Source organism: Prosopis cineraria, unplaced genomic scaffold (assembly GCF_029017545.1).
Source record: "Prosopis cineraria cultivar Desert tree isolate PC_DT_omini unplaced genomic scaffold, ASM2901754v1 PC7, whole genome shotgun sequence".
In the NCBI taxonomy this organism is placed as follows: Eukaryota; Viridiplantae; Streptophyta; class Magnoliopsida; order Fabales; family Fabaceae; genus Prosopis; species Prosopis cineraria.
In genome coordinates, this window is record NW_026555338.1 from 4,945,283 (window position 1) to 5,089,461 (window position 144,179).

Below are 144,179 nucleotides of genomic sequence, written 5' to 3' on the forward strand. Positions count from 1 at the left end.
TGAGGAAATAAGAAGGATATAAAGTTGGTTGATCATTGCCTAAGTAAATACATGACATGTCACACATATTAAGTGGTGGCAAGTTGTACGAGTATAGGTCATGTCACATATCTAAGAATATGGTGACAATACACCTAGTTATGAGAGTTAAAGACATTATAGAATGATAAATGATAAAATGTGATATATGGGGACATGTTTTATAAATTTGATCTCCTTGTGCATGTTTTTGCTTTATAATTGATATATAACTGCATAAGGTAGGGTTAACCTTAGTTACTGAGTGGCTAGACTCACCCCTCTTATTTAATACTTTTCAAGCTCTAGCTTTAGTTTTGAGAGGAAGAAGACTAAAAAGGTGGGGAATTAGTATCTTCCTACTGTTTGCCTCTAGTTTAGCTTTAATTATGTAATAGTATATGGCTTGCCAATTCTAGGATGCATATTACCTCACTTGCACTATTTTGGGTTATTGAAAATGTTAAAACTGTATTTTGAGCCCTTAGCTTTTGTGTAATTTGATATATATATATATATATATATGTTTATAGGGCCAAAATACTTGTGCAAGTGTAGAAGTGAAGATTTGAGTATGTTTTGAATGATTTGAGTGAAATGCAATGCTAATTTACCTCCCTTTTTATTTTTAGTAAATTGGGATTGAAAAGTGAATTTTTGTTATATTGATGTTTTGATGCTTGTGACATGTTGTACTAGTAGTCCTAAGTCCATTGGACATGGTTCAGGTGTTAGAAAATTTTTTTGGCACTTGTTGAGGCTTTGGGATACCCATTTTGTGTAAAAGTATTGAAAAGCGGTCAATTTGTGTTTGGGTGTCCAAATTCCTAGTGTAATTTGTTTTGAAAGTAAAACCTATGCCATTAGTTAGTATAGAAAAAGAGCTTTCTGTAGACACCTAGATCATGTCATTCGGTCGTTGGACAGAGAATCAGGGTGAGTCAGTAGTTCCCCTGATTCTGCTATCAAATGACAGCAAAATCAATGGAATTTCGTGCAATATGCTGCAGTGCATAATGCTTGAGCCATGGTGTGTGGCATAGAGAGTAACATGCCATGGCGCAGGGTGCGCCCACTATAGTGCATTACTCTATATTTCAGTATAAAATTTATTTTCGACCGTTTTTGACTTCTTTCACTCCTCTGAGGTATCTCATGCTTCCAAAACTTATTTTTTCTCTGATATGAAAGGGTTTGATCAATTTTTAAATCGTTTTTATTTAGAAAACTTGGGATCCTTTCCTTTTGAAATCAAACTTGTTAATCACTCTTCGGAGCTAATTCCTAGACTACCATGAGCTCTATTTGTTAAGTGTGTTTAGTGGAGTGAGAACATTATAAATTACATCTATTCTTTCCCTTTTCCTTAACTTTTTTACTACTTTCATCCTTAGGAAGGGAGAAAATGAAAAGAAGAGGTACTCAAGCTACTCGTAGCACCTAAGTGTCTAGGCGTCCGGTTGGGGATGAACCTGTGCCTGAGGTTCAACCGGATGTGCCTCAATAAGCTAATAGAAAAGATGGCTTGTTAGAAAAATTAAGGGATATGATGAATGATATCCGATAAACATTTAAAGAGCATGATCTGTTATTGGGGGTTAGAGATCAAGAAGAGGAAAGAGAAGCTCAAGAAAGGCCAATACCAGAAGAAGTTCAAAGTAGACTTGAGCTGCCTCAAACTTCAAATAGTAGACATACTGTAGGAGTTACTACAGATTCATCTATCGATCGAGCCTGAAAGACATATGTGAGGTTCAATCCAACTACTTTTGATGGCAATATGAGAGAAGGAGAAGTTGAGCAGTGGATTGAGCGTCTCAAAACAATATTCAAGGTGTTGACCTGTACTTCAAAGTAAAAAGTGACCTTAGCTACGGTCCAGCTGGTTGGAGCAGCAAGAGATGGTAGGATTCAGTGATGCCAACTGGTGGTGTGAGGTATTCTTAAGGAGAATTCAAGAAGGTATTCTTGGGGAGAATTCAAAAAGGTATTCTTTGACTATTATTTCCCAGCATCTTTTCGCACTGAGAAAGAGGAAGAGTTCCATGCATTTAGGCAGGGAGACTTGGATAAAGAGGAATTCATAAAGAAACTCAATGATTCATTAGCCTATTCTATCTATTTACAGCACCATAATGACACTAGGTAGAAGGCAGAATGATTTGTATAGAAGATACATCCAGAGCACAAGCAGCAAATTGCTCTATTCAATATCGCTACTTATGAGGACATGTGTCATAAATTGAGAACAGCCATAAAGAGAGGCAGAAAAGTAGAGGCTAAGAAGAAAAGGGATAGTGTGGGAAGATTTATACTATCGTTAGGTCTGCGGGTGGCGTATCAAAGAAGCTTGTGTATAGCTTGAGCAGTTCTAGAGCTTATGGGAAAAGGAGCTTTGGTAGAGGTTCTTAGACTCGATCAGTTCAGAGAGGATCTATACAGAGGAGTACTGGGGTCAAAATTGGGACTTAATAACCTTCAAGGCAAGCCTCGAACACACTAGCTCCTACTTTTAACACTTGAAGGTCACCTCAGTACAGTGTCTGTGGCAGATTCCATGTGAGAAAATGTTAGTCTTGTTTCAAGTATGGGAAGCTAGGCCATATTGCCAAATATTGTTTTGAAGGTAGAGTTGAGATGGCATAGTAGCGTGCTATGATTCTAAGATGAGTGTTTGCTATAATGCAAGAAGAGGCTAGAGCATTTTCGAACCTGATCAAAGGTATTATTTCTATCTGTGGTAATAGAATTGAAGCTTTATTTAATTTGGGAGCTACACATTCATTCGTCTCAGAAGAATGTATAGATAGATTAAAGTTAGAAGTGAAAGAGTTACCTATGATAATTAAAGTGACTACGCCTTTTGAACTCTCAAGTATTACTAGTAAAGCATGTTAGAGAGTTGAAATTGTATTTAAGGATTGAGTATCTGTGATCGATCTGATTTGCATTCCCATGAAAAGGATTGATGTGATAGTTGGCATGGATTGGATAACGGCTAATAATGCTATGCTCGATTATGCCAGGAAGCTAGTGTCATTGCCCATGTCATTGGCAGGAAGTAGTTTTACTGAGCAACTTAGGTTCTTATCAGTTATGCAAGCTAAGAAGCTAATCAAACAAGGGTGTGATGCCTACATAGTAGTTTGTGCTGCCAACAGCATGTATGATGGTGGTATTGAAATAATTAGAGTGGTAAGTTAATTTTTTGAGGTATTTTCTAAGGAAATGTCTAGATTACCTTCGGAAAGAGAAGTTAAATTTTCAATAGATTTAGTTCCTGGTACAAAACCAATTTCTAAAGCCCCGTATCGGATGTCACCTTCAGAATTGAATGAATTAAAGAAGCAGATTGAGGATTTTCTTGATAAAGGATTCATCAGGTCGAGTGTATCACTTTAGGGTTCACCAGTATTGTTTGTAAGAAAGAAGGATGACAGTCTATGATTGTGCATCGATTACCGACAGTTGAATAAGGTGACTATGAAGAATAAGTACCCTTTACCCAGGATAGATGATTTATTAGATCAATTGGCTAGAGCCTCAGTCTTTTCTAAGATTGACTTGAGGTCAAGGTATCATTAGCTAAAGGTTTCTGAGAAAGATGTACCTAAGACAGCCTTTCGTACACGTTATGGGCATTATGAGTTCCTTGTCTTGCCATTTGGTTTGACCAATGCAACTGTAGTTTTCACGGATTACATGAACCATATCTTTAGACTATATTTAGACTAGTTTGTTATAGTTTTCATCGATGACATTCTAGTTTATTTGAAAGATGAGGAATAACATGCCAAACATCTTCGAATTGTCCTTCAGATTCTTAAGGAGAACAAAATCTATGCCAAGCTCAGTAACTGTGAGTTTTGGCTAAGAGAAGTTAGATTGTTAGGCCATATAGTATCAGCAAATGGGATTTCTGTTGATCCTCATAAAGTTGATGCTGTGTCGAAATGGGAACGGCCTAGTTTAGTTATAGAAATTTGAAGTTTTCTAAGATTAGCTGGATATTACTGAAGGTTTATCTAAGGTTTCTCTCAGATTTCTTCCCCATTGATGAAATTGACCTGAAAAGATCAATCTTTTATTTAGGATGACAGGTGTGAAACTACATTTTAGAATCTAAAAGAAAGACTAACTGTTGCACCTGTGTTAATAATTTTGAATCCAAGACTACCATATGAGGTGTATACAGATGCTTCCTTAAGAGGTTTAGGTTGCATACTAATGCAGGATGGAAGAGTCATGGCATATGCATCAAGACAACTCAGGCCATATGAAGAGAACTACCCAGCTCATGATTAAGAATTAGCAGCAGTGGTTTTTGCAATGAAGATTTGGCATCATTATTTGTTTGGGTTAGTGTTTAACGTATTCAATGACCACAAGAGTTTAAAGTATCTAATAGATCAGAAGGAATTGAATATGAGACAAAAGAAGATGGATGGAATTGCTTAAAGACTATAACTTTGAGTTAAAATACCATCCGGGGAAAGCTAATGTGGTAGCTGATGTGTTGAGTAGGAAGATGCTACATACAGCCAGTCTAATGATCCAAGAACACTATTTAATAGAGTCTTTCATTAATTCTCAACAGGATGCACCATTAAAAGCTTTAGTTGGTACTTATACTACTGTGATCAATAATGATTTTTAGAAGGAATTGAGAATGGCACAGTTGGAAGATAAGTATTCTTAAGATTCAAGAAGAAGTTGAATCAAATCTGGCTATAGATTTTAGCTTCAATGATGATGGATTTGTAGTTTATCGGGATAGAATTTGTATGCCTAGTGATGAAGATTTAAGAAGGGTGATTCTGAATGAAGCACACTGCAGCAAGTACACTATTCACCCAGGAACTATGAAGATGTATCAGGACATTAAGCGTTATTGGTGGTGGCCAGGAATGAACAGAGAGGTGACAAAGTTTGTAGCACGATGTTTGACTTGCTAAAAAGTGAAAATTGAACATCAGAGGCCGGCTAGGATGCTATAGCCATTAGAAATACCTAAGTAGAAATAAGACAGCATTTCCATGGATTTCATCTCTAGATCGCCAAGAATTCAATTGGGTCATGATGTTATTTGGGTGATTGTTGACCGATTGACTAAGTTAGCTCACTTTTTAGCCATCAGGATCAATGATTCTTTAGCGAAGTTGGCTGAGACCTATATCTAGGAGATTGTACATTTACATGGAGTGCTTAAGGAAATAGACTCTGATCAAGATATGAGATTTATGTCTAGGTTCTGAGGAGTGTTATAAAGAGCCATGGGTACTACTTTAAAGTTTAATATCGCTTATCATCCTCAAACTGATGGACAAATAGAGCAAACCATTCAGACTCTTGAAGATATGTTACGTTCTTATGTGTTAGAGTTGCATGGTAATTAAGATAGCTATTTGCCATTAGCTGAATTTGCATACAATAATAGTTATCATTTCAGCATTTAAATGGCTCCATATAAAGCTTTATATGGAAGGAAGTGTAGATCACCTCTGTGTTGGACTGAATTGAGTGAAAGAAGCATAGTAGGGCCTGATATTGTGGATCAAACTACTCAGAAGATTGAGTTGATATGACAGAAGTTATTGACAACTCAAAGCAGGCAAAAGAGATATGTTGATTGAAGAAGAAGAAGACTGTTGGAATTTGTGGCAAGCGATCACGTATTTTTGAAAGTTATGCCAGTAACAAGAATTAGGAGATTAATTAGAGCCAAGAAATTGACTCCTAGATTCATGGCTCTGTTCGAAGTTTTGGAGAGGATCAGATTAGCTGCTTATCGAATTGCTTTACCTCCACAGTTATCTGGCCTTCATAATGTGTTCCACGTGTTTTTACTCAAGAAGTAACAACCAGATCCTTCTCATATAATTGACCTTGAAGTAGTAAAATTATGAGAAAATATTATCTATAAGACAGAACCAAAACAAATAGTGGATGTGAAAGATAAGCAATTAAGAAATAAGACTATTCAACTGATGAAAGTATTTTGGAAGGAGATGACTCCTGGTGATGCAACCTAGTAGACAGAAGCTAAGATGAGACACTTATACCCTCATTTATTCCCTTAGGTAAGTGTGAGTTAATAGTTGTTTTAATTTTGGGGACAAAATTCTTAAAAGGAGGGGAGAACTGTAACATTCTGAATTTATAATCCTGTGTTAATGACTGATTAGGAATGAATTAGTGATTTAATGTAGGAATTAGAGTTTTGAGTAGTGAAGTGATATATTGACTCATTGGGATGTTATATGAACAGATATATGTAGAAGAGCGGGGTCTTAAAGTAGAGCGTGTGAGCAGAGTGAGGATTTTCCTCACTGTGCCACGCGCCGCAGCGAGTGGCAGATACGCTGCAGCATATGGAGTAGAAATTAGATTAATAAGGACATGTCCAGTTTGAAAAACAAAAGGGAGAAATGTGGGAGGAGAGGTTTGGTGTGGAGAAGAGCTAAGGCTGTGTTAGGGCAAGTTAAATTCAAAGTAAGGATGGTGTTTCTAACTTGTTACTTATCAGGTAAGTCATGTATTGCCTTAACCTCCGAATCTACCGTATTTTTCCTCAGTTTTAACTAATGAGAAAGTAAATTTGGGAGTTTTAAGGAGTTGATTTCTTATCCAATAGTAATAAAAAGGTTCTCTAGAGTTAAACTAGTGCTTTGTAACTGGTTAAAGTTGAAATGATAAAGTTTTGAAGCTTTAGGCAAGGATTGCCCTAGTCTAGAGAGAGTAGTGAGAGAAAAATTGCTAGAAAATGTTAAAGCTTGAAATGAGGGGTGATCAATGGCAATGTGCATAATCGAGTGTGAAATGTGGATTTGATAGCAATTAAGTGTTTAATTACGATAATTGGCACTTTTGGTCAATAGAGGAATTGGCTCTGAATGCCAACTCTATGTAGATTCTAGTGTATGATGCACGAATTATGAGAGAAGAACTTGAATAGGGTTGAAGTTACACGGGTACCCCTTTCTCACAAACACAAAGGTTGAGGTAACCATATAGTTTATTATGTTTATTAACTATTATAACTGTGTAGAAGTGAATGTTAAATGTTAAATTATGAATTTATGAGTTTTAGCATGAACTCTGCATTGTGAAATGAATTTGAAAAGTTATTGATTTCAATGGATGTGTGTGTGTGTGTGTGTGTGTGTGTGTGTGTGTGTGTGTGTGTGTGTTATGGAAAGGTGTATAAGTAGTGAAAGTTGTGAAAGAGCATGATCATAGGGGGTGGGATTTCAACCAGGATATGTGGGGTTGTGTGTGTGTGGAGATTTATGAATGAAAAATCCATATAGTTAGGCTGGCACCATGGGACATTCGGTGCAGCATTTTAGGAGCTGCTACTATAGGTAATCCGATACAGCATCTTATGAGACTGTTATTATGGGACATCTGGGCAGCCTGTCAACTCCCTAGTGCCCATTAAGGTGTGGTTAAGAGTCAACGACACCTCTATCACAAGTGTGTGAAGAGGGAAAAACATAGTCTGTAGGTGGATTAGATTACCTTTAGTCAAGTATTTCTACCACCAAAAGTGAGCTCGGGTTAACAAGTGGTTAATCTAAAAAAGCCTATATTTTCATGTCGGGGAGCTTTGGAGAATTGGTGGATAGTTGATCATGTTGTGTGTAAAAGTGTTTGAAATGTGATTTATATGAAAAAAAGAAAATTTATTATTGATATGTGGGGGGTGTGTGTGTGTAATATAATGTTTTTAGTTACTTTGGTATGGTTATTTGTGGTAATAGACATTTAATGAGCTATATTTAGTTACTCAGATTTTTATCTCACCTGTGGTTATTTATATTTTTCAAGTTCTGGTACTAGTGGGTCAAAGGGAAAGGATATAGGCTGAGTTGACATCTCTTGCCTAAATATTTGTAAGATATGGTGTAATGATTTGTGAATTTTGAGTCAAAAGTATGTATAAGTTGCCATAGGGTTTGTACATGTGCATTAGTTATAATTATGCTCATTAGTTAGATTTCAAAATAAGCTTCATATAGGCACTTGAATCATCCTAATCAAACTTCGTATGTGGAAATGGCACACATCTGAACTTCTTATCAGAAACTACCATTTGACAGTAAATTCGTGTGTGTGCGCTGGGGTGTATGTGCCCACATGCCGCGGCGCATGGCACAAAGCAGGCGATTGTGGCCTCTGTGCCACAGGCCGTGGCACATGTGGCACAAGCCGTGGCATACGGTGCAAATTTTTACTTTATTTTTTATTGATGCACATGTTTTCTTGACTTCTAATGCACCAATTCTTTATGCTTTCGCTGTATATGTAATTATGTATGGGGTTGAATAACCCAATGATTATAAAAAAATATTTCCTAGAAATCTTTTATTGGGATTCCAATCTTTTATTGGTAATGTCAATGAGGGTATTATATTGGGCCTTAAGGTTATGTGTATGTCATGTGTTTATTTATATAAGATCAAAATACTAGTGCAAGTATAAGGATGAAATGTATTGCTTATTTTTCATGAATATTAATTTAATGCAAATGTTTGACCTCTCCTATTATTTTTATGTTGATCGGTTGAGGCTTGAAAATGAGATTTGGTTGTTATTAAATGTATGTGGTATGTTGCATAGCTTGTTATAAGTCTATTGAGTATATAGTCTGGGTATTAATTGTAGCTTTGTTACGTGTATTTGGATTTTGGACACTCTTGTGTTGTTAAAAGTGTGAAAAAGGGATAAAATGTGTTTAGGTGTCTAAATCCTTTATGCGAAGTTTTTTTAGAGTAAAACCCATGCTATTAGCTAGTATCTATAGATACCTAAATTGTTTCAATTGAATGTTAAATGAATAAATAGGGCTTATTGAAAATCTGCCCCTCTATTAAACTGTGCAATGCACAGTAGCACATGGCACAGTGTGGAGTATGCTATAGTGCACCCCCTATTCTTGTGCTGAAATTTTGTTTTTAATAAAATTGCAATGCTATAAACTTTTTGGTATCCCATGCTTCCTTAATTATAGTTTACTCTAATTTTTGTTTATGAAATGGTGTTTAAGCATTCTTCTAAGTTAGAAAATTTAGGATCTCATTCAAACATTGTAATCCAATTGGATTATTCTAGTATTTTAGTTTTAAAGCTAACTGTGAATTACTGATAAGACTCATATTTTACACAATTTATCCATTCATTTAGGATCTATTTTACATGTTTTGTCCCCTATTTTGGTGCATTCATGGTGTCAAAAGCAAGAAAATCGTCAAAGGGCCAAAATTGTGAACTAAGGGTATTTATTTTGATCCAAGTTGCATTTTTTATGAAAAATTGGGTTAATGTTGTGTTTCATGTGTTTTATGCCCAAAAGAATGAATATGAAATTATTTTTTTAAAATTCAATTTAGCTTGAGAGTTATAAAATAAAAATTACATTTCAGGGTTATTGACTTTGTTAATCAAATTAGAGTTTTATGTGCATGCATGATTTGATTTTAATTTATTAATATTCTTTCATGATAATTAATTAATTCCATGTGCAAGTATTTATTTATTAGGTCACATGAATATACATTTTGTGACTTAAGTGGGACATATGGACTTAGAATTTTGCAATTGGTCAATAATCATGAAGGAGGGCTAAATTAGGTATTAGTGGCATCATTTTGGGGCTGAAAAAAGGAGAGAATAATCAAATCCTTTAATGAAATAAAAAATAATATTCTTACTTAGGATATTCTCTTTGAGTTAATGAGAGGAAGCCACCTATTTGAGCATGTGCAAAGTGTATGTCTCAACCTAGCCTTTTCTTTTCCTTTTTGTTTTATTTTTTCCCCTACTTAGTAGCTAGAATGCATGCCCCTTTCAGCTCCTTTTCCACTAATAACATTAGCCTTAGCCGCCATACACAATCTCTCACTGCCTCCTTCATTTTCATTTTATACTCTCTCTCTTATTCTTCATCGTTCTTCATTTTCTCTCATTTTTTCAGCCATGGAAGCTCCCTTCTCTCCTCCATTTCTCTTCATCTAACCATTGGATCATCACTAAATCACTCCCATTCTTCTCCTCTCACTCCCCTCTACACATTCCTACCACTTCATCATCCATTTCATGCTTCATTCTCTACTTGGTTCAATGGAGGGTTTGGCCACTTTTCCATTTTCATGGAGGACTTGAAGAACCTTGAAGGTTAAATCATTTTGGATGCTTGGAGGAGGATGGAAGCTCAATCAATCACTTGGATCTTCACTTTTGTAACCCTTTTATTTTTCTCTTGATTTTTCTCCATTGATAGACTTGTAAGACTATAATTTTGAATTGTTATGTCTTGGTTTTACAACCATAATATTGGTTGATATTTTTGTATAGAGATTAGTTTAATTAATGTTAAATTTTAGCTTGTTTGTTTAGCTATATTTTCAGCTACTCTTGGATTTTTCATAATCTTGAATGTTCTTCATTTTTCTAACCTTGCTTATGCTTCATCATCATTTTGAGGAGTGTTGGTTGGGCTTGCTTGTGATCTACCATAATTTTGGGGGTTATTTGGGTTGTAAGGGGCTAAACATACTTGCTGAAATTTGCCATTAATCACCTAATTTAGGCCTAAAACAAAATTAGGGAGTTGATTTGGACTCTAGAATTCTAGGCTTAATTAGGATCCCTAGTGAAGTTAAGTTACTAGAGAGATTTATCCTAGTGGCTTCATAATTTGGTTATTAGGAAGAGAAGAATTAAGGGTGGCTAATTTACATTTCATAAGTAATTAGAATTTAAGTATTAATCTAACTCCAAGTACCCTATTCCATCTCATTTTCACAAACTCATTAGCTTAGGTCTTTAGGCTTTAATTAGGTTAATTAATATTTTAGTTTTAATCAATTAAAATCAATCAACTCTTGGAATTTTTATTTTAACTTAATTGCATTAAGAAGCTCTGGATTTAATCTTTAAACACCTTTTTGGGAGAAGACCTATGTTGCTGCTATACTATATAGTTAGTTAATCTAGTCTAAATTGCTTAGTGTGTAATTACTTGGTTCAATTACTAAGGGCAACATTACATGCTACAAGAGAACGTCTTGGCCACAAGGAATGATGCATAATTTGCTAAAATCACCCTTTTGACCCCGTGTAACTTGTTTTTAATTATCAAACTCTTTTCCATGATTTCTAAATTGTTTCAACTATGATTTTGCGTTTTTGAAGGGCCTTAATTGCTTCTTTTCAAATTTAATTTCTTTTTAGGATGCCATTTTACACTTGAGTCCTTTTAAAATAAACTTCAAGGGTTCAACTAAGTCATAGTTAATCCTATCTTTCTTTCATACCTTCTTTAGTTATTAAATGAATTTTAATATAGCAGTTATTCTTAAGTTTGAGATTTTGTATGGATAATGTCAGGAGTCAGTACAATAAGTACTAGGAAATAAAGGTGGATTAGTAAATGTGTCAAGAAGAAGAGATGTCTTGTGTGCATGAGAGTGGGCTAATGTTGGCAAACCTAATTGAAAATCAAAGATCTCCCCGGGCCGTGGGTGCAAGATGCGTTGTGGGGTATTTTTTGCAAAAATGTTTTTGCCGAAAAGCAAAAGATATTTATTTAAAAAGAGCTTCCTAAAAAATATTTAAATTTACTTTTATTGTCCTTAACCAGACATTATCTCTATTATTTGTTATACGAATTTGCTTAGATTATTTTTAATTCCTACTTCCAACAATAGTGTCTTTACCTATGATTGGGATGAAATGGTCAAAAGAAAATGACAATAAAATTTCATCAAAATATATAAATGATAATTAGCTCCCTCAAAATGTGATAATTCCTCTCAAGTCTCTTAGTATTTTTTTGATATTAATGATTTTAGATTAAATGATTAAATTTTCTCTTTTTTAAAATAATTAGTCATAATTTTTATTTAAACAATCACAACTTTTTTTTCTATGAATCATGAAAATTAAACAAAAAATCACAAGTTCCCACCTAAAAACTCTTTTATCATTGAAGTTTAAGTTTTAAAAATAACCTGTCACATTTATATTTAAGGAATCATAATTTATTCTGTGAATCACAATATTGAACAAGAAATTATAACTTTTTATATGAAATTTCTTTTATCATTGAAGCTCAAATTTTAAAAATAATCATTTACAACTTTTGTTTAATAATAACAATTTTTATTTTGTGAATCATAAATGTTAAACAAAAAAATCACAAATTTTTACATGAAATTTCTTTTATCATTGAATAAAAGACAATTTAATTATTTAACTTAAAATAATTAATATCATAAAAGCACTCAAGAATTTGAGAGAAATTATAGCATTTTGATGAATATAATTATCAGTGAAATTGTATTATCATTTTTTAAATAATCAATTGAACACTTCAGGGTAAGTAAGGAGGCCGTGATTCGCCTAGCGGTAATTCTGGTGTGACTTTGGCCACTTGTATGGTAACATCCACCAATTAATCTGTGGTGTGCTTGATGGAGTACTTGATATGTCAACATCAATATTATGAAGGACCCCAAGCGCCAAACAAACTCCGCGCATTTGCTTAGTTGGACTATAGCAAATTGCGTAAAATTTGAATATTCTTTCAAACAGCATGACTCAGTCTTGATTACGCGTGCATGACTCGTTTCTATGCTGCATTTCTCAGCTCTACTCATCAGCGCAGCATATATCATCCCAAGTCAATTTTAAAATGGTAACAAATATTTCATAGCATGTATCGGGAAAAATTTATTGTTTAGTCATTTAGTTTTTATATTCAATTTTAATTCGATATTTTAATTTTATTATTTTTATTCTATTTATTATATTACTTCATAACATTTCTTCTCTTTTAAATATTGTCAACTTATTGAACTCAAAATACTGATGTGTATGTAAATTAATTTATTTATGACAACCTCATCACCGTATTATTCCTATAAAACAAATAAATAATGATATTTTTTAAAGTAAATTTTTATCCTCTAACTTTATATGAGATTAAAATTTGGTTTCTTAATTTTATAAAATATTTTTTTGATTCTTTAATCTTAAAACGGTTAGTTTCAAATAATTATATTTTATATCAATAATTTTTTTTACAAAAACTTAATATGTCAAAATTTGGTAATTTTTTATTATTATTTAAAATTTCAAGGTAAAATTTTATTTATGATGAAACTAATGATGTTAAAATTAAAAAACTAAAAATATTTTTTTATAAAATTAAAGGATAAAAAATGAAATTTTATATAAAATTTAAGAATTAAAAGTATACTTTAGCCATTAAATTTCATTTTTTTTTTGTGGTGGTTCGAAAACAAATGTTCCAATATATCATATTGGATGCAATATAAGTTTTTTAAAAGTTAAAAACCTAAAAGTTAAAAGAAATGTGAAATATTATTTTTTATGTACTTATTGTCAAGGTTGTTAAACTCGTGAGTTTAAATAAACTCGTAACAAGAATGTAAACTCATATTGTAAACTCAGATCATAAACTCGTATAAGCTTACCGCTATTAACAAATAACCATTAAAATATGATTGTAATTTAATTTAAATATATTTAAAATATAAATTATTGATATTAAACACATCTACATTGATAAATTATCACATACAAAACATAAAAAATTTTAAAATAAGGTAATTTATTTTTGGTATTTTTTTTCTTTTTATTAATATTAGTTTTTATATTTCGAGATTTTTTTTTCCTTTGAATCAAGTTTTACAACTTTTATGAACTGAATTCTTCATAGTATATACTTAATTCATTCAACTCAAAAAAAAATGATGAGCTTAATAAATTTAACCGAGCCTCACAAGTTTAACCAAACTTGTATCTAGTCCGAGTTTATAAATTAGTTGACACAATTTTGTAAATTAAAAACATAAAAACAGTAAACTTAAAAGTAAACTTGTGAGTTTAATCGAGTTTGTATTTAATCTAAGTTTATGAATGAGTTGACACAATTTTGTAAGTTGAAAACATAGAAACGTTAAACTTGTAAAGTCAACTCGAGAGTTTAACAACTATATTTATTGTGATTAAGTTTTAAAAAAAATATTGTGAATAAATTAGTTAAATTTTACATAAACTTTCTTTCGGTCTGCAAACTATTTCACTAAGTAAAAGAACAATGTTAACGGATAGTTTTTTGGTATAAAAAAATAGATATTTAGTCTTCTATATCTAATATAGATCTAATATATATTCATATATTCATATATATATATATATATATATAATTAAAAGTGGGAAAATTATATTCAAGTCACACAAAAGAAAATTTATTACAAAAAGATCTCACAAATTTCACAAAAAATATTTTGAAGCCCCAAATCTTGTGCATTTTGTAACATCCCAATTTAAATTTTAATAGTTAATTTGGGTTAATAGAAATTTTAAAAAAATATTTAGAGGTAAATAAATTAGTAGAAAATGATCATTAAATCTAACTTAGGATATAATTCTAAATTAAAATTTTTAAAAAAAATTAATAAAAAAATTATTATTAATTAATTAATTAAAAAAATATTATTAAATTATTATTATAAAAAAAAGTATGCAAAAAAAAAAGAGAGAAGAAGAAAAAGAGAAGTTTGCTTTCGGCCGCCGCCTCAATAGTAAAATAAAATAATAATAAAAAAGAAGAAGAAGAAGAAGAGAGAGGAAATAATTTTAAAAAAAAATGTGGGACCCACTGAATTTTTATAAAAACTCACCCGTTTCCTTTCATTTCTTCAATTCTTTTCCTGCGCGCGAGCTGAGGTGGAGAGAAGCAAGTCGCCGGTGCGAAATATCTAAATTTTTAAGGTAAGAGTTTTTAATAGGATACTTAGGGTGTAATTTTAAGCTTTTCAAGACTAAGTAAGTGTTCTAAAAATTTTTCTTAGTCATCCTTCTTCTTTGGTTTCTGAGTTTGTAGTGGTAAAAAATTTAAAATCTGGAAGATGGATGAATTTATGTTGAATAAATATGATTTTTGAGGTTGTTAGTAGTATAATAAATGTTCTAGAGTATAAATTTATTGGTGATCTTTGAATTTGTGGCTTATGGATCAAATTCTAGACTAGATCTAAAAATATATGTTGATTTATTGAGGTTTAGATGATTATTTGGGATGAGAAATGAATTATTATGGCTATAGGATTATGATTCTAAGCTAGAGACTTAATTTTTAATTTTTGAGTATTTTAGGTACGAATTTATGAAATAAAAAGAAAATTTTGATAATAAAAATTAGTTTAGAAGTTGATTTTTAGATTATTAATGTTTATTGATAATTAAAAGAGGAGTTAAAAATTTTACTTAATAGTATTAACTATAGATTTGTATTAAGATTGAGATTAGGAATTATGTTATATTTTTAATTCTATTATTAGAATTATTTTATTAGTTTCAAAAATTGAAACTAATATTTATAAATAATATGTTATTTGTAGATTGTATTACTGGTGAAGATTGTGGTGGGAGAGAAATTGTAAGGAATAATTTATTGAAAAAGCCACAAGATAACCATGCTTTTAATTTGTGATTAGTGTTACTTCATGTTAATTGGGTGATTATTGAGAAAATTATGAATTTTGTAATATTGTATAATTGTGCAATATTATTATGAATTTGTTTAATTATTATGGGAGGTGTTGGGAGACTTACTATTATTGTTGTATTTATGTGCCACGTGGTACGCCCCTATTAGAGCTCAATAGGTGGCTTGTAAGGGCTCGGGCTAATCTACCTTTGGTCGGGTAATTTAGCACCAAGTGAGGGCTATGGCTCGAGGTTAATGGAGGGATATAAGGATGGTTGTTTGTGTTTATTATAATATTTCTTATATTTGTTGGAATTATATTATTTTTAATTCTTACTTAGTAAGCACACACTTAACTGTTTGTATACACTCATAAATTGACTTTGGTTACTGGGACTTTTGAGTCTCATTATGTGGTTAACAATTTTCAGGAGAAGAGCCACGAGTGACACATGGAGGAGTCCCAGAGGCTTAGTGGTATAGATCCACTGTCTTTTTTGGGTATTTAATTTATGATTTATAATGTGTTATATTGCCAATATTAGGGCTTTTTATTTATTGTCAATTATATGAATATATAAATGTAATCATGCTTTTCAAACTATTTCTATTTTTGGTACAATTTGGATGACTGTAATTTTAATATTTGGTTTACTTTGGATTGGTTAAAATGGCATGATTATAAGATCAAATAACTGGCTTGTGTTAAAAATTTATTAAATTGCTTATTTTACTTGTTGCGAGTATAAGGATGGACAAATGTGATTTAGCCTAATGGCATGTGGGAGGTAAAAATTTGTCTGAAATGTTATAGTGTGTGAGTTGAAGCCAATTATAAAATATTTTATATTGAAATTATTGATATAAAAATGTGTTGGGTGGCTGTAACCCAACTATGGTTGAGTTAAATTATTTAAAAAAAAAAATTTTGGTGTGTTACACATTTATAACTTGACTAAGAGCATTGATTAATAACAAGTTGTAAATGGCTATTGTCCAATTGTTAATGTCCTTAGTTAAGTTATCAATGTGTAAAATTTAAGACTTGAGAGTATTTTATAAAATTTATTAAATGTCTCAATAATAAATTTCTTTATGTATGACTTAAATGTAATTTTGCTCCTTAAAAATTTATTTTGTTTTTAAATAAATTTAATAATTAATTATTTTTTATTATTTTCGATGAGGTAATTGGAGATATTTTATAATAGAAATAGAAATAAATATGTAGGTACGAGGTGTGTGTGTGTGTGTGTATGTTTAGAGGCGCACGCATGTGCAACACATGATTATTAAATTAAGTTGTTAATGCAAGGCCCTTATTATTTATGCCCCTTGCAACTAATACTCTAATGTATTTTTGTTTATATATGTTTTGCCCCCCGTATTTTTTTTCTGTAAAACCTTGTTTTTAAAGAGCGTGCAAAGACCTTTGTTTGTCTTTGTTGTTGTACTTGTTCCTATTAAAAAAGCAAAGTCCAAGGCATAATTTGAACATTATTTAGCGAGTATGTGGACCAGGACTGTCGTCTGACTCAACTCAACGCGCTCCCTCACCAACTTTTTCTTTCGAAATCTTTGGAACACTTCTAAGATCTAAATCTAACGGACTAGGTCTCTGGTCGTCACTACTGTTCCATTCCGCCACCAAACCGCGTTTTCTTTCTCTGGCTTTTTCATAAATTTCTCCTTCTCTCTTCAAACCTAAAACCCAGCTTCATCGTCATCATCATGAAAGTGTTATCATCAAGTGATCATTTCTATGGCTTTTCTCCTTAACCCCCACAAGCTGTTGCTAATCTTCTTCTACTTTCTTTCTTGTTCCTTTCTCGCCATTAATTCACTTTCAAGTACGGTTTCCATTTCTGAAACTTCCAACCACACAGTGATCTGTGCGTTGCAGAATACGGACAAGCTTCAAGGACAAATAGCATTCCTCAACTGTACCAGCTTTCCCACTGGCATTCATATTCAAGTGAACCCCAACATTTCCTTCTCTGAGATTGCAGGAGGAAATGGGTTTCTCTGTTCATTGAGGCCACCAATGCGTTCTCTTTCTGCCTCTTCTTCTGTCATGTTTTGTTGGAGATTCTCTTACAATGATACAAATGTTGTTCCCAAGCGCGTATACCGTGGGCCTGTGATTCAAGATCTGGAAGCAGGAAACTCCCAAATTTGTGGCCTATCAAGCTCCAACAATGGCCTTAACTGCTGGCGATGGCCTCGGTTCAACACGAGTATTGTGAAAAGCTTCTCGAGCATATCTGTGGGAGAGAATTTCGTTTGTGGGTTATTGGAAACATCTGGGAATATTAATTGCGTAGGAAATAATAATAATGGCATAGTTGGGCATGAACCCGAAGGAAATTTTTCTGTGATTGCTGCAGGGTCGAGACATGCTTGTGCTATCTCCTCCATTAATGGAAGCTTGGATTGTTGGGGTGACGTACCAGCAGGCACAATGACGACGCCTCAAGGGAGATTCATCTCGCTGGCCTTGGGAGATAATAGAACTTGTGCTTTGAGGGCTGTGAACCGAACAATTGTTTGCTGGGGTGCAGATAGTTTCAGAATTCCGGAGAGCTTGAGAAACGAATCTTTTCAAGCAATTACAGCTAAAGAAAGTGTTTTCTGTGGTGTCGTATCTGGTGATTATTCTTTATATTGTTGGGGAAACGATAATTTGGGGATGAACGGGACAGCTTATAAGGTGTATGATAAGGTCCTACCTGGTCCTTGTAGGACTGAATGTCCTTGTGGACCATTGCCAGGTTCTACCCAATTCTGTGTTCGGGGTCAAGAATCTATTTGCAGTTCTTGTGAGAGCCAACAACCTGAATCCCCACAGTCGCCCTCGCCACCGCCGGCGCTTGGGCCAGTAAGTGTTGCTTCACAATCAGGGCAAAGTGATTGGAGCAGCAAAATGGTGGCATTTCTAGTGGTTGGCTGTATTGGTTCACTTTCTTTGATACTAGTCATGGCATTCCTTGTCTACAAGTATTGCAAAGGCCGAGGATGCCGGCGTGTCCACGACTCCGGCCGGTTGGATGATCCAGAAGATCAACCGGCAAGCCAACAACCAACTTTAGAGAAGAAACTAAGCCATATGATTAGCCTCGGAAATGGAGGCCATTTGGAGGAATTTTCTCTGCAAATACTATTGGAAGCAACCAACAATTTCTCAGAAAATCAAAAAATAGGATCAGGCAGTTTTGGATCAGTGTACCATACAACACTCGAAGATGGAAGAGAAGTCGCCATTAAAAGAGCTGAGATCTCACCCACCTCCCCATCTTACAAAATCCCAGGAGGCACTAAGCGTCAAGAAGACAAAGACAATGCGTTTGTGAATGAACTCGAATCATTATCCAGACTCAACCATAAGAACCTGGTGAGATTACTAGGTTTCTTTGAGGACAAGAATGAGAGAATTCTAGTCTACGAGTTCATGAACAATGGCAGCCTAACTGATCACCTTCACAAGTTCCACACTTCAACCTCAAATTCTCCTCTCATGTCATGGTCAGGACGCATTCAAGTAGCTCTAGATGCAGCCAGAGGCATAGAGTACCTGCACGTGTATACGATCCCGCCAATCATTCATCGCGATATTAAATCGGCCAACATACTATTAGACGCCAAATGGACAGCCAAAGTATCAGATTTCGGACTCTCCTTAATGGGTCCTGAAGATGAAGAGTCGCATCTTTCTCTTCTAGCTGCAGGAACCGTGGGGTACATGGATCCAGAGTATTACAGGCTGCAACACCTCACTACAAAGAGCGACGTGTACAGTTTTGGTGTTGTTTTGCTTGAACTACTTTGTGGATATAAATCTATACATAGGAACGAGAATGGGACGCCAAGGAATGTGGTGGATTTTGTGCTGCCATACATTTTGCAGGATGAGATTCATAGGGTTTTGGATCAGAGATTGCCACCACCAACACCGTATGAGATAGAGGCAGTGGCATTTGTGGGATATTTGGCTGCAGATTGTGTGAGTTTAGAAGGACGTGATAGGCCAACGATGACAAATGTTGTAAATAGGTTGGAAACAGCTTTGGATGCTTGTTTAGCCCAACCAAAATCAACACTCTCTCGTTTTAACTCTTCTAATTCAGATTAGTTGAATTTTCCCCCCTTTTTTCATTTTTTTCCCTTTTTCTTCTCATTACTCAACGTTTTGCTTCCCTTTTAAACTGAATATGAAGATAATATAACCAAAAAAAAGGAAAAGATGATTAAAGGATCTAGCATGAATAGACCAAACTATATTAAAATACATATATTTAAATATTTATCAATGAAAAATAATTTTGTGCTTTTTTTTGAAAAAATATTGTTATTCTTTAAATTTGCAAACATTTTAATAAGAAAAATGGCTGCATTCACCGGTAAGTCATATAATTTTCATAACTTTACTTAATTACACTTGGCTTTTAGCACTTGTTTTGTGATTAGTTGAGCCTAATTGGCTAATATTTGTGTTTGGAGGGAAAGATTAATTTAAAAAAGATTAGAATTTATTGCATATTTTCAGATTATTTTGAATTTTAAATCAATTCCTATATTGCACAGTATTCTAGTGAAATATATTATTTTTATGAGTAGATAGAAAGGAAATTATTTTTGCACAACTTGAGCTATTAGGTCACCTAAAATCAGTGATTTAAAAACCGGACCAAACCGGACGGTCGAACTAGTTGAACCGCCGATCGGTCAAGCTAACGGTTCGGTCAAGCTAAAAAAATTGTTTAGGGAGTTGGGTTGGATTAGGCCGCTTTGAACTGGCAGTTGAATTGAGAACCGGTTATAGTTTTCAAAAATCAGACTGTTTAAAAAATGCCTCTTTTTTTTATCTTTTTTGTCAATTTTTTTAAGAAAATGATCCATTTTTTAGTCATTTGATGTTATATTGCATTATGTGTTTTATTAAGTCATGAAAAATGTAAAATATTTAATTTTATTTTTAAGTTAAGTAGCAATTTCATATTTATTTCTTAAATTTAAATTATTATATACATATATAATTTTTTTAATTTAATTATTACATCACTGGCTCGACTATTGGTCCATCTCGATTAGACTATGTGAACCATAAACCGATAATCTTTTCAATTCAATATCCGGTCCAATTCTGAAAACATTACCTAAAATGAAGACGTGACATTATTTGGAGAGCTTATGGGCGACCAAATCTAATCTAATGGTGTAAATTTCATTCAGGGAAAGAGAAGAAATAGAAGGACAAGGAAGGAATTCTTTTATTTTCATTTTTATCTTGATTTATTTTATAACAAAGGTGTAAATTTAACCACTAACTATTTTTTCAGGAGCACTAAGTAGCATATATTATCAAATAGTGCAAAATAAATCCTCAATTTTTTTTTTAAAAATAGAGCATCTAGTAACCCGCTATTAATTTTAGTTGACGGATATTATGTGGGGCCTACAAATGACATGTGGTACTCCACCTTAGCATGCGTAAGGGTACAAATTTAGCCACAAACTTTTTTGTGTGAAGTGTTGGGTAGCCTCTAGTATAAAATGTTAGTGACACCAGCAGCAACGTGAACAGTGAACTTCAAATTACTTGAGTCATGCCCAGAAGGACACTGTCCTTAAGAAATATTTTGGCACATCGAGACAACGGACTGGTAGTTCCCCAGGATTAAATAAGGACTTCCTGCGGTGGAGCAAGGGAACAGAACAACAAAGACTAAAAGTAAACACAGACGAACAGATGAACAAAAGGCAGAGGGAGGAGAGAATTGCCCCAAAAACTCAAGAGGTTGGTACCCTGTTCTATCTGCACCTGTGACTATATATAGCCCGAGGAAGGAGACATGAACATTGGCTCATAATCACCGGATTAAAGCTTCGGTTACACTCTTATAAATCACGTTGAAGCACTTGTCTGGGGTTCCATAGACGTAAATTTCAGTTAAGCCTTTGTCTGGAAATGTTGGCAGACAAAATGTTTAAAATATTAAATTCACAAAACCAGTTTATCTAAAGACGTTGGCAGATAAAACATTAACTCACAAAATCAATTTTCAGAATAAGTTTAATGCTAAAAAACTACCAAGGCTTCAAGTTCAAATTCGAAACAGTAAAATCAGAGGTTTTCGGGTAGGCTAAAAATAATTATTTATTTAATTATTTTTGTAAAAATAACCCGGTAAAAGGAACCCATTGCCTCTTGAACGTGCTCGTAGGGGGCAAATCGACTGATTTCAACTGCAATTACCTTGAGTTGGCCTGTCTCATGTGCGCGAGGCCACTTCTCCTCCAAGCCCATTTTACTAGCCCACTTTATTCCTGAGTATATATACACTAGAAGATTCCTTCTTTTAGTCAATGTAGGACTTTGACATACAACATACTTTTGACACGCATACAACAATCCCCCACATGTGTCAAAAGGATCTATGTTCGTCTGTGTTATTTACATGGAGGATAATCACTTCGAATTTGGTGTCTATCGACTTGAACCAAACCTAGACAAATAAAACTTAGCACACAAAAAAATCGGTATAACTTCGTTATTGAACCAACAGATCTTGAGTGTGTGCTAGAGGTCTTATTAATCAGATTATACCCCCACAGTCTTTGCTATTAATGATGGTTTTACACGTTATCGACCATGCGCACACCTGGTTTTAACAAGTGCTCTAGAGATTTTGCCACAATCTTATAAGAGCAGCCCCACTCCACATTTGTATAGGTGTTTTCATCAAGTGTATCTGCAATAAATACACCATCCATGAGGACTATGAAAATATTAAGAGCTTTCGCTTAGCCTCCGTTCAATACATTCTAACACTTTCTCAGCTATGGGAAGGGACAAAATTCAGTGTTAGCAGAACTAACAAGTGACTTGTTCTTACCTAGTGAACCTTCTTCATGGGATCTCCAATCACAAAAGTTGGGTTGCCATCACCATTAATTTCAAATAGGTTTAAGTCCCATTCCCCTCGACATTTCAATAATAAATTTCTTCCCCAGGGGTTTAGTTAATGGATCCGCCAAATTTAACTTTGATCTCACATAATTGATTGTGATGACCCCATCTTTGAGCACTACCTTATAATATTATGTCTCAATCGAATATGTCTACTTTTGCCATTGAAGGTCTTATTTTTAGCCATTGCTAATTGGCTATCACAATGTAAAAACACTGATGGTGTGGGATTTTCACCTATTGGGATACTCGTTAAGAAGTTTTTCAACTATTCAGCCTCAGTCCTAGCCAACTCCATGGCAATAAACTCAGAATCCCTTGAGGATTTTGTGTTGATTGTCTTTTTTGCAGACTTCTAGGTTATTGCACCACCACCAAGAGTTAATATATAACTACTAGTGGATTTTGTCTCTTCTGAATTCAAAATCCAGTTAGCATCACTGTATTCTTCTAATACAGTAGGAAATCCACTATAAAATATACCATAATTCATGGTACCTCTCAAATATCTCAAGACTCTTACCAGAGCCTCCCGGTGTTTACTGCCTGGACAGTGGGTATATCTGCTCAATCTGCCTACAGCATAAGCTATATCAGGCCTAGTAAAGTTCATCAAATGCAACAGACTCCCAATAATTCGTGCATACTGAGATTGAGTAACTGGGTCACCCTTGTGCTTTTTTAATTACACACTCGAATCATAAGGAGTACTCAGAGGAGCATCTTCAAGATGTCCAAACTTTTTGAGAATTTTCTCAACATAATGTTCTTGGGAAAGCAAGATTTCATTTTCATTCCTTATAATTTTTACACTCAAGATTACCTTGGCTTCACCCATATCTTTCATGTCAAAATTTGAAGAAAGAAAATTTTTTATTTCATTTACAACACACATACTAGAGCCAAAAATTAGCATGTCATCCACATACAAGCATATAATCACGTAATCATTATTCACTAGTTTTGTATAAATACATCTTTCTACTTCAACAATAGAAAATCCACCAGTTGTCAAAACTTGATCAAGTTTTTTTATGCCATTGCTTAGGTGCTTGTTTTAAGCCATACAAAGACTTGACAAGTTTACAAACTTTATTTTCTTGCTCAGGAATCACACATCCCTCAGGCTGTACCATATAAATTTCTTCTTCCAAATCACCATTTAAAAAAGCAGTTTTAACATCCATTTGGTGAACAAAAAGTTTGTAAATTGAAGCAAAGCAATAAGAACTCTTATCAAAAAGATTCTAGTCACAGGAGAAAATGTGTCAAAATAATCTATATTTTTTTTTGAGTAAAACCCTTGGCCACAAGCCTTGCTTTATATTTATCAATTGAACCGTCTGGAAAATATTTTTTTCTTAAAAATCCATTTACACCCAATAGCCTTAGCTACTTGGGGCAAATATGCTAAAACCCAAGTTTTATTTTTTCTTAAAAAATCAATTTCTATTTCTATTGCTTCTTTCTAAAATTTGGCATCAGGAGAAGAAATAGCTTCATAAAAATTTAACGGTTTATTTTGTACTAAATAAGTGTAAAAATCATCTCTAAAACTTGTTTCTTTCCTTTGCCTTTTACTTCTCCTTAAAACTAAATTCTCATTTAAATTTTATTCAAACTCTGAATTCTCAACAGGTTTAGAAACATGCTTAATTTTCAAGGGAAAAATATGTTCAAAAAATTCAGCATCCTTAGTCTCTACAATTGTGTTTTAGTCTAAAATATCACTTTTTAAAACCAAAAAATGATATGCTGCACTTTGTTCAGCATACCCAATAAACATACAATTAAAAGTTTTAGAACCAATTTTTCTCTTTTTAGGGTCAGGTAATAAAACTTTTGCAAGACACCCCCATACTTTCAAATATTTTAAATTTAGGGTAAACCCTTTATATAACTCATAAGGTGTTTTCTTTATTTTTTTATGAGGTATCCTATTTTGTAAAAAACATGCAGATAAAATAGCTTCACCCCACAAGTTATTAGGTGTAGAAGAACTCACAAGCAAAGCATTCATCATTTCTTTTAATGTTCTATTTTTTCTTTCTGCAACACCATTAGACTCGAGGGAATAAGGAGGTGTTATTTCATGTATAATTCCTTCTTTTTCATAAAAATCATTCAACAAAACATATTCTCCACCTCTATCAGATCTAACCCTTTTAATTATTTTGTTTAACTGATTCTCAACCTTTGGTTTATATAAAAGAAATTTTTCAAAAGCCTCATCTTTGTTTCTTAATAAGTATACCTTATTATATCTTGAAAAATCATCAATAAAAGTGATATAATATTTTTTACCACCTCTAGTCATGGTTTGTTTTAAATCACCTTAATTTGTGTGAATTAAAGATAGTAATTTAAATTCTCTTTAACTAGAAAAATGAGGTTTTTTACTTTGTTTAGTTTCTGCACATACTTCACATTTTCCAAAATCATTGTTTTTAATTTCAGAAAGTAGTCCAAGTTGTCGCATCCTTTTTATATAACCTTTACTAGTGTGACCTAGTCTAGCATGCCACAGATTAAAGGAATCAACCATATAAACAGGCATATACTCAGAAGATTCAGTCTTATTCTTTTCATCAATATTCAAAACAAACAGTCCCTAATTACAATATCCTTTGCCTACAAACACATTATTTTTTGTCATTACAATCTTGTCAGATTCAAATGATACTTTAACCCCAACTTTCCCTAAAAGAGCAACTGACACTAATTTTGCTCTAACTTCAGGCACATTTAGAACATCATTTAGAGCCAAAGTCTTTCCTAATGTGAGCTTTAAGACCACTTTCCCTTTTCCTTGAACTTTGGTAGTTCGAGAATCAACAAGGTAAACATGGTCTTCCCCTTCCTTTACAGGATTATAGGAGGTAAACATCTCTTGGCTAGTACATATGTGCCTGGTAGCCCCAGAGTCTACCACCCATTTCTTCGCATCAGAAATCAAGAGAGCTTATGATACCACTGCAGCAACGATGTCATCATCACTGTCACCATCTCATTGTACCTAATTTACATTGGGCTTTCGAGGCTTATCATGGTTTGCTCTCTTCCTACACTATGCTGCATAGTGTCCTGGTTTACCATAAATAAAACAGTCTCCTTTCTTCTTAAAAGAGGGGTTAGAAGCATTGGGTTTGTAATCAGATTTCCTATTCTTCTTGTCTTTAGGTTTAGTATCATACCTCTTGTTGTGAGGCTTTGTCTCCACCAGGTTGGCTTTGGATGTCATTTCTTTAGTTCGGGCTGCATGTATTGCCTTGTGATTGGTGTCTTTGATGATGATGTGAGTGATCAAGTCAGTCAAGGACAGCTGCTTTTGTTTGTGTTTCAGTTGCTGTTTGTAATTAGACCAATATTTTAGTAGCTTCTAAATCAGGATCCCAGCAACGAACTTGTCTGGAAGGTTGATACTTTCAGCACAAAGCTCCTCCAGCAGCTTATGATATTCGTTGATTTGCTCCTTCACATCATTATTCTTGATCATCTCCCATTTGTAGTAGTTTCCCACAATAAACTTTTGTTTGCCAGCATCCTCAGTAGTTTACTTTGTCACCAAGGATTCCTATATCTTACAAGCTTTCTTGTAGACACAGTAGACATCGAACAAATCATTAGATAAAGTATTAATGATAGTATGTCAGGATACCTTGTTTTCATGAGTCCATGCAACTCTTTAGGCCTGATCAATATTAGTAGGAGGCTTAGATTGAGCAAGAGTAGCGACCACATCATACATGTCAAGAACGGTAAAGACTCATTCCTGCCATTGTTTAAAGTTCCTGTCGTCAATGACTTCTACCTTTGATATGTTTGGGAATGGCCTCCGTAGAGGGACGGCAATAACGGTAGGGATGTACTGACCTCCAGCCGAACCACTGGGCACACCTTCGGGAGTGACATTCTCAGCACTATTGGTCGCCATTGGGTTGAATAGTTCTTAAGATTGTTGGCGGCACCGACGACAGATATGAATAGCAAACTTCAAACTGCTTGAGTCGTGCCCGAAAGGACACTATCCTTAAGAACTATTTCAGCACACCAAGACAATAGATCGGCAGTTCCTTAGAATTAAACAAGCACTTCTTACGGCAGAGCAAGGAAACAAAACAATAGAGACTAAAAGAAAACACAGACGAACAGATGAACAAAAGGCAGAGGGAGGAGAGAATTGCCTCAAAAACTCTAGAGGTTGGTACCATGTTCTATCCACACCTATGACTATATATAGCCTAAGGAAGGAGACATGAACATTGGCTCATAATCACCGGATTAAAGCTTTGGTTACACTTTCATAAATCACGTTTAAGCACTTGTCTGGGGGTTACACAGACGTAAATCTCAGTTAAGTCTCTGTCTGGAAATGTTGGCAGACAAAACATTTAAAATATTAACTTAACAAAACTAATTTATCTAAAGATGTTGGCAGACAAAACATTAACTCACAAAATTAGTTTTTAGATAAAGTTTAATGCTGAAAAACTGCTAAGGCTTCAAGTTCAAATTCAAAACAGTAAAATCAGAGGTTTTCGAGTAAGCTAAAAATAATTATTTATTTAATTATTTTTGTAAAAATAACCCGGTAAAAGGAACGCCTCTTGAACTCACACAAGGGGGTGAATTGGCTGATTTCAACTGCGATTGCCTTGAGTTGGCCTGTCTCATGTGCGAGAGGCCATTTCTCCTCCAAGTCCATTTTATTAGTCCACTTCATTCCTTAGTATATATACACTAGGAGATTCCTTCTTTTAGTCAATGTGGAACTTTGACACACACACACTTTTGACATACATACAACATAAAAGATAGACCATCCAACACATTTATATCAATTTTGACCAATACATCATTTATGTTCAGACTTATGAGACCCATAATACATCAATCTCTCTAATCTTCTTGCTTTTATTTTCAGTTTCAGCTAGAGAAAATGAAGTTCAAAGAATTCTTGTATAAAAACATTTACAAAGACGACCTCAACTAAGTAGAAGAAATAATTCGTGTCTAAATTAAGCTAAATTAAGCTTCTCCCACACATGATAAAACCAAGCTTCTACTTCATTCGTATTGTCCTCATTAATGTCTTTAGATAAGAACTCTTTGAACATTTTCTTTTTGAGTTGAGATTAAGAATGAAGGCAAGAAGATTAGAAAGATTGATGTGTTATAGGTCTCATAAGTCTAAAAATAAATGGTGTTTGGTCAAAATTGATGGGAAAGCTACCTAGTGCTCCTTGAAAAATAGTTAGTGATTAAATTTGCACTGCCACTTGTCATTTATGGTCTCACATAACATCCATTGAGTGAAATTAATGGTGGATACTAAATGTGCTATTTTTTATAGTTAAGATTTTATTTTGCATCATATGATATTATAGGTTACTCAATACTTCTAAAAAAATAATTGGTGGTTGAATTTGTCACTTTATCCTTTATTTTATTTAGAGAATTGCATCTAGGCTTCTTAGAAAGGAAAATAATTGTTCATCAAGCTTAATACAATCTGATAATGTTCTCGTCATGTGCAATTAATTTTGAAACTTAAAAAAGTGAACTACCCTTGTTTGAAAAATAGAACCCATCTGAATCTGTACTACCCCTTTTCTTCATTTTTTGCAACCTCATGATAATTTTCATCCTCAATCTTTTTCTTTTTGGTTAAGTGAAAAGGAAAATTCATTCAAAGGAAACTGTACAACTAGGGTTGTAGAAACAAGAGGAAATTAAAGAAAAGCTAAAACTAATCAACCTATATCAGAGTTAATAAATTGATGCTAAAAGTTAAATACTTTAACTGTATGACTATGTAAAGCAATGACTTTATTAACAATACTATAAGCATTAAAAGACTCATAACATAAAATTCTTTTGTTTTTACAATTCTAAAGATTGCAATAAATGAGTCCAAAAGTAATCCTCCAGATCAGTGGTTTGGCTTTTGGATGGAGATTATCTTCTAACCATTGATTGATGTCAATCGAGAAGAAATCAATTAAATGATTGTTGGCTACTATGAGTTTCCAACTCTCCCAAACAAAGTCACATTGCCTGAGGATATGGTTGATGTCTTCAGTCGCTTTACATTTATCATCCTAGGTCATATGCCTCTGCTCTCTCTCTTTATTTGTGAGGAGCCTATTATGCAAGACTAGCCAAAGAAAACTTCTAACTCTCTATGCTCCGGGCCATCTCCATGCTAGTTCCCAATGATGATCAATGTCATTCCATTCATCCTCCATTAGTAGTTCATAGGCAGATTTGATTGTGCATGATCCATTTGAAGCTTTATTCCAAATAAATTTGGTTTCGCCTCAAGAGTGACTTGGAGGGTTCATATTTTCAATTTGCTGTTGAATTTCCAAGAGTAAAAGATGTTGAAATTGAGTCCAATCCCACCAACTCGTAGGAGTTATAAAGTCCACTAGAGGTCTCCCGAGTTTAGTTACATCAATAGGCATAAATGCAAGCAGCAAAAGTTGACCCAAGTCTCTAACCCAGTTGTCTTTCTAGAAACAGATTTTAAAACCATCCCTTAGAGTATATTTTCCAGCAAGGGAGATTGTAACATCATGTATTCCTGATTCTTGCATTAATGCTAATTAAGGGGTGAATTAGTAATTTAATTTGAAATTAGAATTTTGGATGATAGAATGTTATTTTGAACTTTTTAGGATGTTATATGAACAATTGGGAGTGGAGGAACAGCATTGTGATATAGAGCATGTAAGCACGATAAGGAGTTTCCTCATTTTGCCACATGCTGTGGCTAATGTAGGATGTGCCACTATTCATGGCACAGAATTTTAGGTTTAAGTTTGTGGCTCAGCTTGTGGAAACATAAGAAGAAAGAGGAAAAAGAAGCTTAAGTATAGAGAAGAAGAAGATCTCTGCTAGGGCAAGCAATATTGAGAGTAAGGATGACATTTTCTACCTGTTACTTATTGAGTAACTCTTGTATTTCCTTAACCTCTGATTCTTTTCTTAGTTTAAACTACTGAGAAATTGAATTTAAAAGTTTTAAGGAGTTAATTTCTTACCCTATAGTAATAAAAAAAGCTCTTTGAGGTTATATTAGAATTTTGTGACTAATTTGAGTCGAAAAGATAAAACTTTGAAGCTGTGGACTCAAATTAGTTGAATCAGATAGAAGAGAATGGGTAAAAGGTTGAGAATAAGCATGTTAATGCTTGAAGTAAGTGATAATTGGTCATGGTATGTGTAAATAAACATAGATAAGAGAAATAATAGCATTTAGGTACTTAATTGCTATAATGGACACTTTTGGTTAATAAGATAAGCAAATTGTTTGTAAGCTTTTAGTGCATTGTTTTGCAATATAATTAGTTTTAGCATAAAAAGTATATTCTGAAAGGTTTGTTGAAGGAAATGTTAGTTTTCAAGTAACATATAAATGTGTGTGTGTATATATATATAGTATTGTAAAGTATGAAAGAATAGTGATTTGTGTGTGAAAGCATAATCATAGGAGGTGGAAATTCACCCAAGGTATATAAATATGTGTGTGTGGAGATGTAAGTGAATAAATTCATATGGTCAGGCAGGCATCATGAGACATCCAGTGCATCATTATATTTGGGCTGGAACAATGGGACATCCGGTACAACATTATATTAGGATTATTACTATAGGACATTCGGGCAATCTGGCAAGTCCTTAGTGCCTGAGAGGATGTAGTTAGAAGTCAATGATACCTCTATCACAAATATGTGAGATGAGGGAAATCATAGTTTAGAGATGGGATAGAATACCTTTGGCATGGTGTTTCTACCACTAAAGGTGTGCTTGGGTCAGTATGCAATTGATCCAATGGAAGCTATGGTTTTATGTCGAGGAGCTTTGGAGGATTAGTGGCTAGATGATCATGCTAGTGCTAGTGATTGCAATTGTGATTGTGTGAAATGTCCAAAAAAGAAAGTTGTGTTACTATTGATATTTATAAACTATTACTTTGGTTTTGTTTACTTATATGTGATTACATGTGTTAATGGACATTTAATGAGCTATATTGGTTACTAAGATTTTGATCTCACCCATGGTTATTTATATTTTTAGATTCTGGTAATAGTAGTACGAAGGGAAAGGATTTCAGGCAAGACTAGAGATTTCTTTGAAAATCTCATTGTAAAAATTGATGTAATGAACTAGTATTATATAAGTTATGTATTATATATAAATTGCCATAGGAGTTACATTATAGCACATGAGCTTGTGAAATGTGTGAAATTTTGAGTTCTAGCCCAATTGAGTGTTTGTGTGTTTATGTGATGAAATTTGATGCTATGGGCTAGAATTTTGTTTGAGGTTATGTGGGAAAGATGAATGTATGATAAGATACAAAAGTTTGGCCACTTATGTGTTTGAAATAAAAAAAAAGTGGATATGCTCAAGTTTATGTGAAATGGGCAATTGAATAGCCAAAAGTGTGTATATGTATTATATAGCATATTCAATTGTTCAATTAGATGTAATTTGTCCATTTAAATATGGTCAAGGCCCTAGAATTAGCTAATGACATGCGATTTCAAATAGTAATGCTCAAGTGGTGAATTTTGACTTAAAATAGTCGAAATGCACTTGGGTATCTAAATTTTAAATGGAGTATGGGATTTGAATGAGATCAATGTCATTAGTTAGATTTTAAAATAAGCTTCATGTGGGCTCTTGAACCACCCCAATCGAACATCGAATGTAAAAATGGCACACTTTCAATGTTTGCATCAGAAACTGTTATTTGATAGCAGAATCTAATGTGTACGCCATGGTGCACATGTCAACATGCCATGATACATGACATAGAGCGTGAGCATGAGCATTATAGAGCACATATGGCACAAGCTATGATGCACAGACTCTATTTTGCCTAAATTCAGTTGTGTGAAATGCCTTTCTTGGTTGACTTTCACATACATAAATAAAGTGCTTCTGTTGTATTGTTTTGCATGACTTAAACATTTTAAGAAATGATTTTTAAAAGATTTATGTTGGGATCCTAACCCTTCAATGAAAATGGTTTTTTAATTAGTTTGATAGAGAGAGTGGAAGGTTGAATGACAATTTTAGGGAGAGCATTATAGAGATGGTATTCCCCAGTTTGTTGATATGTCTCCAAAGATGGGAACTATGTTTCCTTAGTAGGAAGCAACGCTTCTTCTTATTCCATCCATTGATGTAGCTAGATCATCATTGTAAAGGGAAATTACCTAATTATCATCATCTTTAACCTTCATCAACTAGATCATGCATCTTTCTAAATCATGATAAACAAATAAGTGAAAACAAGAATCGTTGAATTCAAAGATATTCCTAAGCATAAATTAACCAAATTTAGAAACCTCCCTAAACTTGCTACATTGTTGACAAAAATGTTGTCAAATGTCGTACGTGATCACTTCTTGAGCCTTGGCATGATACTCACACACCTTATGCCTCCTATGGTACAACTTCACATCACTAGGCTCTGCTAAGCAGTCTTCCACCTAGCAACATCACATGCCACTCCTTTTACTGGCCACTGCCACTAGCAGACCCTTTCTTTATAGACACTTTCTTCCTTTGGTCACCATCACCCGACAAGAATCCATTTTTCTACTTGTGATCGTAATCCCCCAAGGCCTTCATCTTTACTATTGTTTTTTCTTTAATCTCATCCATCCAAGCCTCTCTAAAGCATGGAGAGATAGAGAGAGAGAGAGAAGGAAACAAGCTAGCCAGTTGGAGGAAGGGGAATTATATTGGAAAAAAGTGAACGAGAAAGGTACATAATAGTAGTGTCCACAACCATATTAATCTTTGCTTAATCTAATGAAGATAAAGAAGGTTGAAGATTATAAGAGTATGATAATGTCACAAGAAGATGACAAAGGTTAAAGATGAAAATATTTGTGAGTTTGAGAAAAAAATAAAAAAAAATAACTTTAGGTTTCTACACTTAATTCACATTTTGCTATAAGTCCCCATACCTTTTTTGTGCGTTCTAAGTCCATATCTTTTTTTTTAGTGTTCTAAGTCCCTTCATGAACAAAGTGTAGGGATCTTAGAAGGATCTAGAACACAAAAAAGTAAAAGTGAAAGAACCTAGAATACTAAAAAAAAATGTAAGAACCTATAGGAAAATATGAGAAAAGTGTAGAGATTTAAAATTATAATTTCTCATAGAAAACAAAGAAAAAGGCAGTATAGATTCTAATGGGTTGTATTTTTTAGATAGAGGTAGTTTAGTTTTGGGAGAAACACACTAAAGGCCTTAAAAAGACAGGTTATTACACTTTAGGCCTAAAAATTTTTGATATTGCACTACAAGCCCAAGGGTTCTTGTTATAATTTTTCTTGAGACTAAAAGCACAATTTTTCCCTTATGATTTGAAGATACAACCTGCACGACAATGTATAATATAATGTCTACTATGCACAACACAATATTTATATGTTTTCAACTGAAAGTTCATGCGTGTTTAGTTTATTAGTAGACTCAATACAATGTACAATTTAGGCTAACAATGTATCACACAATATCTATTATGCACAACACAATCTTCATATATTCTTAACTAAAAGTCCATGCATGTTTAGTTTGTTAGCAGGTTAGGCTTAACAGAATCTACAAGTTAAGCGAACAATGTATAATACAATATCTACTATGCATAACACATTGTTTATATATTCTCAACTGAATGTCCATGCATGTCTAATTTCCAGTAAGTTAGGCTTAACAAAATGTACAAGTTAGACAAATAATGTATAATATAATATCTACTATGCACCACACAATGTTCATATATTCTCAATTGAAAGTCCATGTGTGTCTAGTTTGTTAGTAGGCTAGGCTTAACAAAAAGTATTAAGTTTGAAAAACAATATATAATACCATATCTACTATACACAATACAATCTTCATATATTCTCAATTAAAAGTCCATGCGCATCCAGTTTGTTAGTAGGCTAGACTTTACAAAATGTATAAGTTAGGTAGATGACGTACAACACAATATCCACTATGTACAACACAATGTTCATATATTCTCAACTAAAAATGCACGCGTGTTCAGTTTATTAGTAGGCTAGGCTTAACAAAATGTACAAGTTAGGCAAACAATGCACAACACAATATCAACTATGCACAACACTATGTTCATATATTCTTAATTGAAAGTTCATACGTGTGTAGTTTGTTAGTAGGTTAGGCTTAACAGAATCTACAAGTTAAGCGAACAATGTATAATACAATATCCACTATGCATAACACAATGTTTATATATTCTCAACTGAATGTCCATACATGTCTAATTTCTAGTAAGTTAGGCTTAACAAAATGTACAAGTTAGGCAAATAATGTATAATATAATATCTACTATGCACCACATAATGTTCATATATTTTCAATTGAAAGTCCATACGTGTCTAGTTTGTTAGTAGGCTAGGCTTAACAAAAAGTATTAAGTTTGAAAAACAATATATAATACCATATCTACTATGCACAATACAATCTTCATATATTCTCAATTAAAAGTCCATACGCATCCAGTTTGTTAGTAGGCTAGACTTTACAAAATGTACAAGTTAGGTAGATGACGTACAACACAATATCCACTATGTACAACATAATGTTCATATATTCTCAAATAAAAATTCATGCGTGTCTACTTGATCAATAGATTAGGCTTAACAAAATGTATAAGTTAGGCAAACAATGTATAACATAATATCCACTATGCATAATATAATGTTCATATATTCCCAGCTAAAAGTTCATACATGTTCAGTTTATCAATTAGCTAGGCTTACCAAAAAGTTTCTCATGTTTATGAACAACAGAAAGTATGTATATAATATGACAAGATTAATTTATTAACAACATAATATCCATCTATTTCATATGGTTTGTGTGATTAAGCTGAACATTTGAAAATGTTTCTCAAGTTTATAAATAATAGAAAATCTGCATATAACATGAAAGCATCCATTTGCTAACAACACAATGTCCATCTATTTCACATGGTCCGTGTTGTTAAGTTGAACATTTACAAAAGTTTCCTAAGTTTATGAACAACAAAAAGTCCATCTATAACATAATAGGGTCCATTGATTAACAATATACTACCCATATATTTCACATGGTCCGTCTGATCAAGTTGAATATTTTCAAATAACATGACAAGTTTCACATATTAACAACACAAGGTCCTTTTATATGGCACACATAAACATCTGCACAAGCTCCTTATATATTAACAATATGTTTTCATTGAATTTTTAGGAACAAATATATCATATATGGATAATTTACAACTGAATTCACAACTAAATATCCAATATCAATAAGATAATGTTCATATTTTCACAAAACATAATCCAATCTTTTGACTATCAAAAGATCAAAAGTTAAAGTTCTAGGAAATGCTATTGCACAATGAGATGTAGAAGCCATCCTTCCTATAATCTAATTCATTGAGAACTATACTTAACTAATTCACAATAAAACATCTATAAATAACATCAAAAGGTTCATATATTTACAAACAAGGTCTGCCTATATGATACATGTAAATATCTGCACAAGTTAATTGCAAAGTTTGCACAATGTAAACTCCATAAATAACAATATAAATTTCATAAATAACATCTACACCAGAACATATATATCTGTTGTAGAAAAATCTATATTAGAAACAACAAAAAGTCTAAAAAAAAACAATTTGTTTTCATTAAATGAACATGAACATGTACATTATGACTGAATAAAACTGATATGGCTGGAGCTCTTTTTGTGTCCTCTTCTAATAAAATAAAGCTGTTCCTAAGCGGTGACGGGTTCGCAATATGCAATAATTACATTAGCTTTTATGCCAAAATCAACACACCACTTGATCCATTCTTCCACACTACAGCGGATTATTCCAAGAAGCTAGTTGGCATGAGAGGGATGTAGTCAACCGAACACCTGATCGTTCTCTCCATAGCCATCTGGATAAAAGTAGATTGCCCACTCATACTTGTTGAGAGAAAATGCTTCAAATGCAAACTTGAGAAGGAAGAGAAAGAAGGAAGAAGAAGGAAGAAGAAGAGAGGGAATAGAGAAGTATGATAGGGAGGAAGATGAATTTGCTTATTGCATCGATGTCGAAAGAGGAAGAGAGAGAAGGAAGAGGGGGGAAGAAGAAGAAAGTTGTTTGTTAACCTCTAGAATTTCATATCATTTAATCACATTTTCCTTAGATTTTAATCTATTTTGGCTCAATTGTATATGTTTTTTCTTTGTCCAAATTAAGAAAATGTATATTTTTCTTTGAGTTTACATTCTTGGTTTTAATTTAATACTTTTGAGCTAATTTTGTGTTATTTTAGTTGAAGACTTAATTAGAAGCATTTCTGAAGTTTCTTTGATATTTTTGGAAGGCTTTTGGAAGAAGAAATTAAGTGCAAAGTGAATAATTTTTATTAGCTGTAAAAATAGTGTAAAACTGCCAAAGTTGTCCCAAAGTTGTGACTTTCGTTTGCGACTTTCACCACTGTTAGAAAAATGTTGTGTTTTATTAATTTAAAATTAGTTGGGTAGGACACTTATATGCAGAGAGCTCGACTTAGAAGGTATTCTACACACTTAATGATACTTTGAGAGCTTTGTTGTACTAGGGTTTGAGATTTAGATGAGTTGAGTCCAAGAGTTGAAACTTTGAAGAGATTTGAAGCTCCATTTCTTCGGTTCCTTTGTTTCTTCTCCATTTATCTTCTTGTAATCTTGTCATGGCTGTAAATATCTTGTGTATTTGTAGCTTTTTGATGTTTATGAGTAGGTAAATTCTTTGCTTTAGGATTATTTTGAACCTTTGTATGGATTAACATTAAGTCATCTCTTTTTGTAATTAATAATATATATGTGTTTTTTTTATTCTTTCCTTAATGCTTCTAAATGATTAGCTGCCATTTAGATGTTAGGTTCGCTTAATTGATGCTTGAGAGGGCTAGATTGAGTGTAGAACTTGAGTAAAATAGTGCAAAAATTTGAAATTTACATATTGAATAGATGATTTTGTTAGTAAGATAGAGATATATTTGCCAGCCTTGTATAGTCACATTAGGAATGGTGTTTAAAATGGAGTTTTATTAATTGTGACAATGCATTAGGAAGTTAATTTAACGAAACACTTGTTCATAACTTAAGAGAGCTTGTTAGAGTATTTTTAAAACCTTAGGTTAGCACTTATTTTCATTAAAAGTATTTATGAAAGGAGGTAATTTTGGTGTTATGAAATGTAAGGGAGATAAATAATCATAGGTCCCAATTTGAGTTTGAAGTGTGTGAATTAATTGCTTTTCTTTATTTATTAGTGTCAATTTAGTTTGCTAAATTAACCTCCACCTAATTATGTTTTGACTCAATTTGCTTAATCTTTTGTTTGATCACTATTTTTAAACAAATCTCCAAGAGAATGATATTTTACTCTTACTTTATTACTTGCTATGACCCGTACACTTACGATGAGTAACATTGTCCTTTAGCAGTTGGTTATGAGATGGACAAATTGGTCGTTTCACTGAAAAAATATTATTGTAAATGAGGCCTTTTGGTCCCTCAAAATAATTTCATATTCTATTAGGCATTATTTGCAAATTTCTTACTTCTGAGGGCCCTAAATTTGACTCCCCCTTTAGTTTTTTGATTTACAAAATTAATTGCATATAAAGCTTTTTGGCTTTCAAAGCATTATTAGATTGTATTGGTGTGAAAAGTAAGTATTTTCCTTCTAAAGGACCTAGATGTAATTTTCCCTCTATTTTATTTACTTGTTAGAGACAAAGTTAGCCCTAATTCTGTCCTTATTCTGTCATTCAACCTCCAACTATCATTATCCATTTTCATTTCTTAAATTTCCCTTTTACATTTCTTAAATTCACAATTCACTGTACTTTCGTTCCCAATTATTTTCTCTTCATAACAATTCATTTCCTGCACCCAATTCCATCTCCTTTACATTCTAAAGGTATAAAAATAAAAGAAAGTATACAATTAATCATCTAATTTTATATAAAATTTTAATTTAATCCTTTTAGTTTCTTAAATATATTTTATATTTTTATAAAATATATTTTTATCCTTTTAGTTTTAAATGATTACTTTTTTATGTTAATAATTCTTTTTGAACATTATGATTTATTTTTAGAAAAACGATATGTAATTTTATAATGTAAAAAATATTTTTTTAAAAATAAAAAAAGCAAGTTTAGGACAAAAGTGGTCCTAAGTGACTAATTCAAAAACAAAAGTAACCTTATATGACATCCCATGCAATAAAAAGTCAACAAAATGATTGACAAATAACTTATGAACAGCACTGGTACGGAACTTATTGTTTAAAACACTTGAGAGAAAAAAAAAAAAACCCAACTGAGTTTCAAAGATCCACAAACCTTAAATGATAAATTTGAAGCAAAAATGAACCTTCACTCTTATTTTTTTAAAAAAATTAAACTTAATATATCAATGTTTAAAAAATATTTTTGTTGATATTTAAAAGTTCAATCTAAAAATTTTTTGTTAATGAAATTAATGGTAATAGTGTTAAGAAACTGAAGGCATATTATAAAATTAAGAGACTAAAATAAATATTTGTATAAGGTTAAAGAACTAAAATTGCATTTTAACCAAAACCAGAACACCCTTCACTTTTTTAAAATTTATTGTTCTTGTTCATTCATAATTATACCTTAAAATTTCACATTACAAGAACAATACAAATTCGCAACACATAAAGATTTAGTTTGGCATCCCAATTTCCTTTGAGCTACTATCATCTCAACCAAAGGTTTCAATAAGACATTTTACAAATATAAGAAGACAACACCCTTATCACCCTTTTTCAAGATGCAAGCACAAGGAACTGCATTGAATTACTTATCTTCTTTCTTTGGTAGAATTGCCTGGCTAGTTTTAACATTGGAACCTAGTGTCTCTCCTCAAACCCGTTACAGCACTCATGCCATGTACATGAGAGGCATCTATCAGCCATGACCCATAATTCTGCACTCCTGCCTTGTCTGTTTAAGACATCACTGCAATGCTTTTCTTCTCAACCTTAGGCCAGTGAGGAGGATCACCGAAGTAGTCGACCCTTCGTATTGATGTTCACAAACGTTCATCAGGTTCCGCCCTAATGCTTCCTCCAACTTGGAAAAAAAAAATTAGGCGCAAGAAGCCCACCATTAATTATGGCCCCGGACAGTTCAGTAGCCATATTTATCATTCAAGGATGTTCGCCCATCACCTGATTGCCCTGCACAAAATAATAAATTATGCGATTATTCCAAAGAAAAGTTGCAACTCACGCATAGTAAGCATGTCGAACCTGAGACTCACCTTTAGGAGGGACCCATGTATCATAATCTGTATCGTCTCTCAAAAACGATGGTTTCTCGGGTCCAAGAACTCTCTTAGAATCATTATTTGTGTCCGAGGTACCTTGGTGTTCATTTCCTCTCTCCTTGTCACTAGCATAATATCCCCTTTTATGCTTTAACAATAGTGCCACAGCATCCTCAGCGCCAAATTCCGGACCCATGGAGGAAGATGACAGTTGCTGGGAGGCATCTTGATCATTTGTTTCAGATTTCTCAACTTGCTTTCGTTTTCTTAAAATCAAACCGGGAGCAGCAGACTCAATATTAGATTCCACAATTGCCTTTGCATCACCACCGGCGCCCAAAATTTTGTTCCTGTTCTTGTAGTCAATAAATGGTTCAGACTCATCATCCGTCTGGTGCAGATCCAACGCATCTGCATTTTGTTGGGTGTCAGTAGTAACCCCATCTCCAACAGCTCCCAGCCATTGAGGCTTTGGAGCAGAATACATGACATTCTCGTCATCCATTTTGGCAGAGCTGCCTTTTGACTTGTCTACGCTTATTGTTGCATCTGCTTTACCAGAAGGCTCAACATTTTTCTGGGTTTCTGCAGGCATTTTCTCCTTATCTTCTTTTGCACAAGTCTCGCTGCTTCTTTGGGACTCCATAGCTTGCTTCTTCTTAATGATAGAGACAGCTTCCTCAGCTTGGTTAGGCTTGCGTTCCTTTGCTTTCAGCTCCCTCTTCTTGGCTGCTTCTCCTGATGGGTCAGCAATCTTCAACAGGTAGCAAATCCTATCAAGCTCAGACTGGAGTGTTGACAAATCCTTCTCTAGTCGAACACTTTTATCATATACTGAAAGCAAAACGGAAATCTTCAACAAAGAAAACAAAGAGTATGCTAAGCAAATCTCAATCATCCGTGTATCCCCAATTTTTTAACCATGTTGTCCGCTATGATACAGGAAATGTGCAAAAAATAAACACCAGAATTTGCTAGGTTAACATGTAATCACATTAGTAACACTAAAAAAGTTGAGATGTATGGAAGAAAACTACTCCGAACTAACATAAAACTCGGTAAACATAATATATGTAATTAACAACACTAACCAAGTTGAGACGAAAGCCCCGACATGTATGCATCAAGTGCATCATCAACTTCATCCTGCATGACACTTTCTGAAGGCATTTCATTTTTTTCTATTAATAACATCTCTTTCTTCTCGCACATTTTCTTGATGATTGCCTCCCTTTTGTCAAGAAGAGTATCAGCAGTCTCAATTGATTGGCTGCCATCAGCCTTCTGGCGCATAGGCTTTTTCTTTGCCCGATCATAAAATTCATCATCATCGCTGAACAAATAATTACCACAGCGAAAACTTAAGCAAGATCATACATGTTCATACGTGGAATTTGAGGGAAATATACTCTTATTTTATTTCAATCTCACAATACACTCAAACAAAAACACAGAAAGGAGAAAAAACAGAGAATAAATACTAATGAATGCTCAAAAAAGCTATACACTCATATCCTAGTCACTAGTCCTGCCCTCCCCCTCAAGTTGGATCACAAATATTAATCATGTCCAACTTGCTTATGCATTCATCAAAGTTCTCTCTTGGTGACATCAATTGAAACGTATATCAAGCATACTACACCATTTTCAATCTTCTCGATAAAATATCTATCCACTTCAACATGTCTTGTTCTATCATGATGAACTATTATTGTGAATATTCTTATCTGATTATTAGGAGTTAATATGCATCTCACACAGGAAATATATCCTTGATGTCACATGGTTAGTCATTTGACATGTGGCACTTGGACACTCTTCATTGGAAGATGCTAAATAAGTCTAACTTGTTAGTAGGAAGATGCTTTAGCAAAGTTGAGGGATGGAAGTCTTGAGAGCAAAAGATGAATGACAGAGCTTGAGGAATGTAAGAGAACTCAAAAATGCTTACAAATGAGAAGGGTGAAGGTATTTATAGATCTCCTCTTGTATCTAGAATACTACCACCTCTTTAATAGATGGTGGAGATTAATTCAATCGTTCAGTTGTCATTAATTCTCTAAAATTTTCTATAAGATATTTTACAACAAATATCTAGATATTTACAAGGACTTCCCTAGAATCTATCTTAAAATACTTATACTAGAGTTGTCTTGCATACTCTAACCTTCTCAAGGTTAATCAACAATCTTCTGAAGGATTTTGGAACATTCTAGACCATCCTGACCTCTTGAAAATTCACGGAATGTGACATTCTCCTCCACTTAATTTTGCAACATTCTCATCACCTCCTTGTAGCATCAAATATGGTTGGCGAATTATCACAGGAGATCTTCCCATTCCCAACTTACTTCAGAGTCTGCTTGTCCTTTCCACCTAAGTACTCAGTGTAGTTCAAAACTCCTCTTTTTCGAATCACCCTATCAACAAAGATTTCCTCTATTTTCTTATCATACTCGGTGAAGATTATTGTGGGTGCTCTCTTGGAGATACTTTGAGGTGGAACTTCTTCATTCTCATATTATTTCTTCAAGAAACTAACATGAATGATAGGATGAATCTTAATTTTGGGAGGAAGTTGAAAATATTTGAGGAGAAATTCTTATTACATTTCCACTGGACCCTTTCAAGGGAATATATATGGGTATGAAGACACAAATCTGGCCTTAAAAAGAGGGATAGGCCGAGATACAAGGAAGGAAAAAAGGAAATAATCACCCTGACTAAATAAATATATATTTACACTATATAATTGATATTAATTGTAAGGATATTAGGATATCAACACTCCCCCTTAAGTTGGATCATAGATGTTGATCATGTCCAGCTTGCCAACAAAATGTTTAAACTTGTCTCGAGCTAATCCTTTTGTAAGAATATCGGCAGTTTGTTCTCTAGATGGGATATAGGACAATCGAATAACACCATCATCAATTTTTTCTCTGATAAAGTGCCGATCAATTTCAACATGCTTGGTTCTATCATGTTGAACAGGATTATGAGATATGTTAATGGCTGCCATATTTTCTGAATATAGTTTAATTGGTAGATTCATGCTCTGCTTTAACTCCTCCAAGACTCGTTTGAGCCAAATTCCCTCACAAATTCCAAGAGCAATTGCTCTGAATTCTACCTCAACACTACTCCTTGCAACAACACTTTGCTTTTTACTTCTCCAGGTTACAAGATTGCCCCACGCAAATGTGCAGTAACCTGAAGTAGACTTTCGGTCATCTTGATCACCTGCCCAATCAGCATCTGTAAACAACTCCACATTTCTTTTATCAGATTTTTTAAATCATAGTCCATGACCAGGTGAACATGTGAGTGTTGACTAATCACACTTACAACAAATGCAATGTCTGGCCTGGTGTGAGAAAGATATATCAACTTTCCTACCATACGTTGATATCTTCCCTTATCAACCGTCTTCCCAAGATCTTCATCTTCACTGATCTTATCTACTCTGATGGGAGTCTCACTTAGTCTGCATCCCAACATACCTGTCTCCTTTAAGAGATCTAGAACATACTTCCTTTGAGAGATGTAAATCCCCTTCTTTGATCGGGCTACTTCCATCCCGAGGAAGTATTTCATTTCTCCGAGATCCTTTATCTGGAATTCTTAGGCTAATGCAGTTTTAATGTGGTCAATTTCAGCTGTATCATCTCCAGTGAGAACAATATCATTAACATAGACAGCTAGAACTGTCATTTTTTCCTTTCTGTGTTTGTAGAACATAATATGATCACTCTGTCCCTGAGAGAACCCTTGCCTCTTCAACACCTTGGTAAAACGTTCAAACCATGCTCGAGGTGATTGTTTTAATCCATACAGTGACTTCTTCAGTAGGCACACTTGGTTTGATTTCTTCCCTGGAAACCCTGGAGGCATTTTCATATATACCTCTTCCTTGACTTCACCATTCAACAATGCATTTTAAACATCTAACTGATATAATAGCCAGTCATGATTTACAGCTAATGACAGTAGAACTCTAATAGTATTCACCTTTGCTACTGGTGCAAATGTTTCTGTGTAATCCATCCCATATACTTGTGAGAAGCCTTTTGCAAGAAGTCTAGCCTTATATTTTTCCAAGCATCCATTAACTAGATATTTAAGAGTGAAGACCCATTTACAACCAACAGGCCTTTTTCCTTTAAGGAGATCAACTACTACCCAGGTGTTATTTCGCTCAAGGGCCTCCATTTCTTCTAGAAGTGCTTTCCTCCATTCAGGCATGACTAGAGCTTCATCAATGTTATTTGGTACCTTGATACTATCAAGGTGGGCAACAAATGCACAATATTTTGAGGAAAGTGTCTGATAGGAAACGAATTTTTCTATGGGATCTCGTGTGCAAGCTCTAGGCCTCTTTTTGACTGCAATAGGGAGATCCAGGTCTTCTATTTCTTTTCCTTGTTCATTGCTATAACTAACACCTTGTTTCTCTATTGGACCTGCTGCTAGTTCTGACTCTTGGTGAGTGCTAGGGCTTTCGGGCACAATACCTGTCTTGTGTCTTCGTGTATACAATTTGTCAAATTTCCTGGCAGTCTCTACCCCTCGGTTAGACTTTTCTGTTTCATTTGGCATTTCCCCACCCTCACTATTAGTATCTTGGGGGGTATTAGTATCTTGGGGGGCAAGTTCCACAGACAACAAGTCAGGTTCAGGTTCATTTGTGGGCTGAAATTCACTCCAACTCTCCCCCTGAATTGAAGACTCATGGTAATAGGGGACTTCTTCGTGAAAGGTAACATCACAAGTAATATACAGACGTTTTGTAGTAGAATCAAAGCATTTATACCCTTTTTGAGAGGCAGAGCAATCGAGGAAGACACACCTAACAGCTCGGGGGTCAAGTTTGTTACTATGATGTAGGTGGACATAGGAAGTACAACCAAACACACGTAAGGGAAGGTTATTTGTGAGATAGGGTAGGTTATAAGTGGCACAAAGAAGCTGTAACGGAGTTTTATAAGATAGCGTTCTACTTGGTAGACGATTTATAAGGTAAGTGGCAGTGAGGATAGCATCATCCTAGTGATATTTGGGCATATTGCTGCTAAGCATTAGGGCTCTAGCTATGTCAAGAATATGACAATTTTTTCTTTCCACAATCCCATTTTGTTGAGTACTATGAGGGCAAGTACTTTTATGAATGATTCCATGGTCTTTAAAGAAAGTGGAGAAATTTTTGTTGAAATATTCAGTGCCATTGTCACTATGAAGGATTTGAATATTTGTGTGAAATTGTGTTTGAACCATTCTGTAAAAAGTAACAAAAGTTTGATAAACTTCTGTTTTATCTTTCACAAGAAAAACCCAAGTTACACAAGTGTGATCATCAATAAAGGTTATAAACCATCTAGTTTGAGTTCGATTTGGAGTCCTAAAGGGACCCCACACATCACTATGGATTGTAGTAAAGGGATGAGATGCATGATATTGAAGGCTAGGAAAGGATGAGCGGTGATGTTTAGCATGTTCACAAGAGTCACAATAAAAGATAGATGAGTCTTTATTAGAGCAAATTGAAGTAAACAATTGAGACATATAATGAAGATTAGGATGACCTAACCGTTTGTGCCATAACTCCAACTCACTAGACCTAGGGAGGGATACTTTATTACAAGTTCCAATACTCTTAACATCACTTTCATCCAGGTAGTAAAGCCCATCAAACTCTCTAACACTGCCAATCATCATCCCCGTCAACAGATCTTGAAATAAGCAATGATTTGCAAAAAAGTTAACATGGCAACGTGTGTATTTTGCCAATTGGCTAACAGATAGTAAACTACACTTTAACTTGGGAACGTGAAGAACATTATGTAAAGTTAAGGTAGTAGAAATACGAACGTCGCCAATACTAGCCACCAAACAACTAGAATCATCAGCAATTGTAACAGCAAGTTTTTTCTTGCACGAGACGTATGTCGTAAAGAGTGTAATATTATCAGTCATATGGTTAGATGCACCTGAATCTATAATCCAACAGTTCCTTGAGCACTTACCTTTGACGGTAGATAGTGCTTGAGAGAAATTACCTCGTTTAACCGTAGTTGCAATTGGTTGTTTGTCGCTTTTCATGGCAACAAGCATCTCCAAAATCTTGTTGAGAGGATCATCTTGTGAAGACATGTTGGGTTCCTTGGCAGCTTCAGCTATATATCCACGACCTCTGTTTTTCCGAGGTTTCCAATCATGGGGTTTGCCATGTAAGTCCCAGCAAGTATCTTTAGTGTGTCCTACCTTGCTGCAATGATCGCAAGTAGGACGTCCCTTATTATTCTTTTGCTCATTTGAACGTACAGCAAGTGCGGAAGATGATTCAGGCAATGTAGATTGTGCTGTAGAATCTCCTTTCAACATGACTTTTCTCCGGGATTCTTCCCTTCTTAATATAGCAAATGCTTCTCGGACAGATGGAAGAGGCTCTGTGCTCAAAATTCGGCCTCTAGCATCATCAAACACAGCATCCGAACCTACAAGTAATTCAAATAGACACTCCTTTTCTAATTTTTTCTGGGATTTGGCAGCGCCAGTAGGGCAGCACCATGTATCATCACTCATTAAGTCCAGTTCTTCCCAAAGAGAGTTTTTTTCGAGATAATACTCACCAAAACTTCGACCATTCTGGATAAAAAGTGAAAGTTTCTATTTTATCTCAAATACCTGAGAGACATTTTCACCATCACAGTAGGCTTCACGAACAGCCTCCCAAATAGCTTGGGCGGTAGAAAGAAACATGAAGCTCTTTTTGATGGTTGGGATCATAGCATTTATGAGCCATGAAGAGACAAGAGCATTTTCAGATTTCCACTTCTTCCAAGCCTTGACGTCGAACGTTGGAGGAGTAGGAGATTCACCTGAGATGAAGCCCAGTTTGGCACGACCTTCTAGAGCGAGTGTCATTGACTGTGCCCACTCACAATAGTTCTCGCCATTCAGCTTCTCTGGTACGATCAGAATCGCGGAAGTCTCAAGCCCAGAAGAGACGACTCGTGTGGACTTATTTGCGGCAGAATCCTTTGTTGCCAGCAGCATCGTTGACTGCAACTTGCTTTGATACCATGAAGATATTTGAGAAGACGAATCATATGGCTCTGATACCATGAAGATATTTGAGAAGAAATTCTTATTATATTTCCACTGGACCCTTTCAAGGGAATATATACAGGTATGAAGACACAAATCTGGCCTTAAAAAGAGGGATAGGCCGAGATACAAGGAAGGAAAAAAGGAAATAATCACCCTGACTAAATAAATATATATTTACACTATATAATTGATATTAATTGTAAGGATATTAGGATATCAACAGATGTTGTACTTGGTATGCAACCTTTCCCACATGTTTGATGATGGTAAAAGGGCCTTCATACTCCTTACCAAGCCTTTGCGCACCTTGCATAATGATTTGAATTGATATGGAGTGGCAAGGGCATTGGGGGTTAGAGGCTATTGTCTAGTAACTATCTTGAATGGACCCTAACCAGTTGACTCGCTCTGTCGCAAGATATAAGAGAAATGAACCACATCAAGCAATTTAGTCCAATCTCGTTGACAAGCGCCCACATAGTGTTGAAAGTAGAGCTTAAGCAAAGTAGTAATTCACTCTGCCTGCCCGTTACTTTGGGGATGAAAGCTTGTTGAAAACCTCAAGTCTGTCCCGAAGAACTTGAAGAGTTCCCTCCAAAACTTTCCAATGAATCGAGGATCTTAGTTATTGACAATGCTTTGTGGAATCCCCCACAATTTCACAACATGCTTGAAGAATAAGCGCACTACTTCGCCAACCTTGCAATCTGCAGGATTCGGTATACATATTTGCTGAATTGATCAACCACTGCCATTATGCTTCCATATCCTTCAGATTTAGGAAGAGCAAAAAGAAAGTTCATTGAAACACTCTCCCTTAGTCTTTCAGCCACTAGTATAGGTTCGAGTAAGCCAATGGGATGTTGTTGTTATAATTTATCCTGCCGACATACTAGACATAACTTCACATATGCTTCAACATCATCTTGCATATGTAGCCAATAAAAGTAATTTTGTACAAGGACAAGTGTTTGGGCCATACCTAGATGCTCAACCAACTTTGAATCATGACATTCCTTGAGCAGTTATCTTCAAAGGTTGCCCCATTTCGACATATAGACTCAATTCCCAATGGTGTAGAGTACTCCATCATTCACTTAGAACCTTCAAGTCTTGCCATCATTAGCAAGCTTGACTAAGTCACCTATAGTAGAGTCTTGAAACATACCTTCCGTAATTATGCTACAAAAGCCATTTTAGGGCATCCTTGTTGTGAGGCTAGCTAACTTGGCCTTTCTCTTTAATGCATTACCCACCACATTCATTTTTCCTAGCTTATACTTTAATCTATAATCAAACTTGGCAAGAAAGTCTTGCCATCAAACTTGCTTTGGACTGAGTTTCTTCTGTGTATAGAAGTAGCTCGTAACAATATTGTCAAACATTATAGTGAACTTACTTCTAAGCAAGTAATGACGCCAAGTTCGTAGGCAGTGAATGGTGATCATTTCTTTCTCTTAGACTATGTAGTGCCCCTCTATTTCACTCAATTTTCTGCCCTTGCAAGCGATGGGGTGTCCTTCTTGCATCAACCCAACCCCTATGACAAAATATGAGGCATCCATGTGCACCTCAAGGTTTAGTGTAGTTGGCAAGGACAAAATAGGTTCTTGAGCAAACACCTACTTCAACCTTTCAAAGGCATCCTGGCAAAGGCACCGTGGTGTATAGCACTACCCTTGAGGAGCATGCACAACATCTAAAAAAAGTCTTCCAGGTACTTTTTGACAATGAGCTATACATTAAGGTATAGAAGTGCTCATTTTCCAAGCAAGAGGTGGACTACCCTGGACATAAAGATCAAGGATGGAAAACTTATAATAGACCTAGCAAAGGTTCAAGCCATTCAAGAATGACAGCCTCCTACGAAGGTCCCAAAGCTATGATATCACTTTCTCTGAACATAAGTCCTTTTACCCATCTCCTTCAATTCAGGGGGAGCATTAGAGTGAATTTTGGTTGACTCTTGACTGTGAGTATTCTCCTATTGACTCTCTTAACCACCATAACCATACTTCTCTTGATATTTCTCCTGAGCCTATACTTGTATCTTTTATGCCAGAAGCAAAAGAAAATGCAAGTTCAAGGGGAGATAAGGATGCAAGTACTAAGGGTAAAGAGATCAAAACTTACACATGGAAGATGAAACAAGATATAAAGGACCTCATACCTAAAGCAATACCAAAATTAGAACCAGTAGGAGATTCTAGGAAAGAAAGTCTTGGAGAGGAAGGTGAGAGTATTGATGAAAACCTTGATATGTAGAAGACCACAGACGATGATTTGGAATTGCCAATTGCCCTCAAGAAGAAACCTCAATCTTGTACACAACATCCCATTCAAAAATACTTGTCATATAAAGCCTTGTCTCCTGGTTACCAGGCATTTATTGCTAATATAGATGATGTTAGTGTTCTTAATAACATCCACAAGGCCCTTAAAACAAGGGGATGGAGAGAGGCCATCCTAGAAGAAATGAAAGCATTAGAAGAAAACGGGACTTGGGAGATTGTGCAGAAGCCAAGGAACAAGAAGCAAGCAAGTTGTAAATGAGTTTTTACCCTAAAATATAAGTCTGACAGGAGTCTTGATAAGTTGAAGGCCCGATTCGTGGGTACAGGGTTCACACAAACATATGGTATTAGTTACCAAGAAACTTTCACACCAGTGGCAAAATTGAATACTATTTAGGTACTGCTATCTATAGCAGCCATTCTTGAGTGGCCATTACACCAACTAGACATCAAAAATGCCTTCTTGAATGAAGAATTGAAAGAAGTTTATATGACTTTGCCCTCGGGCTTCAATGAGGGAAGGGTTGACCAGGTATGCAAGTTAAAGAAATCTTCATATAGTCTGAAGCAGTCCCCGCGGGCTTGGTTCGATAGATTCTCAAAGGTCTTAAAATTACAAGGCTACCAACAGGGACTATCAAACCATACCATGTTTGTCAAAGTAGAGGTAAGAGGTGTATCCTCATTGTATATGTTGATAACATAATTATTTTGATGATCACAGTGAAGAAATAACAAGAGTTAAAGCTGCTCTAGGAAGGGAATTCAAGGTCAAGGACCTTAGACATATGAAGTATTTCTTAGGCATAAAGTTTGCCAAATCAAAGCAAGGTATTTATGCATCTTAAAGAAAGTATGTACTTGATCTCTTAAAAGAAACAAGTATGTTAGGGTGTAAACCTATTGGAACCCCTATTGTTTTTCCAAAAAAGAAGCAAAAATCCAAGAGGGCAATTTTGAGGAAGAAGATAACAGCATGGAGGAAGAGGAGGATAAGGAAAAAGAAAAGCTAGTTGAAGAGAGATATCAAAGGCTTGTTAGGAAACTTATCTACTTCTCACACACAAGACTTGACATAGCATTTGCTGTGAATGTAGCAAGTTAGTATATGTGTGAACCGAAGGAAAAACACATAGAAGTAGCATGTAGGATCTTAAGGTATCTAAAGGGTATCCCCAGAAGAGGTTTGTTGTTCCACAAGCATGATCGAAGAACTATAGAATTATATACAAATGCAGATTAGGATGGACATCACCCAGATAGAAGATCGACTACTAGTTATTGATCATTTGTATGGAGAAATCTTGTTACCTAGAAGAATCATAAGCAAAGAGTTGTTAGCAAAAGTAGTGCTAAATCTAAATTAAGGGAACTTGCTCAAGGCATAATGGAAGAACTCTGGTTGAAGAGGGTATTGGAGGAAATCCATGTCCAACTTGACCTAACACTAAAATTGTGTTGTGATAATAAGGCTGCCATTAGCATGGCCTTGAATCTCATCCAACATGAGAGGTCTAAGCATGTGGAGATAGACAGACACTTCATCAGAGAGAAGGTGGAAGATGGAATCATTTGCCTAACCTTCCTACCAACAAATCTTCAAGCAGCAGACATGTTGACTAAGCGGTTGCATAAACACGCTTTCGAAGGTTGCTTGAGTAAGTTGGACATAATTAGTATCTATGATCCAACTTGAAGGGGGGTGTGAGAATAGTAAAATTAATATTTAATGTATTTTATTAGAGAGATTTATTCCTTAAATATAGGGATACGATTAGATGAGATCATGGGAGTTAATATTTTATTCTTGATTTGATTTTATTTCCTTTATAGTTTCTCTTGTAATCTGTACATAAGTTGGGGCATCTGTGAATAATATACACAAGTTCTCTAATTCAAAAACTCACAAAAATTCATGGAATGTGACATTGATATCTTAACAGAAACTAGAATGCTTGATTGCAAGCCAATTGACACTGATATTGTAGTAAAAAAGAAGCAAAAGGGAGAAGAGAATAGAGGAGGAAGAGAAGGAGGAAGGTCAACTAGTTAACAAGGAGAGATATCAAAGCTTGGTGGGAATATTGATATACTTGTCACACACATGACCGAATATCGCCTTTGTTGTGAGCTTTGTAAGTCAACATATGCACTCACCAAAGAAAATTCATCTACAAGTTGCGTATAGAATCTTGAGGTATCTAAAAGAAACCCTAAGAAAAGGATTGTTCTCCAAAAGAGGTGAACAATCCAATGTTGAAATATTTACTAAAAGGTCCACATCTTGGTATTGTACCTTTGTTTGGGGCAACTTAGTAACTTGGAGGGCTTGGGGTTGCAAATACTTCTCAAGGAACTACGAATTGGTATGGAACTACCTATTAAGCTTTATTCCAATAGCAAGGTTGCCATAAGCATATCTCACACCAAAACACGTTGAAGTAGATTGACATTTCACCAAAGAAAATATTGAAAGGAGCATAGTGTGCGTAGTATATGTTCTATCTAAGAAACATTGCCATTGTCCTAACCAATGGGCATCCAAGGGAGAATTTTGACGAATGCATAAGTATGTTGGACATGATTAATATCAATTATTCAACTTGAGGGGAAGTGTGGAATTTTTTTTTTTTTATTTTTTTTTCATTGGGTCTTGATTGTATTCTGATTGTACATCCCTTGTTACCTTTTATTAGCCTTTATTAGCTTTTATTAGATTTGATTAGCCTTAGTGTATATACTCTTGGATGTAACGCACTATTCAGATAATGAAAAATACAATTTTCCTTCCAAATCCTACAGAAATTGTCTTAAAGTACTTAAGTGGCATTAGCTTTTCACCGTTACAAGCCACTGAAGTCGAGTTCTCCATGCTTACAGAGATCTCCATCACTTGACATCAATTTCAGCCTCGCTGAGCTTGTAAGGGAAAAATACCCATTTCTCTTTAAGCGCCACAAGAATTACTTGTAGCTTTACAATGTGAGATTCCATCAATTTGACATCCCCCTCTTTTTCCAAAAAAAAAAAAAAAAAAGTGAAAAGGAAATGAGGAAAAGAAAAAGGCTCAGCTTCCTAGAAAGAGAACACAAGCAAGTAAAATAACCTTGAGCAGTATACATGGTTAGTCCACAGAACCTTAGGCATCTGGCCTAGCAGAAATCCAATACCTCTACCAACTAATGGCATCCTATGAAAGTAAAAGTTTACCTCAAGTATTCTTCTTCATCTTCAACATCTTTACCCACTAATGGCATCCTATGAAAGTAAAAGTTTACCTCAAGTATTCTTCTTCATCTTCAACTGGACCTTTCTTCTTCCCATGAGATAACTTGCCATTAGGTCCACCAATACTTTCCCTAATACTATCATTTAGTGTCTCTTCCAAGTTTTCAAGTTCTTCCAACATCTATTCAGATTAGTAACAAAAATACGTTAGAAATATCAGTGTGCATGCTTATACATCAGTATTAGCAACAAAACATGTTTCAATACAAATGCAAATCCCCAAACCTACGAGTATATAGAATATGGCGAGGGGATCAAGATAAGTCCTAATGTTATTTATTTCCTCCGAATTTACCTGAGTTATTCTTTGTTCATTTCGTGCAATATGAGTCTGTTGACCCTGTGTTAATCCACCTTGAGAAATGTCTTTAACTCGTATAGCATTGATTTCTTTCTTCATGTTAGCAATCTGCATCAGTATAAGTGGCATAAATACAAAGAAACTATTGTGTGTCTAATGAATAGGTGCTAATTGAAAGTAACAACTGTTTGAGACAAGCTCAACTTTACAGGACTCAAACTCCCAGGAATGCTTTTACAGGCTGCAAGGAATATTAAAGCCAAATTGCAGCAAGAACGAAGTATAAAAGAATATACTTCAATAATCAATTCCTCTTTTGTTGGATAGCATCCTTGGGCATGTCTTAAAAGCCCATGATGAGGAGTAAAGTTCAGAATTATTCACGTTATATTTTAGTCATTTATTAGATCATTTTAGGGTTTCCAGAACTGTATATAAGTTTCTGTCTTGTATCCTTTCTTTATGGAATATAGTTATGAGAATTTACATCTTTCACCATCACTATAAAAAACAACAAACTAATGAATCTGTCACAAACACGATGCATGAACTATTGAATAGAGGAAAATAAAAATGGATGATATAGCTTCTACAGGCCCAAAATATCCACAAAACAGATTTCCGTCTAATAGAATTGCCTTTGTTAACAAGTGGATATGACAGTTTCTTCTCGAATCATAATCCGTATGGCATCAGCAATTTAAGCAAATAATACATGTAAGGTTATCTTATTTTATGTCACTTGAAGCTCTTAACAGCATCAAAACAAATTATTGTGTCAGCAACTATTTATTTCTCACATGCAGCAGCTGCTACACGTTGGACTCGATAATGGATCCCCTGCATACATATTTTTCAATGCAAGATTCAGCCATGTTATTTAAATAATTAGATTTATCAGGTGGTTCATGGCTTGACATGGGAATTTCTTGCTTTCAGATGCATGCACCAAAATCTGTGCACTGACCTCCATTTCTAGCTCTGTCTTTATGCAAAACTCAATCAACGCATGTCATGAGCCCAGACACCAAAAAGTGAATGCAGGGAATCCATTATAGCGGAAGGCAAACTAACCCAACCATTTCTTTAGGGTACTTATCACAACATATATGAATTAACAGACCATGATTGAATTTAAGTTCTTTGACTTGCTAATGCATATTATAATTAAAATTGTGGATGTGAATTACACTAAAAAAACATACAATATAAGATGGTACATTTAACAAGGAGAACTGCTCACCTTTTCCATCCTTTTCGTTATTTTTTCACGAGTTCTTTCCTGCTTTTCAGTAAGCTTTCCTTTATATGATTGCCACGTTACTTCATCAGAATCATCCTGACATTTGAATCCACCAAATGAATGAAAAAGAAAGAAAAATTGGTCAAATCAAGCCCTCACAACAAAGGTTCATACAAAAGACAAAAAGATTCAATTTGGGTTGGGGTGGGGTGGGGGGGGGGGGAGGACTCAAAAGATCATAATATGTTTTGCAAGGCATGAAGACAAAATTCTACAAACCTCATCCTCTTCAATAGCATCCTCGCTCATACCCCATGAAATACCATCAGCAAGGGATGCTTCCAATCTTGCCCGTTGAAGTGAAGCTTCCCGATCTAGCATTTGTTCACGCATCTTGACTTCTCTCAGGACTTTCACATCAGTTTCCTAAGAAGATAAAAGCAATAAAACAGCTTAACCAATACATATGCAACACAAAAATATATGAGCAAATTGAAGAAAAATGCGGGAAAAAATTGCATTTTCATTCAAAATTGGAGAATAACTCAAAAGCAACTCTTCTTCCAAGAGGACATCAAAATTTCACAAATAATTTGGCTTTAAAATCGAATTGTAAAGCTATAAAGAATTTCATCTGTATAATGAGTATTCTGTGCTAGCATGAATTTACAAACCTGCTTTTACATTAGGCTAAAACAACATAATAGCCACATCACAATGAAACTAGGTTAAGATTTAGAGGATTGCAAGAGAGCTACAGAAAGAAATTTTAACATTACAGAAAGAACGCGTTCATGCATAACATAGAATTGTGTTCTCTTGTAAACTATTTCAAAACATATAATTATTTTCCTTGGAGTTAAAAGAAGTTTCATGCATGGCTTCTTCACATACAGAGGTCTTATTGCCTAGCATTACCGCATTTTCTTCTTCAAATTAAAAGTCATGTTTCTTGGTTCTATTTTCCATTCCTTTAAATGCTCCTCGATCACCACTTGCTGCCCATCAGGTAGCTTGTGTTATTTATTATAGAAGGTAAGGGGAAAAAAGCCAGAAAGCTTCGGTACCCGAGTATCAATCCATAACTCAAAAACAAAGATTTACTTGGTAAGTGATAGAACCTGAAACTAAAAAGCAATAAAATAGGAAATACTGGGAATGCTCTATTAACAATAGGGGAAATGTTGAGAATTACTGCTAAACACACTAAAATCACTTAGAGCTGAAAGAAGAAATGAAACATTAACAATCAAAAAAAGAAAATCCGCCTATGTTATATAGCCGGTCCCAAGCCCGGATAAAAGAGGAGGGTTGTGTTAGACCCTCAACAGTCAATGTAAAACTTTGTTGAATCTCACATGGATATAGACAACAGACATTTTTGTGCTAATGCTAGGTCGTTGCCTGTAAGTAACACGCTACATGGCTCAAGTGCAGTGATAAGTGAGTTAGGGCCATTGCATCGATGCCCAAATGTAGTGTTAAATGAGCAGGGGCTACCACGTTATTCTGGATTTGCGCGGCTAAAAAAGTTAGTCCATGTGAGCAAGATCAGACTTGGTACTTAGAATGTTGGGACCTTAACTGGTAAATCTACGGAGGTGGTATGAGTTATGATTCAGAGAAAAATTAATCTCTTGTGCCTGCAAGAAACAAAATGGACTAATGAACAAGCTAAGGATATCCAAAGTTTCAAACTTTGGCATATTGGGAAAGAAAACACACGCAATGGGGTGGGTATCATTGTCGATAAGGAGTTGAAGAAGAACGTGGTAGAAGTTAACAGAATTGGAGACAAAATTATTTCCTTAAAAATGATCATCGAATAAGAGACTATCAATATTGTTAGTGGTTACGCAACTCAAGTTGGGACAGAAGCTTAAAGAATTATTTTAGAAAGGCTTGGAGGGGTTGATTGAAAGAATACCACATAATGAAAAGATCTTTATTGGAGAAGACTTTAATAGACACGTCGAGAGGGAGGTAGGTCATTATATGAGAGTGCATGGTGGTTTGGGTTTTAGGAAACCAAATAATAAAGGCCAACAAATCCTTGATTTCTCTTTGACATATGATTTTAAGATTGCTAATACCTGTTTCAAGAAAAAGGATGAGCACCTCATCACTTATAAAAGCAAAGCTTCAAGGTTACAGATTGATTTCTTTTTGGTAAGGTGTAGCAAATGAGCAATTTGCTTCTCTCATAATTCATCAAAGGAGGCCGAATACATATATACCGGAATAGGAGCAATAATCTCTCCGAAAAGTAAGGAACCAGTATCGGTCAGTAGCTAAATAAGGTAATATCTAATTAAAGACAGATCCTACCTAATCTCCTAGGATAACGAATATTAATAGAAAATATTTACACATAATATCTAATAATTACACGGTCTAACCACATAAAGAACGCGAATAGAAGACTTTGTAAAAATTGTAAGGTGATTTCTGGAGATGCTGTTATGACACAACACAGGGTCCTTGTCCTTGATGTGTGTATTATGAGTAAAAACCAAAAGCGTCGACAAGTAATAACTCCACGGATTAGGCGGTGGCAATTAAAAGGTGAATAGAGAGAAATTTTCATGAGAAATCTCTTGGCCGAAGGAATTTAGGAGTCTCAAAAAAGTGCTAATACCTTGTAGGAAGACTTGGCTGTGAAGTTAAGGAAGGTTACAAAAGAAGTTTTGAGAGAATCAAGAGGTGTTTGTTCAAGAGATAAGGAGTCTTGGTGGTGGAATGATAGCAACAACAACAACAACAACAACAAGCCTTTATCCCACTAGGTGGGGTCGGCTACATGGATTGCAAGACGCCATTGTGCTCTATCATTTATCAAGCTTTTAGGAATATTATTAATTAAGAGATCGCGTTCAACAACTTCCAAGAGTGTTCTCTTAGGCCTTCCTCTACCTCTCTTAATCGGACTCAAAGTTATATGTTCCACTCTTCTCACTGGTGCCTCCCTTGGTCTTCTTTGTATATGCCCAAACCATCTCAACCGATTTTCTACCATTTTTTCCTCAATAGGTACCACCCTCACTTTTTCGCGTACGTGCTCATTTCGAATTTTATCTTTACGTGTATGTCCGCACATCTATCATAACATTCTCATCTCTACTACTCCAACTTTATGCTCTTGCTGTCCCGTTAGAACCCAGCATTCACTACTAAATAACATTGCCGGTCAGATAGCAGTGCGATAAAACTTTCCTTTAAGTTTATTAGGCACCTTACGGTCACAAATAACTCCTTTAGCTTTTCTCCAATTAAACCACCCAGCTTGAATTCTATGTGAAATATCTCCACTGATTTCGCCATCATTTTGAATAATGGCTCCCAAATATCTAAACTTTTCCACTTGAGGTATAATTTGATCTCCCAATTTCACTTCCAAATTATTGTCGAATATTCCTTTACCAAATTTGCAATATAAATATTCAGTCTTACTTCTACTCAGACGAAAACCTTTCGACTCCAATGTCCTCCTCCATAACTCAAGTTTACAATTAACCTCTTCTCTTGTCTCTGCTATAAGAATTATATCATCCGTGAAGAGCATACATTTCGGGATTTCCTCTTGAATATGTTCCGTCAAAACATTTAAAATCAAGTTGAGCAAATAAGGACTCAGAGATGATCCCTGATGTAGTCCAATCTTTATAGGAAAATCCTTTGTTTGACCACTAGGCGTTCTTATACTAGTTTTTACCCCTCACACATATCTTGTATGGCTTTAATATAAGCAAGCCGTACTCCCTTTTTTTCCAACGCTTTCCAAAGCACTTCTCTTGGTATACGGTCATAAGCTTTTTCCAAATCAATAAAAACCATGTGTAGATCTTTATCTTTACAACGATACTTTTCCATTAATTCCCTTAGTAGATAAATCGCCTTTGTAGTTGATCTACCTGGCATACAACCAAATTGATTCTCAAAACTACTTGTCTCCAATCTCAACCTGTGCTCAATTACTTTCTCCCACAATTTCATTGTGTGGCTCATAAGTTTAATCCCTCTATAGTTAGTACAATTCTGAATATCTCCTTTATTTTTATAAATAGGAATTAATGTACTTCTCCTCCACTCATCAGGCATTTTCTTGGACCGTAAGATCACATTAAATAACTTAATTAACCATCTCACCCCTTCTTCACCTAAACATTTCCACACTTCGATAGATACACAATCAGGTCCATTGGCTCTACCATTTGCCATTTTCTTAAGAGCTTCCTTTACCTCCTTATCACGTATTATTCGATAGAATGACAAATTTTGTTCCCTTCACCAGTTACTAAATCCTCCAAGTTACTAAATGAATCCTCTCCATCATTGAAAAATTTAGAAAAGTAAGTCTCCCATCTATTTTTAATTTCATCATCTGTAACTAAAATTCTTCCCTCTTCATCCTTAATACACCTTACCTATTCTAGATCTCTTGATTTTCTTTCCCTACTCTTGGCAATCTTATAAATATTTTGCTCTCCTTCCTTCGTCTCAAGGTTCTTATAAAATTCTTCAAAAAATTTAGAACGAGCTTCACCCACAGCTCTCTTAGTTTCCTTCTTAGCCATACGGTACCTCTCCTAATTTTCCTCATTGTTACACAGATGTATGGCTTTAAAACAGTTCTTCTTATACTTGATTTTGTCCTATACACTATTATTCCACCACCAAGACTCCTTATCTCTCGGACCAGAACCTTTCGATTCTCCCAAAACTACTTTTGCAACCTCCCGTATCTTTTTAGCCATATCCTCCCATATGATGTTAGCACTTCCTTGAGATTCCCAAATTCCTTTATCCAAAAGATTTCGCTTGAAAATATCTTGCTTCTCACCTTTTAATTGCCACCACCTAATCCTTGGTGTTACTACTTGTCGACGTTTTTGGATTTTACTCATAATACACACATCAAGGACTAGGACCCTATGTTGTGTCGTTACAGCATCTCTGGGGATCACCTTACAATTTTTACAAAGTCTACTATCTGTGTTCCTAACCAAAAGAAAATCAATCTGTGACCTTGAGACTCCACTTTTGTAAGAAATGAGATGCTCATCTCTCTTCTTGAAACAAGTGTTGGCAATCTTAAAATCATACACCAATGAGAAATCAAGAAGAGTTTGTCCTTCATTGTTTAGCTCTCCAAAACCAAAACCACCATGCACCCTCGCATGCTGACCAGCTTCCCTCCCAACATGCCCATTAAAGTCTCCTCCAATAAAAATCTTCACACTCTGTGGTATATGTCGAATCAACCCCTCCAGATCCTCCCAAAATAATTCCTTAATACTGGCTTCTGTCCCGACTTGCGGTGCATAAGCGCTAACAATATTAACAGTCTCACGTCCAATTATCATTTTTAAGGAAATAATTTTGTCTCCAATTCTGCTAACTTCTACAACGTTCTTCTTCCACTTCTTATCTATAATGATGCCTACTCCATTGCGTGCACTTACTTTTCCTATATACTAAAGTTTGAAACCTTGAATATCCTTAGCTTCTTCTCCACGCCATTTTGTTTCTTGCAGGCAAAGGATATTGATTTTCCTTTGAATCATAACTCCTACAACCTCAACAGATTTACAATTTAATGTCCCAACATTCCAAGTACCAAATCTAATTTTGCTCTTATGGACTAACTTCTTTAGCCGCGTGCGTCCAGAATGACGCGGTAGCCCTTGCTCATTTAACACATCCGGGCACCGATGCAGCGGCTCTAACTCACTTATCACTGTACTCGAGCCATGCAGCGCGTTACTTACGGGTAAAGACCTAGCATTAACATTATAACGCCTATTGTCCATGTTCATGATAGATTCAACAAAGTTTTACATTGGTTGTTGATGGCCTAACACAACCCTCCTCCTTTACCCGAGCTTGGGACCGGCTATAAACATAGGCGGAGTTTGGTGGTGGAATGATAGCGTATAGGAAAAAAATCAAGTATAAGAGTGCTTCAAAGCCATCCATTTGTGCAATAATGATGAAAATTGGGAAAGATATTGTATGGCTAAAAGGGAAACTAAAAAGGCCATGAGTGAAGCTTGTTCTAAAGCATTTGAAGAGTTTTACAATGGTCTTGAGACAAAAGATGGAGAACAAAAAATTTATAAGATTGCTAAGAGTGAGAACAGAAAATCAAGACATTTGGAACAAGGTGTATAAATGATGAAGAGGGAAATGTTTTGAACACAGATAATGATCTTAAAGACAGATGGAAGACATACTTTTCAAACTTTTCAATGATGGTGGTGGTCCATCAATTAACTTAAAAGATTTAGTAACTCCTAAAAGTAAGCAAAATTTGTCATTTTATCGAAGAATATGAGCCTAGGAAGTGAGAGGAGCTCTTTAAAAAATGACAAATGATAGAGCCAATGAACCTGATTGTATCCCCATTGAAATGTGGAAATGTTTGGGCAAAAAAGGAGTGCGGTGGTTAACTAAATTATTTAATGAGATCTTACAACCCAAGAGAATGCCGGACGATTGGAGGAGAAGCACCTTAGTTCCTACAGAAGGATTAAATTTATGAATCATACTATGAAATTATAAGAAAGAGTAATTGAGCATAGGTTGATATAAAAACTGGTATTCCTGAGAATTAGTTCGGCTTCATGCCAGGAAGGGCGACTACAGAAGCTATTTATCTATTAAGAGAATTAATGGAAAACCATCGATACAAAGGTAAAGATTCACCTATGGTTTTTATTGATTTAGAAAAAGGTTATGATCATGTATCAAGAAAAGTACTTTGGAAGACATTGGAAAGGAAGGGTGTACAAGTTGCCTATATTCGAGCTATACAAGACATGTATGAGGGGGCAAAAACTAGTATAAAAACGCTTAGTAGCAAAACAAAAGATTTTTCTATAAAGATTAGACTGCATCAAGGATCATCTTTTAGTCCTTATTTGTTTGATATAGTCTTAGATGTTTGGACTGAGCATATTTAAGAGGAAATTCCTAAATACATGCTTTTCGCAGATGATATAGTTCTTATTGCAAAGACAAGAGAATAGATAATTTGTAAACTTCAGTTATGGATGAAGACATTGGAGTCAAAAGGTTCCTCCTGAGTAGGAATAAAACAGAATATTTATATTGTAATTTTGATAAAGGGTCAGTGAGTAGTAACTTGAAAGTAAAATTAGGTGATTAGATGATACCTCAAGGAAAAAAAATTAGATATTTGAGAGCAATTATTCAACAAAACGGGGAAATTGATGGAGATATTATGCAAGAGATACAAGCGAGGTGGTTTAATTAGAGAAAGGCTAAAAGAGTTATCTGCGATTGTAAGATACCTGATAAGCTTAAAAGAAAGTTTTATCGAATTGCTATAAGACTAGCAATTTTATATGGTAGTGAATGTTAAGCTTTGACGAGACAGAACATAAAGTTGGAGTAGCAAAAATGAGAATGTTGATATGGATGTATGGATATACACGTAAGGACAAAATTTGAAATGAGTGTGGATCGGACATATACAAAGAGTACCACAGGAGACAACTGTGAGAAAAATGAAACAGATAACTTCAAGCCCTGTCAACAAGGGTAGAGGAAGACCGAAGAGAATACTTTTGAAGGTTGTTGAGTGACCTTTTAATTAATAATATTTCTAAAAGCTTAATAAATGATATAACACAATGGCATCATATTGTGGAATTTTCAGAGAGGAAAAATTGTATTATCTCATTGCATTGTTAATGTACACACTGGTCCTATATATATACATCAAGAGAGATAAAAGCTAATAAATACTAATAAAGCCTAATCAATGAGATCCTAATAAATGCTAATTATTCACAATAATAACATATTCCCACTCCCCCCCTCAAGTTGGATCATAGATGCTAATTATGTCCAACTTGCTTATACAACTCTCAAATGTAGGCTTGGGTAGTCCCTTGGTTAGTACATCCGCAACTTGTAACTTTGTAGGTAGGTATGTTAGACATACAATACCTCCTTCTACTTTCTCTTTGATAAAATGTCTATCCACTTCAACATGTTTAGATCCCTCATGCTATACAGGATTCAATGCCATGCTTATAGCAGCCTTATTATTACAATACAATTTCATTGGTGGATCAACTCTGACTTGTATTCCTTCCATGACCCTACTTATCCATAGTTCTTCTGTAATTCCTTGAGCTAATGCGCTCAATTTTGATTCAGCATTGCTTCTAGATACAACTCTTTGCTTTTGACTTTTCTAAGTTACTAAGTTTCCCTACACAAATGAACAATAGCCAGAGGTGGATCTCCTGTCTCCGTAAGCCCGCCCCATTCTGCATCGGTGTAAATCTCAACTGTCCTTTGATCAGGCTTCTTGAATAACAATCCCTTACCAGGTATACTCTTAAGGTATTTAAGAATCCTATATACAGCTTCCAGGTGTCTCTTCCTTGGATCACACATGTATTGACTTACTACACTGACAGCAAAAGTAATATTTGGCCTCGTATGGGATAAATAAATCAGCTTCCCAACCGGTCTCTAATATCTGTCTTAATCAATGGTTTCTTGTTTCTCCTTGTCTTCTTCCTCTTCAACTTCATTATCAGAGTTGTCTTCTCCTTCTAACTCCTCAATGCCGCTTTTCTTAGGTGGCTTCTTCTTTTTGGAGATCACAATAGGAGTTTCCTTAGGTTTACAACCCAACATGCCAGTTTCCCTGAGAAGATCAAGTATATACTTCCTTTGAGATACATATATTCCTTGTTTTGACCTAGCAATTTCCATCCCGAGAAAATATTTCAAATTCTCAAGATCCTTAACTTCAAATTCCTTACCAAGAACAGCTTTTATCCTTGTTATTTCATCAACATGATCTCTTGTATGGATTATATCATCAACGTACACAATGAGGATGCACTTCTTAGCTCCCTCAGCCTTAACAAACATCGTATGATCTGACAATCCTTGCTTGTAGCCTTCTAACTTCACAACCCTTGAGAATCTGTCAAACCATGCCCTAGGTGACTGTTCCAAGCCATACAGTGATTTTTTCAGCCAGCATACTATCATTTCTGCCTCTATCAAACCCAGAAGGTAAAGTCATGTAGACTTCTTCTTTCAATTCTCCATTTAGAAAAGAATTTTTTATATCTAATTGATGAAGATGCCATTCAAGGTTCACTACCACTGACAATAGAATTCTTAGTGTTCAGTTTTGCCACTAGCACAAACGTCTCGTTGTAGTCTATGCCATAGGTATAAGTGAAACCTCTTGCTACTAACCATGCTTTCAACTTGTCAAGTGTGCTATCAACCTTATGCTTTAGGGTAAAGACCCACTTGCAACTAACCAGTTTCTTACCTCTAGGTCTTTCAACAATCTCCCATGTTTCATTTTTCTCCAAAGCTCTCATTTCCTCCATAACTACATTTCTCCATTTTGGTATTTCCAATGCCTTTCGGATGTTGTTAGAAATAACAACTTTATCCAAATTAGTGATGAAGGCTCGGTAACTAGGAGAGAGAGCCTTGTAGGACACACGTCTCTAAATTGGATGCAAAGTACAAGACCGAGGTTGTTTCCGAAGGGCAATAGGTAGATCAAGATCAGTAGATTCACATCTTTGTTCTGAGTCATTTGACTTACTAGATGGATCAATCCTTGGTACGTTAGCTTCAGGGACTACCTCTGGTCCTGATTCTCTTGGTGCCTCAGGTACAAGTTGCTCACCATCTTTGTTTTCTTCTTTCGAGCGTAAACTAACAACTCCCCCTTTTGTGGTCTTTCTACATCTTTCTCTGTTTTCTTGTTTTCCTCAAACTTTGGCATAAGAGAAGAGGTTGGTGAAGGTGGGATGTTGGACAAAGGTAAGGGTAATGGTTCTGGTAAAGGAGACACAAACTCAAGAAGTGTATATTCAGCATTAGGTTCTAGTTCCCAAGTCTGAGATTCCCCTATATTCTCTCCCTGAATTGAGGAATTGGAATAAAAAGGAGTTTCTTCATGGAAAGTAACATCGAGGCTTACAAGGATGTGTTTAGAAACAGGATCGAAGCATTTATATCCTCTTTGAGTAGAATAGCCAAAGAAGATACACTTGATAGCTCGAGGTTCAAGTTTACTGCTTTGGTGGATATAAACAAAGGTTGTGTGCCCAAACACACGAAGCGGAAGTTTGGTTTCAATGTGGGATGTAGGAAAAACACTGCAATTTTTGGAGAAGAGTTTTGAAGGCTAATATTCAACTGGGCATTCGGTTGATGAGATAGGTTGCGGTTAAAACGGCATCTCCCTAATAAAACTTTGGCACGTTGCAAGTGAACATGAGTGCTCTTGCAACTTCAAGGATATGTCTATTTTTTCTTCCTGCGACCCCATTTTATTGGGGCGTATGGGCACACGTACTGGTATGGACAATCCCATGCATTTGGAGAAAATTATTCAAAGACTGGTTGACGTATTCAGTGCCATTATCGGTGTGTAAAACTTGAATGCTAGTGTGCAATTGGCTTTTGATCATGTTGAAAAAACTCATGAATGTGGATGCAACCTCGGACTTGTTTTTCAAAAGGTAAACCCAACAAACACGAGTATGGTCGTCAATGAAGGAGATGAACCATTTTGTTTTAGTATGGTTTGAAATGCGAAATGGTCCCCACAAATCATGGTGAATGGTTGTGAAAGGTTTGGTAGGTGTGTATTTGGCTCTAGGAAAGGAAGTTCGATGGTGTTTGGCAAGTTCACATACCTCACACTGGATTTCACTATGATTCAAGATCAGGCATAAGGTTGGAAACAACCGCTGAAGGTAATGAAAATAAGGGTGACCCATTCTCTTATGCCACAACATAAAATCATGAACTTTAGAGGTAGATGCAGAATTACCAACAATAGGTGGGTTATCTACTCGAGTGATGACCTCTAAATAATAGAGCCCCTCATATTTTTTAGCATTGTCGATTGTCGCACCAAATGATAGATCCTAAAACACACAATGTGACGGGAGAAATTTAGCAAAACAATTTGAGTGCTTGGTCAGTTGACTGATTGAAAGTAAATTACAATCAAGTTTTGGCACGTGAAGGACAGATTCCAAAATAATAGAATCTGATATACGGATACTCCCTTTTCCTGCCACCGGTGCTAAGGAGCCGTCTGCAATTTTCACTTTAATATTTCTAGCACATGGGGTGCAAGTGGTGAACAATTGATGATAATTAGTCATATGATCAGATGCCCCGGAATCTACGATCCAGACCATTGCACTTCGAGTCGTCTTTAAAGCCTGAAGAAAAGACCCTCTTTTTGCCACAAATGCCATGGGTGCAGATCTGGAATTATGCACAACACTACATAAAAGTAGCCATAACACCACTCCTAGCACTTCAAATGAGGGAAAAGCTTTCTGGCAGACTGAAAACAGAAGCCACAACCCAATATAACTCCAAACCTAGCAAAACAAGGCACCAACAACACCATACAACCTGATATGGCTCGAAAACGATGTGCCCATACACCGGATTGTGCTGGATCTGGCTAGAGAGAGTGCGTCATTGCCGTCCGAGAAGATCGCGTCCTAAATGGAGCCGCCATGCGCCACCATGCACTGTTGGAAGCTTACTGACGTAGTAAGCAGGGGTGGCACATGTGGTCTACACGCGCCGCTGTTCGCCGCCGCCGTCCTAGGTTTCGTCGTTCGGAGCCTCCTGAGTACATCTAGGGTGGCGGTGAGATTCAAAACTCGCTCCACCATTGTCCACACAAACGCCATCACGTTCTGTTCAGGCAGCCCCATTCTAGCCATTCCGGAACTAATTTAATTTGAAATTTTGAGCCTGATGCTCTGATACCATGTGGAATTCTCAGAAAGGAAAAATTGTACTATCTCATTACATTTCTAATGTACACACTGGTCCTATATATATACATCAAGAGAGATAAAAGCTAATAAATACTAATAAAGCCTAATTAATGAGATCCTAATAAATGCTAATTATTCACAATAATAACATAATATTCCCACACATATAATCTATGTAGCTAACCCACCTAATGGGATAAGGCTTATTGTTGTTGTGACCTCTCATTGCACAAACACCATTCTACTTACCTCTCTCTCACCCCTCAGCCTCCTTCTGCTCACTCCCACTACTTTGATAGTGTCAAACAACTTTATAATCCCTTGCTCTTAGCATTCAGCCCTTCCTTTTCTACTGGTTGCCTAATGTGTCATGGGCTGGGCCCTTTTGTATGTCACTCTTTTTAGCTCTTCTATCATAGACTCAGCCTCATAACCTATAAGAAAGAGGAAGCAAGAGCAGATGGCCACAGAAGCTATAATCCAAAGCAAGATGATGGTGATCGCATGTATTTGTAGCAATTATATGACACGGTTTGTATCCTGTTTCTTCAGTCATTGGTCTCAGTTTAGTTATTCTATTTTTTTTTGGGAGTCAAACAAAGTACTAAAGCTGAAATCGCAACAATGGGGAATTTGATGAAATAGAGAAACTGAAGAGAGTCTTGGCCTCAAAATTTGAGGTAAAAGACATAGGCCAAATGCGCTATTTTCTAGGTGTAGAAGTAGCTAGATCAAAGAAAGGAATATGTATCTCACAAAGAAAATATATCCTTGATCTCTTGAATGCAATCAAGAAGAAAAAGAAAAAAGGAGAAGAAGACAAAGATGATAAAGAAAAGGAGGAAGAAAGTCAACTAGCCAACAAAGATACCAAAGTTTCGTGAGAAGATTGATATACTTGCCACATACAAGACCAACTATTGCCTTTGCAGTGAGTTTTGTAAGTCAACATATACTCTCACCAAAAAAAATAAAAAAATCACCCACGAGTTGCATTTAGAATGATGAGATATTTAAAAAGTACCCCAAGAAATAGATTGTTCTTCACAAAAAGGTGAACAGCCCAAGGTTTAAAGATTTATTGGTGCCGATTGGGCAGGAGCTTCAGAGGATAGAAGGCTTATATCTGGGTATTGTACCTTTGTTTAGGGCAACCTAGTAACTTGGAGGAGCAAGAAACAAATGTGATGTTTAGAAGTACGACAGAAGCCGAGTTTAAAAATATAGCTCATGGAATCTGTGAAGGCTTGTATTTGTAAATACTCCCTTTGGTCCTTATTGAAGGATACTTTCAACCATTTCACACATCTTAAAAAAAGTTAGTTTTTTCTTGGTATCATAAAAAATTGACATATACTTTCATTTTGACCTTTGGCTTTAAATAGTGATACAATTACTACATTAAATACCTTCATGCTAATTAAGAAAGGATAAAATTTGAAAAAGTAGTTTAATTACTACAAAGTGTTCTACATTTTGAATAAAAAATTACTTCTAAAAAGTGTCTTATAAATAGGATCAAAGGAAGTACTTCTCAATGGACTACAAGTTAGTGTGGAACTGCCTATTAAGCTTTATTCTAATAGCAAGGCAGCCATAAGCACATCTCACAATTCAATTCAACATGATAGAACAAAACATGGCGAATTGAACAGACATTTCATCAAAGAAAAAGATTGAAAGTGATGCAGTGTGCCTAATATATGTTCCATCGGAGAAACAAGCTGCCAATGTTCTCACCAAGGGTTTTCCAAGAGAGAATTTTGATGATTGCATAAGTAAGTTGAACATGATTAATATCTGTGATCCAACTTGAGGGGAGTGTGGGAATATCTTTAATTTTAATGTTCTGACTGTACAGCTTTTATCACCATTTATTAGCTTTTGTTAGATTTTATTACCCCTGCTGTATATATTTTGGGTGTAGTTCATTCTTCAGATCAATGAGAAATATTTTTCCCAACTATTCCATAGGCATAAGAGGTTCCAACACCCTAATTTTCATCACCTATATCGTTCATATTTTAATGATAGAGCACAATGGCGTCTTGCAATCCATGTAGCCGACCCTACCTAGTGAGATAAAGACTTGTTGTTGTTGTTTTGTATATCATTCATTCCCATCCCTTTCCCCAACCAATAAGCATGATGTTGAATAGGGCTGATTATGGGCAGGGTTGGGCCAGGCAAGGTAGCTACCCATTACCCAACCCTAAAAGCCTTTGGGCACAAAATTCAGCCCAATTCTCAACCATGCTCAGAAAATGCCTGTATTTGGACAGCCAGCAAACAAGCTCAGGCAGATGTCCAATTTGACCCCCGGAATTTCCAACAAAAAAAAATAATAAAAAATAATAATAAAAGAAACCTGGAAATCTGGAACTGTTGAACCATAAAAAAGCAAACTAATATCGTCCAGCATCCATAAACTAACAAACTAAATAATTTAAGTTAAATTTCAACACTTCAAATCTCATTTTAAAAATAAATAGAATATCCTTTAATAATAAAAGAAACCTGGAAATCTGGAACTATTGAACCATAAAAAAGCAAACTAACATTGTCCAGCACCCACAAACTAACAAACTAAATAATTTAAGTTAAATTTCAACACTTCAAATCTCATTTTAAAAATAAATAGAATATCCTTTATCCTAAGATGGCCACCAAATCTGAATGCGTAAATTAAAGAGCAATACCAATAATATCTTTACAAACAAAAATCGTGCAGTAAAGAGCCCAGCAACATCAAAACCCATGAATATATTTAATATTGTAGCAAAAAGCCTAGCAATAGCAACGCCTATATTGTCTTGAAGAATCATACCCAAACAAAAAAAAAGCACAGGAATATAATTTGCATGAAGCCCCTAGGGCTGATCAATTCATCAGAGAAATTGTAGGCATTTTAGAGACAATTATTGCTCACATCAGAAACCATGTAATCAGTCAATTTAATTACAAAACTAATACTACACTTACTTTCAAAAAGAGATCATTAGAAAGGAAATGTGTGCTCAAAACACATCAATACATGGGGAATAGACAAAAACCAAAATAGTTAATTCAGCAGGAAAAATAATGGGCTAGAAACAAAAAATCCAGAACTTACTGGAAGCATCAAGTGAGATGGTCCTTGGAAGATGAACAAGCGAGATGACCTGTTTATTGAACAAAAACATAATCATCAGAAGCATACAACAACAAAAAAGTTCCTTGGAGATGAAATTTTGTTCTGACTATTTTTAGATCCCACTTTGAAAATAAAGTATATTGAGCAGTTAAAACAGAGTTGCATAACCAAAGAGATATTGCAATGCAATAGCCTTTTACTGCATCAAATAACCAAGAAAGAATAATCTCACTCATTCTAACATATCATATCCTGTCAGTGTAGTGATTTAGGTAGTATACAAAATGTTATGACATCCCAGAACGATTCCATGGAAAGGATTATTCTTCGAGAAGGAAGCTACCAAGAATCTGAAGGCTTGTATAGATACAGATTGGGTTACATCCATGACTGATAGAAGACCCATGACAAGCTATTGCACAAAAACCACCACAACAAACCTTATTTCATTAAGTGAGGTCGGCTATGTGATTATATGACGTCATTATACTCTATCATTTATTAAGTTTTTAAGAATATTATTAATTAAAAGGTCTCGCTCAACAACCTCCAAAAGTGTTCTCTTCGATCTTCCTATACCCTTCTTGACAAGCTCAAAATCATCTATTCCACTCTCTTCACAAGTGCCTCTCGTGATCTTCTTTATACATATCCGAACCATCTCAAACGACAAGCTATTGCACAAATGTATGAAATACTAAGCAACATGGAGAAGCAAAATTCAATTCATAATATGAACGCCACATTTCACAGTGGATTGCAGACAACTTATCAATTAATACCTAAATTGAAAGCAACATAGAATCATCCATGACTCATAGGTTTTGTAGTAATTTGAGTCAAGATGGTATAATTGCACAATTCTACGATTGAAAAAAAGAATCAAAATTATGAGTACCCAAGATGTGAAGTCAAGTACATCAAAACTCAATGAAACTCAATTGTAGAGACTATAGATTCATGGGTTTCTGTGGCACTTTGAGAGGGAAAATACCATTTTCATTAATACAAAAATGAGTTACAATCGGTATATATACACAAAGCTGAGAGACAGAATAATAAATAATAATAACCCCTAATAATCAACAATAATCCCTAATAATCAGGGTAGAATATTTATAATAAATTCAATATCACCATACTCCCCTTCAAGTTGGATCATAGATGCTAATCATGTCCAACTTGCTTATGTAACTTTCAAAGGCAAGCTTATGAAGCCCCTTGGTTAGAACATCCGCAGCTTGAAGATTGGTAGGCAAATAAGTCAAACATATGATTCCTTCTTCCACTTTGTCTCTAATGAAATACCTATGCACTTCTACATGTTTAGATTTCTCATGTTAAACCGGATTTAGGGCCATGCTTATAGCCGCCTTATTATCACAATAGAGTTTTAATGGTAAGTCCAACTTGACATATATCTCTTCTAAGACTCGTTTCAGCCACAACTCCTCCATTATTCCTTAAGCTAATGCTCGTAATTCGAACTTGGCACTACTTTTAGAGACAACTCTTTGTTTTTGACTCTTCTAAGTAACGAGATTTCCCCACACGAAGGAGCAAAGCAAAAGTTGACCTTCTATTAGGAAGAGTTCTTCCCCAATCTACATCTGTGTAAACTTCTATGGTTCTTTGTTCTTGTTTTTGGAAGAATAACCCCCTACCAGGAGTACCTTTTAGATACCTCAAAATCCTATAGGCTGCTTCCATATGCTTCTTCGCTTCATTCATGTGTTGGCTATCCAAACTCACTGCAAAGGCAATATTCAGTCTTGTATGGAAAAGATAAATCAGCTTTCCGACAAGTCTTTGATATCTTTCCTTGTCAACGGCCTCTTCTTTCTCATTATCTTCTTCTTCTTCTTCAATCTCATCACCAAGATCTTCTTCGTCTTCTTCTAACTCTTCCTTATTCTTCTTTGGCTTCTTTTTCTTTGGAATCACAAGAGGGGTTTCAGCAGGCTTACATCCCAACATACCTGTTTCCTTCAAAAGATCAAGTACATACTTCCTTTGAGATATGTAGATACCTCTCTTTGACCTTGCAACTTCCATCCCAAGAAAGTATTTCAAGTTTCCAAGGTCTTTTACCTTGAATTCTTTTCTGAGAGCATTCTTTATTCTAGTTATTTCCTCGAAATAGTCTCCTGTGAGGATAATGTCATCAACATATACAATAAGAATGCACCTCTTACCTCCCTCATCTTTAACAAACATTGTATGGTCTGACAGACCTTGCTTGTAGCCCTCTAGTTTGAGGACTTTCGAGAACCTATCAAACCATGCCCTGGGAGACTGTTTTAAGCCATATAAAGATTTCTTCAATCTACACACTTGATCACTTCTTCCTTCGTCAAATCCCGGGGGTAGAATCATGTATACTTCCTCTTTTAGCTTCCCATTTAGGAAGGCATTCTTGATGTCAAGTTGATGGAGTGGCCACTCTAAGTTGGCTGCCACAAATAATAAAACTCTGATGGTGTTTAACTTCACCACCGGTGCAAAAGTTTCTTTGTAGTCAATACCATACGTCTGAGTAAACCCTCTTGCTACTAAGCGAGCTTTTAACTTGTCAATAGTACCATCGGCGTGGTACTTAGGGGTAAAGACCCACTTGCAGCTTACAAGCTTCTTACCACTCGACCTTAAAACAATCTCCCATGTTTCATTTTTCTTTAAAGCTTTCATTTCTTCCATGACTGCATTTCTCCATTTTGGTATTTTCAGTGCCTCTTGAATGCTGTTAGGAATTACTACTTCATCCAGAATAGTGACAAATGCTCTGTAACTTGGAGAGAGAGCCTTGTAGGACATATGCTTCTGTATTGGATGTAGGGTACAAGAATGAGGTTGTTTACAAAAAGCAATGGGTAAATCAAGATCAGATTGATAACTCAACCATTCAGTAATTTGCTGAGGTGGATCAGGAGTTACCATTGGCTCAAACTCCTTTGGTGCTTCAGATATAAGGTGCTCACCTTCCTTGGACTTATGTTTTCATGAATAAACCAACAAGTCTTTGTCTTTTTGCTTCTCTACAACTCCTCTTTCTTTTAAGTTATCTTCTGTAACTGGCATAAGAGATGGTGGTATTGAGGGTTTTGGTGAAGGTGATGGATCTAGTAATTATGGTAACAATGACTCTATTAGTGTAAACCAAGAATCAAGGAGCATTTGTTCGCTGCTAGTTTCTTGGTCCCAAGTCTGAGATTCCCTTATATTCTCCCCCTGAATTGAAGAATTGGGATAGAAAGATGTGGCTTCATAAAAAGTCACATCAAGGCTTACAAACATGTGTTTAGAGAGAAGATCAAAACATTTAAATCCTTTTTGAGTAGGAGAGTAGCCAAGGAAGCTGCATTTTGTAGCACGTGGTCCAAGTTTACTGTTTTGATGGATATAAACAAAGGCAATGCACCCAAACACATGAAGAGGAAGGATGGTTTCAATATGAGAGGTGGAAAAAAACACCTTGTAATTTTTGAAGACGAGTTTTGAAGGATAAAATACGACTGGACATTCGATTAACAAGATAAGTTGCAGTTAAGATTGCATCACCCCTATAGAAATTAGGAACATTGTGGGTGAACAGTAGTGCCAGAGCAACTTCTAGAATATGTTTTTTTTTTTGGGCAATCCCATTTTGTTAGGGTGTATGGGCACAAGAACTACGGTGGACAATACCATGTTTGAGTAAGAAGGCTTGTAAGGTTGGTTAAAATATTCAGTACCATTGTCAGTGCACAAAACTTAGATTGTTGTGTTAAACTGGGTTTGTATCATGGTGAAGAAATTGATGAACACAAACACTGCCTCAGTCTTGTCTTTTAAGAGATATGCCCAACAAACTCAGATATGATCATCAATGAAGGTATAAACCACTTTGATTTTGTGCAGTTTGGGATATGGGATGGTCCTCACAAATCACTATGGATGGTAACAAAGGGCTTTGTAGGTGTGTATGGTGTTCTACTAAATGATGTTCGATGATATTTTGCTAGTTCACACACCTCACATTTGAGGTCATGGTTAGTGGAACCAAGGTTGGGGAACAAACGAGATAGATAATGGAAATTAGGATGAGTCATTCTCTTATGCCATAACAAAATATCTGTATCTTTAGATGTTGATATAGAGTTACATACGCTGGTGACTTGTTGGGAACTCACGCCAACATCGTCAAGGAAGTAAAGCCCCTCACATTCTGTAGCACATCCAATCGTCTTCCTCGATGACAAATCCTGAAAGACACAATGGGTTGAAAGAAAATTAGCACAACACTTGGATTGCTTGGTTAATTGGCTAACAGATAATAGGTTGCATGCTAATTTTGGTACATGAAGAACAAACTCCAAAATGATAGATTCAGATATTCAAATACTCCCTTTCCCAGCAATGCAAGCAAGAGATCCATCAGCAATTTCGACTTTAAAGTTCCCAACACATGGAACATAGGTACAGAATAATTGATGGCAATCAGTCATATGATCTGATGCTCCAGAATCAACAATCCATAGAGATTTGTTTCGAGAAGTTTTGAGGGCCTAAAGGAAACTACCTGTTTTGGCAACAAAGGCCGAGGATAGTGACTCACATCCCACAATTACAGCAGCATGTGATGATTGGAGTACCTTTTGTCTCTTGACGGATGAAGAAACATAGGACATAAAACTGAGAATCACCAAATACACCACTCTGGATCCTTCCAACGGCTCATGACAGAAGCTTATGAGAATCCATAGAGATAACACATACACTGAACAGAGATACCCACAACAAGGAAGTTTGCGAATGATGCCCCCTAGGCCTGGGTAACGCAAGAATCTCGCCGGAACTAGCTCATCGTCACCAGAAGAAGAAGCCACCATCCATCCAGATGGGTCACGCGCCACCTAGCGTTCACTGGCACAGAAACTGCAGGAGGCGCTTGTGAGATCCACGTGCCGCCGTTGGCCTCCATCCACCTGGGTTCCGCCGATCGAACGCTAGTGAGTCTCCTTAGGCTGGCAGTGAGAGTCAACAAGCTCTCCAACATCAATGGCTAGAGACACAATACTAGGGTTGCCATGCAAGACACTACTGGAAACCCTAGACAAAATTTCCAGATCCTAATGCTCTGATACCATATGGCACTTTGAGAGGGAAAATACCATTTTCATTGATACAAAAATATGAGTTACAACTGGTATATATGCACAAAGCTGAGAAATAGAATAATAAATACCAATAACTCCTAATAATCAACAATAATCCCTAATAACCAGGGTAGAATATTTACAATAAATCCAATATCACCACAATTTCAGCTAGAGTCTAATGTAATGTGGTAATCAGGAGAGAGAGTGGGGGAGGGAGGCAAAGAGATAGAGGAAAAGCAAGATGGGGGGACACGAGAGAAACAAAGCTCGGATGCATCAGAAAATGAAACTGAATTCTTTTCAAACACAACCCAAATAGCAATCTATCCTTTTAATAGACATTGCCCCTCAAGCCCTCCAACATCTGACTCCCAACACTTGGCAAACTCATGCACATGAAACACATAATTTACAATTTACACATCAAAGTCTTATGGGAATATCTCTATTTTAAATGTAAATATTTTGGATATTCTTTGGTCCCTATGGGACCCTAGTTACATAAGTTTTCTTCTCTAACTGATGTTCTTGCTGCCTTTGTTACTACTCCTCATTACTCTTCTAAAAGTTTTTGAAATATTTTGAACATAACAAGTCTAATTTTTATTCATAAAATGTGATTACAAGTATAGGAAAGATAAGAGAGATAAGATCTAACCATATCACACACATCTCTCCAATAATCCCAGTACATAAATGAATATAATAATAGAGGAATCAAATCTGATCTTAACAAACAACGAAAATTAGGTTTTGACAGAGTTGGGCCTCACAAGTGGTAGCAAGCCAACTTCCAATACTCCCCTTCAAGCTGGTGACAACTTGCCACTAAAAGCTTCAAACTTGCTCTGAGTTAGTGACTTGGTCATAACATCCTCAATTTGACTTCTAAAGGGAGGAATGCATGATAAATCAATCACCTTAGCTTCTATCTTTTCATTTATAAAGTGTCTCTCCATCTCCACATGTTTCATGCACTCATGCTGAATTGGATTCGTAGCAATCATGATGGCTGACATGCTATCACACCATACTTTAATAGGACAAGTAGTATCAATCTTTAACTCCTTCAAGAGTCAAATGATCCACATCCCTTTAGATATTCCTAGTGACAGGGCTCTATATTCAGACTTTGCTAAACTTCATGACATTACTAACTATTTCTTGCTCCTCAATGTCACCAATTGCCCCATACACATGAACAATATCTATTTGACCTCCTACCACTCTTGGAGTCTCCCCAATCAGCATCAATGAATAGTTCAACACTTCTAGCATCAATTTTTGCAAAAAATAAATAAATAAATACAAACACACCCTACATTGGAGTCTTCTTTAGATATTTTAGAATTTGATTAACAGCTGCCATGTGCTTTCTTGGACGATTGCTAGAAAACTAAATCACAACACATCAAAAAACACACAAAAGGTCTCATGTGAGATAAATAAATAAATTTTCCTACCAATTTCTAGTATCATTCTTTGTTCACTATTGTGCCCATCTAGCCTTGTGGTCAATTTTTTTATTTAGTTCCATTGGAGTGTGTGCTGATCTTGCTCCCAACATTCTTGTTTCCTTCAAGAGATCTAGGGTGTATTTTTGTTGTCACACACTAATTCACTTGTGTGTTCTTGCCATTTCTATGCCTAAAAATATATCAATAGACTGAGATCTTTAATCTCAAATTCTAATGCTAGATTTCCTTTCAGCTTTGTAATCTCTAATACATCATTTCCTGTGAACAAAATATCTTCTACATTGACAATGAGAGCTTTTATTTGTTCCCCACAATAACAAGCAAAGTATAATATGCTTGGCACTACTTACATCCCCAAGACATGATAGCCAAAGCAAATCATTCAAATCAAGCCCTTGGAGACTATTTTAATCTATATAACAATTTATGTAACCTACAAACTTTATGCTAGTTACCAGGATCTCTCAAACCGACAGGAATTTTCATGTATACTTCCTCCTCAAGATCACAATTTAAAAAAGCATTCTTAGCATCTAACTGATGAAGTAGCTAATCCAAGTCAACATCAAATCACAAGACTTCTACTAATTTGAGTTTGGCTACAAGGGCAAATGTTTCCTAATAGTCAAATATAAGAAGTCTAAGTATCTTGATAAGGTAACATCAATAGAGTCTTGCATTTCCCTCCTCTTCCATGGTGTTGTTAAGTGACATCATTAGATTCTTCCACCCTAGTGTTAGGTTCATCTAAGTCCAAAATCATGTTTGGAGGTTCAAATGGGTTAGTATCTTGATAAGGTAACCTTGGTGACAAATTTCCAAGGGTTCTAGAATTTGGTGTGGAATTTTCATTACTAGTCCCAAGTAGAGAGCCATGGGGTTTCAAAGTAATAGTGAGACTAAGTGGGAATAGAAGGAGTTATAGGATCATCTTGTGATACATGGGAACCACTAATTTGTTGTTGTTGTCCAGATGTAGAACATTTTATTATGATCATTACAAACTAACCATTCACTCTCCTCGCCCTAGATAGGTAAGCTTGAGTAAAATGATAGTTTTTCAAGAAACTTGACATTCATAGTAATATATGCTTTATTTGTGAAAGGAAAAATACATTTGCATCCTTTTTGAGATGAGGAGTAGCCCAAAAATATGCATTTGATAGCCGTCGTATCTAATTTTCCACCACTCTCATTATAAACAAAAGCTGTACATCCAAAAACCTTTTTGGGAATAGTACTAGTAAGAGAGTAGTGAGGAAAACTTTTAGAAAATTTTTGAATTAGTAGATGTCAAAGTTTTGGAAGGTAATTGAATTATTAAATAAGTAAATATAAGAATGGCATCCCCTAAAAATTTGTTAGGCACATTACTATCAATCATTAGAGCTCTTGCAACTTCAAGCAAATGTCGATTTTTCCTTTCAAATGCCTGATTTTGTTGGGGTGAATAAACGCACAAGGTTTGGTGATGTATCCCTCGATCTTTCAAATAATTTTAAAATTTGAGTTCAAATATTCTTTCCCATTATCGCTTCGAAGAATTTTGATAAAGGTGCCCAATTGATTTTATAAACAAATAAAAACATTTAAACATATCAAAAACTTCTTATTTCCCCTTTATTAAAGAAACCCAAATCAATCAAGTATGATCATCCATAAATGTTATGAACCACCTAGCTTAAATAGACCCCATACATCATTATGGATCAGAGTAAAGGGATGGCTAAGTGTATAGGCATATGAAGGCTAAGAGTTTCAAACTTGCTTTGCGAAGTGGCATGTATCGCAATGAAATTCAAAAGTGAATTTTTTATTGATATATAAAAACAAAATTTGCAAGTAATTTGGACTAAGGTGGCCTAACCTAAAATGCCACAGCATCAAGTTTTGAATAGACATAACGGAAAAAACACCATTTGATTTATTTTTTGGAGATCTTTTGGAGGTAGTAAAGCCCATTCCATTCTTCAGCAATGCCAATCATCCTCTCCAAAGTCAAGTCTTGAAAACACAACCAAGATCTAGAATGTTCCTGACATATCTTCAGATAGTATCTAGAAAAGCCATGTAAATATTTAGATATTTCTATAGATAATCTTAGAGATATGGTTAGGGGTGAGCAAAACCGAACCGAAACCGAAAATTGAATCAAATTGACCGAATTACATATAATTTATTAATTTATAAATTACATTTAATTTATAAATTATTTTATTTTATTTTTATTTTTTATGTTAATAAAGAATAAAAAATAAAAACATCACTTAAAACCCTATTTCGGTCAGTCACTCTCATCAGTAGGTGTTCTAACTAGATTATAGGGCCATTATTTGATCATCGGTGTTTATTTGTGTTGTTTATTTAATTATCCATACCTTTATAATATTTGGGCTTTATGACATATGGGTGTAATTAGAATGGGCTCATATTGAAAAAAACAAATAGAAAAAAAAAGTCCAATTTTATAGTGTTGTTTGTTTTAATATTTAAAAAATGGGCCCAATTTCAATAGCCCAATATGAAACCAAAAAACCGAATTAACTGACCAAACCGAATTATCAAATTTCGATTCGGTCCTTTTTCGGTTCGATTGGTTTGTTCGATTCGATTCGGTTTTCATTTTCAGCGTTATTCAATCGATCGGTTTTGCATATTTTGAGACCGAACCGAACTGACCAATGCTCACCCCTAGATATGGTGACAACCATAGGATTAAATTAATTTCCACCGTCTATTAAGAAGGCAGGAACGTTTTAGATAAGAGAGAAGGTCTATAAATGCCTTACCCCTCTTCATTTGTAACCATCCTTAAGTTCCTATCGAACTTGAGCTCTCGAGCAATATAAGTCTCACATTCCCACAACTCTCTCATTCACCTTTGCTCTCAAAATTTCCAACTCTCAACTTTGCAAAAGCATCTTCCAACTCACAAATCAAGCTTACTAAGCATCTTCCAGTGAAGAGTGTTATAGTGCCGCGCGGGTTGAAAAACAAGCCCTAGACAGTTGATATCAGACCATAAGTCAACCTTCATGCTTAGAGGAAGGCCTTGCATAATTGCAACTAAGGAAGGAAATGTAGTTGTTGCTAGCACACGTGACCTCAACATTCTCTTGGACGAGATTGCTGAGTTGATCATCGAGTTCTCTCATAGTAATCCTCACATTCTCCATGTGAATTTCCAAGCTAGCAACATGAGGTTCAAAAAGACTCACCTACTAGAATATTACTTCTGCCTCACTTGGACTTGGGATCTTCGTTCCCTTACCCAAGATCTTACTACCCTTCAGAAGTACGTCAAAGATGAGTTGCATGGTCTACACTCCCGGATAGATGAGATTCACCATAAATGGGAATCTCATCATCGTGCAGGCAACCCTATTAGTGATAGTACTTTAAACACCACTTCCCAAGGTCTAAAGGTGCCCAATCCAGCTTTGTACAATGGGACTTGCAATGCAACAGTTATGGAGAACTTTCTCTTTGGCCTAGAACAATACTTCGAGACCATGGGAGTGACAAATGACTTATTAAGGATCAACAATGCTTCAACTTTCCCTCAGAATGCAACCCAACTATGGTGATGTCAAAAGCATGCCGATAGAGAGAAGGGCATTTGCATTCTAAACACATGGGAATTGTTCAAATTAGAACTCCTCAAACACTTTGTTTCCCACAATATGGAGAGAGAGGCTAGAGGTAAGCTCCGTAGATTGAGATAAACTGGTAGTATTCTTAACTACAATAAAAAGTATACTACCATCATGCCGGAGATTAAAGACTTGTCCGACAAAGGAGCTCTATTCCACTTCATGGATGGGCTCAAAGACTAAGCTAGAGTAGAACTTGATAAATGCAAGGTTCATACTCTAGATGAGGCTATTGCGGCTGCTAAGTCCTTGATCAACTACTCTACCAAGATCAAGAAGTCTAATCCCGGTAGGAGTAGGGGAGACAAGAAAGGATAAAAGATAATCTCTGACTACGGTGGCCAAAAGATCTATGGTGGAAGTACTAAATAAGATAAACCATCCTTAACCAAGCAAGATCCCTCAAAGCAACTGAAGCTATGCTTCATATGCGATAGTCTACACTGGACTCACAACTGCCTCAACCGAAGGGCAATGAATGCCTTAGTTGCCAAGATAAAGGAAAGGCAACACAAGTAACAAGAAGCCGACCTTTGTTCCTTGCAACATAACTAGAGTCTTCTCTAGCCAAAGAGGAATAGGAGAGTCTACTCTATGCTAATCTTGCCATTGAAGGCAAGTCTACTTCTGCCATGCCCAATACTGGAGCAAGTCATAACTTTATAAAGGTGAAAGAAGCCAAGCGATTAGAAATCCAATTCAATAAAGGAAAAGGCACCACCAAGGCAACAAACTTTCTTGCAAAAAAGTCCTTGGAATTGCCAAGGATGTAAAAGTGAAGATCAAGGATTGGCAAGATACATTAGACTTCACCACAGTCCTTATGAATGATTTCAAGGTTGTTTTGAGACTTGCTTTCTTCGGCAAGCACATGCCTTCCCCATTCCCGAAGGCTTTGTCTTTAATGGTTGTCGACACAAATGATTCAGGTAGTCCCTTTGAAGCACTTGGAGAAATCCAAACCTATAATTTCTATCTTGCAATTCAAAAGGAGTCTCAAGAATTCAAAAGGCTATATTGCCACCACACATTCATCAACTGAAGAAGAGAATGGCACAACCAACCCACAAGAAGCCTTGCCACCTTTCATCAAAGAGTTGTTGCAAGAATACAAATATGTCATGCCTAGTGATTTGCAAGAATACAAATATGTCATACCTAGTGATCTACCAAAGAAACTACCTCCTAAGAGAGAGGTAGACCATCAAATTAAGTTGGAGCATGATGCCAAACCACCTGCCTTAGCATATAATCTCACGTCGCCACCAAAACCTACTGAATCCAAGAGACAACTCCGAGTGGCTGAATTGTTCGCTCTTACAACAAGCATGCCCCAGAATGACCTCCTTTACCAAATTAAAGAAGATATGTCTCAAGATTTTGAAGCAAGTAACTTGATAAAACTTGGTACTTAAGGCAAGACTTAAAGATTTTGGGTGAAAGATGAGATACTCTACAACCTTAGAAGCTAAGTTTACATGCCAAAATGGGGCAACCTTCGAAGACATGCCGTCAAAGAGTGTCATAATTTGAGGAGGGCTGAGCATCCAAATATAACTCAAGCGCTTTCTTTCTTGCAAAATTGCTTTTATTGGCCACATATGCAAGATGATGTTGAAGCAAATGTAAGGACATGCCAAATATACCAACAAGATAAGGTTGTTGCCCACTGGTTTACTTAAACATCTAACCCCTAGTGCACTTGCCACTTCATGAAAGAGACAATCCAACTGCATTAAGACTGCCAAAGAATGGCAAGAAGAAACAGACATCACTCAAGCAAGCTTGGATAAAGCCCCCCAAAAGATGAATAAGTGACAACAACAACAACAACAACAACAACAAGCCTTTATCCCACTAGGTGGGGTCGGCTACATGGATTGCAAGACGCCATTGTGCTCTATCATTTATCAAGCTTTTAGGAATATTATAAATTAAGAGATCGCATTCAACAACTTCTAAGAGTGTTCTCTTAGGCCTTCCTCTACCCTTCTTAATCGAACTCAAAGTTATATGTTCCACTCTTCTCACTGATGCCTCCCTTGGTCTTCTTTGTACATGCCCAAACCATCTCAACCGATTTTCTACCATTTTTTCCTCAATAGGTGCCACCCTCACTTTTTCGCGTGTGTGCTCATTTCGAATTTTATCGTTACGTGTATGTCCGCACATCCATCGTAACATTCTCATCTCTGCTACTCCAACTTTATGCTCTTGTTGTCCCATTAGAGCCCAGCATTCACTACTATATAACATTGCCGGTCTGATAGCAGTGCGATAAAACTTCCCTTTAAGTTTATTAGGCACCTTACGATCGCAAATAACTCCTTTAGCTTTTCTCCAATTAAACCACCCAACTTGAATCCTATGTGAAATATCTCCACTGATTTCGCCATCATTTTGAATAATGGCTCCCAAATATCTAAACTTTTCCACTTGAGGTATAATTTGATCTCCCAATTTCACTTCCAAATTATTGTCAAATAGTCTCTTACCAAATTTACAATATAAATATTCCGTCTTACTCCTACTCAGACGAAAACCTTTCGACTCCAATGTCCTCCTCCATAACTTAAGTTTGCAATTAACCTCTTCTCTTGTCTCTGCTATAAGAACTATACCATCAGCAAAGAGCATGCATTTGGAAATTTCTCCTTGAATATGTTCCGTCAAAACATTTAGGATCAAGTTGAACAGATAAGGACTCAGAGATGATCCCTGATGAAGTCCAATCTTTATAGAAAAATCCTTTGTTTGACCATTAGGCGTTCTTATATTAGTTTTTACCCCCTCATACATATCTTGCATGGCTTTAATATAAGCAATCCGTACTCCCTTTTTTTCCAACGCTTTCCAAAGCACTTCTCTTGGTATACGGTCATAAGCTTTTTCCAAATCAATAAAAACCATGTGTAGATCTTTATTTTTACAATGATACTTTTTCATTAATCCCTTTAATAAATAAATCGCTTCTGTAGTTGATCTACCTGGCATAAAACCAAATTGATTCTCAGAAATACTTGTCTCCAATCTCAACCTGTGCTCAATTACTTTCTCCCACAATTTCATGGTGTGGTTCATGAGTTTAATCCCTCTATAGTTAGTACAATTCTGAATATATCCTTTATTTTTATAAATAGGAATTAATGTACTTCTCCTCCACTTATCAGGCATTTTCTTGGACCGTAAAATCACATTAAATAACTTAGTTAACCATCTCACCCCTTCTTCACCTAAACATTTCCACACTTCGATAGATATACAATCAGATCCGTTGGCTCTACCATTTGCCATTTTCTTAAGAGCTTCCCTTACTTCCTTATCACGTATTATTCGATAGAATGACAAAATTTTGTTCTCCTTCACTAGTTACTAAATCCTCCAAGTTATTAGATGAACCCTCTCCATCATTGAAAAGTTTGGAAAAGTAAGTCTCCCATCTATTTTTAATTTCATCATCTGTAACTAAAATTCTTCCCTCTTCATCTTTAATACACCTTACCTGTTCTAGATCTCTTGATTTTCTTTCCCTACTCTTGGCAATCTTATAAATGTTACGTTCTCTTTCCTTCGTCTCAAGGCTCTTATAAAATTCTTCAAAAGCTTTAGAATCAGCTTCACCCACAACTCTCTTAATTTCCTTCTTAGCCATACGGTACCTCTCCCAATTTTCCTCATTGTTACACAAATGTATGGCTTTAAAACAGTTCTTCTTATACTTGATTTTGTTCTGTATGCTATTATTCCACCACCAAGTCTCCTTATCTCTCGGACCAAAACCTTTTGATTCTCCCAAAACTACTTGTGCAACCTCCCGTATCTTTTTAGCCATATCCTCCCACATGATGTTAGCACTTCCCTGAAATTCCCAAATTCCTTTGTCCAAAAGATTTCGCTTGAAAATATCTTGCTTCTCACCTTTTAATTGCCACCACCTAATCCTTGGTGCTACTACTTGTCGACGTTTTTGAATTTTACTCATAATACACACATCAAAGACTAGGACCCTATGTTGTGTCGTTACAGCATCTTCGGGGATCACCTTACAATTTTTACAAAGTCTTCTATCTGTATTCCTAACTAAAAGAAAATCAATTTATGACTTTGAGGCTCCACTTTTGTAAGTGATGAGATGCTCATCTCTCTTCTTGAAACAAGTATTGACAATCTTAAAATCATAAGCCAATGAGAAATCAAGAAGAGTTTGTCCTTCATTATTTCGCTCTCCAAAACCAAAACCACCATGTACCCTCGCATACTGACCAAAAGATGAAGAAGTGAGCGAATAAGAAATGGCATCCCACCGAGTTTCAAGAAAGAGACTTGGTGGTAGTAAAGTTATTGCCAAATCAATTCAAGTCTTTGCACAAAGTGCACAAAGGATTAATAAACAGACACGAAAGCCCCTTTCCAATTGTCAAGTTTGTTGGAAAGGTCGCTTATCAAGTATAACTTCCTCCCAAACTTAAGATTCATTCTGTCATTCACGTTAGCCTCTTGAAAAAGTACTATGATGATAAAGAAATTCTATCTCGAGGTATCTCCAAGAGAGCACCAACAGCAATTGTCACCGAGGATAGCAAAGAGATAGAAGAAATCCTCACCGACAGGATAATTCAAAAGAGAGGAGTTCCCAACTACAAGAAGTGCTTGGTCAAGTGGAAGGATCAAGTTGACTCTAAAGCAAGTTGAAAACGTAAAAACTTCCTATGGCAGTTCACCAACCATACTCAATGCTACATTAAGGAAGGTGTGATAAGGGCATCGCGAAATTAAGTAGGGAAAAATGTCACATTCTATGAATTTTAAGAGATTAAGAGAGTATTCTAGGACATTTAAGAGGAATCAAGAACATTCCGAAATGTTCTAGAAGCATCTGAAATAATATAGAAATATCTAGAACAATTTAAAAAGATCTAAAAACTTGCAAAAGGATGTGAAAATATCTAGAATATTCTGGGATGCTACAGAATGCTCTAGAATGTCCCTAACACATCTTCAGATAGTATCAAGAAAAGTCCATATCAATATCTAAATATTTCTTGTAGATATTTCTATAAAGAATTCTAAAGAGATAGTGACAACTGTAGGATCTAATTAATCTCCACCATCCATTAAGGAGGTGAAAACATTCTAGATAAAAGAAGAGGTCTATAAATATCTCACCTCTCCTCATTTTTAACCATCCTTGAGCGTTCAAGCAATACAAGTCTCATATTCCCACAACTTTCCCATTCCCCTTTGCTCTCAAGATTTTTATCTCTCAACTTTGTCATAACATCTTCCTAATCACAAATCAGGCTTACTTATCATCTTCCAATGAAAAGTGTCTAAGTGTCACGCAGGTCGAAAGACTAGCCCTGTAACAAAGGCCTTTAAACTGAGAAACCACACATTTCATAGGTAGCAGGCACATACGAAATATTTTTCAATACAATTTTATTACAGTGCCAAATCCCATTGCCTTAATACACTACCCATTTACAACTACAACAACCTCATGCTCAAAATATTCACTAAACTCAAAAAAAAGATCTCTACAACATATAACATGATCAGTTGCCCCATAATCTATGATCCAAATATTATTAGAAATTGCTTACCTGCATGTGTCAAAGTCACAGGTGTATTTTGTCAAATGTTTTAACAGGCCAAGTTTGTTTCAGCATGTTTTTGCAGTATTTTCTTCAAAACTAGCAATTCTTCATTACCCAATGTCCCATGTTCAGTTGCTACAGTGCCCACCAACAAACCCTTCTCTTCTTTGCCTTCATTTTAGCCTTATGTATAGGTTTCTAGGCTTCCAGCAAAAATCACTCTTGTGACCATTCTTATTGCAATGATCTTGCCACTTTGCAGAATTCTTTCCCTTAACGTTAACGACAAGGGTAGAGACTTTGTTTGGAGCAGATGAAGAGAGGCCTAAAGTTAAGAGACTTGTAGCTTTCCTCACATTTAATGATGTTGAAGGCATCTTCTAATGAAGAAAGAGGCCTCACTATCACAGGGCTAATCTTTCAACCAATGCGGCATTTAAACACTCTTCACGGAAGATGTTAAATAGGCTTAATTTGTTGAGAATAAGGGTGCTTGGCTAAGTTGAGGAAAAGGAAATCTTGAGAGCAAAGGTTGAATGAAAGCACTTGGGGAATGTGAGACTTGTATTGCTTGAAAGCTCAAGAATGCTTACAAATGAGGAGGCGTAAGGTATTTATAGACCTCCCCTTTTATCAAGGATGTTTCATCTCTTTAATGGACACTGGAGATTAATTTAATCCTACAGTTGTCACTATCTAGAATTCTCTATAGAAATATCTAAATAGTTACATGGACTTTTTTAGATACTATCTGAAGATATATTACGAACATTTTAGAGCATTTTAGAATATGTCAAAATATTTTAGATATCTCCACATCCTCCTGCAAGCTTCCAAAACCTTCGAAATCCTTCTAAATTGCTCTATATATTTCTAAATTATTCCAAAGGCCTCTAGAACATTCCTGTACATTCTAGATTCTTCTTTAATCTCTTGGAATACTCTCTTAACCTCTTAAAATTCATAAAATGTGACATTCTCCCCCACTTAATTTGGCGACATTCTCATCGCAGCTTCCTCCTTGTAATGCTGAATATGACCCGTGAATTGCCACAAGAGATATTCATATTTCCAACTTGCTTCAAAGTCAGCTTGACCCTTCCACTTGATTAAGTACTTTACATAGTTGGAAACTTCTCTCTTTTGAATCATTCTCTCAGTGAGGATCTCCTCTATCTCCTTGTCAGTCTCTATGGCAACCGTGATCAGTGCTCTCTTGGATATTCCTCGAGATGGATTTTCTTCACCCTTATAGCACTTCTTCAAGAGGTTAATGTGAATGAGAGGATGAATGTTAAGTTTTGAAGGAAGTTATACCTGGTAAGCGACCTTCCCAATATGCTTGAGAATTGGAAAGGGGCCTTCATATCTCCTTATTTGATAGCAACTTTACCATCACCAAGTCTCCTACTTCAAATTCGATGGAACGCCATTTCTTGTCCGCCTACTTCATCTTTCAGGAGGCTTTATCTAGGGTTGCTCAAGTGGTGTCTTCTTCTTCTTGCCATTCTTTGGCAAACTTGTATGCACCTGAATTGTCTCCCTCATATTGAGCGGCAAGTGCACTAGGGGTCAAAAGTTCAAGTAAACAGCAGGATGTTGTTATTCTACCTTATCTTGCTGGCATACTATGCATGTCTTCACATATGCTTCAACATCATCTTGCATACGTGGACAATAAAAGTAATTTTGCAAGAAAGCAAGCGATTGGGCCATACGTGGATGCCCAACCTACCTTGAATCATAACACTCCCTGAGAACATTTCGTCCAAGGTTGCCCCATCTCGAAACATAGACTCAATTTCCAAGGGTGAAGAGTATCCCATCTTTCAACCAAAACTTTCAAGCCTTGCCCTCTGTAGCAAGCTTGACTAAGTTACTTGCAGCAAGGTCTTGAGACATACCTTCTTTGATTCGGCCAAGGAAGTTGTTTTGGGGCATCCTTGCTATAAGAATAGACAACTAGGCCACTTGGAGTTGTCTCCTCAAATCAGTAGGTTCCAGCGACGACATGTGATAAGATGCCAAGGCAAGTAATTTGGCACCAAGCTCCAATTCAACGTAATGGTCTACCTCTTTTTAAAGAGATAGTTTCTTCAGCAACTCATCAGGCATGACATGGTTGTACTCCTAAAATTCTTTGTGGATACAAGGTGGTAAAGCTTCTAATATGTTGGTCGTGCCAACCTCCTCTTTGGCCATTGATCGAATGGTGGCAACATCGCCTTCTAGGTTCTGGAGACCCCTCTTGAATTGCAAAGCAAAAATCATAGGTTTAAACTTCTCCAAACACTTTAGAGAGATCACCCAAATCATACCTGGGTCAATGACCACCAAAGGCTTGGCTTCGGAAATAGGAAAAGCATGTGCTTTGTAGAAGAAAGAAAGTCCCAACACAAGCTTGAAATCATCCATAGTAATTATGGTGAAGTCTAACATACCTTATCAATCCCCAATCTTCCTCTTTACACCTTTAGCTATCCCAAGGACTTGTTTTGTAAGGGAGTTTACCGCCTTGATAGGCCTTCTCCCTTGTTAAACTAGATGCCTAATCGCTTAACTTCTTTCACCTTCATAAAGTTATGACTTGCTCGGGTATCAAGCATAGCAAAAGCAAAATTGCCTTTAATGATAAAATCAACATAGAGTAGACTCTTCTCTTCCTCCTTGGCTAGAGAGAAGAGTCTATACAATGCCCCCAGATATTGTAAGGAACCAAGGTCAGTTTGCTATTCCTTGTCTTGCCTTGCCTTTCCTTCATCTTGACAACTAAGGCATTCATAGCCTTTTAATTGGGGCAGTCACAAGTCCAGCATGGATCATCACATATGAAACATGATTTTGGTGGCTTTAAAGGCTCTCGCTTGGTTCAGGATGGTTTATCCTGTTTAGAACTTTCACCAAAATCTTCAAACCACCACGGTCAGAGATCTTTTGTCCTCCTTTATCTCCCCCACGTTTTTCAGAATTAAGCTTCATACTCTTGGTAGAGTAGTCAATTAAAAACTCAGCAGCCACAATTGCCTCATCCAAAATTTGCACCTTACGTCTCTCTAGTTCTACTCAAACCCACTCTTTGATCCCATCTATGAAGTGAAAAAGAGCATCCCTATTGGATAGGTCTTTGATCTCAAGCATGATGGTAATAAACTCTTTGATGTTGTCAAGAATACTACTAACTTGTCTCAACCTTTAAAGCTTACCTCTAGCCTCCATCTCATCATTGTGGGGAACAAATTACTCGCGGAGCTCTAACTTGAACAGCTCCTATGTGTTAAGAGTGCAACTACCCTTCTCTCTCTCAACATGTTTCTTGCATCACCATAGTTGGGCTGTATCCCAAAGGAATGTTGAAACATTGTTGATTCCAATTAAGTCATCAGTGACTCTATGGCCTCGAAACAATGCTTTGGGCCAGAGAGAAAGTTCTCCACAATTGTTGTATTGCAAGCCCCATCGTACATTGCTAGCTTGGGCAGCTTTAAACCCTGAGAAGTGGTATTTGAAGTGCTACCACTAATAGAGCTGCCTGCACGACGATAAGATTCCTATTCATAGCGAATATCATCTGTCTAGGAATATAGACATCACAACTCGTCCTCAACATACTTGTGAAGGTCAGCAAAATTTTGAGTAAGGAAACAAAAATCTCTCACAAAGCCACGACGAACTTCTTCAATCATTAACTTGGCAATATGTGTGGCCTCAGCATTTCTTGGATAACATTGTTGAGTTGATCAACAAGTTCCCCATAGTTCTGCATGTGAGTTTCCAAACTAGCAACACGACGTTTAAAGGACTCACCTACTAGAACCTTGCTCCTGCCTCACTTGGACTTGGTTTGAGCTTGCTCATGTTATACCCAAGCATGCTCTTACACTTCCATGCTAATAATGTTTCCTTCCTCAGTTGCCATTGCGCAATACCTTCCTCTAGGCACAACAGTTGAACCGTGCTTTGACATCAAATGTCAAGGGACTAGTCTTTCAACTCGTGCGACACTTAGACACTTTTCACTAAAGATGCTAAGTAAGCCTAATTTGTTGAGAAGGAAGGTACTTGGCTAAACTGAGGAAAGGAAAATCTCGAGAGCAAAGATTGATTGAGAGAGCTTGGGAAATATAAGACTTGTATTGCTTAAGAGCTCAAAGATGAGAGGAACTCAAGGATGCTTACAAATGAGGAGGGGTGAGGGATTTATAGACCTCCCCTTTTATCCAGAACATTCCCACCTCCTTAATAGACGGTGGAAGTAATTTGATTTTACAGTTGTCACTATCTCTCTAGAATTCTCTTAAAAAATATCTAGATATTTGTATGGACTTTTCTAGATATTATCTCAAGATATGTCAAGAACATTCTAGAACATCCTACAATATCCCAAGATATTCTAAATATCTCCAAATCCTTCTACAAGCTTCTGAAACATTCTAAATCTTTTTAAATTGTTCTAGATATTTCTTAATTATTCCAGATGCTTCTAGAATATTCCTGAACATTCTAGATTCTTCATCAATGTCTTGGAATACTCTCCATCTTTCTGTAAGTCCATTCATGAGCTTCGTACAAATCAATATGCTACCAAAGCCTATAATATTGGATTATGAATTGCTCCCCCTGCAAGAGACTTTGAAGCAAGCATTTCACTTGGAAAAGTGTGGTCGTATTCTCTCACAAAAGAAGCCCTCTTTGTCGATTCTGATATCACCATTGAGAAAGGCATTCTTAACATCTAGTTATTGAAGAGGCCATACTAAATTGACAGCAAGAGACAATAAAACTTTTACAGAGTTAATTTTGGCAATAGGGGAAGTTTGGCTAAATCCCCAAGACACCAATCGCACCTTACACTTGTTCACACTCCCATCAGGATTATACATTACTATAAAAACCCATTTATTATTCACAATTGATTTCCTCTTAGGTAACTTAGTGATTTCCCAAGTTTTATTTTTATGTGGAGCTCTTAATTCTTCTTCTACAGCCTTTTTCCATTTAGGGTCAATGATGGCTTCTTCAAATTTCTAGGGAGTTTTTTCTTTCTCAACATTAGCCACAAAGGTCTTTATATGAGAGAATAGTTTATTGTATGAAACATACCAAGAAATAGGATGTCTAGTACAACTCCTTTGTCCTTTTCTCAAAGCAATTGGCCAATGCAAATCCTCAAGACTCTCTTCAGGCATAGAATCATGGTTTTGCATTGGCATGGGAATGGGATCTTCTTCACTTTGGTGCTGTTCAATGGCACTTTTTGCCTCATCCACCTAAGTCTCAGAATTAGGAAGCATATTTAGTAGCTCAAAAGGGTTTGTATTATGAAATCTAGATCTATTTGATGAGTTTTCAAAGTTTGGTGAACCTGTTTCAACATTTTCAGGGCTGTTTTATGGTTCAGGCTCAAAATTATTTTAGTCTGATTTGGTGGAAGAGTTATTGGTGGAGAGACCTGGTGATATGTAAGGTTCAATAGGCTATCCAGGGTGTCGTTTAGGGTGATAATCATTCTCATATAAACAAATTGACCATTCATTTCTCTCACTCTCCCCCTGCATGGATGATTTGTTAAAATAGAATTGATTTTCAACAAATTTGACATTCTTGATTATATATATCCGCTTTGTAATGGGGGAATAATACTTATACCCTTTTTGGGAAGAAAAATAGCCTAAGAAAACACACTTGATGGCACAAGAGTCAAGCTTTCCACCACCTTCACTATATACAAAGGCTATGCATCCGAAAACCCTTTTTAGAATGGACGTAGTAAGATGGGAGTTGGGATATATCTCAAGAAATTTTTGTATTCCTTATTGTTCTAAATAATTTTTGAAATTTGAGTTCAAATATTCTCTTCTATTGTCATTGCAGAGAACTTTAATTGACGTTTGGAATTGGTTTTGAATAAATACATGAAAATTTTTGAAGATGATGAAAAACTCATATTTTTCTCTCATTAGAGAAAACCATGTCAATCGAGCATGAGCATCTATAAACGTGACAAACCACCTACATTTGGAGCTTCTTTCAAATTTTGATGGTCCCTATACATCTCTATGGATAAGGGAAAAAGGGTGAGTTGGAGTATTAGAGTTGGAAGGAAAAGAATGTCAAAACTGCTTATTAAAACTGCAAGTATCACAATGAAATTCAGAATTTGTTTTATTATTGATATCAAGAAACAAAAATTTCATATATTGAAGGCTCGAATGGCCTAACCTAGAGTGCCATAAAGTAAGCTCTTCACTGGTCATGATAGAATAAATAATAGGATTATTCTTGGATGGAGATCCATGAATATAATAAAGCCCATTCCATTCCTTAACATTGCCATTCATCTTCCCCAAGGCCAAGTCTTGAAATTCACAACCCCTTTTCGCAAAAAACACAAAGCAATTTGCTTGAGTTACAATGCGACTAACAAACAATAAACTACATTTAATAGTTGGAACAAATAAAAACATTCTTTTAGATAATATGCTCAAAAATAATTATAGTCCCAAAACCTATGACTTTTGCAAATTCACCAATAGCCACTTCAACATATTTATGTTCAAAATGTTCATTAAAATCAAAAAAGAGTTCCCTGAAACCTATTATGTGATCAGTAGCTCCTAAATCAACCATCTAAATATTTTTTAGGTTGCCTATCCCACTAAAAGCATTAGTGAGGGCAGTACCTGATCATGCCAAAGTTACAGAAGGGTGTTTTGTCTCACTCATGCCAGTTGAAAAAGCATGCTTTTCTAGGATTTTTTGGAAAACGAACAACTCTACAATACTTAAAGGCCCTCTTTTAGGTCCCTTTTCCTTCATTTTTAGGCTTTACTTTGGAATTTGGGGGCTTTCCATGTAGTTTCCAGCAAACGTCCTTGGTATGCCCACTCTTATTGTAGTGATCACACCATTTTCCAATTTTCTTGCCCTTCATTTCCCCTTAAGCTCCACAGACAGCAAGTGTAGAAGCGTTATTCGGAAGAGAGGTTGATATCGTGGAGCTTTAGGTCAACATTTTTCTACACTCTACACACTGGATCATGTTGAAGGTTTCTTCCAGCGTAGGAGGGGGCCTCATGCTCATTATTCGAACCCGAATATCCTCAAAAGTATCATTGAGTCCCAATAAAAAATCATAGCATATGTCTCAGTGAATCAATTTTTTATAATAAATCCCATCCCTATGACAAGACCACTCATGGATCTCAGAGATTGATTTGCTGCCAGAACTTCAATAGATTAGTATAATAAAAGCATTAGCTAGTTACAAATATATAGTCGTTGGGGGGAATCAGTGTGCGTAGATATATATATAAATAGCTTAGACTACTGTATTCCTTATGCTGATGAATAAACTGAGAACTATTCAGTCTATTGTCACTAATTCCCGAATCTCTCTACCTCTTCTGTTCTTTTCTCTCTACCCTCTCAATTTCTCTAACTCTCTCCATCCGAATTATCATACCACATCAGTGGTATCAGAGCTAGCCAATCCTCGGCCATTAATTTTGAAATTGTTCCCAGACACAATAGTTTATGGTACAAACCCGAAACCAAAAAAAAACAAGAGATGGATGATCGTGTCACAAGATTGGAAGAAAGGTTCGAAAAGATGGATACTTTAACAGAGATGGTTGAAGGCATCTCTAATCAGCTACAACTTCTTATGCGAGAAAGAGAAGAAGGCCCTCCCAATCCTGAAAGAAAAGGAAGTCGTGAACTCAAAATAGAGGGGCGGTGTGATCGAAAGGATGATAGACATAATGGGGATGAGCATCGATGCAAGACTCAATTTACAAATGGAGTTTCCTAAGTTCTCTCGATCCGACATAGTGGGATGGCTTATGCAGTAAGAACGTTTCTTTGAACTGGACAACAACCCAAAAGATGAGAAAGTACAAACAACGAGTATCTAACTAGATGAGAAGGCGTGGTCATGGCACACCACGATAGAGAAGACATGGGGTGGTTTCGAACCTACCTGGGAGCAGTACGCTGAGTGGCTTACAAAAAGATTCAGGCCTGTGCACGAGACCCATGGGCGACTTGATGCGTTTGTGCCAAAAAGGGTCATTGGCAGACTATAATGACAAGTTCGATAGCATCACATGCAAGCTTCAACTTTCCCAGGAATATCTTGTTGATGTTTACCTTGAAGGATTGATGGAAGAGTATGCAAGACCCAGGCATCTTTTTAAACCCAAAACTCTTCAGGAGGCTCAATCGCTAGCTCGCATGCAGGAGATCTCGATTCAACGAATGGCAGAAAGGAAGACTAGTGAAAAGACTCCTACATACGCTGCTCCAAGAATTCCATCAACTTTGGGAAAGACTGCATTTTTATCGAACCAGACCACCACTTGGTCTTATAAAAATGCTCTTTTAAGCAATAGGACCCAGCAAAAGGGAAAATTCTCTTCTCTTCCTAAAAGTAATAATTCTTTATCATGAAGTGGCAGTAATTCTCTTAAAATGTTGACTGCAAAGGAGGAAGCTGAACATAGAAGCAAGAATTTGTGCTTCTATTGCCATGAGAAATTTTCTGAAGATCATAAACATCCCCAAAGACAAAAGATGCAGCTCCACTTCATTGAAATTCAAGAAAGTACAGATGAAGAAAAGTCAACTGAAGAACCAGAAAATAATGATAGTCCAAAAGAGGAGTCACCCTTAATTTCGTTATATGCAATAGAAGGAATTGAAGGCACTTCATCAATGAGGATTGTGGGTTACTATGATAGAAAACAGCTCTAAATTCTCCTTGACAGCAGAAGCACGCATGATTTTTTAGATCTGGATTTAGCCAAAAAAATAGTGTGGCAATCAAGTAATACTCATGAGTCATGGGTTGAACTCACTAGTGGGCAAAAATTAAAAATACATGGGCTGTGGAAAGGTTTCAGGTGGCGCATGCAAAGCTTAGATTTCACTTTTGACTTCAAAATTTTGGAACTACATTCATATGACATGGTTCTAGGACTACATTGGCTAAAAAACATTAAAAATGCATTTTGGAACTATGAGACCATTACTATGTTTTTCTGGTCTGAAGGAAAGCTACATAAGCTCCCAGCTAACATTCCTAATCAATTGAGGATGGTCCAATCAAAACATTTAGGGAGGAAGGACTCTCAGGAAGGTCAAATTTATTTCACACAATCTGTTACAGAGCTGCCAACAAGTCTGCAAATTCAAGCCCCTAAAAAGCTTCCAAAAGAAATTGCAACTACTCTGGCAGATTTTTCTGACCGATTTGAGGAGCCTAAAGGATTACCACCTTTTAGGGAAGGTCATAATCATCCCATTGTTCTACAAAAAGACACTAATCCCATTAATTTGAAGCCTTATAGATATCTTGCTGCACAAAAGGATCTAATTGAGGGACTAGTTGGGGATCTTCTTCGAAATGGGGTTATCCAAGAAAGCTCTTCCCCTTTTTCAGCTCCTATTGTCTTGGTTAAAAAGAAAGATGGTACATGGAGGATGTGTATAGACTATAGAGAGTTGAATAAGAAGACCATAAAAAACCAGTATCATATTCCTTTAGTGGAAGATGAGCACAGCAAGGTGGTTTACAAAGCTGGACTTAAAGACTGGGTATCATCAAATCCGAATGAGGCTAGAAGATGTACATAAAACTGCATTTAAAACGCAGAGTAGACATTATGAATGGTTAATTATGCCCTTTGGGTTAATTAATGCCCCAGCAACATTTCAAGGGGCTATGAATGACATTCTCAAATCATTTTTAAGAGGTTTGTCCTAGTATTCTTCAATGACATCTTGGTTTATAGTGCCAATATTAGTGACCATGCGCAGCATTTGAAGCAAGTTTTCTCTATTTTAAGAGAAGCATTATTTTGTCAAGAAAAGTAAATGCTCTTTCGCTGCCAAAGAAGTAGAGTATTTGGGGCATTTGATTGGGAATGGCTGAGTTCGAACTAATCCAAAGAAGTTGCAAGTAGTAGCTGATTGGCCGGAACCACAGAATGCTAAGCAATTAAGAGCATTCTTAGGTTTGATAGGGTATTACAGGCACTTTATCAAAGGATATGGGATTTTAATGAAGCCCTTAACTCTTCTCAAGAAAAATGGGTTTGAACGGTCATAGATAGCTACTGAAGCATTTAATAAACTTGAAGATATTCTGATTTCAGCTCCTGTTCTCACACTTCCAGATTTTTCAAAACAATTTATAGTTGAGGCAGATGCTTATGGAGTAGGATTGGGAGCTGTGTTAATGCAAGGGCAGTCAATTGCTTATTTTAGCAAGGGATTGGCTGAAAGACATCAATAACTCTCCATTTGAGAAGGAACTGATGGCAGTGATGCTGGCAGTGCTCCATTGGCACCAATATTTGGAAAGGCAGAGGTTCATTATTCGATCAGATTGGAAAAGTCTGAAATATTTGCTGGGACAGAAGCTGAAAACATCTTTTGGATTGCCAAATTAGCTGGTTTTGACTATGAAATTCAGTATAAAAAGGGGCATGAAAATTCTATAGCTGATGCTCTCTCCATAATTCCTAAACAGCAATTAATGCAGATTGTGTTAGACACTTCTTCAACAGAAATGCTGGGTAAAGTCAGAGAGTTGGAAGAATGATGCTATCATCATGGAAATTCAGAAGAAGGTTCAGGCGAGTAATGGGATATGGGGCCATTTTTCTTGGGATGGTGAAGTATTAAGAAGGAAGGGAAAGTTGGTAGCGGGACAAGACCCTATTTTGGAACAAGAAATCCTTGGATGGTTACATTCTAGCCCTCAAGGGGGACATTCAAGGATGCAAGCTACATATCACAAGATTAAAGCATTATTTTGGTGGAAGAAGCTTATTAATGATGTTACAGATTTTATCAAACAATGTGATACTCATGCACGCTGTAAATATGAAGCTGTTGCATCACCCGGGCTGTTGCAACCTCTTCCAACTAGTCGAGTTTGGGAGAGTATTACGATGAATTTTATTGAAAGACTTCATAAATCACATGGTAAGGACACAATAGGGGTACTAATTGATAGAATGAGTAAGTATGCTCATTTCATTCCTCTTACTCATCCTTATTAAGCTTCTTCTTTAGCACAACTTTTTATGGATAATGTGTATGAACTACATGGTGCACCTGCAGAAATTATAAGTGATCGTGACCCTATATTTGTGAGTGAATTTTGGAAGGAATTTTTGCAGGTTTTGGGAATTAAACAGCAACTTTCAACTGCATATCACCCTCAAACAGATGGGCAATCCGAAGTTCTAAATAGGTGCTTAGAAACCTATATTAGATGTATGTGTTGGGAATAACCAAAGGATTGGAGCAAGTGGTTATCACAAGCTGAATGATGGTATAACACCACATTTCATACAGCCACTAAAGCAACTCCACATGAACTTTTGTATGATCAGAAAGCTCCTATTCATTGTCCTTCTTTGCCTAATGATTCTGTTTTGGATGTTTTAGATAGCAATTTTTCAGCTAGGGAAGCTGTGTTGGCTGTTTTGAAGCATCACCTTCATCGAGCAGCCAATTTGATGAAGCAGAAAGCTGATTTTCATAAAACAGACCGAGAGTTTGCTATTGGTCAATGGGTTTTCCTTAAGTTGCAGCCATACAAACAAATTTCGGCAGCTACAAGGAGTACACAAAAGCTGGCTACTAGTACTAGATATTTTGGTCCTTACAAGGTCATTGAACGAATAGGTGTTGTTGCCTACAAGTTGGAACTACCCGCTGAATCCAAAATACATCCAACTTTTCATGTTTCTTTATTAAAGCTATATCCTAATCCTAAAATTAAGCAAAGGCATCCACCTCTTGACTGGCCAAAAATTCCAGCTACAATAGAACCAGAACAAATTTTGTAAAAAATAGTAGGACACAAGAAGGGTAGAATCATCACTAAAATTTTAGTCAAGTGGAAACACTTACCAAATGAAGAAGCATCCCGGATGCCTTTGTATCAATTCCAGTAAAAGTTTCCCCTTTTTGTTGTAACTGATCCTTGAGGGCAAGGATCTCTTTGAGGGAGGTATTGTTATATTTTTATAATAAAAGCATTAGTTAGTTACAAATATCTACCCGCTAGGGGGAATTAGTATGCGTGGATATATATAAATAGCTTAGACTATTGTATTCCTTATGCTGATGAATAAATTGAGATCTATTCAGTATATTGCCTATTTCTAATTCTAGAATCTCTCTACCTCTTCTATTCTTTTCTCTCTGCCCCCTCAATTTCTCTAACTCTCTCTATCCGAATTATCATACCAAGTCACATATAATTTTGAGCCCTGTTAAAAGGGGTAGAAGAAGGCCTAAGAGAACACTCTTAGAAGTTGTTAAATGCGATCTCTTAATTAATAATTAATAATATTTCTAAAAGCTTGGTAAATGATAGAGCACAATGGCATCTTGCAATTCATGTAGCCGACCCCACCTAGTGGAATAAAAGCTTGTTATTGTTGTTGTTGTATAATTCTATTTTTCTCTATGTATTTTATTGATAAGACTCGATTGCATATATAGATGGAAGCGAGAGACAAAAATTATAATCAAATCCCTAAACTCTCTCTTATAAAATAAAAACTAATTGCAGGACCAATAAGGGAAAATAGATGTTGTTAGCCTAAAAGGAAATTTAGGTTTGTGTATTAGTGGGTCTGGGCCCAATATAGGCGAAGGCCCACATCCAACACTTGTTATTGTTAATACCAAGTTGTTGATATCTATACCAAGCCATTAGAAAGAGTCAAATTTGAAGAATTTAGAGGCAAGCTAGGAATGATTGACAACTATTCACCAACTTGAGGGGGAGTTTTAGACAGGCAAGGGCCATAGGGGCCTAATTCTAGTCATTGCAACCCTAGAATAAGTCACATGAAATTATGCACAGTTGCTGCTCTAATTATCATTTATGTCCTACTAACTTTTAGGGATTTATATTGATTTTCTATTTCACATCATTTGTTTCTATTTTAGTTAGATTCTAAATCTTTGCCTAGGGTTATTCAGTCTCCTATGTCTATAAACACTACTATGAAAGAATAAGACTTTTTGAAATCACAATTCTTCATAAAATAAGATACATACCATCCAAAACGAATAACATCACCAACATGCAAGTCAATGTATGTGTTTTTCTCCACCTAGTCAAAAGGGAAAGGAAAACTAGCTATTTAGCTAATTATATAGGCACATTTTTTATTTGGATAAAGGAAGTAATTGTATTAAATAAGACAATAAACGATGAAATTAATGAAACTCTCAACCTAAAGAAACAAGGAAAATTTCAAAACTCAATAAAATTACAAAAAGCTCTAATAGTGAACTAATAAGTATAGATGCGCAATCCAACCTCTTTAGATGTCAAAAACAGAATTCTATGCTAAGACCATTAGCAAAGGACTCAAGAAATAAATAAGCATATGTTATCTTTCAATGAAGTAAACAAGTCTTTTCAATGAGATAAACAAGTCTTTTCAATGAAATTATTTTTTTTATAACAAAAACTTCAATACATGAATGATCGACCAAATTGTAATTATAGTTGTTTGAAGTTGGGCCTCATGCACTCTTGGGCCAAGCCCTTTGTTAGTTAATGCTGTAATTAATTGTTACAGCTTTAATTCTTATATCTTACTGATAGCTATATATAAATAAATTGTTGACTATTTAATAAATATAAGTAGATTAGATTTTGACTTACCCTACATTCTCATAACACCTAGAGGCAGTAAAGATTTTTGATGTATTTTACTATATATGTACAGACTTATCGTTTGAATTACATGTGCTGGAATTATCTTTACCATTGCATTGATTCAATGGTAATCTAATTAAGTGTATTTACAATTATCCCTCGATTAGAATTTGACAAACTCTTTCACTCAGTTTCAAGCAGCAACAACTGTGTCAACAACCTAGATTATGTCCAGTCACCACCACTGCGTCCACATGGATGAAGAATGTACTATGTAGTATCAATATTTAAAGAGATAACAGCTGCACAACCAACTTCTGTGTCACCATCCATTTTATGCATGGAGAAGCCAACTTTTGTGCTAATTATAATGTAGGTAGTTGTTACACTTTTGATCAACCACCACCTTATTGTAGGGGCTTGGTGTATGATGAAAAGAAGCACTCTCTTTCTATGAACCACATTGTATGATCCATTTGATAAGTGGAAACTTTTCTTATTCAAAAAAAAAAACAAAAAAAAAAGGAGATAACAACTGCAATGTGATACCTGATTCTTGTTCAAAAAGGTACCATGAGTACTCCCAAGGTCATAGAGATACGCTTGCCCACTTCTCTTGAATTGGAGAGCTGACAATCGCAAACAGTAACACAGTGAGATTCATGGCTAAAACAAATGAACCTTCACATTTGTAACTATCAAGGACAACTTGATTTATTTTGCAAATGCAAACAAAGTCATTCATCAACCATCATATGGCTTCTAGATGTCTGCAGGAAGACATGCTTCACAAGGCACTCGAAAAAAAATAAATAACCATGCTTCCTTGGTGGCTTGACCAGTAAAATATATGTAATCTCATGAATAACAAATTCTTGAAGATGCAAGCAATCAGATCAAACTGGCTACTTCAATGAAGAAAGCTCAAATGGGTTTTTATCTTCTCATTAAAGACATAAAAAGACGTGATCAATGTTCAGAACATAAATCCAGTTTTCTTTGAAAGAACAAGTTGACTCATTTAAAATAGCTTGAAAGAACACATAAGACAGCAAAAGATAAAGCCCTATGTTTATTATAAGAACAATAAAAGTAGAAGAGAGCTAGAACTAAGAAACATAAAAAGCAAAAGCTACAAGGAAGCATGCAATTGAATAAAACTTGACATACTCACAAGGGTAATGATGATCCCAGTCTTGGCATTAAAAATTTCCAAGACCCAACCCTCCCAACAAGGACTGAACAACCCATACTAACCAAATAACTCATTTTTGTATGATTTCTGAACCTACCTGAACAAAGGCAATGACTAATAAGTTTTCAATTATGTTTGTTGTTTCCATGAGGAAATTATGAACCCCAAAACTAAATAATAACATAAAGCAGGAATTGGAACTAGCAAATCCTTTTAATGCATAAACACAAAAACAAACCAATGCCAAAGAATGTAAAAATGTAAGGTCATAAACTCATAATACATACCATTGTTAGACTCATTCAACTTGATTTTTTCTTTGCTAACACGTTCTAAACAATACAACCTTGTCTATTGACTTGATAATTATCACAATCCATCCTTGCTAGTTTACATATGGTAGAGTTAGACAGAGTATAAGCCATATCACGACTTAATAGGTGGATTGGGTAACATGAAATGTGTATTTCCCACTAAAAGTAAATATGAGATGCTTGTTATGGTACATTAAGAGTTCATTTCCCTTGACAAGGGTGGGTTTCCTGCATTTCCTACGGTCCTATCATTCAGTAACAAAGGTCAAAGCTAATTGGACAGTGCATGGATAAGAGCTCCCTGCCAAAGGTGCTTAAAGGTGGGGAAGTTGCATAAAGTGTCGCAAAGTCCACCCCATAAGAGATCTACTCATCAAAGACGATGCCATCATAGGGATTGCGTGGTATAGGATGCGTAAGTCTCGCATCAAATAGTACGGAATGCTTGGCGTGATACCTATGAAACGTGGTTCTTCCCCATTGACAGCACATGCAGATTGACAATAAACCAGTTCAGCTTGTGGTTTTTCATTTAGTTACCATATTGCCGACCAAATTATTAGTCAATTAATATTCTAATTAATTAAACCTACTGCAACATAATTAGTGACAAAGGAAGAGAATGAAGAAATCGAAAGATTCTTGTAAGGGGAAAAAAACCAAAAGAGCATGCGCTATACCTGCGTGAAACCTAGAAATAGTTGGATGCTCAAGCACAAAGTCACAGAGGTCTAATCGCCCGAACACATAGGCCCCTTTCTCATAGCTGTACCGGAATCAAGACGTGCAATAATTTAGTCGGCAAAGATAGTTCGTCATAATAGTCATTTATAGCCCGATGTTCTATTCGAAGCATGAACGTAACGAAGGAATGCAACCACTTACACGTGAAGTTTATCAATAATGCAACCGTCCTTGAGAACCTCAAGATAGAACTCGTGGCAAGGAGCTCCACCCCAAGCAGGAATCTTATACGGAGCCACAACGCTTTGAGATTGCTTCGGAGAAGACTTCGCACTTACGTAATCCGAAGAGCTTTCAGGGTTCTCCTCGACAGGTTCAGGGAGCGTCTCAGACTGCGGCAGGCCATCTGCAGCAATCAAATTGGCCTGGACCGAGTCAGGCTTTGAACCGTGAGGAATTTTGGGAGGAGGAGGACCCATAGCAGACTTCAATGAATCTACTGATGCAACTCCTAAGGAAGGAGACGGAGGAGGAGGAGGAGGAGGAGCGAGTTTATCAGCGGATTTGGTTTCTGTGTTTGCAGCTAAATTAGGGTTTTTTAGAGGGGGAGGACCCATGGCGTTCGTCATTGTAACACACGAACGGCAAAATTAGAGAGCAGGGAGACAACAGCGGAGTGAATCAAGCAGCTGAATCCGGAAAGCGTGAAACGCTGAAATTTGAATGCAACGACAACCTATTCATGCCCAGAGAGGCACGGGAATAGCAATGCGGCAAGGAAGGGAAGATTTCACATGGATGCCACGTGACATAGAAACTCCATTAAAACATGAAAGGGTTATTGGTGATCTTTGCCGCCCGACTTTATCCGCTTGGGTGAGATAGAGTTGCATGTCTTTGCCACCCAACTATGCGTAAATTTCACGGGAAGTGAGAATAAAATTCTCTCAAATTATATAAATTTTAAAATAAAAAAAATATGTTATTTTATTAAAAATAATAAGTTCTAATCATAATTTTTATTTAAAAAAATAAATTTTATTTTATAAATTATAAAAGTTAAATAAGAAATCATAACTTGGCAAGCATAATTTCTGTTATCAAAAACCAAGCCTCAATCACAACTTTTACTTAAAAAAATGATAATTTTTGTTCTATAAATCGCAAAAGTAGAATAAAAAATCACAACTTGTAAGGTGTAATTTTTATTTTTAAAAAACAAGTTTTCAAAATAACAAACATCAATCACAACTTTTATCTAAAGAATAACAACTTTTATTCAAGAAATTACAAGAATTGAATAAGTTATTACAACTTATCAATAAGGGCAAAATGGTTTTTCAATTTAAAACTTATTGACATAGATGTCCTTCGGGACTTCAAATGAATTATGGCATTTTAAGAAATCAGATTGTTATTTATGTAGTTTGGAGGATTTTATTGTTATTTTCCCTTAATTCTATTATGAGGCAAAGCCAGAATTTAAGAATAAAAGGGACTGAAATTAATATATATATATATATATATACACGACAAAGCTTTCATAAATTTTAAGAGGGCTGGAAGTATATAACACCTATATAATATAAAGAAAATTTTTTAAAATTGGGGAGGGCACGACCTTGCTAGTCCCCTTTCTTTCCGCCACTAATTCTATTCCTAAATATTTAAAATTTGAATAAATGTGTCTTGAGATTAAATCGCCCTCTTCTACCATTAATGGTTCCACTAGTTAGCATTTTTTATATTTTGGGAATGGTAATCATTTGATCCTTTAATTTTTAACTGAGTTATCATTTAGTCTTTCAAGTTTAACTCATCACGACACATATTGGTAGTATGGAGGTAGACGAAAGTTATTTGAGTAGTGCCGAAGGACACTGCTCTTAAAAACTATTCTGGCATACTGGTACAGCTACTAGTAATTCTCCAGGATCAAATGAGCATGTTTTGCAAATAAGCAAGGACACAAAACAACAAACACCAACAATTCAACTTAGACGAACTAGAACATAATAGAAGTCAGAAGAGGAAAAGGAGAGAAGAGCCTTGAAAACTCAAGAGGTAGGCATACTCATTCTATTTGCGTGCATGCCTATATAAAGGCCAAGGTCTTGGACATGAACGTTGGGCATTCCACCACTAGAATAATGGACCATTAAGCTTAGGTTACATGCTCATAAACCGGTATAAAATCTCAGTTACGCACACATAATTTTCATTAAACACTGAGCTATTTAGGGGACAACACAGTAATGAAGCTTAATTAAAGAAATCCATTTAAGAATCTTCTTGAAGGCTAAAAATGGTTAAGGTTTGAATTTAAATTTAAATCAGTCAAAAAGTAAGGTTTTCTAGTAAGCTCATTTAAGTAAATAATTATTTAATTTTTTTGCAAAAATAATCTAGTAAAAGGAATCTACTACCTCTTGAACTCGCACACCGAGGGCAAATTGGCCATTTTCAATTGTGATTGCCCTAAGTTGGCCTGTTTCATGCACGCGAGCTTACTTCTCCTTTAAACCCATTTTACTAGCCCATTTCATTCCTTAGTATTTATACACTATGAGCTCTTTTTATTTAGGCAATGTGGACTTCTTCTTTTGACACACACATAATTTTTATAACAATCCCCCACATGTGTCAAAAAGATCTACTATCATTTGAGTTATTCATAAGGAGAATAATCACTTTGAATTTGGTGTCTTTCAACTTGAACCAAACCTAGACTAATAAAACTTAGCACACAAAAAAGTCAGTGTAACTTTGTTATTGAACCAATAGATTTTAAGTGTGTATTAGAGGTCTTATTAATCGGATTATATCCCTATAGTCTCTGCTATTAATGATGGTTTTGCATGTTATCGACCATGTGTAAGCCTAGTTTTAACAAATGCTCTAGAAATTTTGCCACAGTCTCATAGGAGCGGCCCCACTCTACATTAGTATAAGTGTTTTTATCAAGTGTATCTATAATGAATACACCATCCATAAAGACTATAAAAACATTAAGAGCTTCTACTCATCCTTTATTTAATGCATTCTAACACTTTCTCAAGCCATAAGAAGGGACAAAAATTCAATGCTAACAGAACTAACAAGTGACTTATTCTTACCTATTGAACCTTGTTCATAGGATCTCCAATTACAAAGGTTGGGCTGTTATCATTGTTCATTTCAAATAGACTTAAGTCCTATTCCCCTTGATGCTTCAATAATAAATTTCTTCCCTGAAGACCTAGTTAACAGATCTACTAGATTTAACTTTGATCTTACATAATCAATTGAGATGATCCCATCTTTGAGTAGCTACCTTATAATATTATGTCTTAATTGAATATGTCTACTTTTTCCATTAAAGGTCTTATTTTTAACCATTGCTATTACAGACTAGCTATCATAATGTAAAGACACTGATGGTGTGTGTAACATTTTGAATTTCTAATCCTACTAGTTAGGGAATTGAATTAGTGAATTAATATAGGAATAGGATTCTAGATAGTGAAGTGTTGTATTAACTCATTAGAATGTTATATGAATAGATATGAGCAAAAGAATGAAATCTCGAAGTAAAGCGTGTAAGCGTAGTGAGGATTACCTTCACTGTGCCTTACACCGCGACGCATGGTATAGAATTCTGATTAATTGGGACATGGAACAACTCGTGAAACAGAAGGAAGAGAAAGGAAAAGAGGGTCAAGCATGGAGAAGGAGGCTAACCTTTGCTAGGGCTTTGGTTTTTAGAAGAAAGGATGATATTTATCGAGTAAGTCTCGTATTGCCTTAACCTCTGATTTTACCCTGTTCTCTCTTAGTTTTAACTATTAAGAAATTGAATTCAAAAGTTTTAATGAGATAATTTCTTACCTTATAGTAATAGAAAGGTTCTCTGAGTCTAAGCTAGTACTTTGTGATTAGTTTAAGTTGGAATGAGAAAGTTTTGAAACTATAAGATTAAATTAACTTAATTGTATGGAGTGGCAACTGGTTATAGTACGTGTGAACGAGTGTGAATAGAGAAAAAGACAATGATTAGGTGTTAATTATTGTAATTGACACTTTTAGTCAATAGAGTTATTGACTTTGGGTGCCTAAATTGTGTAGATTCTTGCGTGTGATGAGTTGGATAGCTAAAGAAACTTGAATAGGGTTGTGGAACACGAGTAACCCTTTCTATTGAACAGAAAGGTTGAAGTAACCACATATTTTGTTATGTTTGTTAACTCATATAACTGTGTAAAAGTAAATGTATCATTATTTTATGATGTTTTTATGCATGATTTTACTATCAAATTGAGTTTAGCATGAAATGGATTTATGAAATGAAAGTTTAAGGATTTCTAGCTTGAATGAATATATATATATATGTATGGCTTAAGATTTGTGGAAAAGCAGTAAACCATGTGTGGAAAGCAAGATCATAAAGGGTGGAAATTCACCGAGGATATGTGTGGATGTGTGTGTGTGGAAATGTAAGTGAATAAATCCATATGGTCAAGCTGGCACCATGGGACATCCGGTGTAGTATATTACGAGCTGGTACTATGGGTAAGCCAGTACAACGCTATATTAGAAGTATTATTATAGGACATCCAGGTAGTCTAACAACTCCTTAATGCCGGTTGGGGTACATTTAGGAGTCAATGACACCTCTATCTTAAGTGTGTGAGATGAGAGAAACTATAGTCTGTAGGTGGGAAAGATTACCTTTGGTCAAGTGTTTCTATCATCGAAAGTGTGCTTGGATTAATGAGTGATTGATCCAACAGATCCTATGGTTTCGTGTTGGGGAGCTTTAGAGGATCGGTGGATAGATAATCATGTTAGTGTGTGAAAATGTGTGAAAATGATTTGTATAAGCAAAAGTTATAAGTAAAGCTATGTTATGATAAACATGCATATGCTACATTTTGGTTTTATTACTTTGGCATAGTTATTTGTGTTAATGGGCATTAAATGAACTATATTGGTTACTGAAATTTTGATCTCACCCTTAGTCATTTACATATTTCAGGTTCTAGTGGTAGTGGCACGAAAGGGATGGAATTAGGCCGAGAATAGAGATTTCTCGATATAGCCTTGTAAGGATAGGTGTAATGAATTTATATATAAGTAGTGGTTATGTGTATAAGTTGCCATAGGAAATAATACTTACGCATAACATGTGAATGTGTATATATAAATGTGTGTGTGTGTGTGATTTTGAAATCCTAGCCGCTTTGTGTGTTTATGAGTATAAATGATGAGAATTACCATGCAAGCTAGTGATTGAGTATATGTGGTTAGTTCATAGTGGTATGTGAAATATGAGGAATGTGGAATTGTATGAGAATGAAAATAAAAAAAATGGGAATTTGCCTAATTTGTGTGTTATGGGTGGATTGTAGGCCAAATGTGTGTATGTGTATTATATTATATATATAATTAGTCAGTTAGGTATATATTGTCCATTTGGACCTATTCAAGGCCCAAAGAATGGTTGATGATGTAGGTATACATTGTCCATTAGTCAATTATTTAATTTTTTGCAAAAATAATTTGGTAAAAAAATCCAATGCCTTTTGAACTCACGCGGGGCGCAAATTGGCTATTTTCAACTGCGATTGCCCTAAGTTGGCCTGTTTCATGTGTGTAAGCCCACTTCTCCTCCAAGCTCATTTTACTAACCCATTTTATTCCTTTGTATTTACACACTAGGAGCTCTTTTCAATTAGGCAATGTGGGACTTCTTCTTTTGACACACACACACACACACACAAAATTTCTATAACAACACATTCCCTCTAGTTTAGTTCATTTAAAACTTTCATCCTACCATGAATTAATCAAATTAGGCATGCTTACATGTCACAAGCAATACTTACAAGGCATCCTCATTAGCAACACATCATATTCATGTGGCAACATATTAAAACAATAAAATCACAAAAAAACAAAGAAGAAATCTACAAAAAAAGAAGAGATGGGTTTGGACTTTAGAGTCTAGAGCATTTTAAATAAGCAAGGGAAAAAAGGCACCCATTTAAAATACATATAAAATCCTGATACATGAAAAATAAATGGAGCCATTGTATCGGATGCCACACTCAACAAAGGAGATTCCATGTAAAGCTTCATGTCGCCACTAGTATTCTAACATATCAACTACCAAGTTAAGGATTGGGAGTTGCATTGTTGACTAGGGCGAGCTTCTTGTCCTTTGAGAGTCTAGACACCAAGGCTTGGGTCACACTAAGCTTGTGATTGCAAAATGGGTACAATGTGGTAGTAGGTTTGTCCAATTATAGGCAAAAGGAGGTGATTGGTTTAACTTGATAGGAGTCTCTTCAAATTTCTCTAGAGTTCATGCTCGTCTCAGCCCCTTTTTAATTTTATATTTCTTTTTTTGCTTTTTCTGACTTTATTTGTTAGTATGTTTACATGTAAATATGATATGTTGTTGATAAGGATGCCATGTAAGCAACTCCAATATGATTTTTTGGTAATTCTTTTTTTCATCAATTCTCCCCCTTACATTTAAACATTTACCTTTATCCTTAGAATGAACTTCAAAATCAAACTTTTCTTTGTATGATAAGTTAGATTTTACATTTTCAAATGTTAAGTTGCCTAAATTTCTATATAACATATTTTCTTTATAAGAGGGATGCAATGAGATAATCAATAAAAACAACTTTATTTTCATCTTCAATTTAGGACTGTAATGTCTAACTTAACATTATCAAGATATAATATCCCAATTTTTACTTATAGAATTTAAATAATACTAGAATAAAATTTATTAAGCAAATTATAGTGTAACTAAATTTTATATTGTGTGGGCTATAAAGACACATATAATTGTGATATAATTAAACACAAAATCTTAATCACGATAAATTGTGTGCATGAGATTATTATTTTATGAAGAAGAAACACAAAATTTGAAGGTGACAAATATTTATTAATATTGATTTGATTTTAACATGACTATTTTATGATAATTGAATTTTATCATATGATTATTTGAGTAAAAATAATTCCTCAAAAAGAGATCAAATTTAAGAATTGAAGTCATTATAGAGAATAGGAGAGTAGGTGAATGATTGGAATTCTATTATTTAAATAGATAATATATGGAGGATATTTGTATTATATGATAGATAATTAAAAAAAGAAGGGGAATGAAATGTGCATGTGGGTATTGTGTTATTCTCCTGTTATGTGAGTTCTATATTTGAATAAAAATATAAAAAACCTTAGGCTTTCCACTGCCCAATCACCCATTCATGAATGTTCCTTCTTGTACTATCTCCAGTAGTGCCGCATAACAAAGTGTGCAAGAGAGTAAGAGAGGGATTCTAAAAAAAGGGCTCCATAATAGGATATTTTTGGTGTGACTTTAAGCTTTTTAAGACTATATAAGTATTTTTACTATTTCTCTTAATTACATATCATCTTTGATTTTTAATTTATTGATGGTGGAAAACCAAAGGTTTGATATATCTTGAGTTTTTTGGATATTTTACTTTCCTACCTACCATCATCAATTCACCATTACATCATCAAGGGGTTTGGTGAATAAGGAGGGCTCTACTGTAGTACCATCTTCATCATCGTGGCTCATAGATTACTACTTAATACATGGCATCATCTTCATTGTAGACCACCGGAAGTAGTAGAAGGAGGGTGATGAGGATCATACAAGCTTGGCATGAGGAAGAAGATGAAATTCTAGCCTTAGACTTCCTCTTATCTACCTCTTTAGTTCTAACTCTTTTTTTAGGCTTTCCAGGAAACACAGAAAGAAGTGATGATAGTATAGGTAAATTATTTTCATTGTCCCAGAAATTCCTACCCTTAACAGGCTGCAATTTTTTCCTATAGCTAATAGTATATGAGTCCTTGTGGTTGAATGGGGAAATTTGGGTAATAGAGTCTAGCTTCGCATGATATAGGTTACAAATACCATGTTGGCATGGGATTCCAGTCAAATTCCATGCCTGACTAGTTCACATTTTCGTAGTTATAAACATTGTATACCTATCCTTCCCTTTAATAACCTCATAGCCCTCATCCCCATTGGATACAATAGATCAGTCACTAGTTAGGTCTCTATTTACATCAAATAATTCCATACAGTTAGGGCTATAATCACTTTGCTACTTGGTCACATGATTCTCACTTTTAGCATACTTTTGCATCATTTTCACTCTTATATGATCAAACATTTTTATAAAAAGTAAATACCTATATTCATCTATCCAAGAATTAAAACTCTTAGTAGAGTTGTTATCAACTACCCATGTCCAATTTGTCCTGGTCTTTTTTTCAGTCAAGTCGAATGCCAATAGGCATGAGGAATCATCAACATCTAATCATATAGTTGTAAGTGAAATACCTCTAGCTTTCCCTTTAAGAAATGTCCCATCTATTCCTATAAATGACCTATAGCCCTGTTTCTAACCAACCTGCAACAAATTTACACAAGTCAAAATACTTTTATAAGGTGTTCAAAAAATTTAAAAAAAAAAAGATTCAAACCTTTGAAGCATTGAAGTAGATGTATGTCCTCTTAAAAACTTTTCTTCTAGCTTTCAGTGCCTCATTACTAACCTCAACACTTCATCAGTCCCCAGATTTGAGATCTTTAATTCATTGCAATAGGCTTCTAGCTTCCCATAATTCATTGCAATATGCTTCTAGCTTCCCAAACTCACCTATATGGCTCCCCTCCATCTCTCTAAGTATTTTCTTCTTTGCCCGCCTACACTTAAGTATACTCACATGCACCATGTAATGTCTTCACTAACATTACCATTCGACCTTCTACACAATCTACTAAGCAAAAACAAATTTCATTGAAAGGTTGGGGTCCCAACATAAAGCTTTTGAAAATCACACCTTAAAGTAATTTATGACATACTAAATAGTACACAGCGGAAACATTCAATCAGGTACATGTAAACCTCAAGAAAAATACTTCATAACTAAGGTTTGCACATAATACGAGTCATGCATTGCAGCTCGTGCCACATGCACTGCAGCATATGGCACATAGTCACTAGCATCACACTCTCTACTATACACAACAGCATGTTGACACATGCACAGCAACGCACACACTAGATTCTACTGTCAAATAATAGTTTCTGATATGCACTTTAAAAGTGTGCTGTTTTTGCATTCGATATCCGATTGGAGTGATTCAAGCAGCCACATGAAGATTATTTTAAAATCTAACCAAGGATACTGGTTTTATTTCAATATAAGTATTCCATTGAAAAATTGGAAACCTAAGTGCATTTTAACTATTTTCAGTCAAAATTCACCACTTGAGTATCACCATTTAAAACCAAAAATCACTGGCCACTTCTAGGGTGTTGACCACATCTAAATGAACTATATATACTTGATTGAACAATTTAACTCACAATGTCAGAAACATACACATGATTGGCCTGTCAACTGCCTATTTTACACAAAATTAGGCATATTCACTTTTTCCTATTTCAACACATAAATGGCGAAATTTCATACATCATCATACATTCATCTTTCCCACATAGCCATAGTCAAAATTCTAGCCCATGACATCAAATTTCATCACACACGCGTTTACAAAGTCAATTGGTTAGAACTCAAATTTTCACACATTTCACAAGTTTATGTACAAGTATTAATTCCTATGGCAACTTATATACACATTTACAACTACTAATATACAAGTTTATTATAGCCTCTTCTATGGGCGATATAGAGAAATATCCACTCTCAACCCAAATCCTTTCCCTTTGCACCACTAGTACTAAAACTTGAAAAATATAAATAACCACGAATAAGATCAAAATTTTAGTAACCAATATAACTCATTTAATATTCATTAATACAAATAGCCACATAAAGTAAATAAAACCAAATAATAGTATACATTCATTATAGCATAGCTTTTCTACTTATAAATCATTTTCACACATTTTCATATGCTAGCATGATCATCTTTCTACTAATCCTCTAAAGCTTCTCGACTCGAAACTATAGGCTCTATCAGATTAATTGCAGACTAACTTGAGGACACCTTGAGTGGTAGAAAAACCCATAGTATCTCACTTTCAGACTATGTTTCCCTCATCTCACACACACTTGTGATATAAGTGTCGTTGATTTCAAACCATACCTTTTCATGCATTAAGAAGTTGCCAGACTGCTTGGATATCTCATGGTAACAGTCCCAATATAATATTATACTGGATAACCCGTAGTACTAGCTTGAATAAAATGCTACACTGGATGTCCTGTAACATCCTAATTTTTCTAATCCTATGATTAGTTACTAATTAGGGGTGAATTAGTAATTAGTAAATAATTAGAGGTTTAAGTGATTGCTTGATAATTTGACTCATTGGAATGTTGAATGAACATATATGGGTGGAGGAATTGCATCCCAAAGTAAAGTGTGTGCGTGCAGTGAGGATTCTCCTTACTATCCCATGCGTCGCGGCACAAAGCTGCTTATGTCACTGCGCAGGGCATAGAAAATGACTTCTGAAGTCGTGAATTAGCATCTGGTTTAGAGGAGGAGAGAGAAGAAAAATGTGAAGGGAGAAGAAAAGAAGAGGGGTTATTGCTCATCGCAAGTGCACGAGTCGTAGCAAGTATTATAATGGAAGTAAAGTATCATTCCCTTGAGGATTTGTTCAAAAACAATGATCAAACAAAATACTAAGTAAATTCAATCAAGTTGAGTCATACATAGTTAGGTGAAAATATTTTGAAAATTAAATTAACACTAGAAAATAAAAAAACTAATTGATTCATAAACTTCAAACACAAATTGGGACCTAGGTTTATTTATCCCTCTTATATTTCTTAACACCAAAATCACCTCTTCTCATAACTATTTTTAATGAAAATAAGTGGTAACCAAGGGTTCTAAAAATACTTGGACAAGCTCTCTCAAGTCATGAACAAGTATTTAGTAAAACTAATTGCCCTATCTCTTGTTACAATTAATAAAACTCAAATTTAAATACCAACCCTAATGTGACTATGCAAGGCTAGCAAGTATATTTTTATCTTACTAGCAAAACCATCCATTCAACATGCATATATCAAGTTCTTGCATAGTTTTACCTAAGTTCTACACTCAACCTAGCCCTCTCAAGTATCAATTAAGTGAACCCAACATCTAAATGGTGGCAATCACTTAAAAGCATTAAGGAAAGAGTAAAGTAAACACATATATATCATTAATCTCAAAAAGAGAGGAGGAAAATAATGTTAATCCATACAAGGGTTCAAAATAATCCTAGAGCAAAGAGTTTAGCTACTCATAAACATCAAAAAGCTACAAATACACAATATATCCATAACCATTACAAGATTACAAGAAGAGAAATGGAGAAGAAATAAAGGAACTGAAGAAATGGAGCTACAAATCTCTTCAAAGCTTCAACTCTTGGACCCAACTCATCCAAAGCTCAAACCCTAGCACGACAAAGCTTTCAAAGTGTCTTCAAGTATGTAGAATATCTTCTAGGTCGAGCTCTCTAAATATAAGTGTCTTACTCAAACAATTTCAGACCTAATAAAACGAAGCGTTTTTTAACAATGGCAAAAGTCACGAACAAAAGTCATGACTTTGGTAGTTTTACATTGTTTTTGAAGGTAACGAAAATTATTCACTTTTTGCTTGATTTCTTCATCTAAAAACCTTCCAAAAACATCCACAAAGCTCCAGAAATGCTCTAATCAATTCTTCAACCAAAATAACATAAAGTTAGGTCAAAAAAATCAAATCAAAGCTAAGAATACAAACCGAAAATAAAATGCACATTTTTCTAATTTGGGCAATAAAAACATATACAATTGAGCCAACATGGATTAGAATCTATTAAAAATGTGATAAAATAACATGAAATTTTGGTCAATTAGGGTAAGATTTTATTGGATCTTAGAAGGCATTTCTGACCAGTAACTTATTGGGTAAGCTTCATATAACCCTTACCTTCAATTCTATAATTTCTCTCGGTATGAATTATAGAGAAATTGAATCAAGAAAAATTAAGGGGTTAGTTTCTTACCCATAGTAATAAAAAAGTTCTTGAAAGTTAAATTAAAACTTGGTTTCTAGTTTGGAGTTGAACAATAGTGCTTTGAAACTCTAAGCTTAATTTAGCCCTAAATCAAAGGTAAAATGAGGTGGAAATGGTGTTACGGTGAAATGGGATCATTTGAAGTGATTTAAAGTGATAATTGGGTAGTAATTAACTTAGATGGAATGAGTAAAAAGTAATGGACTACTAGATATAGCTGGAAGTAGCAACTAATTATTTTTAGTTAATTGGATCAATTGACTAATAGTGCTAATTGTGTGTAGGTTAGGATATTCCATGCGTACAGTGAGAAAGGAAGCTTGTAGAGAGAGCTTTTATGGTAATTGGAAATTCACAGTAACCTTTTTTGTGATAGAAGGGTTGAGGTAACTAAATAACTTTTTCTGTTCAAATATTTATTGTAATTATGTGTAAGTATGCTATTTATTGCATGAAACTGTTTTAAACTTAGCATGCTTATGTTATTGCAAGGTAATGGCATGACAATAAACTTTAATTAAACAAACAAGTGAAATTTATGTAATTTTATATATGTATATATGTATGTGTATGGTGGTGATTGGGAACATATGATTGGTTCAGAAAGCATGATCATAGGGGTGAGAGTTCACCTGTATGGAGTGTAATGAATGACCATATGGTATCATTTTACTTAGTACTCAACGGGGTGCGGTGTTGGAGAATTATATCTCCTTAGTGCCTTTCGAGGTGTAGCATTGGAGATTATCTTTTTGGTGTCTATTATGGTGCGGTGTTGGAGATTTGAACTCTTTAGTATCTATGTGATATAGTGTTAGAGTCAACGATACCTCATTGTATGTATTAGAGGAAGCCATATTCAGGAAGTGAGATATAACACCTTTGGCTTGGTTATTCTACTATTGAAGGTGAGCTCTAGGCCAATGAGACTGCATATTGTCCAAGGCGAGCCTATGCTTCAAGTCAGGATGATTTCAAGGTTCGATTGGTAGTGATCATGCTATATGCTAGAAAAGTGGTGGAAGGTGGTGAATTGTGGTGAATAAAGTTATAAAAAAGGTAAAGTAATATGTTGATATATTTTAAAGTTAAACATATGTTATATGCTATGTTTATCTATATATTATGCTATACTTATTTATAGTTGCATGTGATAGTCGAGAGTAGAGTTATTTTGTTACTAAGAATTTTATCCCACCCCATGGTTACACTTTTACAGGCTAGAGCAGTGATCTATCCAAGGGAAGACAGTCTAAACTGGCATAGTGGTGCTATTGTCATGGAGATTCTGGAGTTTATGTAATGAACTAAATTAATGTGAATCTTGTGTATATAAGTTGCTATAAAATGTGCATGCATGTTTGAATTGTAAACTATGGGAAAAGTGTAGTAAATTCATGAATCTTAGCCAAAATGTGAAAATGTGTAGTGAAATGATCAAACAGGGCTAAGATTTAATCATAGATGTGTTAAATGTGTAAAGTTGTGATTTATGGTGAATTTGTGGTGAAAATGGCTAAACGATTCAGTTTGTGCTCAGTTTTTAATAGAGGTCAACAATGGAAATAGGCTATTGAATGGCCAAATTTAGACATGTATGTATATATGTGATATGTTTTAGTCAATTAGGTGCAATAGGTCTTTTTGGACTTAGTTTAAAGCCTAGAATGGTCTAATGAGACCATATGAGCAATTTGTGCACTTTGGTGTGCTACATTTTTTTTTATAAAAATTGACTTTTTACACCTGGGAATCTAAATTTTAATTAGACTATTAGATTGTGTCCAAACCTATTTCATGAGTTAGCTTATGAGTTAAGTTTCATGTGGGCGCTTAAATTATTCTAATCGGACATTATATGTGGAAACGGCACACGTCGAAAGTTCATCTTATGTGCTATCATATGACAACAGCAAAAACGGATTTATGGGCTGCGGCATATTGTATAAAAAAGGTTAAGGTGTGTGGCTCTGTATGTAACATCTTGAATTTTTTAATCCCATAATTAGCTATTAATTAAGATTTGGATGATTTCTTGATAGTTTGACTTGTTGGGATGTTGTATGAACATATATGGTTGAGAGAAGTGCGTTTTGGGTTGAAACAAGTACACGTGGTGAGAATAAATTTCACTGTGCCACGTGCTGTGGCTTCTGGTGCATGTGCCACAGCACATGGACCAGAAAATAACTTCTTAAGTCATGTAATTTTAGAAGGGAGAAATTGAAAACACATGAAAGGAAGAAGAGAAGAAGGATAAGTCAGTTAGGGTAAGCCATTTCAGGTCATTTGAAGGTGCTTTTGATCAATAACTTAGCGTTAAGCTATAACCTTTACCTTCCATTCTACCTAAATTTCTATGAATATGAGTTATAGAGAAATTGAATCGGTGAAATTGTAGGTATTTGATTACTGCCTAATAGTAATAAAAAGGTTCTTGAGAGTTAAATTAGAGCTTTGCCACTGGTTTAAAGCTGAACAATAGAGCTTTGAACTCGTAGGCTCTATTTGGCCCTAAGTTAGAGAGAAAAAGGGGTAAGAATTTGATTTGAATAAAATAAGACCAGTTGAGGTGATGTAAAGTAGTAATTGAGTAGTAATAGACTTATGATGGATAAATGGGAAAGAATTTATAGATGAATATAGCTATAAGTAGTGAAAATGTATTTTTGGTCAAATTGGACCAAATGACTAAAATATGCCAAATGTGTTCATATTAGTATATTGAACGTGTGAGTTAAGAAAGGAGGTTTATGATAAGCTGTTGTGGTAGTTGAAATCTATGGGTAACCTTTCTAGTGATAGAAGAGTTGAGATAATTGAATAATTTCCTTTATTTGACTATTAATTGTAACTGTGTGTAAGTATGCTATGTAGTGCATAAAAATATTTTAAGCTAAGCATGTTTTATAGCATTATGTGAATGTTGCATGAAAGTGGCTTTTTAGCAAAGAAATGAGTAAGGAAAATGTGATTTCATATCGTATGTGTATGTATATGTTATGTATGAGAATGTATATAAAGTAGTAATTTGGAACATATGTGGTTCAAAAAGCATGATCATAGGGGTGGGAGTTCACCTGAATGGAGAAGTGGTGATAAGACTATATGGTATATTCTCCCTAGTGGCCGACAATGTGCGGTATCGGAGAATTATACCTTTTAGTGCTCTTTCAAGGTATAGTGTTGGAGAAGATCTCCTTAGTGCCTATTGAGGTGCAGTGTTAAAGATATGGGACTCCTTAGTGTTTATGTGATATGGTGTTGAAGTCAATGAGAACCTATTGTGTGTATTAGGGGAAACCATAATCTAAAAGTGAGATAGAATACCTTTGGTTAGGTGATTATACCACTAAAGGTGAGCTCAGGGCCACTGAAAGTGTACATTAGTTTAAGGTGAGCCTATGGTTTTATGTCGAGGTGATTTGGAGGCTCGTTCAGTAATGATCATGCTATGTGATGCTAAAGGTTACTATAAGCGAGAAAAGTGGTAAAGTAAGTGTAAAAGTGATGAAATTACTTATATGAGTATTAATTGAAATGAAATTTATAATATGTTATATTAAATGGTATATTATGCCTTAGTTCCACATAGTTGCATATGATAGTCAATAAGAGTGAGTTATTCCATTACTGAGATTTTTATCTCACTTTTGTGGTTACATTTTTATAGGATAGAACAGTAATTAAGGCAAGGGAAGAGAGTTTGGACTGGCATAGTGGTGCCATAGTTGCGAGACCCTTTTGAGTTTGTGTAATAAACTAATGAACTAAATACTTGTGTATATTTGTGAATATGAGTTGACATAGGATTGCATGCATGTTTTGAGTAGTGATTTTGTGAAATCTTAGCCCATTTGTGTATATATGTGATGTAATGAGTCAGGGGTTTAAGATTTAAATGTACATGAGTTGAGAATGTTGTGCTTTTAGGTGAATCTTAGCCCATGTGTGAAATTATGATAAAATGAGAAATTCGGGCCTAAAATTGAGAATACATATGTTACAAATGTGAATATATGTGATTATGTTGAGAAAAAGGCCAAGTGGGCCAAGTTGTGCCAAGTATTGGCAAATTATAAAAATTTATGAAATGTGGAAATTGGCCGTTGAGGGGTCAAATTTTGATATATATATATATATATATATAATTGTGATATATTGTAATCAATCAGGTGTATTAGGTCTTTTTGGATTTGATTCAAGGCTTTATGTGGTCTAATGAGAGAAAAGGATTGATTTGAGTACTTGGGTGCGCAAAATTTTTAGAAAAAGTTACTTTTTACACTCGGGTGTCCAAATTTTGATTAGACCGTTAGATTGTGTCCAAACCTTTCTTATTAGCTAGCTTATGGGGTAAGCTTTGTGCAGGTGATTGAATCACTTCGATCGAACGTCGTATGTAAAAACGGTGCATGCCATAAGTTTGTCATTTTGTTGTCAAAATAGCAGCAGAAATTTTGGACAGGCACATCGTGGCTCATGGTATCACATGCCGCGGCACATGGCTGAGAAAATTAGGCGTGTGGCATAGTACGCATACTGCATGCCGCGGTGCACGGCCCAATTTTCAACTTAATTTTTGTGATTTGAAATGAATGCAATAGAGATAGAAATGCTTATAGGTTGTGTCCACTACACATTCATATAGATATATTATGGTTTTTAATGAATTTATGAAACAGAACTTTAGCCAAAGGTTTTCAAAATAAAATTTTATGATTATTGAATTGGTGTGTTTATGTGGTGATTCTGTTAATCTTCTCCTGTATTGAGTGGATATGGGGGAAGGTTATATTTTGGTATTAGTTTCTCGAGTTTCGAGAGCTCCTTGTGGTTGATGCGTTCATTTAGATATATGGCAACTTATAATTATTCATTACACAACTCTTTCCCCGACGTCCTATTTGTTTCTTGATTTCATCCTTAGGAGAGGAGAAAATAGTACAGTATGAGGAGAGGCACTTGTGCTAGTGCTTTGTTTAGGTGGATTGTAAAGGAGGAGCAAGAGCTAGAAGTTCAACCAGTTTAGTCGTAGAGGGATAGAAACGATGAGCTACTTAAGGAGCTTAGGGATATGATGGTAGATATAAGCAAATTGTTGGGGATCATGACACAATCCTAAGAGGTAGAGAGCAAGAAAAAAGAGTTGAGGCTTCGAATGTTTTGGGGCATGCAGAAGCATATAGTAGACCTAGACTATCTCAGGGTTTGGGTAGTAGACAAGAGATTCCTGACACTGATCCATCTATTAATTGTACTTAAAAGGTGTTTGTTTGGTTCAACCCGGCAACATTTGATGGTAGTATAAGAAAGGGGAAAGTAAAGCTGTGGATTGAGCAACTAGAAACCATCTTTAAGGTGGTGATCTATAGCCTTAAGCAGAAGGTTATGTTGGCCACAGTGTAGTTAGTTAGTGCTGCCAAGAGGTGGTGGGAGTTAGTAAGGCTGACTGGTTGTATTCGGTTGTGTTGGGATGCATTCAAGAAAGTTTTCTTTGATCAGTACTTCCTGATCTTGTTCAAAACTAAGAAGGAAGAGGAATTTCAAGCGTTTAGGTAGGGATACCTTGATGTGGAAGAGTTCATAAGGAGGTTTAATGATTTATCAGCTTACTCCATATATCTCCTACACAGTGGTGATTCAAAGTGGAAAACTGAGTGGTTGTTAGAAAAGATGAGACTTGAGTTTTGACAGTAGATTGCATTGCTTGACGTGACAACATATGATGAGATGTGCCATAAGTTGAAGGTAGCAGTTAGGTGAGGTAGAGAGGTAGATGCCGAGAGGAGATGATAGTGGGAAGATTTTTATCCCTTTTGGTTTCGACAAGCAGAATCTCAAAGAGGCTTGGGTTTAGTGCAGGCAATTCTAGCTCTTTTGGAAGGAGAGGATTTGTCAAAGTATCTCATTCTTGATGTATGTAGACAAGGTCAATGCAAAGAGGTGGGGTGTGAGAAATGGGCCCCCATAGTCTTCGAGGTAAGCGTCGAATATTCTAGCTTTGACTTTAAGTACTGGAAGGACACCCTAGTGCAATATTTATGGCTGATCTCATTTGAAAAGATGTTAGGCTTGCTTTAAGTATGGCAAGTCAGGTCACATAGTGAGAAAGTGTTCGAAGGGCAGATTTGAGGGAACTAAGCAGTATCTACTATTCCTGGTCGAGTATTTATGATTACGCAGGAAGAGGCCAAAGCGTCTCTGAACCTAATCAAAGATATGATTTCTATTTGTGGTCACTAAGTAGAGGCATTGTTTGATTCGGGTGCCATGCATTCCTTTATGTTTGAGAAGTTTATGAATAGATTGAAATTGTCATTGCAAGAATTACATGTGCTTGTTAGAGTAATGACGACTTTTGGATCATCTAATATCACAAGTAGAGCTTGTCAAAATGCGAAGATTCAATTTGAGAATAGAGTTTTCAAAATCTATTTGATTTGTATTCCTATGAGAGGAATAGATGTGATTATTGGCATGGATTGGCTAGCAGCGAAGAATGCTGCGCTTGATTGTGCCAAAAAGGTGGTTTCACTAGCGGTGTTATGTGTAGTAGCAGATTCTTCAGAGCAACCTTAGTCTAGGGTTATTCTGTCATTAGTTTGTAATTTAGTTGAAATTGATTTTGATGTAATGAAATATATGTTTGGTTGATTGAATTCTTGTGATTTTACTTGGTTATTTCGGCCATCTATGGAAATATACATAGTGTTATGTTTTTCTATTGATGTCTCTCTTGCTTTGCTCTTACATAGTCTTGTGGATAAGGTTGAGACATTAGAGAGTTTCACTAGGGTTTGTCTAACCTTAACAATTAGTCAATATAAAATCAAACTAGGGAAATAACCTAAGGACAGTAGTTGATGACTTAGGGAATTGAACTAGCCAGATCATATTTCTTAGGATAGTCTTCATAAGGAACTATAAAAAGGCCAAGAAGAGAAATCAATCATTAAAGCCATAAACATTGATAAAGATACTGATTCTTTGACTATTTAAACTCTAGAGTTCCATTTTAATAAAAGGGAATTCGCACTTTAGATTAGGATTTAGCATTTTAATTCATTATTTGGAAGCTAACCACTCTCAACTTTTGGGTAATTTATCCACTAGACAACATCATAATTGAATTGAGCTGCTCACTAGGGAGATAACCTAGGGTTGACCCTATTTTACATTAGGGTTAAAACTAGTACTATTTTGATAGGTGTATGATTCACCTTTATCACCTTTCAATATGGCTGTTAACAAAACATATTCCTCATTCAAGAAAGTACTGAATCCTTGTTGCTTGCATAGCATAGTATAAGTGAGTATATGATGTAGCACCCTATGTGTAGGAGGCATCGAAGCAGGATTGGTCACAAGCTTGTCTTCTAGATTTCACTCTAGCACTAATGTATTGCATATATTAGCCTTCTAAAATAAGAAGTCATTGATCATTGCTATTGAACCATCTGAAGGCAAGCCTAGTAGTAGGATCAAATAACTCTTAGTGATATCAAAGGACTGACCTCTAATAGTGACTCGAAGCTTCTTCCCCTTTTTAAGAATCTCTACAGATCTATAGAAGGCTTTAGTCACTTCTTCACTGAAGGGTAGGTTTAATTCTGGCATACTCTTTTAAGGCGCTAGAATCTTCTTCACTTCCCTTCCAGCTCATTCAGATTCACACACCAGTAAGCTCCAAACTTTTTCTTACACACACTCTCCAACAGTTTCGAAATTCTTCCTTTAGTCAGATTATCACAATAACACTCAAAAAAATTTAAAGAAGCATCCATCATCATTTTTCCTTTCTTTTTGATTGGGCTCTACACTGTAGCTTTACTAATATTCACATTTCTAGATTTTCTGAGATAAGTAGGAACACCATGAGTTGTCTTCTCAAAATCTGACTTATTAAGCACAGAAGCTTGACCTTTAGTAGTAGACTTATTAGACCTAGTACCTTTAGGATTATAAGAAGCAGCATTATCATTGGTAGCCTAGTTTGACTGAATCCTAAACTTCATAGATGCTTATCACTTCTTTTGAGCACTAGCAACTTGTTTTGCTTTTTTTAACACCTTGATTTTATTCTCCAAAGTGCTTATTCTCATTCTTTTTCTCTTCATAATGAGATCATGAGCTTCATGAAAGTCATCCAGACTAATTCCTTGATTTGCAAGGGACTTCTCTATCGTTTTCCATCAAGCCATCTTCTTGGAAGAGTGGGACATAGAATTAGATTGAATCATAGATTTAAGAGGTGTAATTAGATATTAGGTTTAGGGTTTTTGATTAAGTGAGCGTTTAGGAGATAACTACAGAGGGAATTTGGTTTTGGTAAGAGATGGTAATTGTTGGGCTAAGACGATCTCAGTTTCTAAAGGTAGGTTTTGTTTAAGGTTTTCGATATACCAATATGCATTAGTAGCCATTGGATGTACATTTGAAAAGAACAGTTTAGATTAAAGGATGGAGATAGAGAAAACTTACCTTCTTATCGGTATGTTAATTCACTATCAGTATTTATTATACATACTAGTATAATTAAGATATATTGGTATGAATTAGGCTCTTATAGAAGCCTTGCTCATACCAAAATGTACATTTGATAGTAATATGCATGAGAATACTGGTATACTATAAACCTACTAGTATGAATAAGGCCATTGTGGAAGCCTCATTCTTACCAGTATATGCATTTGATGCTGATATATGTACTATACATACCAGTATAAGTATGATTTACTAGTATGTGTATTTGTTCTGCTGCCTCCTGTGTAAGTTAGGAAGCATATGGGGCCAAAGATCTAATGGCAATCTCCACTTTGTACCTAATACTGGCCTCTAAAATCTATGCTTTATGGTGTTCTCAATTCCACTTTCGCTTTTGTGTCTAAAATCTATGCTTTATGGTGTTGTCAATTCCACTTTCACTTTTGCATCATGACTTGCGTCTACAAGCATATGCATTGCACTAAAGATTAGATTACTTATGCAACATTAACTAGGCAATCATATTACAAAAAGTTCAAAGTGCTTTACCATGAATTCACTATTGAAAATATGCCTCGACACTTGACCATCGTTTTCTTTGTGGTCACCCACTAATGTTCTAGCTACTATTGTCGCCAACTATATATAATAAAAAAATAGGGAGACAAGACAATGGCATTATGCATTAGACAAGTCAAATCCTTTTCAATCACAAATTTTACTCACCCTATCATTTACATATCTTCTTACCTTAAGACAGAACAACTCAGACCGAGTAAGGTTGTATTCGTGCATATCCACAAATATCCAATTGCATCCAATACTTATCAACTCAAGGGTAAAAAGACTTTGTATAAGAGATTTCATTACACTGATAATTCAAATAAATGAAGACTGACCTCTTTGACTCATATTGGCTGCAGGCAATCGTGCAAAGCTTGAATAACGCTTTATTTTCAACATCCAATAGTTTCCTCTTCTTCACATTCTTAATTGTGATAGTGTATCGTACAAATGGAGACTTCCCTAATGCACTAGGTTTCTTTGCCCTTTCAAATCTCCTTAATTTACTAACAACTATATCTTATGACTTTTGCTTATTTTCCCTTTCTTTATTCATTCTCTTATCCACTATTTACTCCCTTTTCTTCTTTGTCTTTATTCATCTCTTCATTGTCTTCTCTCTCTTTTGTCTCCTCTTTCTTCTCTTCATCCTTCTTGTCTTCATTGTCTTCTCCCTCTTTTGTATCCTCTTTCTCCTCTTCCTTTTTCTCTTCTTCAATCTTTTCCCCCTCATATTGTGTACAAAATATTTCCTCTTCCTCCTTTTCGTCTTCACTTTTCTCTCCGTCTTGGTCAATATCTTCTTCACTCTTTTCTACCACTTCTTCACTATCATTTTCCTCTGCTTAGTCACTCTCTTTTACACTATTTTTTCTAACCTCATCTGTGTCTTGAATGTCAGGACCTTTCCCTTCTCCCTTTTTTTTTCTGGCAATTAGTCAACATTGACAACACCCTTAGTGAATTGTATCATCACTAATTCATCCAGCACCTACTTCTTTATCTTCAAGACCTCACCAGCAATGTACTTTTCAAACCTTGAATAAAAATCTCTTAGCGGGTCTGGAACTGTTGCACTGAATTCCAATTATGGTTGCTATCTTGAAGTACTTAGTATAGAAGTACAAAATCCCATCTGTGCTTCTCTTCTCAAGGTTGACCCTATCATTAATTTGTTGCTTTGTCCATTCATTCATTGTTTTTGTATCAAAAAATCCATCCTTTTTAACTTGCATGAAAAACCTGCACACAAACAATTCAAACAATCTAAATAAACAAAAGTAGTAAAGGGATCTATAACTAAACATTAGGAAACAAATAAGAATTCATATATACCACTAACAAATACATGTAGCCACTAATGTTTCTTATGCCCTTGGAATCACCTGAATATAACAACTGTTGATATTTCTCTATTGCTTTGCTCAGCTCATCTAGCACAAGAGTTGCCCAATCAAATTTTTCCTAATAGTTGCTAATAAACTCTAATATTTCTACCATCTTATTGCTTACACATAGACTGATAGTAGGACAAAGCAGAGTACCAAGCATATAAAGTAAGAATAAAGCCTTAAATTCCTCCCTTACACTTCTAAACATTATCTTCTCCTTTATTAGATTGTAATTCTTAGGAAAGTTCTGCCTTGACTTGCTCTCTATTGATCCCTTATTATATGGCACCTTAACTTGCTCACCTTCATAGGGTAATCCCAATAAGTTGGGCATGTCTACAGGCTTTATTTCTCTCTGAATGTCTCTTAGTGTCAACTTTTTGGTAGGGGGTCAAAAGGGAGGATGAGCTTCTTGAATAGGCCACATGGTATTCTCTTATAAGTTATGTCTAGTAAGCACCCAAAACCAATGTCATCAACCCTTTTATTTAATGAAATATCTATCTTTCACATATTTAACAACCTCAATGAACTTCACAAGTGAACACCAAGTCGTAAATGGTGCCAATTACTTCCTTCTCTTGTTACTTGTTCCTCCATGCTTCCTTTTCCTCATTTGTCAACTTCTTCCATTCTTAGGCTACCTTCTTATGATTTTGTTCAATTCTCCCCTTTCCTTTTTTGCTTTCATGAAACTTCGTTACATATAGATGCTAGCTTGTAATACCTGTCTCACTAGTCTTTGCCCTATGCGAAAGAATTGTGTCTTGAAGTAAGGCTTGTGAGCATGGTGAGTTTTTCCCTTACTGTGCCATGCACCGTGGTACACGCTGTATGTGCTGTGACGCATGGCACAAAAAAGTAATAAGTAATTGCATGTTTAGCTCGTTGAATTAGAAGAGGAGAGAAGGAAAAATGAAAGCACAAAAGAGGAGAAGGTGGGGATCTGCTAGGGCAGCCAATTTTAGGAGCTTGGGAGACACTTCCAACTAATAGCTTGTCAAGTAAGTTTTGTACCACCTTTAGCTCTGATTCTACCCTAATGTCTCTTAATTTAAGTTATAGAGATATTAAATTGAAAATTTTTAAGGCATTTATTTCTTACCCTTTAGTAATAAAAAAGATTTTTGAGAATTGAATTAAGGTTTTGCAACTAATTTAGAAGTTAACAATAAAGCTTGAGGCTGTAGGCTTAAATTAGCCCTAATTTAAAAATTAAAAAGGGGTGAAAATTGGTATGGGATGGGTTAGAACTTATAAAAGTGATGGAAAGGTTAATTTGCATACTTGATACCTAGATCGATCAAGTGAAAGGAAATAAGTGGTTAATTATGATCAAAAGTAATAATTAGTACTTGGGGTTAATTTGTAAATCGACTAATAGTGCTAAATTTTGTAGATTGTTTTATTGTGAGTGTACTATGAGGAGAAGGAAGTGTGCCATGACACAAAGTGAATTGAGGAAATCCACAAGTAACTTTTATAGCAACATAAAGGTTGAGGTAATCGAATAACTTACAATATTGGATTGTCTAGCTTAACTATTTATAAGTAATTTTTTTTACTACTCATAATTATTTTATAGCTGTGCATGTTTGTAAAACTAGTTTTATGCATGAAAAATGGTTTTAAGGAAATGAATTTTTTTAAAAATTATATATATATATATATATCTATGAATAAGTATATATAAATGGATTGGAATATAGACATGTGGTTTGTGTGTGAGCATGATTAGGATAGGGGGTAGGAGTTTGGGATGAGTAATGGAAGTCCATATGACATATATTCTCTTGAGAGCCTGATGGGATGCAGTATTGGAGAATTTCATCTACTGAGTACCTAGTGAGGTACAGTGTTAGAGATTATCTCCTTAGTGCCTATATAGGAGTAGTTTTGGAGATTTGTTCTCCTAAGCATCTGTGTGATGTGGTATTGGAGTGATGACGTCCCAGTCATATGTGATAGGGGAAACTATAGTCCAAAAGTGGGACAGAATACCTTTGGCTAAGTGATTCTATCATTGAAGGTGTGCTCGGGTTGATGAAAGTGTGATTGGCCTAGTGGAGTCTATGGTTTCAGTTGCCATGATATGGAGGATGGGATGGTAGATGATCATGCTAGTGGAAATAATTTTGTGTGAAAATGGTTTTTATGAAAAGAACATATGTTTATATGGATACACCTATGCATATATAAGCCTTATTTATGGTTATGTATGTTAATTAATGGCAGTGAGTTATTTTATTACTAAGATTATTATCTCACCCTATGATTATATTGTTATAGGTCCTGATAGTGAGCAAGGCAAAGGAAAAGACTAAGGATTGGAATCATGGTGCTATTGTCATGCGATCAAAAAGCTTGTGTAATGAATTTGCTTTGTTGTAAACTTAAAAGAATTAAGTTTCCATAAGATGCATATACATGTTTTGATATGATGTGTGATGATTTTGTGAATCTTAGCCAATGTATGTGATAATATGTGTATATAAAGGTGGTGAATATGTAGAGAATTTGGCTAAAAACATTGTGAAATGAGAATTTGTCAAAAATGGGCTTGATTATGTGTAAAAAGGGAGATATATTGGCCAAATATGTATGTATGTGAGATTATGATGATATGATTGTTCAATCAGGTGAAATTGGTCCTGTAGGATTTATTCAAGGTCAAAAGTGATCAAATGAGATAATATGTGAAGTTTGAACATGTTGGGTGCTTAAAATTTTATCAAAAGTGACTTTTTGCACCCGAGTGTCCAAATTAAGATTGGGCTATTGAATCATGTCTTAACTTGTCTCATTAAATAGCTTGTCACATGTTCTTTGTGGGGCACTTGAATCACTCTGATCAGACTTCAGATGTGGAAATAGTGCGCATTAAAAGCTCACTGCTATGAATTATCATAATAGGGAAAATCTGTCACATGCATCATAGTGCATGGCATAAAAATAGAGTTTGTGGCTTTATACCACATACCGCAACACATGGCCCTATCTCTAAACTTATTTGTTTTGCTTTGAGAGGTAAAGATGCAGCCTTTAAGCTTCTGTTGTGCAATAAAGTAATATTTTTGAATATTTTCTAAAGGTTTTTGAAAAGTTTTGGGATCTCAAATGTCCCAAAGTATTTATTTCTAATATATTGAATATTTCAATTCTAATGCTAAGAGAGGTTTATGGTACCTTTAATTGTGATTGTGTAAATTAAATGGTACAGTTAGGTAATGTCAGGTGGACATTACAAGAACCATTTTGTTCACACAAAATTATATCATCAACAACCCAAGTAGGCTAATTAACCACTACTATTTGGGGTAATGAATAACTCAGGTGGGGTTATATACAACTCCTAATTCTTCATTATGATTCAATCACTTGTTAATTTACATACCCAAACTTGTTCATTTACTCACAGCTCATGTTCATTTTTCTAACCTAACTTGTTCATTTCTCTAACATAACTTGTTCATCTCCCTAACCATGTTTGCCCACAATCATTATTTGGGTAATAAACAATTATAGTAGGCTACTTAACACTATTTGGGAAATAAAAAGCAAGGCTAAGCTAATTCCAACTTTGCTAATTTAGAAATCAAGACATTAACTTTCATTATTTTTTCTAATCTGAAACAAAGATTTCATAAACCATTATTAAAATCAAAACACAATTTAACTTACATTGTTATGCTTCTACTAGTTTTTTATAGTTACTAACAATTCTTCTTCCTTGAGATGCTCAACAAAATCCTCTTTCTTGTCTAACCTCAGGAAAGAACAACCCTGACCAAAAGAAGCTATGAGGTCAGAGGAAGCAGCAAACTTGGTGCTTACTCCTTTACCAAAGATTCTTGGACAGCAATTCTGGTGACAAAGGCTTCGTTGATAAACTTTGTCAACCTTACTACATGGTTCCTCATTTATGTGCTTTAAAGCCTCCAAGTGAATGTGTTTAAACATGTTTGTGTTGCTCACCGCAAGTGCATGGGTCGTAGCAAGTAATATAAAATGAGTAGAGTATCGTTCCCTCGAGGATTTGTTTAGAAAACTATAATCAAGCAAAAGACTAAGCAAATTTGATCAAGTTGAGCTACACATAGGTGAAATGGTTTTGCAAATGAAACTAACACGAGAAAATTAAGAAAGTGAGTGATTCACAAACTTCCAACACAAATTGAGACCTAGGATTAATTGTCCCCCTTGCATTTCATAACACCAAAATTATCTCCTCTCATAAATGCTTTTAATAAAAATAAGTGCTAACCTCGGGTTCTAAAAATACTTGGACAAGCTCTCTCAAGTCATGAACAAGTGTTTAGTTAAATTAATTGCCCAATCTCTTATTACAATTAATAAAACTCAATTTTTAAATACCAACCCTAATGTGGCTATACAAGGCTAGCAAGTATATCTCTATCTTACTAGCAAAACCATCCATTCAACATGCAAATATCAAGTTCTTACACAATTTTACTCAAGTTCTACACTCAACCTAGCCCTCTCAAGCATCAATTAAGTGAACCCAACATCTAAATGATGGCCAATCAAGTAGAAGCATTAAGGAAAGAGTAAAATAAACACATATATATCATTAATCACAAAAGAGAGGAGAAATATAGTGTTAATCCATACAAAGGTTCCAAATAATCCTAGAACAAAGGGTTTAGCTACTCATAATCATCCACAAGCTACAAATATAAAAATAAGTGGACCCATTTCAGATTACAAGAGAGGAAAGGGAAGAGGAATAGAAAAACCAAAGAAAATGAGCTCCAAATGTCTTCAAAGCTTCAATCTCTTGATCCTAACTCTTCCAATGCCCAAACCCTAGTCTAAAAGTCAATGCGTTCTGGGTCGAGCTCTCAACTTATATGTATCCTAGCCAACTAATTTCTGATAAATGAAACGCAACGTTTTTCTAACAGCGGTGAAAGTCGCGAACGAAAGTCACGGCTTTGGGACGACTTTGACAGTTTTGCACTGTTTTTACAGCTAACGAAAATCATTCAATTAGCTCTTGATTTCTTCATCCAAACGCCTTCCAAAAATATCCAAAAAGCTCCAGAAATGCTTCTAATCAAAATAACATGAAATTAGGCTAAAAATATCAAATTAAAGCCAAGAACACAAGCCCAAAACAAAATGCACATTTTCCTAAATTGGGCAATAAAATGTATACAATTAAACCAAAATGGACTAGAATCTAAGGAAAATGTGATGAAATAATATGAACTTCTAGAGGTTAACACACCCCCAAACTTAGATTTTTACTCGTCCTCGAGTAAAACAAGTAATAAAGAACTAGATTGACCAAATATTCATCTACTAAGCATGCATGAAAATATCCTCACTAGTTGCTCCAAATATATATTAAAGAGGATAGCAGTGAAATATAAAGGAATGCCCAATTCACAAATTAAGATTATGCTTTCCAACAATTTAGAAATGTGTGTGTGTGAGACCAGAGAACGATTTTTCCTGCAAATATCAGTTAAAATGTAACAACTTAATATGCATAGAACAAGCTCAATATCAAGACTTCATATGCCCAAACTCTTCTTTCTCTCTCCACTAAAAGATCACTTCACATAATTCAAAATCAATGGGACTTTGTAAGCTTGTAGCGTGGCCAAAGGTTTTGGGCTTATTGAAATGAAAGGATAAATGGAATTCAAAGAACTTGAGATAAATGGCAATGAGAAGCCAACCATTCCATTCTTGCCAGCCAAATACTTTCCCCCAAACTTATCCAAATACTATTCCTTGTACTCCAAATTTATTGATATTGAAACTCTTTTTTTTTCAATGCAAATTTTTTTTCATGTATATTTCTATATATTTTTTTTACTACTTTTTTTAGGAGCACAATTAGTAGAATTCCAAACTTCATTTCCATTCCTCACACCCCAAATTTACAACAACAACACCTCCTTGAATAACTAAACCAATCTTCCCTCCCTACTAGCACACAATTTTTTTATCACTTATCTCAAGAGTAAGGTAGTTCATGGTTTTTTCAAGTTGTAGAGGCTAGGGTCTAATGTAGGTTTCAAAAAGAAAATACATAAGATTTACAATTATAGGCTCAAAAAGGGGTTCAAGTGGAAATGATGCAATAGGTAGGCTTAAAAGGCTCAAACGCAATTAAAAGAATGCCCAAATCATATTTTAATATCATGCGAAGTGATTAAAATGCCTCAAGAGATTCCAAGATAGGTTCTAGAGTTTCTCAATTGAGAAAGAAAATGCACATCAACTTGCCACAAAATTTCTAATAGAGGCATTCAAATCATTGTCTGATTCAAAAGTGCAAAAGAAAATTTCACAAATTACTAGAAAGCAAGCCTTAACCCTGCAATTCAAGCATGCCAAAATATTGCTCACAACTTCCTATAAAACATATAGTTTAAGCAACGTTCTATCATTGGATCATGCATTCTGTTCAACAAATAATTTCTCAATCTAGCTCAAATTTCAGAAGAGATGAACAGTAAATAGCTGAGTTTCAAAATTGAAGTTCATGTCAAATCAACTAAAATAATACCCTCACCCCCAAATTTAAATTGAACAGTGTCCGCACTGTCAAAAGAGGAAAGTAAGGGCCCTTTCTCATGCAACTATACAACCAAACAACAATAGAAAGGTTGCATGAGAGACACAAAAAGCACAACCTGTAACAAAAGAGTATTTCAACAATATCCACAGGTAACAAAACAACTATAGAACTAGAATTAAGACAAGGTAATCTATGTGATCTCTTGGGAACTTTGAGGTAAAGAGGAGGATGAATGACAAATGTGATTCATGCTAAAGAAGAATGAAAGTGGACAAAGCTCAGGTGGCTAGAATTATGGATAGTGACAAGGGAAAGAACTTGAAAGATTTAAGGGGAAAAGGTTTGTATTGAAGTGATTGAGTAAGGTTAGCATTCATTGAGGGTAAAGTTTGGGCAAGAGAAAAAAAAACAAGAGGAAAAAATTCTTTTTCTCTTTTTTTTTTTTAATTTTTAACTTTTTTTTGAAATTTTTTCCAAAGTCATGACTTTCAGATTAGGCTTAAATTTGAAGTCACGACTTTCATCTTCTTTGGACGCTTATCAGAACTTTTGACAGCAAAAATTCTGCAGCAATCTGTTTTCAATAATTTGATTTATTTACCCAATAGAACATCTTCCAATCACCAAATTCACTCCAAAATTAATCTCCAACCACCACCCATCAACCAAAAACAATTTTTTTTCAATTAAAATGCAATCAACCCCTCAAAAGACCCATTTTTCATGGGAATCAAACTATAAAAATTTGCATTCACTTCAATAAGCTTAAAATAATTGTCAAGACAAGTTCATGATCATAAAAACAACTTAAATAGCTTGACTTCCCTGAAATTTTCCCTTCTCTTGAAATCTTTTAGTCTTTTGCCACATTTCTTGCTTCTCCAAAGGCTCACACTTCCCCATATCTCCATGTTAACCTATAAAAGATACAAGATCACACATAACTTCATCAAAACAACTAAATTACAAGGGAAAAATCAAAATATGAGGTTTAAAGCTTGGGTTGCCTCCCAAGTAGCGCTTGGTTTATAGTCCTACAGCTTGACTCTTCTTCACAAATACCTAATCAAAGGTATCAAAGACTAAGATCACCTTATCCTCATTTCTCTTCATATGACAAGGCTTCAACAAGAATGGGCATTCATCAAAACAAGCAACACATGTTCCCTTAATCAAATTTGATTTCAAGGTATATGATTCAAGAAGACCATTGATAGGCTCTAATGCAATTTTTTCACAAATATCATTCAAGGCCCCTAAATATTTTGAATACCCAATGAAATCCACTTGACTCTCATCAGTAAGAGTCAAAACTTCTATAGGAGGATCAAGTATATAAACTCTTGGAATTTCCTCTTTTTTCTTTTCTTCAAAATCCAATGGATAAGGCTCCACAATTGAAGCATTAACCAAACACTTTTTGTTCCTTTCCTCATTAGCTTCCAACTTAAAATCACACTCAAAATCATCACTAGCTATTGGAAACTCTTTCACACACCCCACAGTCATTTGTTCACTTAAATCCTCATCTTTTATATAAGGATCATTTGAAATATCATTAAAAACACCTTTTTGATTCAAAGACTCAAAGGTAGAAGCCATTTTACTAGCTTGGAGTGTTAAATTTTTAAGAGCCAATGCATGTTTATTAATTTTCTTTTCTTGCCAAGCTCTTATTTCATTTTGATTATCTAGGATACGTTGAAGCATATCCTCTATTGTTGACTTCTCCTCATGAATGTGGGTGCTTTCATCAACATGAGTATTGTGTGATATATGAGGATGTGATGCATATAAGGAAAGAGAATGAGTAAAATCCCAAGACAATGCTTGTTCATAATTCCATCTAGGGTCAAGAGTATTATCATGAAAGTTAGTTTGAGCCCTAGAGTAATCTTCCTCCACATAATTCAAAGGTGAGACATGGGAGCATTGCTCATTATAGTGATCAACCCCATAAAAATTACAACAAGTATAATCATATTGGGATTCACAAGTATTAGTGGCATAACTAGAATTTATATGAGTATCATACTCATATCCTCCGCTTGCCCCATTAGTCCACCAAGGAGAATCCATACACCAAGAGAACAAAAACATAAACTAATTCTCGGTGCAAGGAAAGCGTAAGACAAAACTCTAGAAAACACAAAAACACACAAAAAGAACAAATAAAAATAAGAACACAAGAAAACAAGCAATAAGAGGAAACACAAACACACAAGAAACAATATTTACAATGCTCAAGCGAAATCTACTATCACTAGTCTAAGGTTGACCACAATATTTTCAAAAGCAAATCCCCGGCAACGGCGCCAAAAACTTGTTGCTCTCTACAAGTGCACGGGTTGTAACAAGTAATATAAAATGAGTAAAGTATGGTTCCCTCGAGGATTTGTTTAGAAAACTATAATCAAGCAAAAGACTAAGCAAATTTGATCAAGTTGAGTTACACATAGTTAGGTGAAATGGTTTTGCAAATGAAACTAACACGAGAAAATTAAGAAAGTGAGTGATTCACAAACTTCCAACACAAATTGAGACCTAGGATTAATTGTCCCCCTTGCATTTCATAACACCAAAATTATCTCCTCTCATAAATGCTTTTAATAAAAATAAGTGCTAACCTCGGGTTCTAAAAATACTTGGACAAGCTCTCTCAAGTCATGAACAAGTGTTTAGTTAAATTAATTGCCCAATCTCTTATTACAATTAATAAAACTCAATTTTAAATACCAACCCTAATGTGGCTATACAAGGCTAGCAAGTATATCTCTATCTTACTAGCAAAACCATCCATTCAACATGCAAATATCAAGTTCTTACACAATTTTACTCAAGTTCTACACTCAACCTAGCCCTCTCAAGCATCAATTAAGTGAACCCAACATCTAAATGATGGCCAATCAAGTAGAAGCATTAAGGAAAGAGTAAAATAAACACATATATATCATTAATCACAAAAGAGAGGAGAAATATAGTGTTAATCCATACAAAGGTTCCAAATAATCCTAGAACAAAGGGTTTAGCTACTCATAATCATCCACAAGCTACAAATATATAAAATAAGTGGACCCATTTCAGATTACAAGAGAGGAAAGGGAAGAGGAATAGAAAAACCAAAGAAAATGAGCTCCAAATGTCTTCAAAGCTTCAATCTCTTGATCCTAACTCTTCCAATGCCCAAACCCTAGCACAACCAAGCTCTAAAAGTGTCTAAAAGTCTGAAGAATGCGTTCTGGGTCGAGCTCTCAGCTTATATGTATCCTAGCCAACTAATTTCTGATAAATGAAATGCAACGTTTTTCTAACAGCGGTGAAAGTCGCGAACGAAAGTCACGGCTTTGGGACGACTTTAACAGTTTTGCACTGTTTTTACAGCTAACGAAAATCATTCAATTAGCTCTTGATTTCTTCATCCAAACGCCTTCCAAAAATATCCAAAAAGCTCCAGAAATGCTTCTAATCAAAATAACATGAAATTAGGCTAAAAATATCAAATTAAAGCCAAGAACACAAGCCCAAAACAAAATGCACATTTTCCTAAATTGGGCAATAAAAATGTATACAATTAAACCAAAATGGACTAGAATCTAAGGAAAATGTGATGAAATAATATGAACTTCTAGAGGTTAACACACCCCCAAACTTAGATTTTTACTCATCCTCGAGTAAAACAAGTAATAAAACAACTAGATTGACCAAATATTCATCTACTAAGCATGCATGAAAATATCCTCACTAGTTGCTCCAAAGTGAGAGGTTATACAAACCTCTCACTTTATCAAAACTAATAAATATTCAAAATAAATAAAATAAATATTTTTAAATGTTTAAGATCCCCAAACCTTTCAAAACCATTAGAAATCATTAAAATATATAATTTATTGCATAATAGAAGCCAATAAGCTATATATTAGGCCTTCAAGGTGAAGAACAAAGCAAAACAATCAATATTAGAAAAAGGACCATATGCTGCAGCATGTGGTACAAAGCCATGAGTTCCCATTTTGTGTCATGCGTTGTAGCTTTTTGCTGTCATGATAGTTCACTGATAAGAACTTCCAACGTGCGCCATTTCTACATATGAAGTTCTATTAGAATGATTCAAATACCCACACAAAGCTTATTTGATAAGCTATCTAATGCGAGAGGTTTAGACATGATCCAATAATCCAATCTCAATTTGGGCACTCGAGTACAAAAAGTCACTTTTCTCAAAAATCTAAGCACCTCAAGTGTTCAAACTCTACACTTTCCCTTGACAGACAACTATGGGCGTTAATCCAAGCCTAAAAGGATCAACTACACCTAATCAAACTATAATATCTTCTCAATGACACATACATGCACATTTGGATTTCAAATTGCCCTTTTTCACACAATAGGACCTATATTACATAATTTCATATATAGGTATAAATATGGCCAATTATCCACATATTCACCGCTGTCGCACACATAACCACACACATGGGCTAAGATACACATATTCACCACAAAACTACATTATCACATGTTAATGCATCCTATGGCAACTTATAACATGAAACATTTAAAATACAAATTCATTATATAAAACTTCAAAGGTACAGCTGTAGCTATTACTACGCTTGTCTTGAATCTTTCCCTTTGCCTTGCTTATAATTAGTGTTGAAAATTATGCCTTATGGCCAATCATTGTATTATGAACATTTTTATTTAGTGAATTTCCTTTTTGTTATCATATTAATTGCATGTTCACTGTGATAACTGTATCTTTAGATAAATTATAGTGATTGTCCTAAATGTCCCTAGTTAGTCATCTATGAGGGATTATAGATGAAATAAGACTAGAATGACTTTGATTAATTATAGAGATATAAATTAAAGTCGTAGGCACTTAAAAGGGTACAAGGTATTGGACTGACCCGCTATAGAAAGCTACATGGTACAAGCTATAAGCTTATCTCATATGTAACTATGTCACTAAGCCCTTTGACTTAAAATCATCATGGATTCCTACATAAAAACCACTAAATTTTGACCTTGTAATGCTCTCTTTGACATTACCATTCAACCTTTCGCACAATCTATAAACCAATTTAAAACATTGCCTTTGAAGTGTTGGGATCCTAATATAAAGCATTTAAAAGCCATTTCTAAAACATTTGGGTTGTTAAAAATAATACACAGTGGATGCACATGAATCAGGTGCATGAAAACCTATAGGAAAACTTATTTAAAAAAAATATAATTTGAGCAAAATGTGAGCCATGTGCCATGGCATGTCACACAGAGGCACTAGTATTTGCTTCGTGCCTTGCGTTGCGACATGTTGATACATGCATTGTGGCGCACACATCAAATTCTGCTATCAAAATAATACTTTCTGATACGAACTTTGGATGTGGTTCATTTTTGCATTTGATATTTGATTGAGGTGATCCAAGTGCTTATACAAATCTTATTTCAAAATCTAACCAATGGCTCTAGTTTCACTTAAATATGATATCCTATTCAAAAGTTGGACACCCAAGTGCATTTTGACTAATTTAAGTCAAAATTCGCCATTTGAGCATTACCATTTGAAACCACAAGCCATTATTCACTTTAGGGCCTTGACCACATCCAATAGGACAACTTATACCTGATTGAGTAGTTAAATTCATACTACCATGCATGCACACATTTAGTGAATTAACTACCCATCATACACACTTGGGCATATTCACAATTTCTCACTTAAGTTCACATGGATGGCCAAAATTCTCATATATCATATATCCTCATTTATATGTATATATATATATATATTTACCCCAAACACGCACATGTATATGTACTAGGCTAGGATACTAAAATCACACATATTTGCATTCACAAGCTCATGCACTATAATGAATCCCCTATGGCAACTTTTATATAGACATAACTTATACAATACAAATTCATTACTAATTTTTACAATGGGCTTTTATGAGAAATTTGTAATCTTGGCCTGAATCTTTCTAATTGGCACTGCTAAGATTAGAACTTGTAAAAATATAAATAACTACAGGTGAGGTCAAAATCTCAAGAACCAAAATAGTTCATTTAATGCTTGTTAACATAAATTACCACATATAAGCAAACAAAACCAAAGTAATAGTTTATATATCAATAGTAAACATAGTTTTCCTCTTTCTAAGCATTTTCACACAATCACCATCTTTAGCATGATCATTTATCCACCAATCTTCTAAAGCTCCCTAACTTAAAACCATAAGCTTTAATGGATCAATCACTTATTGACCCGAGCATGCCTTCAGTGGTAAAAACACCCAGCCAAAAGTATATTATTCCACTTCTAGACTATGGTTTTTCCCTTCACACACACTCGTGATAAAGTGCCATTAACTCCTAATCGCACCTTCACAGGCACTAGGAAGTTGCTAGACTGCCTAGATTTCCCACAATAACAGTCCCAATATAATGCTGCACAAGATGTCCCATGGTGCCAGGCCGATATCATTTGTTGCACCGAATATCCTATGACACCAACTAAATCATATAGATTTGTTTACTCACATCTTCACACACACACATACATCCATACATACCCTGAGTGAATTGCTACCCCCTATGATCATGCTTTTCACACATACATTTCACCACTTCCCCATAAATTACACAAACACACACATATCAATTTCTTCAAAAACCTATTGAATAATATGTTTTAATCATCACAAAACTAAGAGAAGAGGTGTGTGTTATATGTGTAGATACATAAAAATTTATGGATGAAGACAAAGTCTTCAAGTGCATGAAGAATTAAGAGAAGAAGAAGATTTATAGGATAAGTTATTTATTTCTCTTAGATTCAATGTAAAAACCTTGAGAGCTTAATCACATGTTATCATTCTTAAAATGAATACAACATCTTTCACTCATAAGTCTTATTTGTGCATCTTAGGACTCATCTTATTCAATTCAATATTGGGAATAATGTCATTCTAACTTGAATTGGATCATAGAAGTTCAGCTTTTCTCTGTATGATGATTCACATATGATTTAGTATGGTCACACAAATGATTTGTCACTATAGGCATACTAATTGACATTTCACGCCTAATTCAGTATTGACGCATGCATGATTTATCACTTGTGTGATGCTTTGTTAAAGCTTCTATGCTCAATTCATGCACGATACCTTAGTGTACGCATGCTTAAATTGTCACCTTGTGTTCCCTTACATATTGTAAAGTGTCATTTTATGTCTGAATGAGAAGGTATTCATGTGTTTTATGTCACTTAGCTTTTTGAACACATATAGGCTAAGTGAATCTTAAGCCATTTCAAGCCTAATTCATATTGCACACTTGCGTGATTTGTCATCTATAGTTTTAAGTCTTATCAATCATGCAATCTTCGCTTGAATGCACATGAGATCCATGCATGATATGTTTTTCTAGGATGGTTCAGTTTTGTAACTAACCATTTCACACTTGTGTAGTAGAGTGTTCCACACGTGATATGTCTTTCAAAATAGTTTGGGTTTTGTGACCAACCATTCCACTCGTGATAGTCTAGTGGTCCCACGCGTGATTCGTCACATAGATTAGCCTTGGCATTTTGCTAGCCAATTCAAGGGAGAGAACCTGAGGATCACACGCTTTGTTTGTCACATAGAATCACTTGCATCTTATTTTTTTATAAAACATGCGTGAGTTACCCTAGTATTCATGCTTGAATTATCACATATGCTTGATTGGAACTTGGCTAGCTCTATTTCACGCGTGAATTGTAACATCCTAAATTTCTAATTATTGCATTAATACTAATTATGAGGTAAATTAGTAAATTAATGTGAGATTTGAATTTAGAGTGGTGAAATGTCATTTTAACTCTTTGGGATGTTATATGAACATATTAGAATAGGAGAATGGCATTATAAAGCAAAGCCTATAAGTACGGTGAGGAGTTTCCTTATTGTGCCACTTGCCATGGCACATCCATCCCTAGCCGTAACATGTGATGCAAAAACTTAGTAGATAAGGACGTGTATTAGCTTATGAAGATAGAAGAAAAAAGAGGAAAAACATATGGGAGAGTAGAGAAGAAGGGAGGCTCTGTTAGGGCAAGAAATATTGGGAGCGAGCATGACATTTCTGACTTGTTATTGGGTAAGTCTTGTATTGCCTTAACCTCTAATTCTACCCTATTTTCTCATAGTTTAAACCATTAAAAATTGAATTTGAAAGTTTTATGGAGTTGATTTCTTACCCCATTGTAATTAAAAGGTTCTTTGCAACTAAACTAAGACTTTACGATTGGTTTGAGTCGAAATGATAAAGCTTTGAAGCTGTAGGCTCAAATTGATTAAATTAGAAAGAAGAAAATAGGAGAAGTTTAAGAATAAGCATGTTAAGGCTTGACATGAGAGGTGGTTAGGCACAAGAGGTGGAAAAGAACTTATAACTTCTAGTTAAGATTGTTTAGATGCTTAATTGCCATAATTGGCACTATTAGTCAATAAGATAATTGATTCTAGTTGCCAATTTTTATGTAGATTCTCATGTGTAACAAGTTAAATAGTAAAAGAGATTTTAGTAAGGTTGTGGAACATAAGGTAGCCCTTTCTATTAAATAGAAGTGTTAAGGTAATCATATAGTTTGTTGTGTTTATTGGCTATTATAACTGTGTAAAAATAAATATGTAATTATGAACTCGTTATTTGTAAGGTTTCTATGCATGGTTTTGCAACGTAAATGGTTTTAATATGAAATTGATTTGTGGAATAAATATTGGATAATTTTTGGCTCTCTCTATATATATATGGGGTATAAAGTATGAAAAGTGGTGAATTATGTATGACAAGCATGATCATAAGGGTGGGAGTTCACCCAAAGTATGTGTGGATGTGTATGTGTGTGTGTGGAGATGTAGTGAACAAATCCATATGGTCAGGCTGGCACCACAGGACATCTAGTGTAATATTATATTTAGGTACTATGGATCATCCGAGTAGTCTGGCAACTCCCTAGTGCTTGTAAAGGTGCAATTATGAGTCAAGTACACCTCTATCACAAGTGTGTGAGATGAGGGAAACCATAGTCTGGAGGTGGGATAGAATACCTTGGCTGGCCGGGTATTTCTACCATTGAAGGTGTGCTTGGGTCAGTATGTAATTGATCCAATAGAGCCTATGGTTTCATGTCAGGGAGCTTTAGAGGATAGATGGATAGATGACCATGCTAGTGATTGTGAATGTAAAAAAGATCTATAAAGAGAAAATCTGTGTTATAATTGAAATAAACTATTACTTTGGTTTTATTTACGTATATATGGTTATTTGTGTTAATAAACATTAAATGAGATATTTTGGTTATTGAGATTTTAATCTCACTCGTGGTTATTTACATTTTTCAAATTCTGGTAGTAGAGGTGCAAAGGAAAAGGGATTGGACCGAGAGTAGAGATTTCTCTAAAAAGCTCATTGTAAGATGATGTAATGAATTCATATATTAGTAGTTGTGATAGTGTATATAAGTTGCCATAGAAATGGTTATAATTGTGTATAAGAATTTTTGGGTATAAATGTGATCATAGTTTTAGTTTTTAGCCCATAGTGTGTATATGTGTGCATATGGTGGAAATGACAAGGTGGGCTAGTAAATGGGTATATGTATATGTGGATATAATGAATATGGGATGATACGTGAAGTTTGGCCATTCATGTGTTTGAAATGAGAAAATGTGATTATACCTAATTTTATGTGAAATGGGCACTTGACAAGCCATATGTGTGTATGTGTGTAATATTGTATATATAATTGTTCAATTAGGTGTATATTGTCTATTTAAATGTAGTTAAGGCCCTAAAAGTGGGCAATGACTTAGGCTTTCAAATGATGATTATCAAGTAGTGAATTTGGACATAAAACGGTCAAAATGCACATGGGTATTCAATTTTTAAATGAAATGTCAGATTGAAATGAGACTAGTGTTATTAGTTAGATATTGAAAAAAGCTTCGTGTAGACGCTTGAATCAACCCAATCGGAAATTTGATGCAAAAATGGTGCACTTTTGAAGTTCACATTAAAAACTACTATTTGACAACAAAATCTAATGTGTGTGCCGTAATACATGTGGCATGAGCCGCAACGCATGGCTTATAATTTGTCTAGATTTCATTATTTTGATGTGACATCTTAGGAGGTTTATATAGACCTGATTGAGTGCTTCCACTGTGTGCTGTTTTATCTGGCTTACAACATTTTTAAGAAGTTATTTTCAAATGTTTTTAAATTGTGGAAAGTTGAATGATGATGTCAGTGAGGGCATTATATGAATCATTTGGTTACATGCAAGGAATGTCGCCAATGGCTAGGTACGCTGTTCCAATGGTCTATTAACTATCAAAACTATATATGTGATACAATTTAAGTCTAAAACAAGAATTTTGATCTTTGAGTGAACTATTCATTATTTGAACATTCTTAAAAAGCTTTCAAAGGTGTGTATCAAAGTTTTACATTCAATCATTTTATCGTTCTTGATAAAGTTTGTGAAAAAGTTCTCACAAGTTTCTAAACTTTCAAATGTAATCATCTACTCTTTTAAGATAGTTCATTTTAGAGAAGTCTTTGCTTTGTAAACAAGCTAAAATCTCAAAAAGAGATTTTTCAAGTGAATTGTAACAACTTGCTTATTGTAGCAAGGTTTGTTGTTGAATCAAGACAAGTCAAGTCTCGTAAGTTATATTGAGGTTGCAATCACCTACTTAAGCCTATGAGTTTAGTTGAAAATCTTAAATGTGATCTTGAGAGCTGGACATAGGCCAAGATTTGGGGCTAAACTAGGATAAATCTGTCGTGTCAATTCTCTTAACTTCTTGCATCTATCTTCTCTTCTCAGTTCACTAAAAAAATTAAGTGTCACCCAATTCACCCCCTTCTTAGGTGCTAGCCTATACAACATTTGGTATTAGAGTTTAGACTTTTGATCAAAGGCTTAACAGTATAAGATGATCTTATGGCTAGTTTTTGTAATAGTGTTCTTCCCAAGGGTAAGCCTCCGGGATTTAATAGTGAAAACTATACTTTTTGGAAGAGCAAAATGAGATTGTTCTTTAAGGCATCTAATCTTGATTTATGGAAAATTAAAACCTTTCCTAATATCCACTTAATACTAGGAAGGGTTAACTCAATCACCATGCTCAAACATCAAATAGTAATCAATCACTTTGTTTAAAAAGCTTGGGCCCAAAACTCATTTTACAAAATTATTAAAATCATAACACATTCAAACAATACGCAGTAAAAACAAGATATATGCATTCATATATACTATTGCATGCCTCCAAAATAGAGAAATGGGGTCAATTTAAGGGCCATGTGCTGTGGTATGCAATACATGCACAGCAGCATGTGGCATAGAGTCATATGCCTAACCTTCTTTGTGTCTTGTGCAGCAGTGTGAAACACCATGTGTTGCAACGCACATGCTAATTTTAGCAGTTGTCATTCAGCTTAAATGATGAACTTTTGATGTGTGCGTTTTCACATATGACGTTCAATCGGAGTGATTTAAATGCTAGCATTAAGCTTATCTTATAAGCTAACTAATGAGATAGGTTTGGACATGATCTAATAGTCTAGTCAAAATTTAGAAACTCAGGTGCAAAAAGTCACTTTTTCTAAAAATTTTGCACATCCAAGTGCTCATATTGATCCCTTACTCTCATTAGACTATTCTAGGCCTTGAACCATTTTCAAAAGAACCTAATATACTTGATTGACCACATTTTATAACATATACACACATAAACCATAATTTGATTGCATAACAGCTGATTTCCACATTTCAACATCTAATAACCACTTAGTATAAACCAACCCACTTGGCCATTTTTACCACAAAAATACCACTTTACATGTTTACCACATATTCACAACTATAATCTTAGCCCAATTAATTATTTTACCACATATTCTCACATATGGGCTAAGATTTACAAAATCACTACATTTTCCACAAAACACAACTCAAACATGTATGAAATTTTCTATGGCAACTTATATATATAACATTTGCATCAAGTTAGTTCATTTTCTATGAAAGTGGCACTACTATGCCTGCCCAGACTCTTTTCTTTTGCCTTGATCACTGCTCTGTCCTATAAAAATGTAACCATGGGGGTGAGATAAAAATCTCAGTAATAGAATAACTCTCTACTATTGACTCTCATATGCAACTATATGAAAGTATTACATAATATACTATTAAATATAGCATATCGCATGTTTCACTTCAAATCACTTAAATATCACACATTTCCCTACTTTCATCGCTTTTTACCACTTTTAAAACACAAGCATGATCTCTACCAACCAAACCTCTAAATCACCCTAACTTGAAACCATAGGCTTACCTTAAACTAATATACACTGTCATTGGCCTTAAACTTACTTTCAATGGTAGAATCACTCAACCAAAGGTGTTCTATCTCATTTCTAGACTATGGTTTCTCCCAATACACACAATGGGGTGTTGTTGACTCCAACACCGTATTATATCGATACTAAGGAGTCTGAATCTCTAACACTACACCTTAAAAGGCACTAAAGAAATACAATTACCTAACATCGCACCTCGTCGAGCACTAAGGAGTATATGCCACATGGTCTTTCTCTATATCTTTAAATGGGTGAACTTCTATCCCTATGATCATGTTTTCCAAACCAATAACAGGTTCCCATTCATACATGTATCCATAACACATATCATATATATAAATATATGAAGTATGAAATCACATGTTTTCACTCATCCATTTGATCAAAAGCCTTTTTCATGTAACATTCACACAATGTTATAAAACGTGTTTAGTTTAAAATAATTTCATGCAATAGATAGCAAACTTATACACAGTTACAATAAATAGTCAAACAGAGAAAGTTATTTAGTTACCTCAACCTTTCTATCATTAGAAAGATTACCCATGGATTTCAAATACCACTATAGCTCATCATAAGCTGCCTTTCTCAACTCACACATAAAATACGCCAATTTACACACATTTGACATAATTAGTCAATTGGCTCAATTGATCAAAAACACTTAATTATTGACTATGGCTATAATTAGCCATTCTTTCCTTTCCACTTATCCATTTTAAGTTAGTCACCACTCAATTACCACTTTATATCACTTCAAATGATCCTACTTTGGCTAAACACATTTTCACCCTTGTTTTCTTTTGAATTAAGGCCAAATAAAGCATACAGGTTCAAAGCTCTATCGTTTAACTCTAAACCAGTCGCAAAGCTCTAATTTAACTCTCAAGAACCTTTTTGTTACTATCGGGTAAGAAATAAACACCTAAAATTTTCCTAATTCAATTTCTCTATAACCTAAACTAAGAGAAATTTGGGTAGAATGGAAGGTAAGGGTTATACAAAGCTTACCCAATAAGTTAATAATCGAAAGTGCCTTCTAATGCCCTAGAAATGCTTGCCCAAGCTGACCCTGACCTCTTCTCCACTCCTTCTCATGTATTTCTAATTTTTCCTTCTGAAGCTCACCCTAATTTCATGACTTAAGAAGTCATTTTAATCTATGTAGCTTGTGCTACGACACGTGGCATAGTAAGGGAAATCCTTACCACGGGCACATGGTTAATCGCAAAACGCGATCCATCTTCCCATATTTGTTCATTCAATATCCCAAAGACTTAAATTATCAATTAATCATCTAAATCTGTAATTATATACTAATTACCACTTTACCCCTGATTAATATTAATAACTAATCACAAGATTAAGAAATTTAGGATGTTATAGTTTTCCCCTTCTATTAAGAAATTTGTCCCTAAAATTCATAAAACACTTTAATACATAACTATAAAAATAGATGGGGGATATTGTCACCTCATTTTATCCTCCGTCCTTTAGGTAGTGTCACCAGGAGCTATGCCTTGCCAGAAAACTTTCATTAACCATATAGTTTTGCTCCTCAGTTGTTTCTCTTTCACATCTACAATCTGTTCTGGCTCAACCTTATAGGTCAAATTCTCTTGGAGTTTGATGTCCTTTAGTTCTATCACATGAGAAGGGTCTGGTTGGTATTTCTTAAGTTGCAATACGTGAAACACGTTGTGCACACTAGATAATTGTGGCAACAAAGCAATTTTGTAGGCAACTGGTCCAATTCTCTCTAGACTCTCGAAAGGACCAAAGAATTGAGGAGTCAGCTTCTTAGCTCTAATCGACCTCCCAATTCCCATTACTAATGTAACCCTTAGAAACACATGGTCTCCTACCAATAATTCTAGCAGCCTTCTATGCTTATAACTCTTTTGCTTACTCTAAGTCATTAATAACTTTTGCCTAATCAACTCAATCTTCTGAGTTATCTGATCCACGAAGTTTGGTCCTAATATACTCCTCTTACTCAATTTTGTCCAACGAAGAGGTGATATGCACTTTCTCCCATACAACGCATCATATGGTGCCATTTGAATACTAGAATGGTAACTGTTATTGTAAGCAGATTAAGCCAAAGGAAGAGAGCTATCCCAACTACCTTTCAACTCCAGAAATAGGCTCTCAACATATCCTTTAGAGTCTGTTTAGTCCACTTTGTTTGTCCATCTGTCTGTTGATGATATGCCATACTGAGTCTCAACTTAGTACCCATGGCTCATTGCAAAGATCCCTAAACTTGGATGTAAACCTTAGATCTCTATTAGATACTATACTATTTGGCATATCATACAGCCTCACAACTTCTTAGACACAGATCTGTGCTAACTTTTCTAGAGAATTATTGATCTGAATAGCTAGGAAATAAGCCAACTTTGTAAGCCTATCGACTATTACCTATATAGCATCGTGCCCCGACTGTGTTCTCGGTAACCCAATTATAAAGTCCATAGATATACTCTCCTATTTCCACTTAAGGATATCTAACAGTTACAACATTTCTACTAGCCTTTGATGCTCTATCTTAACCTTCTAGCAGGTCAAACACCAAGTCACAAAGTTCATAACATCTCTCTTCATATTAGGCTACCACTAATATTGCCTCATATCCTGATACATGTTTATAGTTCAATGTTCTAAAGGAGAGATACATCCTGATACACCACCAAAATATGAAGTGGGTTCTAAAGGGGTTTACTAACCTATCAGGACCCAAACGGATTTGGGTACCTAAAAAAACTTGACATTTGTGCAAGTATCAAGGAGAGTTCCGCATGAAAAATGGTATCTAGATAATGGCTACT

At 35.2% G+C, this 144,179-nt stretch overlaps 2 protein-coding genes across 2 annotated transcripts; one reads left to right on the plus strand and one right to left on the minus strand.

Annotated features, from left to right (window-relative positions):
• Positions 1-17,157: 17,157 nt before the first annotated feature.
• Positions 17,158-19,804, plus strand: LOC129315844 (serine/threonine-protein kinase-like protein CCR4). Its single transcript, XM_054959952.1, has one exon. The coding sequence runs from the start codon at positions 17,304-17,306 to the stop codon at positions 19,668-19,670; it is 2,367 nt and encodes a 788-aa protein (XP_054815927.1). The 5' UTR covers positions 17,158-17,303; the 3' UTR covers positions 19,671-19,804.
• Positions 19,805-38,171: 18,367 nt separating this feature from the next.
• LOC129315063 (uncharacterized) lies at positions 38,172-100,670 on the minus strand. The gene is made up of 12 exons (XM_054958577.1): positions 100,052-100,670; positions 99,847-99,932; positions 98,207-98,286; positions 97,048-97,103; positions 68,075-68,123; positions 53,411-53,557; positions 53,132-53,227; positions 51,883-51,996; positions 51,578-51,708; positions 39,987-40,228; positions 38,890-39,729; positions 38,172-38,806 (listed from the first exon to the last, which is right to left on the minus strand). The coding sequence occupies exons 1-12, from the start codon at positions 100,477-100,479 to the stop codon at positions 38,757-38,759; spliced, it is 2,319 nt and encodes a 772-aa protein (XP_054814552.1). The 5' UTR covers positions 100,480-100,670; the 3' UTR covers positions 38,172-38,756.
• Positions 100,671-144,179: the final 43,509 nt, after the last annotated feature.

Bases quoted from the DNA above. Each gene is read 5' to 3' on its own strand.
- LOC129315844 (XM_054959952.1), top strand. From the start codon at position 17,304: ATGGCTTTTCTCCTTAACCCCCACAAGCTGTTGCTAATCTTCTTCTAC.
- LOC129315063 (XM_054958577.1), bottom strand. From the start codon at position 100,479: ATGACGAACGCCATGGGTCCTCCCCCTCTAAAAAACCCTAATTTAGCT. The intron at 99,933-100,051 runs GTAAGTGGTTGC...ATTCCGGTACAG, and splicing joins ATTATTGATAAACTTCACGT to CTATGAGAAAGGGGCCTATG. The intron at 38,807-38,889 runs GTGAGTCTCAGG...TATTTTGTGCAG, and splicing joins TACATGGGTCCCTCCTAAAG to GGCAATCAGGTGATGGGCGA.